General features: G+C 43.5%; 1 protein-coding gene across 1 annotated transcript; it reads left to right on the top strand.

Moving 5' to 3' along the window:
* The first annotated feature begins 34,365 nt into the window (after positions 1–34,365).
* Positions 34,366–76,507, top strand: LOC149437920 (uncharacterized). The gene is given in 7 exon segments (XM_089660486.1): positions 34,366–34,517; positions 40,002–40,103; positions 42,758–44,402; positions 54,345–54,479; positions 57,752–57,824; positions 57,827–57,931; positions 73,628–76,507. Coding segments are annotated over 7 exon segments (2,436 nt in total). The 3' UTR covers positions 73,852–76,507.
* The last annotated feature ends 44,339 nt before the right edge of the window (positions 76,508–120,846 follow it).

The following is a 120,846-nucleotide window of genomic DNA, read 5'->3' as shown; positions in this document are numbered from 1 at the left end:
AAACGTGAGTTTTTCTGCTTTTTTTTTAGAGTTTTTGCATTAGCGTTTAGCGGCATTTTTCTCCATTTGCGTTTTTTTGGGTAAAAAAAGTCCAAAAACGCTGGTCTGCACATGTTTTTCAGCATAAGAGTGTTTTGAGCCCTCCTGCACACGGGACGTTTTGATAACGCTGGTAACGTTAGCTGTGTAAAGTCACATTAAAAATGTGTTTTTCAGCTTTTTTTTAGCGTTTTTGCATTAGCGTTTTGTCACGTTTAGCTGCGTTTTTCTGAGTTTTTCAGCATTTGTGGTTTTTAGCATTTTTTAGCAGGTTTTTTTGGGTAAAACACAGTCCAAAAACACTAGTTTGCGGCATTTTGCCACATTTTGTTGCGTTTTTCAGCGTTAGAGCGTTTTGAGTCCTCATGCACACTTGACGTTTTGATAACGCTGGTAACGTTAGTTGTGTAAAGTCACGTAAAAAATGTGAGTTTTTCCGCTTTTTTGTGTTTTTGCATTAGCGTTTTGCCGTGTTTAGAGCCGTTTTTCTGCATTTGTGGTTTTTAGCATTTTTTTAGCAGTTTTTTGGTAAAAAAGTCCAAAAACGCCAGTTTGCGGCATTTTGCCATGTTTTGTTGTGTTTTTCAGCATTAGAGCGTTTTGAGCCCTCACGCACGTGGGCAGGGGCGGACTGACCATTTGGAAACTCGGGCAATGCCCAAGGGCCCGGGGTCAGTGGGGGGCCCCATGAGATGCCCCTGGTACCTTTTTCATAGGCTTTTTTGAGTTTGGGCAAGGACACAGGGGCCCCATGATCCCCTATTGCCCGGGGGCCCCATGAGTTGTCAGTCCGCCCCTGCACGTGGGACGTATTGAGAACGCTGGTAACATTAACTGTGTAAAGTCACACTAAAAACGTGTTTTTCAGCTTTTTTTTAGCATTTTTGCATTAGCGTTTTGCCAAGTTTAGTGGCGGTTTTCTGAGTTTTTCAGCGTTTGTGGTTTTCAGTGGGGTTTTTTTGGGTAAAAAAAATCCAAAAGCACCAGCTTGCTGCATTTTGCCACGTTTTGTTGCATTTTTCAGCGTTAGAGCATTTTGAGTCTTCACGCACTTTTGATGTTTTGATAACGCTGGTAACGTTAGCTGTGTAAAGTCACGTTAAAAACATGAGTTTTTCCGCTTTTTTTAGTGTTTTTGCATTACTGTTTAACCGCGTTTTCTCACGTTTGCATTTTTATCGTTTTTTTACCAACAAAAACGAATTTTTTGTTAATAAAACATCCAAAAACGCTGGTTTGCAGCGTTTTACCACGTTTTTCAGCGTTAGAGCGTTTTCACAGCTAAAAATCTCCTCTAGAAACCCATTAGTTTTGGGGGGTTTTTTCCAGCCAAAAAACGTTGATTACAGTCTATCCCTGTGCCTGCGTGGGTTTCCTCTGAGTACTCTGGTTTCTTCTCACACTCCAAAGACATGTTGGTAGGTTAATTGGCTTCTGTCCAGGAGCGGACTGACAACTCATGGGGCCCCCAGGCAATAGGGGATCATGGGGCCCCCAGGCAATAGGGGATCATGGGGCCCCTGTGTCCTTGCCCAAACTCAAAAAAGCCTATGAAAAAGGTACCAGGGGCATCTCATGGGGCCCCCTACTGACCCCGGGCCCTCGGGCAGTGCCCGAGTTTCCAAATGGTCAGTCCGCCCCTGCTCCTGTCTAAATTGGCCCTAGTATGTGTATGTATGAATATGACTTACCCTAGGTGGTGCCACTGCGGATCCGTACGAAAATCCGTGCAGCCGCACAGGGGCGGACTGACCATTAGAGCACTCGGGCACTGCCCGAGGGCCCAGGGTCAGTAGGGGGCCCCATGAAATGCCCCTGGTACCTTTTATAGGCTTTTTTGGGTGTGCTTTGAGTTTGGTCAAGGACACAGGGGCCCCATGATCCCCTATTGCCCGGGAGCCCCATGAACTGTCAGTCCTCCCCTGCAGCTGCACCACCCACACAGAAAATTGCGGACCCACGGGCAGGTGCCATTAGTTCTAATGGCATGCCGCCCGTACTGGAAAACGCAACTGTACTGGGAACCTCGGCTGCGTTTTCCAAAGAAGTGCATGGACTTCTTTGCCTGCGTGTCACGGGCACGGGAGTCCATTCAAATGAATGGGCTCTCGTGCCTGTGCAAAACGCGGCCCTCACAGCCACATAGATGTGAACCGGGGGTGAGGGACCTTATATTGTACAAAATAAATAAATAATAAATAAATGTGTGTATGGACACATAGGATAACATGCCGGGGATGGACACATAGGATAACACGCCGGGGATGGACACATAGGATAACATGCCGGGGATGGACACATAGGATAACACGCCGGGAATGGACACATAGGATAACATGCCGGGGATGGACACATAGGAGAACATGCCGGGGATGGACACGTAGGATAACATGCCGGGGATGGACACATAGGAGAACATGCCGGGGATGGACACATAGGAGAACATGCCGGGGATGGACACATAGCATAACATGCCGGGGATGGACACATAGGATAACATGCCGGGGATGGACACATAGGATAACATGCCGGGGATGGACACATAGGAGAACATGCCGGGGATGGACACATAGGAGAACATGCCGGGGATGGACACATAGGATAACATGCCGGGGATTGGCACATAGCATAACATGCCGGGGATGGACACATAGCATAACATGCCGGGGGTGGACACATAGGAGAACATGCCGGGGATGGACACATAGGATAACATGCCGGGGATGGACACATAGGATAACATGCCGGGGATTGGCACATAGCATAACATGCCGGGGATGGACACATAGCATAACATGCCGGGGGTGGACACATAGGAGAACATGCCGGGGATGGACACATAGGATAACATGCCGGGGATGGACACATAGGAGAACATGCCAGGGATGGACACATAGGAGAACATGCCGGGGATGGACACACAGGATAACATGCCGGGGATGGACACACAGGATAACATGCCGGGGATGGACACATAGGATAACATGCCGGGGATGGACACATAGGATAACACGCCGAGGATGGACACATAGGAGAACACGCCGGGGATGGACACATAGGAGAACACGCCGGGGATGGACACATAGGAGAACACTCCGGGGATGGACACATAGGAGAACACGCCAGGGATGGACACATAGGAGAACACGCCGGGGATGGACACATAGGAGAACACGCCGGGGATGGACAGATAGGATAACACGCCAGGGATGAACACATGGGATAACACGCCGGGGATGGAGACATGGGATAACACGCCGGGGATGGACACATAGGATAACACGCCAGGGATGGACACATGGGATAACACGCCGGGGATGGACACATGGGATAACACGCCGGGGATAGACACATGGGAAAACACGCCGGGGATGGACACATAGGAGAACACGCCGGGGATGGACACATAGGAGAACACGCCGGGGATGGACACATAGGAGAACACGCCGGGGATGGACACATAGGAGAACACGCCGGGGATGGGCACATACGAGAACACGCCGGGGATGGACACATAGGAGAACACGCCGGGGATGGGCACATACGAGAACACGCCGGGGATGGACACATACGAGAACACGCCGGGGATGGACACATAGGAGAACACGCCGGGGATGGACACATACGGGAACATGCCGGGGGGTTTACTGGCTGTAGAAAAAAACGTCAAACGCCAAAATCAGCCGCTGTAAAAACATCCCGTGTGCATGAGGACTTAGCGGGGTTCAAATTGCCGTTCACTTTCGACCGTTGTGATGATAAAATTCTAAGGTGCAGGATGGAACAAACAAATTTGAACATTTTGTTAGAAAAAGTCAGTTCTCTTCAAAATCAAAAGTTAAAAGCAAACAAAGTTTTGAACGCCCTTCGCCCAGTCATGGGATGTACAGAGAATATTTGTACAATTTTTGAAGGAACTTTCACTTTAAAATCTGACTAGTAAAGGAGCCGCCATACCTGGCCATGGGTTGTCTGTTTTTGTTGGAGGCTTCTACTGACTCTGCGGATCTTATCTCAGGTATGTTGACATCAGTTGAGGTGTCTTTTGTTCACAGTCTTGTTTCTGTTTTTCTTTTGTTTACTTTGCAACTGAAGTTTTCTGTGTGGTTGGCCCCTGCTTGGTGACCGAGTGTTTTTAGGACACCCTTCACCACGGGAGGCTATTGTTCTCCAAAACAGACTTCTGTTCCATAGACCACAATGTTACTCACCCATGAAGAAGAAGGATCTGTGCTGGACATGAGCAGTCTGAGAGAGCGGGTCTCTCACCATCAGCAGGTAAATCTGACTTCCTCTATAGTTCTATCTACTATACACTATTACAAGTACATTTGTAGAACTGATACATTGTAAGCAGGGATGAGAATTTGTGATATGCTGCACTGTATATTATTATGTTGTATTATTATACTATATACATGATATATTATATTCTTATGTTTGTATAACCGATACATGTTAAGCAGACATGACAATGTGACATACCTGTATAATGTAATATACACATGATATATGATATTAGTATGTTTGTATAAATGATACATTTTCAGCAGACATGACAATCCATGATATACTATACACTTTATATTTTTTTAATGTATTATAATGCATTATCATAGTATACACATTATATATATGAAATTGGTACATTTTTAAAATTGATACATTTGTAAACAGCAATTATAATGTGACATATACTACAATATACACATGATATATGATCAGGGGCGGACTGACCTTTTGGAAACTCGGGCACTGCCCGAGGGCCCGGGGTCAGTAGGGGGCCCCATGAGATGCCCTTGTTTCCGTTTTCCTATGCTTTTTTGAGTTTGGGCAAGGACACAGGGGCCCCATGATCCCCTATTGCCCGGGGGCCCCATGAGTTGTCAGTCTGCCCCTGTATATGATATTAGTATGTTTATATAAATGATACATTTTAAGCAGACATGACAATCCATGATATACTATACACATTATATTTTTTTAATGTATTATAATGCATTATCATAGTATATACATTATATATTATATTAGTACATTTTTAAAATTGATACATTTTAAACAGTAATTACAATGTGACATATACTGTAATATACACATGATATATGATATTAGTATGTTTGTATAATTGATACATTTTAAGCAGACATGACAGTCTGTGATATACTATACACATTATATTAGTACATTTTTAAAATTGTCATGGCTGTTTAATATGTATCAATTATATAAACATACTAATATCATGTGTATATTACAGTATATGTCACATTGTAATTACTGTTTAAAATGTATCAATTTTAAAAATGTACTAATATAATATATAACGAACTGTTGGCGCTTTATAAATACTGTATAATAATAATAATAATAATGTGTATACTATGATAATGCATTATAATACATTAAAAAAATATAATGTGTATAGTATATCATGGATTGTCATGTCTGCTTAAAATGTATCATTTATACAAACATAGTAATATCATCTATAATGTTTATAGTACAGTATATGTCACATTGTAATGGCTGTTTAAAATGTATCAATATACACATTATATATGATATTAGTATGTTTGTATTAATTATACATTTTAAGCAGACATGACAATCCATGATATACTATACACATTATATTTTTTTAATGTATTATAATGCATTATCATAGTATACACATTATTATTATTATTATTATACAGTATTTATAAAGCGCCAACAGTTCATCATATATTATATTAGTACATTTTTTAAATTGATACATTTTAAACAGCCATTGCAATTTTAAAAATGTACTAATATAATGTGTATAGTATATCACAGACTGTCATGTCTGCTTAAAATGTATCATTTATACAAACATACTAATATCATATATAATGTGTATATTACAGTATATGTCACACTGTTTAAAATGTATCAATATACACATTATATATGATATTAGTATGTTTGTATAAATGATACATTTTAAGCAGACATGACAATCCATGATATACTATACACGTTACATTTTTTTAATGTATTATAATGCATTATCATAGTATACACATTATATATTATATTAGTACATTTTTAAAATTGATACATTTTAAACAGCCTTTACAATCTGACATATACTGTACTATATGCATTATATATGATATTAGTATGTTTGTATAACTGATACATTTTAAGCAGACATGACAATCTGTGATAATCTATCAAAGAAGAAAAACAGTGTAAACCAATTAGGAGAAAAAAAAACAAAAGACCATTATTATATGATGTATATAGTATAATAATAAAAAAAATGTACATAGTATATTACAAAATAAATATTGTGAAATAACCTGCGCCAAAGAAATAACACACAATCAAACAATGCTGCTCAAAAGATGAAAAAAACATCAACATACAAACAAAGAAGAAAAACAGGCCAAAGCAATTAAGAGAAAAAAAACAAAAGACCAAATAAGTTCCAAATAAAGAAAGTCTCGTGTTTCAAAAAAAAAAAAAACTTTAAGAAAATATCATCTAAATAGTGCAGGTTTTCACCCACACTCCCCCAATCAGGTGATTACCAAGTGGGAAATGACTTCAGGAATTAGACACACATTTTGGAGTTGAGATGAGATCTTCTCAATTGTATAGCGAATTTCCAGATTACTTCAGTATTTTCTTGACCAATGGCTCACGAGTGATATGGCTGCGGAACGCTGAACCAGCGTGCGTTCCACTCACCGGAGGTGACGTCACACGTCGTGGATTGAAAACCGGAAATTACGTCAACGCGTTTCGCCCCTCCTCCAAAGTGTTGTCACATGATGTAATTTCCGGTTTTCAATCCACGAAGTGTGACGTCATGTCCGGTGAGAGGAACGCACGCTGGTTCAGTGTTCCGCGGCCATATTTGATGTGGGCAAGGCAGGCTAAAGTCGGCGTGGAACAAAGGGACAATGCTCAGAGGTGGGTAGGGGGTGGAACCAAGGGACAATGCTCAGAGGTGGGTAGGGGGTGGAACCAAGGGACAGTGCTCAGAGGTGGGTAGGGGTTGGAACCAGGGCACAGTGCTCAGAGGTGGGTAGGGGGTGGAACCAAGGGACAATGCTCAGAGGTGGGTAGGGGGTGGAACCAAGGGACAGTGCTCAGAGGTGGGTAGGGGGTGGAACCAAGGGACAGTGCTCAGAAATGGGTAGGGGGTGGAACCAACGGACAGTTCTCAGAAGTGGGTAAGGGGTGGAAGCAAGGGACAGTGCCCAGAGGTGGGTAGGGGTTGAAACCAAGGGACGGGGCTCAGAGGTGGGTAAGGTGTGGAACCAAGGAACAATGCTCAGAGGTGGGTAGGGGGTGGAACCAAGGGACAGTGCTTAGAGGTGGGTAGGGGGTGGAGATGAGAAGTGACTCAGAAGTGAGGAGTTCCTGCATCTAATCTCTGAGAAAAAAGCCCTGTATCTATATATTAGTACGTTTCTAAAATTGATACATTCTAGGCAGACATTACAATCTGACACATAATAGATACATTATATTAGTATATTTGTATAGGTTGATACATTTTATTCAGGCATGGTAATCTGTGAATGTATGGGATGGTTGTGGCATCTGTACCTTTTCTTTGTGGACATATTTACTTCAGGAGAAGCCTTGATCCAGAGTTTCAGGGTCTGTAAGGTGGTGTCCCCCCCCCCCCAATCTATGGCTGGTTCACTCCAGATGCAGTCCAGTGCATTTTTTTGCAGTGCACTCCAGTGCAGTCCAAAAAAGTAGAATATATTGCATTTTTTTCCATATGGAATGCAAAGAGAATCAAAAAACGCACAAGAACGCACATGTCCTCAATTGTACTCAAATAAGATGAAGAAAAAAAAAAAGAGGTTGAAAAAAATGCATCAAAAATGCACCAGGACACATACAAATGTGCATGCAGATATGGACCCGGAACACAGAAATTGTGGTGTGATCCGTCCCTTACACTGCAATCCCTGCAATCAGCGCATGCAAGTTTACATGCGTTTGCATCACATTTGTCTCACATTAGCAGTGCATTCTGTAAGCTCTGTTTGGCTTAGTGTACGCGTGTGTTTGAGGGGTGGGAAAAACAGGTGGTTGAGCTGCATTTTTACCGCATTTCCCTTAACCCCTTCACGCCGGTGCCTCCCGGCCCTTTAAGGGTTTCAGAAGCCGGGAGTCTGGGCGGGGTTTAAAATCATGTGACTGCCGTGACGCGACGTCACGGCGGTCACATGATCGGGAAAGGTCCCGATCGAAAGAAGAGATCAGGACCTTTCTGTGAGTACCGGACATGTGTGCTGGGAGCGGGCAGGGCGCGCGCTCTCGGCACATGTGTCCTTTTTAATAGAACGCAAATGTGCGTCTAGGCCCAGACGCCGGGAGGACGCACATTTACGTTCGGCTGGCGTGAAGAGGTTAAGCTGAAAAGGCAGCCCTAAAGCTTTTGCGGCAAGCTTAGCTTCATGCATTTTCTTTCAGCCCGGGTTCACACTGATGCGGGTCGGAATTCGCAGCATTTTCTGTGCAAATTCCACACCGCAACAGAATCGCACCCCGTTCATGCGAACCGCTGCGGGTGTGTATGTTAAGTTAACAACACCCTGAAGTCGGTCCGCAAAATGCGGTGCGATGTGCAGAAGCAAATCACATAGGTGTGAATACTCGTGCGATCCGATTCTAGTACAGACCCAAAAAAGGGTCCTGCCCGTTTTTGGTGAGGGTGCGATGCGATCAGAGCCCTACAAAATGTTCGACTCCGATCGCACCGCACGCAAACTGCATGTGATTGGCTCAGGAATGCGGTGCGGTTCCTGTGCGAATCACATGCGATATACCGCACCGCATATATGTGATCCCGGACTGACTGTGCATTTTGCTGCACCTGGCACCTATATTTTATTGCGCGTGAAAAACACGCATCTTGCCCGCTATGTGTGGATGTTTGGGGCGCCATTTATGATGAATGGCACAACAAGCATTTTAAGGCGCTACTATAGTGTGGGTGCAACCGTACGTCTTTTTTTGGCACATAGCATTCATTTTTTGAAACGTTGCATGAATTTTTATTTTTATTACTCTTATTATTACTGTATTTTTTTTTCTTATATCTTTTATTAAATTTTCTTTTAGACAACAGATAAAAAGAATAAATACTTTGCAAAACCATCCTAAATTCATATTAATTCATACACATTTCCACAATCACCGTCCCTCCCCCAAAAACCATATCTATGTATCTTTGCTGTGTAATTGCATTTTTTTTTATTTTGACTTTTTTTCCCCAAAGCAGATATGAATTTTGGATCACTTTTTTTTTCTTTCTATCTTTTTTTATAAGATTGTTGTGATATCTGATTCGCTCTGGTTCTCCAAAACTGTTTATTTTTCTCTATTTATCTTTTGAGATGGAATTGTCTTTTTTTTGCAAATTATTTATGTATTTACTACAGTTACTTTTATAGCTCCATCAATTCACACAGCGCTTTACAAGTGTGTGTATATATATTATTCAGGTGCGGACTGACCATTTGGAAACTCAGGCACTGCCCGAGGGCCCGGGGTCAGTAGGGGGCCCCATGAGATGCCCCTGGTACCTTTTTCATAGGCTTTTTTGAGTTTGGGCAAGGACACAGGGGCCCCATGATCCCCTATTGCCTGGGGGCCCCATGAATTGTCAGTCCGCCCCTGTGGCCGCCCCCTGCAGTTTGCCAGCTGACTGGTCCGCTAGGCATCCATACCGTGTTACTGGCAGTGAGCTCGGCCCACGGGCGGACTGACCATTTGGAAACTCGGGCACTGCCCGAGGGCCCGGGGTCAGTAGGGGGCCCCATGAAATGCACCTAGTACCTTTTATAGGCTTTTTTTTAGTGTGGGCCCCATGAGTTGTCAGTCCGCCCCTGATAACATTATTATTATTATACAGGATTTATGGCGCCAACACTTTGCTCAGCGCTTTACAATATAACGGGAGACAATACAGCAACAATACAGTTCAATACAAGAGGGATAGGAGGGCCTGATCCTGGGAGCTTACAATCTAGTATATATATATATATATATATATATATATATATAAATATATACACATGATATTCACATCAGTCCCTACCCCAAGGGGCGTACAATCTAAGGTCCCTAACTCACATTCATTAATATTTTTTTTATATTTTTGTTGATGTTAATCACTCCAAGATATTATGATTATTAATATGCTACGTTTTTGAATAGTTTTCCACACATTGCAGTTTTGGACACTTTCCCACACATTTTCACGCCGAGGGGCGTACAATCTAAGGTCCCTAACTTACATTCATACATACACATACTAGGGCCAATTTAGACAGGAGCCAATTAACCTACCAGCATGTCTTTGGAGCGTGGGAGGAAACCAGAGTACCAGGAGGAAACCCACACAGGCACAGGGAGAACATGCAAACTCCAGGCAGGTGGTGCCATGGTTGGGATTTGAACCGACAACTCTGGTGCAAAATGTAGAAGAACTTGGCATCTATGAAATTGGGGGGGGGGGTTGCCCCCAAAGTGACATTTCATGAAGTTCTATTGGGCACACAGCAGTGTGAGTCCGGGATTGCGTTGCGCTGAGCTGAAAAAGAAAATGCTGCATGCTGTATACAGGGGTGTCCCTAGGGTTAGTGTCACCCGTGACACTTGGTTGACACCCCCTCCGACGATCCCTGCAGGATGGATCGGATCTGCGGATTGAGCATAATGGATCGGAGTCCAATCCATTATGCTCCCCAATCCGCAGATCCGATCCATCCTACGGGGATCGTCAGCATGCAACCTATACGGGGTGACAACGGACCCGCTCCATGAAAAGGTAAGTTGTAAAGAAAGCAGAAGATCCCCGCAGGATGGATCGGGTTCATCCTCCGGGGATAGTCGGCTTGATTTACAACTTACCTTTTCATGGAGCGGGTCCTGTGTCACCCCGTGCGGTAGGTGTCACCCGGTGCGGCGCGCACCCCCCCTGCACCTGCCTAGGGACGCCACTGGCTGTATATAGTTGGGTAGCAAAGTCCCACATCACCCGGTATGAAGGGTTGTAAGGCTCCTTTACGCTTCACGCGTCCAACGGAGCTTGCGCACTTTTTTTGGCGAATCTCTGCGCTTTCCCATGCATCATGTTTGCAGCGGCCCATTCATTTTAGTGGACACGCAAAAAAAACCCCACGCAAATGAAGTGCCTGGCCCTTTTTATAAATCACGGCAAATAAATACGCGCGGTACTTTGCTACATCTCGTTTTGGCAGACGCGCGCATTAGCAAGACGCATGGGGTGTCATTAAAGTGATATTGTAAAAAAAAAAAAGTTTTGCACAGAGCAGCCCCAATCCTCCTCTTCTCAAGTCCCCCCGCCGGCATTCCTAGCCCCTCCCTCCTGCCGACTGTCGCCAGAGCAAGCAGCTTGCTATGGGGGGCACCCAAACAGGCTCACTCCCGAGCCGCTGCTCTGTGTATCCATTCACACACAGAACCACGACTTGGCCCCACCCCTCTCTCTCTCCTCATTGGCTGTGATTGACAGCAGCGACTGCCAATGGCTTTCCGCTGCCAATGAGAAGAGAAAGCCCCCAGGGAGTCGAGGCTCCTGTGCACATTGCTGGATCGCGATGGTAAGTATTGGGGGGGGGGGGGGGGCTGCTGCACACATACATTTACCTTCATGTATAGAATGCTTACAATGCTTTGAAATCGTGGCGATAAAAAACCCCATGTGGCATTTGGGGGGGGTGCTACTGCCGCTGAAGGAAAATGGGGCCCCGCTGCAGGTGGATTGTGGTGTGGCCCCTTTTGCGTTTGTCAGCAGTGACACCGTGGTTCAGTGTTTTCAGGGTTAAAACAGGCAGTAAGGAGGCGACATATTGCCTTCCAGACACCTTCTAACTGCCGATCGATCGCTTTACAGAGGGGCAGCAAAGGCTATCGCCCGTCTACACGGGGCCAAAGGGAGGCACTACATGTACAAATCCATGCCAGACCAGAGGCTTCATAGGGTCCTGATCCTGAGAGCTGACAATCTAAAGAGGAGGGGCAAGTAATACAAACAGTAACTATGGAGAGATGAGAGGATGGAGAAGGTAACAAGTTGAGTGTTTGGTGGAGGCAGCGAGATTTGGGCAGTGATTGGATTTTATTATAATCTTTATATATTTATTGGCTGTGAGCAGCTTCTAGAATACATTGTTAGACACATATCTATAAATATTTATTATTTTTTTTAATATATTTTATATACAAATAAATTATTTATACTATTAATTTATATATTTAAACATTTACATTTTATATATAAATAAATCCTTCATATACTACATTTATTTATACATTATACATTATATCTCTTAGATTGTAAGCTCCCAGGATCAGGGCCCTCCTATCCCTCTTGTATTGAACTGTATTGTTGCTGTATTGTCTCCCGTTATATTGTAAAGCGCTGAGCAAACTGTTGGCGCTAGAGATGAGCGAATCGAACTTGGCGAAGTGGAATTCGTTTCGAATATTGGGAAATATTCGATTCGCGCCGAATCCGAAAATTAGCCAACTTCGGATGCACGAATCGAATTTTCCCAAAAATGGCGGCGACATGTGTGGCGACGGAGCGGGGATCTCTGGGAAGGCGCGCAGACAAGGCGCGCTGACCCATAATGCATTCATTCATGACATGTGATCGCATTAGCCAATCAGCAGCCAGCCAGCCAGCCAGCACTGTGTAATGGTGGAGCTATAAATTGCGGCCATCTTACAATTCTCCATTAGCCTCCGGTCATTCAAGAGAGACAGACCTGTCTGTATTAGGGACAGAGTTAGGGCCAGAGAGACTTTAGGGCCACAGAATCGTTACTTAGAGACACAGAATCGTTACTTAGGGACACAGAATCGTTACTTAGGGACACAGAATCGTTACTTAGAGACACAGAATCGTTACTTAGGGACACAGAATTGTTACTCAGGGACACAGAATTGTTACTCAGGGACAGACAGAATTGTTACTCAGGGACACAGAATTTTTACTCAGGGACACAGAATTCTTACTGAGGGACACAGAATCGTTACTGAGGGACACAGAATTGTTACTCAGGGACACAGAATTGTTACTCAGGGACAGACACAGAATTGTTACTGAGGGACACAGAATTGTTACTGAGGGACACAGAATTGTTACTCAGGGACACAGAATTGTTACTCAGGGACACAGAATTGTTACTCAGGGACAGACACAGAATTGTTACTCAGGGACACAGAATTGTTACTGAGGGACACAGAATTGTTACTGTGGGACACAGAATTGTTACTCAGTGACACAGAATTGTTACTCAGGGACACAGAATTGTTACTCAGGGACACACAATTGTTACTGAGGGACACAGAATAGTTACTGAGGGACACAGAATTGTTACTCAGGGACAGACACAGAATTGTTACTGAGGGACACAGAATTGTTACTCAGGGACACAGAATTGTTACTCAGGGACAGACACAGAATTGTTACTCAGGGACACAGAATTGTTACTGAGGGACACAGAATTGTTACTCAGGGACACAGAATTGTTACTCAGGGACAAACACAGAATTGTTACTGAGGGACACAGAATTGTTACTGAGGGACACAGAATTGTTACTCAGGGACACAGAATTGTTACTCAGGGACAGACACAGAATTGTTACTGAGGGACACAGAATTGTTACTGAGGGACACAGAATTGTTACTCAGGGACACAGAATTGTTACTCAGGGACACAGAATTGTTACTGAGGGACACAGAATTGTTACTCAGGGACACAGAATTGTTACTCAGGGACACAGAATTGTTACTCAGGGACAGACACAGAATTGTTACTGAGGGACACAGAATTGTTACTCAGGGACACAGAATTGTTACTCAGGGACAGACACAGAATTGTTACTGAGGGACACAGAATTGTTACTCAGGGACACAGAATTGTTACTCAGGGACACAGAATTGTTACTCAGGGACAGACACAGAATTGTTACTCAGGGACACAGAATTGTTACTCAGGGACAGACACAGAATTGTTACTCAGGGACACAGAATTGTTACTCAGGGACACAGAATTGTTACTGAGGGACACAGAATTGTTACTCAGGGACAGACACAGAATTGTTACTCAGGGACACAGAATTGTTACTCAGGGACAGACACAGAATTGTTACTCAGGGACACAGAATTGTTACTCAGGGACACAGAATTGTTACTCAGGGACAGACACAGAATTGTTACTGAGGGACACATAATTGTTACTCAGGGACACAGAATTGTTACTGAGGGACACAGAATTGTTACTCAGGGACAGACACAGAATTGTTACTCAGGGACACAGAATTGTTACTCAGGGACACAGAATTGTTACTGAGGGGCACAGAATTGTTACTGAGGGACAGACACAGAATTGTTACTGAGGGACACAGAATTGTTACTGAGGGACACAGAATTGTTACTCAGGGACACAGAATTGTTACTCAGGGACACAGAATCGTTGAATTAAAGAGTATGTCAGACAACACGCAGAGGAGTGGCAGAGGAGGCAATGTTTCAGGAGCGAGCAGACGTGGCAGCAGAGGAAGGGGTCGAGGCAGCACTAGTCGCAGCAAGAGGCCAGTGCTCCCGGTGTCATCCAGCGGTCGTGTCTCCACCGACAACCCTGCCGTCATCGATTGGTTGGCTCGGTCGTCTTCCTCTTCCCAGGTCACCTCTGACACCTACAGCCAACGGTCGGTGGGTACGTCAGACACAACCGTTAGTTGGCATGGCCCGGGAGCAAGCCCACTGAAATCACGTGTCCTCTACCTGCCCCTGTCCTTTGGTGTTCCCTCACCAAGCGAAGTATCGCATGCTGTGGGCTCAGCCCCACTGTACAGTGAGGAAGAGCTAACAGAGGGCGGTCAGGAACGGGGGGAGATATCCGCCTTTTCAGCAGCCAGGCGAAGAAGTAGTGGCGAGGAGAGTGGCTCGGTAGCCGGTCTAGAGACAGGTCTGTCTCCTGACCCAGACGCAGCCGAGGGGGCTAGTAGTGAGGCGGAGACCCTACTTGATGATGAGGAGGTTGATCGCACTTGGCAGCCTCGTCGTCATCAGGCTATTGCTTCCGCATCATCAGGAGAAGAGGGTGCCAGCTTGGCAGCGAGCGAAACAGTCGGTGGGTTGCCCAGGAGGCAGCAGGGTCGCATCAGTGTCAGTGGAGCCAAACGGCCACGGAGTACAGCACCAGCTCCACTGCAGCCTACCACCACGGCCAGTAGTGGTGCCGGTGTGCACGGAGGAAGCAGCAGTCAGCCAGTGAGGAGTAGCGGGGGCAAAGTTTCCTACTCGGCGGTGTGGCAATTTTTCGTCAAGCCGCCCGAGGAAGTAAACGTAGCCGTATGTCGACTATGTGGCCAGAAAGTCAAGCGTGGCCAGGGGGCCCATGTCTCCATCGCCACACTCTGCCATGTGCCACTTTCAGGTCTCCTCACACTGCTGGTGGGTTCCATTTTGTCATAGGGTGCTGGCAGATTACGGGCCTCCCATTGCTGCTGTCAGGCCCGTAATCTGTCATGGGCCCCCGTACCGACTCCTCATGCTGCTGCCAGGCCCGTAATCTGTCATGGGCCCCTGTACCGCCTCCTCATGCTGCTGCCAAGTCCAGAGTCTCTCATGGGTCCCTGTACGGCCTCCCATTGCTGCTGTCTCCATCGCCACACTCTGCCATGTGCCACTTTCAGGTCTCCTCACACTGCTGGTGGGTTCCATTTTGTCATAGGGTGCTGTATGGCCTCCCATTGCTGCTGCCTCCACCGCCACACTGTGGCTCCACACTCTGGTTTTGGCCCCGTGACTGCCCAAATGAGTGAAGTGTGCAGTGATTCTAAGATCGACGGCACTCATCTGCATGTCATACTGACTGACAGTATTATTTCTCTTCCCCAGCAGACTCCAAGGGCATTTAAATTAAAGGTACAGTGTTCTGCACTAATATAAAGGCTCTCTGAAGCCTAGAAACACCCTTTTTATAAGTTAAATTCGCAGCGAATATATTCGACTCGAATCGAATTTATTCCGCGAATTCGCCGAATCAGCCGAATCGAATTTTTGAATACTTCGCTCATCTCTAGTTGGCGCCATAAATCCTGAATAATAATAATATATATAAATCCTGTATAATAATAATAATTATATATTTATATATTTACATTATATTATATATATATATATACACAATTTATATTCTATATTTATATACATTTACATTTTATATACACATTTATACTTATATATAAATAATCATGTATTTTCTTTAGATTTACTTTTTATATATATACAATTCTATTTATAAATAAATAATTTTTGTTATACATTTACATAAGATTTTATATATAAATAAATGCTTTATATAATACATTTATATTTATACATTTATTTATATTTACACATTGTATATATAAATACATTTGTATATATATATATATATATATATATATTTACATTTAACATATATATAAATAAATGATTTATATTATATATATATTATACATTTACACTTTATATATAAATACATCATTTATAATATACATTTATATTATCTATATTATACATAAATTATTATTTTTTTAATTTTCTATCCAAATAAATATTCATTTATTTATTTATTTTGCAAAAGCTGGACTTATCAGAGCAAAAGCAACGGCTGAGACTGTCTATGCCCCAGTGAAAACATTTGGCAGCCTATTCCTCCATTAGGAGCTCAGATGGCCTCTTGGAGGGGCGCACACTTGGTTGTTACACACTCTGTTGTACACTTTGTAGTAGTAGTTGCACACTGTGCTGTACACTTTGTAGTAGTAGTTGCACACTGTGTTGTACACTTTGTAGTAGTAGTTGCACACTGTGTTGTAGTTGTACACTTTGTAGTAGTAGTTGCACACTGTGTTGTAGTTGTACACTTTGTAGTAGTTGCACACTGTGTTGTAGTTGTACACTTTGTAGTAGTTGCACACTGTGTTGTAGTTGTACACTTTGTAGTAGTAGTTGCACACTGTGTTGTACACTTTGTAGTAGTTGCACACTGTGTTGTACACTTTGTAGTAGTAGTTGCACACTGTGTTGTACACTTTGTAGTAGTAGTTGCACACTGTGTTGTACACTTTGTAGTAGTAGTTGCACACTGTGTTGTACACTTTGTAGTAGTAGTTGCACACTGTGTTGTACACTTTGTAGTAGTAGTTGCACACTGTGTTGTACACTTTGTAGTAGTAGTTGCACACTGTGTTGTACACTTTGTAGTAGTAGTTGCACACTGTGTTGTACACTTTGTAGTAGTAGTTGCACACTGTGTTGTAGTTGTACACTTTGTAGTAGTAGTTGCACACTGTGTTGTACACTTTGTAGTAGTTGCACACTGTGTTGTACACTTTGTAGTAGTAGTTGCACACTGTGTTGTACACTTTGTAGTAGTAGTTGCACACTGTGTTGTAGTTGTACACTTTGTAGTAGTTGCACACTGTGTTGTACACTTTGTAGTAGTAGTTGCACACTGTGTTGTAGTTGTACACTTTGTAGTAGTAGTTGCACACTGTGTTGTAGTTGTACACTTTGTAGTAGTTGCACACTGTGTTGTAGTTGTACACTTTGTAGTAGTAGTTGCACACTGTGTTGTAGTTGTACACTTTGTAGTAGTTGCACACTGTGTTGTAGTTGTACACTTTGTAGTAGTAGTTGCACACTGTGTTGTAGTTGTACACTTTGTAGTAGTAGTTGCACACTTTGTAGTAGTTGCACACTTTGTTGTAGTTGTACACTCTGTAGTTGTAGTTGCACACTGTGTAGTTGTAGTTGCACACTGTGTAGTAGTAGTTGCACACTGTGTAGTAGTTGCAGTAGTTGCACACTGTGTTGTAGTAGTTGCACACTGAGTTGTAGTAGTTGCACACTGTGTTGTAGTTGTAGTAGTTGCACACTGTGTTGTAGTTGTAGTAGTTGCACACTGTGTTGTAGTTGTACACTTTGTAGTAGTAGTTGCACACTGTGTTGTAGTTGTACACTTTGTAGTAGTTGCACACTGTGTTGTAGTTGTACACTTTGTAGTAGTTGCACACTGTGTTGTAGTTGTACACTTTGTAGTAGTAGTTGCACACTGTGTTGTAGTTGTACACTTTGTAGTAGTAGTTGCACACTTTGTTGTAGTTGTACACTTTGTAGTAGTTGCACACTGTGTTGTAGTTGTACACTTTGTAGTAGTTGCACACTGTGTTGTAGTTGTACACTTTGTAGTAGTAGTTGCACACTTTGTTGTAGTTGTACACTCTGTAGTTGTAGTTGCACACTGTGTAGTAGTTGCAGTAGTTGCACACTGTGTTGTAGTAGTTGCACACTGAGTTGTAGTAGTTGCACACTGTGTTGTAGTTGTAGTAGTTGCACACTGTGTTGTAGTTGTAGTAGTTGCACACTGTGTTGTAGTTGTAGTAGTTGCACACTGTGTTGTAGTAGTTGCACACTGTGTTGTAGTTGTACACTGTGTTGTACACTTTGTAGTAGTAGTTGCACACTGTGTTGTACACTTTGTAGTAGTAGTTGCACACTGTGTTGTACACTTTGTAGTAGTTGCACACTGTGTTGTACACTTTGTAGTAGTAGTTGCACACTGTGTTGTACACTTTGTAGTAGTAGTTGCACACTGTGTTGTACACTTTGTAGTAGTAGTTGCACACTGTGTTGTACACTTTGTAGTAGTAGTTGCACACTGTGTTGTACACTTTGTAGTAGTAGTTGCACACTGTGTTGTACACTTTGTAGTAGTAGTTGCACACTGTGTTGTACACTTTGTAGTAGTAGTTGCACACTGTGTTGTACACTTTGTAGTAGTAGTTGCACACTGTGTTGTAGTTGTACACTTTGTAGTAGTTGCACACTGTGTTGTAGTTGTACACTTTGTAGTAGTAGTTGCACACTGTGTTGTACACTTTGTAGTAGTTGCACACTGTGTTGTACACTTTGTAGTAGTAGTTGCACACTGTGTTGTACACTTTGTAGTAGTAGTTGCACACTGTGTTGTAGTTGTACACTTTGTAGTAGTTGCACACTGTGTTGTACACTTTGTAGTAGTAGTTGCACACTGTGTTGTAGTTGTACACTTTGTAGTAGTAGTTGCACACTGTGTTGTAGTTGTACACTTTGTAGTAGTTGCACACTGTGTTGTAGTTGTACACTTTGTAGTAGTTGCACACTGTGTTGTAGTTGTACACTTTGTAGTAGTAGTTGCACACTGTGTTGTACACTTTGTAGTAGTTGCACACTGTGTTGTACACTTTGTAGTAGTAGTTGCACACTGTGTTGTACACTTTGTAGTAGTAGTTGCACACTGTGTTGTACACTTTGTAGTAGTAGTTGCACACTGTGTTGTAGTTGTACACTTTGTAGTAGTTGCACACTGTGTTGTACACTTTGTAGTAGTAGTTGCACACTGTGTTGTAGTTGTACACTTTGTAGTAGTAGTTGCACACTGTGTTGTAGTTGTACACTTTGTAGTAGTTGCACACTGTGTTGTAGTTGTACACTTTGTAGTAGTAGTTGCACACTGTGTTGTAGTTGTACACTTTGTAGTAGTTGCACACTGTGTTGTAGTTGTACACTTTGTAGTAGTAGTTGCACACTTTGTTGTAGTTGCACACTGTGTAGTTGTAGTTGCACACTGTGTAGTAGTAGTTGCACACTGTGTAGTAGTTGCAGTAGTTGCACACTGTGTTGTAGTAGTTGCACACTGAGTTGTAGTAGTTGCACACTGTGTTGTAGTTGTAGTAGTTGCACACTGTGTTGTAGTTGTAGTAGTTGCACACTGTGTTGTAGTTGTACACTTTGTAGTAGTAGTTGCACACTGTGTTGTAGTTGTACACTTTGTAGTAGTTGCACACTGTGTTGTAGTTGTACACTTTGTAGTAGTTGCACACTGTGTTGTAGTTGTACACTTTGTAGTAGTTGCACACTGTGTTGTAGTTGTACACTTTGTAGTAGTTGCACACTTTGTTGTAGTTGTACACTTTGTAGTAGTTGCACACTGTGTTGTAGTTGTACACTTTGTAGTAGTAGTTGCACACTTTGTTGTAGTTGTACACTCTGTAGTTGTAGTTGCACACTGTGTAGTAGTTGCAGTAGTTGCACACTGTGTTGTAGTAGTTGCACACTGAGTTGTAGTAGTTGCACACTGTGTTGTAGTTGTAGTAGTTGCACACTGTGTTGTAGTTGTAGTAGTTGCACACTGTGTTGTAGTTGTAGTAGTTGCACACTGTGTTGTAGTAGTTGCACACTGTGTTGTAGTTGTACACTGTGTTGTACACTTTGTAGTAGTAGTTGCACACTGTGTTGTACACTTTGTAGTAGTAGTTGCACACTGTGTTGTACACTTTGTAGTAGTAGTTGCACACTGTGTTGTAGTTGTACACTTTGTAGTAGTTGCACACTGTGTTGTAGTTGTACACTTTGTAGTAGTAGTTGCACACTGTGTTGTAGTTGTACACTTTGTAGTAGTAGTTGCACACTGTGTTGTAGTTGTACACTTTGTAGTAGTAGTTGCACACTGTGTTGTACACTTTGTAGTAGTAGTTGCACACTGTGTTGTAGTTGTACACTTTGTAGTAGTTGCACACTGTGTTGTAGTAGTAGTTGCACACTGTGTTGTAGTTGTAGTAGTTGCACACTGTGTTGTAGTTGTAGTAGTTGCACACTGTGTTGTAGTTGTAGTTGCACACTGTGTTGTAGTAGTAGCTGCACACTGTGTTGTAGTAGTAGCTGCACACTGTGTTGTAGTAGTAGTTGCACACTGTGTTGTAGTTGTAGTAGTTGCACACTGTGTTGTAGTTGTAGTTGCACACTGTGTTGTAGTAGTAGCTGCACACTGTGTTGTAGTAGTAGTTGCACACTGTGTTGTAGTAGTAGTTGCACACTGTGTTGTAGTAGTAGCTGCACACTGTGTTGTAGTAGTAGCTGCACACTGTGTTGTAGTTGTAGTAGCTGCACACTGTGTTGTAGTAGCTGCACACTGTGTTGTAGTAGTAGCTGCACACTGTGTTGTAGTAGCTGCACACTGTGTTGTAGTAGTAGCTGCACACTGTGTTGTAGTTGTAGTAGCTGCACACTGTGTTGTAGTAGCTGCACACTGTGTTGTAGTAGTAGCTGCACACTGTGTTGTAGTAGCTGCACACTGTGTTGTAGTAGTAGCTGCACACTGTGTTGTAGTAGCTGCACACTGTGTTGTAGTAGTAGCTGCACACTGTGTTGTAGTTGTAGTTGCACACTGTGTTGTAGTAGTAGCTGCACACTGTGTTGTAGTAGTAGCTGCACACTGTGTTGTTGTACATCTCACCAACTGTCATTCCAGTGAAATCTGCGCGCTGCGCCTCCTGCCACCTAGTGGTGTGTATGTGAACGGCAGCCCCCTTCCTATTATTTCCTCCCGGACACAACGCGAGACTGCAACTCCCACCCAGCGCAGCGCTGAGCTCCGTGACATCACACCTGGACATGGCTGAGCCAGGCTGCAGAGGAGCCACCGCAATGTAAGCTGCACCCAGTGCAATCTGCGGGTCCGCCAGTAGGGAGGGGGGGCTGCTTTTAGCTGTGGGGGGAGGGGTTGTTGTGTAACAGGGGGGGGGGGGTCCTGGATTGCAGAGGGATCCAGCAATGATGGTGGGGGGCAGGCCCTGCACGGCTTTCATTAGTGAGTATCACTTGTGTGTCCCATTGTCACCCTCCCCGGGAGCCAGTGACCCCCATTACTGGTGCCCCCCCCCCTACGCCGTGCCTGGCACCCCTCGCCATGCTCTGTATATACCATATCGGTGCTGGAAGTGGGTGGAGCCCCGGCGGAGGACGCGCACAATCCTCGTAACAGCATAGCAACCGTTTCTATGTGCTGATCACAGTGCAGGTGTCACACTGTTGTGTCCGCAGGTCAACCGACCGGCCGCTCGCACATGGGGGGCGCGCGTCTGATTCATGTGTGCGTTGTAGGATCAGCGGTGAACGTGGGAGATTATTGTGGTCCTGTGCGGAAAAATACTATTAGATTGTAAGCTCTTTTTTTAATTTTTAAAACATTTTTAATTTTTTTTATTTTCTTTACTATATATATATATAAATATATATATAGAGAGAGAGAGAAAAAATATATATATATTTACTTTTTTTTAATTTACATTTTATATAATTTTTTTCACCATATATATATAATTCATATTATACAGTTATATTTACATATTCTCTCGGGGGTGGGGGGCGCGTCTAATTTTTGTGTGAGTTGTAGGATCAACGGTAAACGTGGGAGATTATTGTGGTCCTGTGCGAAAAAAAATATTAGATTGTAAGCCCTTTTTTTAATTAATTTTTAAAACATTTTTTATTTTTTTACTATATATATATATGAGAGAGAAATAAAAAAATATATATATTTACTTTATGTAATTTACATTTTATATATATAATTTTTTCACTATCTATATATATATATATAATTCATATTATACAGTTATATTTACACATTCTCTCTCTTGGGGGGGCGCGTCTAATTTTTGCGTGCGTTGTAGGATCAGCGGTAAACGTGGGAGATTATTGTGGTCCTGTACGAAAAAAAATATTATTAGATTGTAAGCTCTTTTTTTTAAATTAATTTTTAAAACATTTTTTATTTTTTTTTACTATATATACATATGAGAGAGAAATAAAAAAAAATATATATATTTACTTTATGTAATTTACATTTTATATATATAATTTTTTCACTATCTATATATATATATAATTCATATTATACAGTTATATTTACACATTCTCTCTCTTGGGGGGGCGCGTCTAATTTTTGTGTGCGTTGTAGAATCAACGGTAAACGTGGGAGATTATTGTGGTCCTGTGCGGAGAAAAAATATTATTAGATTGTAAGCTCTTTTTTTATTATTTGTTTTTAATTTTTTATATATATATATGATTTATATTATATAGTTATATTTATATTTACACATTATCTCTCTCTCAATTGCAACTGAGCAGGACTGTCCGCTCGCACCAGGGGGGCGCGCGTCTAATTTTTGTGTGCGTTGTAGGATCAGCGGTAAACGTGGGAGATTATTGTGGTCCTGTGCAAAAAAAATATTATTAGATTGTAAGCTCTTTTTTTTAATTTTTAAAACATTTTTAATTTTTTTTATTTTCTTTACTATATATATAAATATAGAGAGAGAGAAAAAATATATATATATTTACTTTTTTTTAATTTACATTTTATATATTTTTTTTCACTATATATATATAATTCATATTATACACTTATATTTACATATTCTCTCGGGGGTGGGGGGCGCGTCTAATTTTTGTGTGAGTTGTAGGATCAACGGTAAACGTGGGAGATTATTGTGGTCCTGTACGAAAAAAAATATTATTAGATTGTAAGCCCTTTTTTTAAATTAATTTTTAAAACATTTTTTATTTTTTTTACTATATATATATATATATATATATGAGAGAGAAATAAAAAAATATATATATTTACTTTATGTAATTTACATTTTATATATATAATTTTTTCACTATATATATATATTTCATATTATACAGTTATATTTACACATTCTCTCTCTTGGGGGGGGGGCGCGTCTAATTTTTGCGTGCGTTGTAGGATCAACGGTAAACGTGGGAGATTATTGTGGTCCTGTGCGGAGAAAAAATATTATTAGATTGTAAGATCTTTTTTTATTAATTTTTTTTAATTTTTTATATATATATATGATTTATATTATATAGTTATATTTATATTTACACATTATCTCTCTCTCAATTGCAACTGAGCAGGACTGTCCGCTCGCACCAGGGGTGAGCACGTCTAATTTTTGTGTGCGTTGTAGGATCAGCGGTAAACGTGGGAGATTATTGTGGTCCTGTGCGGAGAAAAAATATTATTAGTTTGTAAGCTCTTTTTTATTATTATTTTTTAAATTTTTTTACTAGAGAGAAAGATATAAATATATATATATATATAACATTTACATTATTTTTTTTATTTACATTTTTATATATATATATATGGTTTACATTATACAGTTAGCTTGTTAGATTTACACACTCCCTCTCTCTTGGGGGGTGGGGGTGCGTAATATTTGTGTACATTGTAGTGTAGGATCAATGGTAAACGTGGGTGAATATTGTGGTCCTGTGCGAAAAAAAATATTATTAGATTGTAAACTCTTTTTTTTTAATTATTTGTTTTTTTTTTCTTTTTTTATATATATATATATATATATATATATATATATATATATAAAGAAAAAAAAACAAATAATTAAAAATATATATATAAGTATATATATATATAAAAATATATATATAATTAAATAATATATATAAAGAGAGAGAGAGAAATTTTATATATATATAATACACAGTTTTTTTAATTTACATTTTATATAATTTTTTTTAATATATATATATATATATATATATATATATATATGTAGTTTTTTACATTATATATATGATTTACATTCTACAGTTATATTTACACATTCTCTCTCTCTCTCTCTCTATATATATATATATATATATATATATATATATATATATATTACACACATACATACATACATTTTATATTGCGCATTTATATATATATATATATATAAATAATGTATATTATACATATATTTTTTTTTGTTTAGAATGACTTTTTATATATACGATTATATTTATAAATAAATCATTTTTGTTATACATGTTTATATATTTATACATTTAGCATCTTATAAATACATGCTTTATATAATACATTTCTAGTTATACATTTAAATATATTTGTAACAAGCTGGTCCCTCTGTTTCCTCTTGTACCAAATCACGTTGTCATTGTAAGCCCGGGATCACATATATGCGGTGCGGTATATTGCATGTGAATCGTGCAGGGACCGCACCGCATTCCTGTACCAATCGCATGCGATCTGTGTGCGATGCGATCGGAGCCGAACATTTTGTATGGCTCTAGTCGCACTACACCCGCACCAAAAAGGTACAGGACCTTTTTTTTTGGTCCGCACTAGAATTGGATCACACGGGTATTCACACCTATGTGATCCGATTCTGTACATCGCACCGCGTTTTGCGGACTGATTTCGGGGGGTGTTGTTAACTTAACATACACACCCGCAGCGGTTCGCAGGAACGGGGTGCGATTCTGATGCGCTGTGGAATTCACACAGAAACCGCAGCAAATTCTGCACCGCATCAGTGTGAACCCGGGCTAATGTCTGCTTTCATTTTGTAAAGCTCTGCGCAAACTGTTGGCGCTATATAAATGCTGTATAATAATTCAAACATTTATTTATATTTATACTATATTTATATTTATTTATATTTACATTGTATACATCGTATATATCAATAAATGCTTTATAAAATACATTTATATATAAATCCTGTATAATATTAATAATAATAATAATAATACTTGTAAATGGCTAAAAGCTGCACCTAGTCATCAGAACCGGGGATGGCGGAGATTGCAGTTTGGGAACGCACGCAAAATCGCATGTTTTCCTGCACTGCACAAAAAAAGCGCTGCCTTGTGCAGATGTGCCTGGGGTGCCAGCAGTTCTTAAAGGTACCCCACGTGTATCTAGCAGACGCACACACAATAACGCCCTGCCAGAGTACATGCATGTTTTTGCATGGCGCTATTTTAAAAATCGTGACGGAAACTTTTTTTCAAACTTTTTTTGAACATTTCTTGCATATTTATATAATTTTTTGACATATTGTGTGAATTTAAATTTTTATTATTTTATTATTAATTATTTATAATTATCTGTAATTTTATTGTGCTTATTATCAGCCTATTGAAATGAATGGTTTTTTTTTTTTTTTTTTTTTTTTTTTTTGCACACAACGTTCATTTTTTTAAATATTGTGTGAATTTTATTTTTTATTTTATTATTAATTATTTATAATGAACTGTACTTTTATTGAGGTTATCAGCCTATTGAAATGAATGGTCTGTCCTAAAATGCACACTTGGATGCATCTCCTGATGTGAACGAGTCCCTACATCTTCTTTTTTGTTTTTTTTGCACGCAATGTTAATTTTTTAAAATATTGTGTGAATTTAAATTTTTATTATTTTAATATTATTTATAATTAACTGTAAATTTATTGTGGTTATTGGCATACCCCACGCGTATCTAGCAGACGCACACACAATAACGCCCTGCCAGAGTGCATGCATGTTTTTGCATGGCGCTATTTAAAAAATCGCGACGGAAGCTTTTTTTCAAATTTCTTTTGCAAGTTTCTTTTATATTTATATAAATACTTCACCCTGTTGAAATGAATGGTCTGCCCTAAAACGCACACTCGGATGCATCTCCTGATGTGAACGAGTCCCTACATTTTTTTTTTTTTTGCACGCAATGTTAATTTTTTTAAATATTGTGTGAATTTTAACTTTTATTACTTTAATATTAATTATTTATGATTAATAGTAATTTTATTATGGGCATTATCAACATTTTGAAATGAATTGTCTGCCTTAAAATGCACACTCAGATGCATCTCTTGGTGTGTACGAGCCCTGCGTCTTTTTTGCATGCAACATTAATTTTTTTAAATATTGTGTGAATTATTTTATTAATAATTGTGTAGAATTAATAGTATTTTTTTGGTTATTATCATCCTATTGAAATTATCAGCCTACTGAAATGAATAGTCTGTCCTAAAACGCATACTTGAAAGCATATCCTGGTGTCAATAAGCCCTTTTTTTTTTTTTTGCACGCAACATTAATTTTTTAAAAATATTTTGTGAATTTTTTATTATTTTAATAATATTTAATTATTTAATAATTATTTAATTTATTGAAATGAATAGTCTGCCCTAAAACGCATGCTTGTATGCATCGTCGGGTGTCAATAAGCCGTATATCTTTTTTGCACGCAACATTATTTTTTTGAAATATTTTGTGAATTTTAATTTTTATTATTTTAATAATAATTATTTATAATTAATAGTATTTTTTATGGTTATTATCCTATTGAAATGATCAGCCTATTAAAATGAATGGTAAGCCCTAAAACGCACGCTTAAACGCATCTCCTGGTGTCAATAAGCCCTACATCTTTTTTTGCACGCAACATTAATTTTTTTTAAATATTTAGTGAATTTCAATTTTTATTATTTTAATAATAATTATTTATAATTAATAGTATTTTTTTTATGGTTATTATCCTATTGAAATGATCAGCCTATTGAAATGAATGATCTGCCCTAAAACACAGTGAAATAATTTTTATTTTATTTTATTATTAATTATTTAAGTTGAATAGAAATTTTATTATAGGTATTATTGTATTTATTATTGTATTATTGTCGTTGGTGAAAAAAAGTGGGAAAATTTTTATTTTTTTTTCACACTGGCCCGAGAAACACATACCAAGCTTATAATTTATTTTTAATGATTTACTTTACAATTTATTATAATTTTATTATGAATATTATCATCCTTGGAAGGAAAGTAGGGAAGGGACTCTCCTCAAGGTTTTTTTTAATGCCGTTTTGTAATTCAACCTTTTTTGTGTTTTTTTTTTTTTTTCTTCCCAGCCCTTCACAAGAAACACAATGAAAGCCCACCATGCTTGATTTAACCCTTTTGCTCCCAGAGCTGTTTTTGTTTTTTGTTTTTTTTAAACACACTTTTAAAAAATCATTTTAGGCCTGAAGATGACACAAAACCCCCAAACATGATATATTTTCTGAAAGCCGACACCCCGGAGAATAAAATAGTGGTAGTTGCAGTTTTTTACGTCACATGATATTACCGTGAAGAAAATGCAAAGTTTCAGTAAAAAAACACACTAAAGTGATTAATGTAATTATTTACGCAAATTTTTGGTAAAATATAAAAGACGCGGTTGCACCGAGTAAATAGATACCCAACACGCCAAACCTTGAATTTGCGTGTGCCTATGAAATGGCGACAAATTTCAATACCCTTTATTTTCTAACCACTTCCCATCCGGCCCATGTATATAAACGGCCGGATGGTGGAAGTGCAGGGGCGGGTTGCCGTTCAGTCCATTTCCCTGGGAGCACGCGGCACCGCGATCCTCCGGACACAGTGGAACACCGATTGTTGGATGGGACCTCTGTGTGAGGTCCCGATCATGTGATCACTGATTGGCCAATCAGTGATCACATGAAGAGGAGTAAGCAAGATGTCACTTCTGACATCATTGCTTACTATGTGTGAAACCTGTGAATGATCACAGAGATCACATGGTACAGGGCTATTCACAACAGCCTTGTACCATGTGACAAGCTGTGTCCAATCACAGCTCACACAGTATTTCTCAATGGCTGCAAGAATGCAACCAGAGAGGAGAAATTATTGCTTTTACAGCCTTTATGGGTGTAAAAGCAATCAGGGTAAAAAAAGAAAAAAAAAAAATCTTCATCACCCCCCACACGTAGTACAGTGTCGCCATGGTGACAGTATGTAAAAAAAACCCCCCATAAATAATATAAAAAAAAGAAAAAAAAAAGTAAGAAACATTTTTTTAAATTATAATTTTTGGTTATAAACTAATTTGGGTTTTTTTTTTTTTTTTTTTTTACTAAAAAGATAACTGAATACGTTTTGGCCAAGATTTATGAAGAAAGATTATTTATTTACAAATTTTTATAAGAAATAAAATCTCAAAATTTTTGGACTTTTTCATTTATATAGCAAAAAAAAAATTAAAAACCCAGTGGTGAATAAATACCACCAAAATAAAGTTTTTTCAATCTGTCTAAAAAAAAATGCAAAAAAATTCATCTGGGTACAGTGTTGCATGACCGCGCAATTTTCATTCAAAGTGTGACAGCGCTGAAAGCTGAAAATTGCCCTGGGCAGGAAGGGGGGAAAGTGTCCGGACTGGAAGGGGGGGAAAGTGTCCGGACTGGAAGGGGGGGAAAGTGTCCGGACTGGAAGGGGGGGAAAGTGTCCGGACTGGCAGGGGGGAAAGTGTCCGGACTGGAAGGGGGTGAAGTGTCCGGACTGGAAGGGGGTGAAGTGTCCGGACTGGAAGGGGGTGAAGTGTCCGGACTGGAAGGGGGTGAAGTGTCCGGACTGGAAGGGGGTGAAGTGTCCGGACTGGAAGGGGGGGAAAGTGTCCGGACTGGAAGGGGGTGAAAGTGTCCGGACTGGAAGGGGGTGAAAGTGTCCGGACTGGAAGGGGGGGAAAGTGTCCGGACTGGAAGGGGGGGAAAGTGTCCGGACTGGAAGGGGGGGGAAAGTGTCCGGACTGGAAGGGGGGGAAAGTGTCCGGACTGGAAGGGGGGGGAAAGTGTCCGGACTGGAAGGGGGTGAAAGTGTCCGGACTGGAAGGGGGGGGAAAGTGTCCGGACTGGAAGGGGGGGGAAAGTGTCCGGACTGGAAGGGGGGGAAAGTGTCCGGACTGGAAGGGGGGGAAAGTGTCCGGACTGGAAGGGGGTGAAAGTGTCCGGACTGGAAGGGGGTGAAAGTGTCCGGACTGGAAGGGGTTAAAGGCCCCCCATAGGCCATCAGTTTAGCATGACGGAGGGGGTCTGGTGCTGGAATTATCGCTGTCACTCTGGCGTGCGCGGCGATATGTAACGTGTATGGCATCGACATTTTCACTTGTAGACGCCCCCGGTGCGTGCGTTTATGTTCGTGCGTATATGTGGGGATGGGGGGAGCCTCGACTTTTTTTGGGGGGATGTTATGTGCTTGGGTGTAATTTTTTATTTTTTTTTTTTACTTAACTTTTTTTTTTCCATGACATCGGGGGACACAAAGTGCGCTATGGGATGGTTTTAGGTGACAGGTTCTCTTTAATGACACATCCGAGGTCTAAAAGACCCCCAATGTCTCCTCTGGGCTCTGATGGATGTAATGCAATACATGGCTCCTCTATTCTAGCCGGGGACAGGCACAGCCGTGACCTAGGAGTGGCGTCATACATGTCGTCTTCTGGTTTACAGCAAGAAGGGGAGGAGAGCTGACGTGTGTCCCATGTGTCATACATGTTGCCTTCTGGTTTACAGCAAGAAGGGGAGGAGAGCTGACGTGTGTCGCGTGTGTCATACATGTCGCCTTCTGGTTTACAGCAAGAAGGGGAGGAGAGCTGACGTGTGTCGCGTGTGTCATACATGTCGCCTTCTGGTTTACAGCAAGAAGGGGAGGAGAGCTGACGTGTGTCGTGTGTCATACATGACGCCTTATGGTTTACAGCAAGAAGGGAAGGAGAGCTGATGTGTGTCATACATGTTGCCTTCTGGTTTACAGAGAGAAGGGGAGGAGAGCTGATGTGTGTCACATGTGTCATACATGTCACCTTCTGGTTTACAGCGAGAAGGGGAGGAGAGCTGACGTGTGTTATACATGTCGCCTTCTGGTTTACAGCAAGAAGGGGAGGAGAGCTGACGTGTGTCGCGTGTGTCATACATGTCGCCTTCTGGTTTACAGCAAGAAGGGGAGGAGAGCTGACGTGTGTCGCGTGTGTCATACATGTCGCCTTCTGGTTTACAGCAAGAAGGGGAGGAGAGCTGACGTGTGTCGTGTGTCATACATGACGCCTTATGGTTTACAGCAAGAAGGGAAGGAGAGCTGATGTGTGTCATACATGTTGCCTTCTGGTTTACAGAGAGAAGGGGAGGAGAGCTGATGTGTGTGTCACATGTGTCATACATGTCACCTTCTGGTTTACAACGAGAAGGGGAGGAGAGCTGACGTGTGTTATACATGTCGCCTTCTGGTTTACAGCAAGAAGGGGAGGAGAGCGGACGTGTGTCACGTGTGTCATACATGTCGCCTTCTGGTTTACAGCAAGAAGGGGAGGAGAGCTGACGTGTGTCACATGTGTCATACATGTCGCTTTCTGGTTTACAGCGAGAAGGGGGGGAGATCTGACGTGTGTCACGTGTCATACATGTCGCTTTCTGGTTTACAGTGAGAAGGGGAGGAGAGAGGACATGTGTCATACATGTCTCCTTCTAATTTACAGCGAGAAGGGGAGGAGAGCTGACGTGTGTCATACATGTCACCTTCTGGTTTACAGCAAGAAGGGGAGGAGAGCGGGCGTGTGTCCTCTCTCCCCTCCACCCGCCAGCACCCTCTATTGTCAGCCCCAGGTACGCAGATTGGCATGTGGAGCCCGGAATACATGGCGGGAGTGCGTGCGCGGCAGAGGGCACCATTACCAGGGGCTGTGGAAGCAATGGGGCGGCAGCACAGCCACCCGCCTGCTTCCACCTGACATGTCCGATCTGGCAGTGAAAGGGTTAAAGTAGAACTAAAGGCATTTTGGACAGAGTAAGGGAGGGTTGTGACCCCTGTATGTTGCTTTTGCCATCGGAGCTCCCGTTGGGGAGATTTGCCTTCACTTCCTGTCCCATAGCCAAAGTAGGAAGTGAGAGGAAATCCCTCTAAAGTGAGGGAATCCCTGGTTGTCACCAGAAGCAGTGTCCCCCGTTGGAAGATTTCCCTACTTTTCCTTCTCTGGGGACAACCCGAAATTTAGGATTTTCATTTGCTTTCACTTTTGGTGATGAGAGTAAACAGGACAGGAGAAGGGGAATCTCCCTAATGGGGGACACAGATGAAAAAAAAAAAAAAAAAAACCTGACAGGGGGTCTAATCCCTCTCCACTCTATCCAAGACGAAAAAAAAAAAGTTGCCTTTTATTTATCCACTTTCCCGCCGCCCTATAGCAGATATACTGCTACGGGGTGGCACGGGTGCGCAAAATCACACACATAAATATATATATATATACACGTGATTTTGCATTTCCGTTCACAGCTGTCAATCATCGGGTCCCGGGCAGTGATTCTCCGCCGGCGCCCGGTGATTGCTCAGGATCTCCGACAGGGAGTAGGACGGTGTTGTTTACTAACCGTCCTCCTCCCTGTCAGCTCCTGCACACTGCACAGCCATCCAGAGCAGTGTGATTACAGTGAAGCACACAGACCCCTCCCCCTAGTAAAACACTCCCAGCACACAGTTAACCCTTTGATCACCCCTCATGTTAACCCCTTCCTGCCCAGTGTCAGTAGTACAGTGTCAGTGCTTTTTTTTTTTAGCACTGATCACTTATTGGTGACGAAATTTGATTTTTAACATTTTTTTTATGTAACTTTGGTCAAAACTGCACAGTTTGTTTCGAGTGCTGTACCCCTACGGATCAGTGGGTGCAATAAGTACTCGCACACAAAGGAAGCCATCCTTGACCATGTGGCCACTGATTTATTAATATTTATTCATTTATAATAGTTATTAATATTCCCGTGGATTGTATTAGTTATCCTTGAAGAAGAGGGAGTATAATTTCCCCCCGAAACGCGTTGCCGGTGTGACTTTTACCAATCATGAATAAAGTTTGGAGCCGTATTCTTTCTTCGGAAACTCTTTAAGATTTAAACTCACCGACCACTTTATTAGGTCCACCTTGCCAGTGCTAAGAAAATCTCCCCCCACACCATGACACCACCACCACCAGCCTGAACCTCTGATACAAGGCAGGATGGAACCATGACACCACCACCACCAGCCTGAACCTCTGATACAAGGCAGGATGGATCCACCACACCATGACACCACCACCACCAGCCTGAACCTCTGATACAAGGCAGGATGGATCCACCACACCAAGACACCACCACCACCAGCCTGAACCATTGATACAAGGCAGGATGGATCCACCACACCATGACACCACCAGCCTGAACCATTGATACAAGGCAGGATGGATCCACCACATCAAGACACCACCACCACCAGCCTGAACCTCTGATACAAGGCAGGATGGATCCACCACACCAAGACACCACCACCAGCCTGAACCATTGATACAAGACAGGATGGATCCACCACACCATGACACCACCACCACCAGCCTGAACCGATGATACAAGGCAGGATGGATCCACCACACCATGACACCACCACCACCAGCCTGAGCCATTGATATAAGGCAGGATGGATCCACCACACCATAACACCACCACCAGCCTGAACCATTGATACAAGGCAGGATAGATCCACTACACCATGACACCACCAGCCTGAACCAATTATACAAGGCAGGATGGATCCACCACACCATGACACCACCACCACCAGCCTGAACCATTGATACAAGGCAGGATGGATCCACCACACCATGACACCCCCACCATCCTGAATCACTGATACAAGGCAGGATGGATCCATGATTTCATGTTGTTTACACCAAATTCTGACCCTACCTTGTGAATGTCGCAACTGAAGTCCAGACTCATCAGACCAGGCAACGTTTTTCCGATCTTCTGTTGTCCAATATTGGTGAGCCTGTGCGAACTGTAGCCTCTGTTTCCTGTTCTTAGCTGACAGGAGTGTCACCCGATGGGGTCGTCTGCTGCTGTAGCCCATCTGCTTCAAGGTTCGACGTGTTGTGCGTTCAGAGATGGTATTTTTTTGTTATTTACTTTGGTTGTAACCAGTGGTTATTTGAGTTACTGTTGCCTTTCTATCATCTGGAACCAATCAGCCCATTCTCCTCTGACATAAACAAGGCATTTTCCTCCACACAACTGCCGCTCACTGGATATTTTCTCTTTTTAGACCATTCTCTGTAAACCTTAGAGATGGTTGTGAGTGAAAATCCCAGTAGATCAGCAGTTTTTGAAATGCTCAGACCAGCCCGTCTGGCACCAACAACCATGCCACGTTCAAAGTCACTTAGATCCCCTTTCTTCCCCATTCTGATGCTCGGTTTGAACTTGTTGGGGATAATTTGTTTGAATATTTTTTGATTATATATTTTATTTATGTGGATTTTAATATATGATTGGTTAAACACTGTGGAAATATAGTAAGAAGGAGCACTGCCTTTTTTTGATTTATATCGGTTTGAACTTCAGCAAGTTGTCTTCACCACATCTAGATGCCTAAATTCCTTGAGTTGTTGCCATGTGATCGGCTGATTAGAAATTTGGGTTACCAAACCATTGAACAGGTGGACCTAATAAAGTGGCGGTGAGTGTATATTTAATGTATTATGTACTATGCACAATGTAGCAAGGGGAGTAGAAACACCCCAAGTTAAGTGGAAAAAAAATCCAGGAACTCGATTAAGGCGATACCCTTGCTGGAGTCCCCAAGAGATGGAAGTAGACCATAGGTGACCCAACCCATTAGACCCAGCCAGTGGAAATGTATTTGGATTGACTGGCCCTTTGATTGCACTTTTATGTGCCCTGTGTGGTGATATTCCATGGTAAAGGATGGTTCTCTCTTCTTTTCAGGTTGGCTGCATGATTCCAAGCATGGACAATCCGCTACTTTCCCAGTTGGTGAATGGAATTACCAGTGCCGTTCCACCTTCCCAGTCCAAACTGTACAGCAGCTGGTCTGTGTGTGACGAAGAAACCAAAACACCTTCCATAACAGACTGCTTGGAGAAGAGGTAATTTTAGAAATACAATATTTATTTCAGTCTTTTCTAAAGGATAAAGAGAGGTCCAGGACATAGCATTCTCCCGATCTAAGATGGTAGTGTTGGAGGTGATCTCCTTCCTTCTCAATCTATAGAAATGAGCCCAAAGTAAAGAGTCTAGCCTTATGGTAACCTGTAGATTTTTGTTTGAACACTACGATGAGAAAGTATAAAAATCACTCATCCAACCATTTGAAGTGCCTTTAGGAGCTCAACTGATTTCGAACAACTTTTTTTTCAAGTAACATGTCAACGTCTTGACTACCATCTAAGATGGTAGTGTTGGAGGTGATCTCCTCCCTTCTCAATCTACTGAATAGAAATGAGCCCGAAGTAAAGAGTCTAGCCTTATAGAATGATGAGAAAACTGAATGAAAATTTTGGATCATTCGTTTTTCACATCATTAGTGCAACACGCAGTTTTCACATCTCAATCGAACGTGCCTGATTCAACATAATGGATTTTTATTAGAAAAATGAAACAATTGATGGCACAGTCGTATGAGCCATTGGTATTGGTGGGAGGAATAGTGTCCCATCATTGGTATTAGTGGGGGGAATAGTGTCCCATCATTGGTATTAGTGGGGGGAATAATGTCCCATCATTGGTATTAGTTGGAGAAATAGTACCCCATCATTGGTATTAGTGGGGGGAATAGTGTCCCATCATTGGTATTAGTGGGGGGAATAATGCCCCATCATTGGTATTAGTGGGAGGAATAGTGCCCCATCATTGGTATCAGTGGGAGAAATAGTGCCCCAACATTGGTATCAGTGGGAGGAATAGTGCCCCAACATTGGTATCAGTGGGAGGAATAGTACCCCATCATTGGTATCAGTGGGAAGAATAGTGCCCCATCATTGGTATTAGTGGGAGGTATAGTGCCCCATCATTGATATCAGTGGGAGGAATAGTGCCCCATCATTGGTATCAGTGGGAGGAATGGTGCCCCATCATTGGTATCAGTGGGAGGAATAGTACCCCATCATTGGTATCAGTGGGAAGAATAGTGCCCCATCATTAGTATTAGTGGGAGGTATAGTGCCCCATCATTGGTATTAGTGGGAGGAATAGTGTCCCATCATTGGTATTAGTTGGAGGAATAGTGTCCCATCATTGGTGTCAGTGGGAGGAATAGTGCCCCATCATTGGTGTCAGTGGAAGGAATAGTGCCCCATCATTGGTGTCAGTGGGAGGAATAGTGCCCATCATTGGTATTAGTGGGAGGAATAGTGTCCCATCATTGGTATCAGTGGGAGGAATAGTGCCCCATCATTGGTATCAGTGGGAGGAATAGTGCCCCATCATTGGTATCAGTGGGAGGAATAGTGCCCCATCATTGGTGTCACTGGGAGGAATAGTGCCTCATCATTGGTATTAGTTGGAGGAATAGTGCCCCATCATTGGTATTGGGAATATTAGAGCTTCATCATTGGTATTAGTTGGAGGTATAGTGCCCCATCATTGGTATTAGATAAAGGAAGAGGGTCCCATCATTGATATCAGTGGGAGGAATAGTGCCCCATCATTGGTGTCAATGGCAAGAATACTGCCCCATTGTTGGTATCAGTGGCAGGAATCGGGCCCATCTTTGGTGTCAGTGAGAAGGATAGAACTCTTTCGTAGGTATCATGGCAGGAATAGTCACCCATCCCTCAGCAGTGGGAGGAATAGTGTAGGATAAAGGCAAGCAAAGGGCCACCTCAAGCCCATGGGACACAGTTTGGAGACCAGTGGTCTAGTCTGTGAAGATAAGACTGAGATTGTCCATGTGACTATAGTGAAGGAAGACTGTCCCGGTTAGCAGCCAGTTTGAGGAAGGGTGAATGCTAAACTCAATAGCTCCATAACAGAAGTGGGTGAGGATTTCTAGATTGGATGGCCTGGAGGGGATTTTTTTTTTTTTTAGTTAACAAAAGTGAAGTTCAAATTACTTTATGTTATTTAAACCAAAACACCTTCCATAACAGACTGCTTGGAGAAGAGGTAATTTTAGAAATACAATATTTATTTCAGTCTTCTCTAAAGGATAAAGAGAGGTCCAGGACATAGCATTCTCCCGTTCTAAGATGGTAGTGTTGGAGGTGATCTCCTCCCTTCTCAATCTACTGAATAGAAATGAGCCCAAAGTAGAGTCTAGCCTTATGGTGACCTGTAGATTTTTGTTTGAACACTACGATGAGAAAGTATAAAAATCACTCGTCCAACCATCTGAAGTGCCTTTAGGAGCTCAACTGATTTCGAACAACTTTTTTTTCGAGTACCATGTCAACGTCTTGACTACCATCTAAGATGGTAGTGTTGGAGGTGATCTCCTTCCTTCTCAATCTACTGAATAGAAATGAGCCCGAAGTAAAGAGTCTAGCCTTATAGAATGATGAGAAAACTGAATGAAAATTTTGGATCATTCGTTTTTCACATCATTAGTGCAACACGCAGTTTTCGCATCTCAATCTAACGTGCCTGATTCAACATAATGGATTTTTATTAAAAAAATGAAACAATTGATGGCAGTCGTATGAGCCATTGGTATTAGCTGTTTGAACACTACGATGAGAAGTATAAAAATCACTCGTCCAACCATTTAAAGTGCCTTTAGTGCCTTTAGGAGCTCAACTGATTTTTTCGAGTACCATGTCAACGTCTTGACTTTGGTTGAAAAAACCTCCTACTTCCAGATTGAGTTTGACAAGTATATGCGCATAATCAGGGGCGGACTGACAACTCATGGGGCCCCCAGGCAATAGGGGATCATGGGGCCCCTGTGTCCTCGCTCACACTCAAACCACACCCAAAAAAGCCTATGAAAGGTACCAAGGGGCATCTCATGGGGCTCCCTACTGACCCCGGGCCCTCGGGCAGTGCCTGAGTTCCCAAATGGTCAGTCCGCCCCTGCGCATAATACAACTTACGACTTTTCTTGGGTTGGAGCGAAATCAACAATCAGAAACTTGTTTATAGATTCAACAAAAATTTTCAATCTGTATCTTCCAGTTTTTTTGCTCTTTATGGTTGAAACATATTGTCCAGTTGTCCCCTTTTCCTCTTAACTGAACGAACGTTCTGAAAATGACAATTCGTTAAACTGTCCTTCATTAAAGAGAACAATTCAACAATAGGTTTCAACCAGAATGTTAATTACAAAAAGCATAAAAGGATAAGGATGGAAAATTTTTGTCGAATCTATTGGGAACAAACCAATTTCTAACCATTGAATTCAGTCATGGCCAATAAAAATCATATCTAGTGCTTATGCGCGTGCACTTGTCAAAGGTACCGTATTTTTCGCTCCATAAGACGCGCCTAGGTTTTAGAGGAGAAAAACAAGAAAAAAAATATTCTGAACCAATTGACTGCAGACACAGTACAGGAAGTGACCAGAGACTGCGGACAGTACAGGAGATGATCAGAGACTGCGGACAATACAGGAGATGACCAGAGACTGCAGACATAGTACAAGAGATGACCAGAGACTGCGGACACAGTACAGGAGATGACCAGAGACTGCGGACACAGTACAGGAGATGACTAGAGACTGCGGACACAGTACAGGAGATGACTAGAGACTGCGGACACAGTACAGGAGATGACTAGAGACTGCGGACACAGTACAGGAGATGACCAGAGACTGCGGACAGTACAGGAGATGACCAGAGACTGCGGACATAGTACAGGAGATGACCAGAGACTGCGGACACAGTACAGGAGATGACTAGAGACTGCGGACATAGTACAGGAGATGACCAGAGACTGCGGACACAGTACAAGAGATGACCAGAGACTGTGGACACAGTACAGGAGATGACCAGAGACTGCGGACACAGTACAGGAGATGACTAGAGACTGCGGACACAGTACAGGAGATGACTAGAGACTGCGGACACAGTACAGGAGATGACCAGAGACTGCGGACAATACAGGAGATGACCAGAGACTGCGGACACAGTACGGGGGATGACCAGAGACTGCGGACACAGTACAGGGGATGACCAGAGACTGCGGACACAGTACAGGGGATGACCAGAGACTGCGGACACAGTACAGGAGATGACCAGAGACTGCGGACACAGTACAGGAGATGACCAGAGACTGCGGACACAGTACAGGGGATGACCAGAGACTGCAGACACAGTACAGGGGATGACCAGAGACTGCAGACACAGTACAGGGGATGACCAGAGACTGCGGACACAGTACAGGGGATGACCAGAGACTGCGGACACAGTACAGGGGATGACCAGAGACTGCGAACACAGTACAGGGGATGACCAGAGACTGCGGACACAGTACAGGGGATGACCAGAGACTGCGGACACAGTACAGGGGATGACCAGAGACTGCGGACACAGTACAGGGGATGACCAGAGACTGCGGACACAGTACAGGGGATGACCAGAGACTGCGGACACAGTACAGGGGATGACCAGAGACTGCGGACACAGTACAGGAGATGACCAGAGACTACGGACATAGTACAGGGGATGACCAGAGGCTGCGGACATAGTACAGGGGATGACCAGAAACTGCGGACAGTACAGGCATCTGTGACAGCCGGGTGCCCATTGCGCATGTGCAAGAAGTGCTGCGCTTTGTGAATGGCCCGGCGTCTTCTGGGACCTATCATGAGACACCGGACCATTCACAAAGCGCAGCGCTTCTCGCGCATGTGCAATGGGCACCCGGCTGTCACAGATGCCGGGGCGGGAAGAAGCCGGTGCGGGTAGACTGCAGCGCTGGACCGAGGAATAGGTAAGAACAGCTGAGCGGCATGCCCGGTATTCTGACGTGGTGGCGGAAATACCGGACCGGCCGCTTTACTGTATATTCGCTCCATAAGACGCACTGATATTTTCCCTCCTTTTTTGGGGGGGAAAAAGTGCGTCCTTTGGAGCGAAAAATAGGGTAATATGGTAGTACAAAGTTCGTTCTACGAAAGTCAAGACATTGAAGTGGTACTCGAACGAAAAAGTCATTCAAAATTAATCTAGTCCAAGCATCTCCAACCTAACTAAACAAAGGGCCAGATTACTGTCCATCAGACTTTAGGGGGGCCGAACTGTGGCCAATGGGAGTAGAAAATGTCCCGGCATATGGGGAAGTAAACATGCCTCAGGTGACCTGTAGAATTTTGTTTGAACACTATGATGAGAAAGTAAAAAATCCCTCGTCCAACCATTTGAAGTGCCTTTAGGGGCTTGAGTGATTTCGAACAACTCTTTGTTGGAGTACCATATCAACGTCTTGACGTTTGTTGAACAAACCTCCTGCTTCCAGATTGAGTTTGACAAGTACATGCGCATAATACAACGTACGACTTTTCTTGGGTTGGAGTGAATTCCACGATCAGAAACTTGTTTATAGATTCAACAAAAAGTTTTTTTTTTTGTTTTTTTTTTGCGTCAACAAAAGTGAAGTTCAAATTCTTCAAATGACTTTATGTTCTTCTTATTTAGTGCTGTGTTCACTTACCCCGACTCTGAAAACCGTACAGATGTGTTCGGATTGATGTCAAATCTCCCAGAAGACACAAACAAAATCGATGCTGTGACTGACTGGTAGGTACCTAGAGGTCTTCTGACATGGGTTCTGATTACTAAGGTGTTGCTGCCTCTCCAGGGAGCCCTTGGTCTGCGTATCGGAGAACATGTGACCTTCCCCATGTGGCCATTCTTGGGCCTGAGTGACCACATGCCAGGCTTGGGTAATGATATGTGAGGGGCCATGTAATCATCCACCAGGGAATCCTATTAATGGGGGGGGGGGGAGGGGGGTGGATTATCAGGAAACAATATCACTTTGCACTAAAAATGTATCTTAACCGCCTCTCGCCCGCCATATAAGGTAATAATGGGCGCAAGGCGGTTCTCTCGTTCTGGGAGGACGTCATATGACATCCCCCCACTCTAACCGTGCGTGTGCAGCTCTGGGAGTGCGCAGCGCGGCGATCGGTGGTGCGCTGTGTCCCTCAGACACAGCAGATCACCGATCAATGGAAAGAGACAAAGATCTAGGCTCAGTCATGTGATCAGCTGTGTCCAATCACAGCTGATCGCATGTAAATAGAGAAATGCCGGTTATCGGCATTTCTCTCCTCACGAGCTGTCACACTGACAGAGGAGAGGAGAGCCGGTAATCGGCATTCCTCGGAGGGGACATCTACACTGATCATCAGGGCACTGATGATCAGTGTGCCCTGATGATCAATGTAGCCCCAGCAGTGCCACCTAACAGTGCCCATCAATGCCAGCTGTCAGTGCCACATCAATGCCACCTATCAGTGCCTACCAGTGCACATCAATGCCACATATCAGTGCCCATCTGAGCTGCCTTTCAGTGTCACATATCAGTGCCAGTCAGTGCCGCCTATCAGTGCAGCCTAACAGTGCCAGTCAGTGCCGCCTATTAGTGCCAGTCAGTGCCGCCTATCAGTGCTGCCTATCAGTGCCATATATGAGTGCTGCCTTTCAGTGCTCATCAGTGATGCCTGCCAATGCCCATCAGTGCCACCTACTAGTGCCTCCTCATCAGTGCCCATCAGTGCCACCTATCAGTGTCCATCACTGCAGCCTCATTAGCGCACATCAGTGAAGGAGAAAAATCACTTACTTACAAAATGTTTCCCAAATTTTCAGTTGTTTTTGGTTTGTTTAGCAAAAAATAAAACACCCAGAGGTGATGAAATACTACCAAAAGAAAGCTCTATCTGTCTCAAACAAATGCTAAAAATTTCATATGGGTACAGTGTTGCATGACCGCACAATTGTCATTCAAAGTGCGACAGCGCTGAAAACTGGCCTGGGCAGGAAGGGGGTATAAGTGCCCTGTAGGCTAATGGTTAACCCCTTCCTGCCAGCGCCTCCTGGCCCTTTAAGAGTTTCAGGCGCCGGGAGGTGGACCGGGTGGGGTGTAATGCGTCACGGTGGTCACATGATTGGAAAGGTCCCGATCGAAAGAGCAGATGGTGACTGTACTACTTGTGGGCGGTGATGAAGATTTTTTTTTGTTTTTACACTGATTGCTTTTACACCCATAAAGGCTGCAAAAACAATCATTTCTCCTTCTCTCTGGCTGCATTCTTGCAGCCATTGAGAAATACTGTGTGAGCTGTGATTGGTCACAGCTTGTCACATGGTACAAGGCTGTTGTGAATAGCCCTGTACCATGTGACCTCTGTGATCATTCACAGATTTCACTAGTAGTAAGCAATGATGTCAGAAGTGACATCTTGCTTACTACTATGCATGTGATCACTGATTGGCCAATCAGTGATCACATGATCGGGACCTCATACAGAGGTCCCGTACAGCAGAGATCACCCACAATGGCTGAAATGCCTGGGTGGTGACTATGGCGCATCCAATGTCGTCTGTCATGTCTCTCCCCTGTAGTCGCTGCTAGAATCCTATCATGTGACCGGACCAGGATAGGTAGGTATAAGGGCCTTCCTTCTACAGGGTGGTTAGTATAGGTGTTAGAAGAGGGGTAGGAGCCAGGGGCGGACTGACCATTTGGAAACACTGCCTAAGGGCCCTGGGTCAGTAGGGGGCCCCTTGAGATGCCCCTGGTACGTTTTTCATAGGTTTTTTTGAGTTTGGGCAAGGACAGAGGGGCCCCATGATCCCCTATTGCCCGGGGGCCCCATGAGTTGTCAGTCCGCCCCTGGTAGGAGCAGATATAAGATTAGATAGTTATAGCCTGGAGTTCCACATTAAGTCTTTATTCCAGCCTCCTCATCAACGTGGTAATGACATTTTGAAATAAAAGTTTTCCATTTATTACCTTCGTTTAGATATGGTGATGTCATTACTTGGTCTCTGTGCTTCTCTATGCAATGCAGACAGATCATGGCTGGAAGAATGGGTCAGTAGGGTCAGAAGGGTGCAGTACATATCTTCCTGAAAACAGAAAGCTGTGGTGACGCCCACATGTGTTGCTGAGCCCCAGTTATAGAAACAACTAGAATCCAGTGGATCAAAGGGGTGGACCAGGGACAGTAGGGTTATAGTGGAAAGGGCTAGATGATGTTGGACTTCTTCCAGTCATAAAATGAGGTGGGCTGTGAAATCAGAGTAAGCAAATTCAGTCCAGGACATTAGCTGGTACAACTGCTTGACTGAAGAGAAGGTCAGAGGTCCTCTTTAATGATTTATTTTAATAAAGAGATAACTATTAGCCTGGACTTCTTCCTCATTTTTTCTTTGTTTTTCAGGGACTCGCTATCTAGACTGTTTCCTCCCCTGTGGGCTGCAAGTGACCACCAGAATCTCTCTGAATACGTACCCAATATCCTTCCAGGAAATGATATCTCCCACGTAATTGGCCCCCAAGCATACCAGGAGCCTGCAAGAAAATTGCCAGACATCGAAAGCCTTCAGAGAGGGTTTGAGGACCTGGGTTTGCTGGATTCTTGGGTGTCCAGCCCTGACACCTGCAGCCCAAGGCTAGAAGATGTATTCCAAGACCTTTACTTTGAAAATCAAGCCTTGGAACTGAATTCCTCCTTCCAGCCCATTGACTGGCCTAATCAGTCCGTCGACGGCTTTGTCAAGTTTAACGGAAGAGATTCCGGAAGCAAAGCTGCTAACGTCTGCCCCAGCTCACAGAAAAGGGCAAAAGAATACTCTGGCGTACATCGGCCCTCATGGAAAAATGACAAGGGGAGAGGCAAGTTCAGTAGGGGTAGCCCAACCGGTCAAATGAATTACCCGCCTGGCCCAAGAGAAGGTTGGGGAAAAGAAACATATGCAAAACCTTCCGGTGACTTTTCTCCACTGTGTATGAAGCCACCAGCGTTCCAGTTTAATCAGCAATTTTCTAAAACTCACGGTTTCCATCCGACCACACAAAAGGCACACTACAAGGAAGGGTCGGAAAACTACTCCGGTTTTCCAAAAGTTGGCACCTTCGAAAATATCACTCCTCAAATCCAAAAGGAGTCCTATGCAAAGTCTCCAGTACCTTGTATTAGCCCGAACGAGGGCTTTCCGTTGGCTAGCCAAGGACACAGATGGTTAGATGGTGAACCCTTAGTGACCCAGAAAACGGCAACTAGCCCTTTGCCATCTCCTGCAAGCTCTAGTCTGTCTGATGGTTCTCCAACCCATTGTCCTGGGTATTTCTCTCAACCACCATTGCCACCTTCTGCTAAAGATGGACACTTAAATGGAACGACCAACCAGATACCTTTCTCTAGCTTTATTGATGAGAACCAGAGGCGCGGCAAGTGTTTCAGTCGCTCGTCTCCTTGTAAGGAGGGCATGTATCGGAATACGGCATTTGGTTATCCACCCAACTGGTCACCGACTCAACCAGGTTCTGGACAGAATAACTCCGAAAGGCTCCACAAACTGCCTAAAAGAACAAACCCTCCAAACAATGGAAATCCTGACCGAAGAGGAAGAAGAGCTTGGAACATGCCACCTAGCGGCGTCAAACAAAACCCGCCTCCTTGCAGCCCTTTCCAACGCAAACAAGAACCCAACCTAGGGAACATGTCTGACTTTGTGAATGCCTCCTTTCTGCCTCCTTTTTCTCTGATGTCTGATTTAAAACAGAATCAGAATTTTCCTCCCTTTAACCCGCAGTTGTTTTCTCCAACAACAAATATGTCTTTTCCTCCACCTTTCCCGTTTTCTGACCTCATCGATCTGTTCCATTACGAAGATATCAATCAGATCCAACCTTTTATAAGTGACCTGTTCTGCGGTGAAATCCCCCCTCCTTACTTTCCCTTTCCAGCTTCCTTCAACAGATGCCGCCCTTCAAGAAATCGCAGTGGACCTGCCAATGAACTCCATTTACAGCTAGAGGAATGCTGTGAGCAGTTTCGGGCTTTAGAGAAAGAAAGGAAAAAAGTAAGAAGACCTTCTTGTGAATGTGTTACAATAGTTATGAAGCTACAGAGGAATCCAAGGACTGGGGAAAGTTCTCCATATTTGTTCTAAAACCAAAAGCCACTTGGCTTTTCTTGGTTAGCTTTGTGTGACTATCTAAAACATGGTTTCCCAGCCAGGGATCCATGGAGCCCTAGGGTTCCTCCAGAGGTTGCTAGGGGCTCCTTGAGCAATGAGCAGTTTGTGCCTCTCAGATAAGTTCCCACTGACACCATAGATCTTTTTTGTATCTGTAAGGGGGTAATTCTTCCCAATGACCACAAGTGTAAGGAACATTCTTCCCACTGACCACACACTAACGTATCATGAGCAGGGGTGGACTGACCATTTGGAAACTCGGGCACTGCCCGAGGGCCCGGAGTCAGTAGGGGACCCCATAAGATGCCCCTGGTACCTTTTTCATAGCCTTTTTTGAGTTTGGGCATGGACACAGGGGCCCCATGATCCCCTATTGCCCAGGGGCCCGATGAGTTGTCAGTCCGCCCCTGATCATGAGCTGTAGATATAGTCATTTTAAGCTGGGGTTCCCTGAGAAAGTTATTTGAGGGGTTCTTCTGTGTTGAAAAGTACCTACGTATTCCTTGCAGGAGCCCTCAGCCCTGATGCAAGGAGTGGCCTAGCTCTTTGGAGGACTATATCAAAAAAGCCTTGATGGGTGCATGTTGATCGGGAGGTGTGAGTGCTTCTAGGCAGGTCTTGGTAATGCCCACATGTGACACCGAACCTTCATGATTGAGAGAACTGAAATCCAATGAATGAAAGGGGCGGACCAGGACGCTAAGGGAGGAAAAAGCTTAGATGGCGTTGGACGTCCTCCAGCCATGAAATGAGGTTCTGTATTCATTGTATGTCAAGCCAAAGAGGTTTCCTCTGGTTTTGGATAGACTGGGGAAAGGATGAGAACTCCTGTTGGGTCTTCAGTGCTCTCCAGGGCTCTGTTACAACGATATACCCAGGGGCAGACTGACTACTCATGGGGCCCCCGGGCAATTGGGGATAATGGGGCCCCTGTGTCCTTGCCCCCACTCAAAACACCCAAAAAAGCCTATAAAAGATACCAGGGGCATTTTATGGGGCCCCCTACTGACCCCGGGCCCTCAGGGAGTGCTCGAATGGTCAGTCCGCCCCTGGATATACCCTGACACTGTTTTCTCCAGACAGGAAGTGAGGGAATAGTCTGCAGCAGGGACACAGACAGAGAGATATGGCTGGGCACAGTGGCGTCCCGAGGCAGGTGAGAGGGATGCGGTCCACACCAGGTGACACCGACCGCACAGGGCGACACCGGACCCACTCCACCAAAAGGTAAGTTGTAAAGCAATCCGATGATCCCCGCAGGATGGATTCGATCCATCCTGCGGGGATCGGCGGCTTTCTTTACAACTTACCTTTCCTTGGAGCGGGTCCGGTGTCACCCCAAATAGGTTGCATGCCGATGATCCTCGTCGCAATGCAACCTGTACGGGGTGACACCAGACCTGCTCCAAGAAAAGGTAAGCTGTAAAGAAAGCCAGCGATCCCTGCAGGATGGATGGGATCTGCGGATTGGGGAGCATAATGGCTCGGAGTCCGATCCATTATGCTCAATCTGCAGATCCGATCCATCCTGCGGGGATCGTCGGCATGCAACCTATACGGGGTGACACCGAACCCGCTCCAAGAAAAGGTAAGTTGTAAAGAATGCCAGCGATCCCCGCAGGATGCATCGGATCTGTGGATTGGGGAGCATAATGGCTCGGAGTCCGATCCATTATGCTCAATCCGCAGATCCGATCCATTCTGCGGGGATCGTCGGAGGGGGTGTCACCAAGTGTTACCGCATCGGGTGACACCAACCCTAGGGACGCCTCTGCTCCGATCCATTATGCTCAATCCGCAGATCTGATTAATCCTGCAGGGATCGTCGGCATGTAACCTATACAGGGTGACACCGAACCCGCTCCAAGAAAAGGTAAGTTGTAAAGAAAACCGACGATCCCCGCAGGATGGTGTCCGATCCATTCTGCTCAATCCGCAGATCCGATCCATTTTGCGGGGATCGTCGGAGGGGGTGTCACCAAGTGTTACCGCATCAGGTGACACCAACCCTAGGGACGCCTCTGCTCCGATCCATTATGCTCAATCCGCAGATCCGAACCATCCTGCGGGGATCGTCGGCATGCAACCTATACGGGGTGACACCGAACCCGCTCCACGGAAAGGTAAGTTGTAAAGAAAACCGACGATCCCCGCAGGATGGAGTCCGATCCATTATGCTCAATCCGCAGATCCGATCCATTCTGTGGGGATCATCGGAAGGGGTGTCACCAAGTGTTACCGCACCGGGTGACACCAACCCTAGGGACGCCTCTGCTCCGATCCATTATGCTCAATCCGCAGATCTGATCCATCCTGCGGGGATCGTCCGCATGCAACCTATACAGGGTGACACCGGAGCCGCTCCAAGAAAAGGTAAGTTGTAAAGAAAGCCGACGATCCCCCCAGGATGGAGTCCGATCCATTCTGCTCAATCCGCAGATCCGATCCATTCTGCGGGGATCGTCGGAGGGGGTGTCACCAAGTGTTACCGCACCGGGTGACACCTACCGTAGGGACGCCTCTGGCTGGGCATACAATTTAATAGACCATTAAATGTATATTTAAAATGCAAGCAGTGTAAGTACCTCAATTTGATGTGGTATTAAATACTCGTACAACAGAGCTTAGGTAGAGGGAGAAATAGCAAATGTAGCCAACTGATTGTGTTGATCATAGGAAGAAAGAGCAAAGTGACAGGAAGATGAGAGCATCAGTCTAATGCTGCTCCTCCACTGTCCAGTCATAAGCTGGGGAAGGAAAAGACTTCTCAAAATGCAGCAAGAGATCGATCAGGTCCTCTGCCCTGCTCTGTGTTGTGTGGCAGAGCTGTGTAAATCTCAGGACTGGATGGGCAGAGATACAAATCCATTGGCAGCTACATTATATGTTTCATCTTAGTGTTTTGTTGTTTCCTTGGGGTCCGGCTTCATAAGCACCTAAAGATCTCATTAGCATAGGTCTTAGAGGAGTCAGTCCCGCTTTTCAGCTTAGCTCACACTTATTCTTCATGATGGCGTTCAGTACAAAAGAATTTATTTTGCATCTCTTGAGGGACACTGGAATGCTTAACCATTGGGTTATACTGCCACCTACAGAAGGATTGGACACTAACAAACCAGAAAACTGTAGGTCAGCCCAGCATGTCTTGACATACCATGTTTTTTTTTGCTAGCATCCTAGGAGGATGGAAATCTTTTCTTTAGCTCTCCTGTTTCAAAGATGAACCATTGACGTTTCTAGGAAGTTTTCTTCTTTATTCTTTTCTTCCGTCAAGTCTCTCTACACTAGTGATCTCCAACCTATGGCCCAGGGGTCAAATGCGACCCTTTGGTTGCCTTCATCCAGCTCTTGGGGCACTATTCCTCCCACTGACACCAACATTTGGGCATAATTGCTCCCAATGACACCAATGATGCGGCACTATTCCTCCCACTGACACCAATGATGCGGCACTATTCCTCCCACTGACACCAACGATGGGACACTATTCCTCCCACTGACATCAATGATGCGGCACTATTCCTCCCACTGACACCAATGATGGGGCACTATTCCTCCCACTGACACCAATGATGGGACACTATTCCTCCCACTGACATCAATGATGGGGCACTATTCCTCCCACTGATACCAATGATGCGGCACTATTCCTCCCACTGATACCAATGATGGGGCACTATTCCTCCCACTGACACCAATGATGGGACACTATTCCTCCCACTGACACCAATGATGGGGCACTATTCCTCCCACTGATACCAATGATGCGGCACTATTCCTCCCACTGACACCAATGATGGGGCACTATTCCTCCCACTGATACCAATGATGGGGCACTATTCCTCCCGCTGCCACAAATGATGGAGCACTATTCCTCCCACTGACACCAACAATGGGGCACTATTCCTCCCGCTGATACCAATGATGGGGCACTATTCATCCCACTGACACCAATGATGGGGCACTATTCCTCCCACTGATACCAATGATAGGGCACTATTCCTCCCGCTGCCACCAATGATGGGGCACTATTCCTCCCGCTGCCACAAATGATGGAGCACTATTCCTCCCACTGACACCAACAATGGGGCACTATTCCTCCCGCTGATACCAATGATGGGCACTATTTCTCCCACTGACACCAACAATGGGGCATAATTCCTCCCACTGACACCAACAATGGGGCATAATTCCTCCCACTGACACCAATTATGGGGCACTATTCCTCCTGCTGACACCAATTATGGGGCACTATTCCTCCCACTGATACCATTGATAGGGCACTATTCCTCCTACTGACACCATTGATAGGGCACTATTCCTCCTACTGACACCATTGATAGGGACACTATTCCTCCCACTGATACCAATGATGGAGCACTATTCCTCCCACTGACACCAATGATGGGGCACTATTCCTCCCTCTGTTACCAATGATGGGGCACTATTCCTCCCACTGACACCAATGATGGGGCACTATTCCTCCCACTGACACCAATTATAGGGCACTATTCCTCCTACTTATACCAAAGATGGGGCACTATTCCTCCTACTGACACAAACAATGGAGCATAATCCCTCCACTAACACCAATGATGGGGCTGTATTCCTCCCACTGACACCAATGATGGGGCACTATTCCTCCCACTGATACCAATTACGAGGCACTATTCCTCCCACTGACACCAACAATGGGGCATAATTCCTCCCACTGACAACAACAATGGAGTATAATTCCTCCCACTAACACCAATGATGGGGCCCTATTCCTCCCACTGATACCAATGATGGGGCCCTATTCCTCCCACTGATACCAATGATGGGGCATAATTCCTCCACTGACACCAATGATGGGGCATAATTCTTCCACTGACACCAATGATGGGGCATAATTCCTCCACTGACACCAATGATGGGGCATAATTCCTCCACTGACACCAATAATGGGGCACTATTCCTCCCTCTGACACCAAAAGTGGGGCATAATTCCTCCCACTGAAACCAACGATGGGGCACTATTCCTCCCACTGACACCAATGATGGGGCATAATTCCTCCACGGACACTAATGATGGGGCATAATTCCTCCACGGACACTAATAATGGGGCACTATTCCTCCCTCTGACACCAAAAGTGGGGCACTATTCCTCCCACTGATACCAACAATGGGGCGCTATTCATCCTACTAACACCAATGTTAGGGCACTATGTCTTCCACTGACAACAATGATGGGACACTATTCCCCCCACAGATACCAATAATGAGGCATAATTCCTCCCACTGACACCAATGATTGGGTACTATTCCCCCAACTGACACCAGGAAATGTTCTACTCCCATTAGCCATTGGCAACAGTCCAACCCCCTAAAGTCTGAAGGACAGTAAACTGGCCCTTTGTTTAGAAAGTTTGGAGACCCCTGATCTAGACCACTGTTTTTTGTTTCTCTGATTTGCAGCTACTCTGTGTGGTTGTCCTCAGCCTGGCCTTCACCGTGCTACCTTCGGACCCTGCTGATCTGGATGTTGTGGGACTAGCCTGGAAGTGACCTTCAGGCACTGGGTTCTGCATGGGGCACTTTCTAGACTCTGGACAAGTCAGCCGTGGACCGTATTCCAGGTCCAGAGCCACTGGCATTGCCTGTATAAAATCTCAGTGAGTAGGCTGATCAGACCAAGAAATGAGAACTCCCTTTGTTTTATTGGTCACTGGGCGCCATTGTTCCCCATTTCCATTTTTGCTTTGCCATATTATGGTTAATGCTGATGGCATACGCTGGGTGGACTGTCGCTTTTCACTCCACGCTCTCTTTCCCGCTATGCAGCATGGTGGAAGCATCTCTTTGCTGCTCTTCCTGCTGCAATGGGCCACGTGGAACTTTGATCTGAGATCCATTCCTGCTGTCTGCCTAGAGTGGCTTTGGTGACCTTCAGCCCTGTGGTCCCTGATGCTCATCTGCTACCAGCTGCTGGAGGCCCCATCACTTCTTATCCTGAGCCAGCTTGTTGCCTAACGCATTGTGGCCACTACATGGCCCATTCTAGACACAAGAGGGATAGGGGTTAACAGTCCCAGTTCTAATGTATCAGGTGCCACCCACTTACTTTCTACTAATCGGTCGTGGATTGTTTGCAGGGGTTATATAGGACCCATATCCCCTTCACCGAAAGTGCCTTTTTTGCACACATTTACAAAATCAATATCCAAAGAACTTCTGAAAGAGTCCCTGAAGAATAAAATGGTGGTAGTTACAGATTTGTATGTCACATGATATTAACTAGAAGATACAAGGTCTCTTTCCTTGTTGCTTCCTGGTCTTCACCTGCAAGGAACCCTTTCTGGTCTTCTATAGAGACAAGGTGGTGTTCTTCGTGCTGTGTGGGCTGGATGGCGGGTGATCCTCATGACTCTAAGCCCACGGGGTTCTTGGGCTATGCCAGGCAGTGTGGGCCCTGCACAGGGGGTACCTTTCCCGTGCACATGCTCATCAATGCCCCAAGACAAGGCGGCGGCTGTTTTCAGGTGAAATCAACCTTAAGGCAGGCCCCCCCAACGTAGAGATGAGCCATGTGCCGCGGACACCACTAAGCCTATGCTCACTCCACCCATCCTGTGTACCTCTGCCACCTCACTCCTGGTGACAGAATGAGGTCCCACTGTGCACCTAGCGTGGACCTCACGTGTGCACTTTATTAACTCTTTCTTTTCCCATACCAAGCCTTGAGGCTGAGAGTCCCTGTAATGTGGGTTGGTCCCGGTTGCCATGGGAAGCTGACCACTGGAAAGGGAGTCAAGCAGCAACCCCCTCGCTATTGGAGGATGCCTCACCCTACCCAGGTACCACGCTTCACGACAGGATACTCTTCACTTTACACCAGTCCTTTGGTTACTTGTTGCAACCACTTTCCTCCTTCACTCCGATACTGAGTAAATCTGTTGTGACTGACTTGCTTCATACCCTGTATGTGCCTTGACTGACCCAAGATAGACAACCTGCCAGGTGACTGTCATGCACCCCTTTAGTAACTTCAGACCAGGCTTAGAAAGAGTTTAACAACTTTACTGAAAGTTCAGTCACCAACATAAAGTGCAACACAGTTCTAACAAGTCCTAATCCTAACTAGCTAAGATGTGGCTGCCTAAGAGGGCAATAGTCCAACATTGGATCCAACATTGGAGCAAACTGGAGAAATGGTCGGTCCTTGGGTGGACTGCAGGGCCCAGCAGTCCCCCTCCACAAAAGCGGCGTCATGGCATCCTAAAACCCAGGCTCGTACCACGATCCAAGACACAGACCGGATCCCAAGAGCAATCAAAAGCAAAGGCCCCAGTACCCAGCCTTCCACCTTATATATTAGCAGCACAGGGCGGGTAGGCTGAGTCCCAAAAGCCCGGAAAAAAAGGACAGACCAGTTTACCACCTTCTCCTAGCCTGGGCCAGCCACTGCTTACTACCTAAGGTAGGCAACCTGTCTACATCTGCTTTTCACTTTACCAGGATATTGTCCTCCTTTCCCATTGGCTTTGGTTCATCAGAAGGAAGCTTCCTTCCATTTTCTGGATGTGGTTCAGGCTGTGCAAGTTTCTCAGCCACTTCTTCTTTCAGAACGATTGATTTCTGTTAGCTCAGATAAACCATCACTCAGACTTGGGGTCTCAAGATCAGGCTGCCCCCTTCCCTGTAAAGGCTCACTCTTGCTAGGATAGCGTTTGCCTCTCGGACTTTTCAGGTTCTGTTTCCCAGATATGCAAGGTTGCCACCGGCTCCTCTGTTCACATGTTCTCTTAAGTTCCACCAGGTGGACTTCTTGGCCTTCAGGACCTTCAAGCTGCCCCAGGTCTTCTTACATTGGGCCATTTAGCCATCGTCCGCTGCTGCCTACCGAATCCCAAAAGTTTGACTTCCAGTGTCCCTTAATAAAATTCTAGAAAACCATTTTACAGGGATTAAAAGACCATATATATACAGTCATGGCCGAAATTGTTGGCACCCTTGATATTTCTCCAGGAAATCATGTATTTCTCACGAAACGTATTGCATTAACACATGTTTTGCTATACACATGTTTATTCCCTTTGTGTGTATTGGGACAAAACAAAAAAAGGGAGGAAAGAAAGCAAATTCGACATAATGTCACACAAACCTCCAAAAATGGGCTGGACAAAAGTATTGGCACCCTTTCACAACTGCGGATAAATAAGAATGTTACAAGCATGTGATGCTCCTGTAAACTCACCTGGGGCAAGTAACAGGTGTGGGCAATATAGAAATCACACCTGAAAGCAGATAAAAAGGAGAGACGTTCACTTAACCTTTGCATTGTGTGTCTGTCTGTGCCACACTAAGCATGGACAACAGAAAGAGGAGACGAGAACTGTCTGAGGACCTGAGAACCAAAATTGTGGCAAAATATCAACAATCTCAAGGTTACAAGTCCATCTCCAGAGAACTAGATTTGCCTTTGTCCACAGTGCGCAACATTATCAAGAAGTTTGCAACCCATGGCACTGTAGCTAATCTCCCTGGTCGTGGACGGATGAGGAAAATTGATGAAAGATTGCAACGCAGAATAGTCCGGATGGTGGATAAGCAGCCCCAAACATGTTCCAAAGACATTCAAGCTGTCCTGCAGGCTCAGGGAGCATCAGTGTCAGCGCGAACTATCCGTCGACATTTAAATGAAATGAAACGCTATGGCAGGAGACCCAGGAGGACCCCACTGCTGACACAGAGACATAAAAAAGCAAGACTACAGTTTGCCAAAATGTACTTGAGTAAGCCAAAAGCCTTCTGGGAAAACGTCTTGTGGACAGATGAGACCAAGATAGAGCTTTTCGGTAAAGCACATCATTCTACTGTTTACCGAAAACGGAATGAGGCCTACAAAGAACAAAACACAGTACCTACGGTAAAATATGGTGGAGGTTCAATGATGTTTTGGGGTTGTTTTGCTGCCTCTGGCACTGGGTGCCTTGACTGTGTGCAAGGCATCATGAAATCTGAGGATTACCAAAGGATTTTGGGTCGCACTGTAGGGCCCAGTGTCAGAAAGCTGGGTTTGCGTCCAAGATCCTGGGTCTTCCAGCAGGACAATGACCCCAAACATACGTCAAAAAGCACTCAGAAATGGATGGCAAAGAAGCGCTGGAGAGTTCTGAAGTGGCCAGCAATGAGCCCAGATCTAAATCCCATTGAACACCTGTGGAGAGATCTTAAAATTGCTGTTGGGAAAAGGTGTCCTTCCAATAAGAGAGACCTGGAGCTGTTTGCAAAGGAAGAGTGGTCCAAAATTCCGGGTGAGAGGTGTCAGAAGCTTATTGATGGTTATAGGAAGCGACTGATTTCAGTTATGTTTTCCAAAGGGTGTGCAACCAAATATTAAGTTAAGGGTGCCAATACTTTTGTCCAGCCCATTTTTGGGGTTTTGTGTGACATTATGTCATATTTGCTTTTCTGCCTCTGTTTTATATTTGTTCCAATACATACAAAGGGAATAAACATGTGTATAGCAAAACATGTGTTAATGCAATACCTTTTTTGTGTGAAATACTTGATTTTCAGGAAAAATATCAAGGGTGCCAACAATTTCGGCCATGACTGTATATATTTCCCCAGTAGCCTAAAAAAAGGCCCTCCCCCACCAATCTCTTTTATGTTTCTAAACCCTATTAATGTTGGAAGCTGTAGAAACGTCTCAAATCTCTGCTTTGTATTTTGACTTTTTTGCTTTTGTTGTTGTTGTAGTAGGTGGATGTGTGCAGACACAGGCCTTGACCTGTCCATTGTGTGTCCGTAATTAATCATCGTATTGTATCCTTTTGTAGACCGAAGCAGAGCTTGCTCGAAATTTCCCAGGAAACAGAGTTTCCAGCTCTTACAGCTCAGCAGTCCCAAGACTTCCAACAAATCCATCAAGAGTTGATCGCTTGGTTGTGGATGAGTTTCGAGAACAAGCCAGAGTAAGGACTGAAGAAAAAAAAAAAAAAATCAAACTTCACCGCCGAGCCTCACCATGTAGAACTGGTTACCATTGGGTTGATGCAAGAATCTGAATAGTAATTTCTGAAATCATTCAAATTAAGCGCGGCAATTGTTACTTTTTCCCACTTGTTGACCATAGAGCTTGAGAGCCATGACGTTTCACAGTAGCTGCCCCAACAATTCCCCAACAATTGCCCTAACAATTGCCCCAACGACTGCTGAGACTTTACATACTGTCTCCCGATTCCTGAATGAAGTTTGACCCGGTTTATAAATTCATTTATAATTAATTATATAGATTCTTGCATTAGCTATATTGTGACTGGTTCTGTTTAACGGTGACCATGTTTTCGGGTCATTTAGACAGTTCTATGCAGTATCATGTACTGAGAAAAACTTTACCACTTGATGACCTGCTTTTTAACCACTTCCAGTCCAGACACTTTCACCGGCTTCCTGTCCAGACACTTTCACCCGCTTCCTGTCCAGGCCAATTTTCAGCTTTCAGCGTTGTCACACTTTGAATGACAATAGCGCGGTCATGCAACACTGTACCCAGACGAATTTTTTTAGCATTTTTTTGAGACAGATAAAGCTTTATTTTGGTGGTATTTATTCACCACTGGGATTTTTATTTTTTTTTTTTTTGCTATATAAATGAAAAAGTCCCAAAATTTTGAAAAGTGTTTTTCTTATAAAATTTTGCAAATAAATAAAATTTCTTCATAAATCTTGGCCAAAATGTTTTCAGTTATCTTATTAGTAAACAAAAATAACCCTAATTAGTTTATAACCAAAAATTATAAATGAAAAAAATATGTTTTTACATTTTTTGTTTTATTTTTTCATATTTATGTTTTGTTTTTTTACATACTGTCACCCTAGCAGTACAGTGTCACCATAGTGTACTACTTGTGGGGGGTGATGACGATTTGTTTTTTTTTCTTTTTTTTTCTTTTTTTTTACACTGACTGCTTTTACACTCGTATCAATACAATCATAGCAATCATTTCTCCTTCTCTCTGGCTGCATTCTTGCAGCCATTAAGAAATACTGTGAGAGCTATGATTGGTCACAGCTTGTCACATGGTACAAGGCTGTTGTGAATAGCCCTGTACCATGTGATCTCTGTGATCATTCACAGATTTCACACGTAGTAAGCAATGATGTCAGAAGGACATCTTGCTTACTACTATTCATGTGATCACTGATTGGCCAATCAGTGATCATATGATCGGGACCTTACACAGAGGTCCCATACAGCGATTGGCGCGCTCACAGGCTGTGAATGCGGGCGCCGTTTATGAACGGCAACCCGCTCCTGCACTGCGCCCGTTCGGCTGGTTATATACATGGGCCGGACGGGAAGTGGTTAATACATACTACACTATAAACGTTCCTTTGGGCTCCGTGTGGTGAGCTTTCCTTCTAGGAGGATCTCTGGCTAAGGATCCCCATTTTCTGCTCCCCATGGCTCAGTATCTAGCCTAGTCAGTGCTTCCATGTAAGAGCGAACAAACTCATTGACTATTTATACACTGACACTAATTGCAATTTAAAAAGCCACAGATGTGGGACATTAACCTCTAATTGGCATTGTAACCTGTGTGTGTCACCTTGTGTGTCTGTACCAAGGCCAAACATTCCAGGGGGCGGAGACTTCTGATCCGGGGGCGGAGACTTCTGATCCGGGGGTGCGGAGACTTCTGATCCGGGGGTGCGGAGACTTCTGATCCGGGGGTGCGGAGACTTCTGATCCGGGGGTGCGGAGACTTCTGATCCGGGGGTGCGGAGACTTCTGATCCGGGGGTGCGGAGACTTCTGATCCGGGGGTTCGGAGACTTCTGATCCGGGGGTGCGGAGACTTCTGATCTGGGGGGGGCTGAGACTTCTGATCTGGGGGGGGCTGAGACTTCTGATCCGGGGGGGGGGGCTGAGACTTCTGATCTGGGGGGGGCTGAGACTTCTGATCCGGGGGGCTGAGACTTCTGATCCGGGGGGCTGAGACTTCTGATCCGGGGGGCTGAGACTTCTGATCCGGGGGGCTGAGACTTCTGATCCGGGGGGCAGAGACTTATGATCCGGGGGGCTGAGACTTATGATCCGGGGGGCTGAGACTTATGATCCGGGGGGCAGAGACTTATGATCCAGGGGGGTCGGAGACTTCTGATCCGGGCCATTTGGGTGATTTCTGTTATTATGATTTAAAAAGGAGCCAATCAACTATGTGATAATAAATGGCTTCATAGGATCATCATCCTTCAATAAAAGAGCATTTTTTGGCATGATCCGTCATATTTTCAATATCGATGCCAACATTTCACAATTTCTGCCAGGGGATGCAAACTTTTGAGCACAACTGTAAATATCAAGACAACGCTCTTCCCAAAAAATCTCTCTTATAATACAAAAGTGCTGAAAACAGGAACAGCGTCTCTGAAACTCAAAAAAAAAAAAAGGAATAAATTAAAAGGAGAGCCGCTATCAACCCAAGCAGGGCAAACAACCAAACAAAAGTGCTGAAAAACTATAAAAAAGTGTGGGAAAGTGTCCAAAACTACAATGTGTGGAAAACTATTAAAACACATAGCATATTAATAATCAATATATCCTGGAGTGATAAACATCAACAAAAATATTAATAACAGAAGTGTGGGAAAGTGTTCAAGAGAAAAAAAATCAATACATTTGTGAAACAATTCATGAACCAAACATAAAACCAATGGAGAGAAATGTATTAAACCCAACCATGGCACGCCTGTACTTTTTTATTATTGCTAAATGGTTAGCACTTCCTCCTGGCAGTACTAGGGTCGTTGGTTCAAATCCCAACCACGGCACCACCACCTGCCTGGAGTTTGCATGTTCTCCCTGTGCGTGCGTGGTTTCCTCCGTGTACTCCGTTTTCCTCCGACACTCCAAAGACATGCTGGTAGGTTATTTGGCTCCTGTCCAAATTGTGCTTGTATGAATGTGAGTTCGGGACTTTAGATTGTACGCCCCTCAGGGGCGGGGACTAATGTGAATGTACAATATATATGTAAAGCGCTGCGTAAATTGACAGCCCTATATAAGTACCTGAAATAAATAATATATTAATTCATTAACTGATTCTATGAAGTGGCTGTTAGTTATAAGAGGGAATTTTTCTTCTTGAGTCATTTTTTTTAGATCCTTTTTGGCTCATTTTGAATCCGCAAAGTCTTTTTGTTGAATGAGGCTTTTGTTAATGTGTATATTTGTACATCAGGCAGTCTCCCTGGTGAAGATCATGGAGAGAATCCGCGGAGAGAGCCTTCATGTCAACATCGGTCTTGCTTTGGAGCACACCTGGAGGCCATCCACTTGACACAGGCGCGGCGCAAAGATGAAATCGTGAACGCAGCCAATCGTCAGAAGCAAGGAGCCCCTCGCTACAATAATGAGAGAGGTATAATTCTCCAGTCTGCTCAGCAGAAACCGACGTCTGCCATTGCCGTACAATTATCAGGCTTGCCAGGTTCATTATAGCACCAATGGTTCTCAACCAGGCCCGGACTGGGACAAAAAATTGGCCCCGGCATTTTAGACCGAGCAGCCCTTTTAATTTTTTATTTATTTTAACCAAATTACAAATACAGGTGTAGCTCGGTTTATGAATTGAATGCATTCTTAGGGACGTTTATTAAAAATATTGCGAAAATATTGCAAAAAATTTGTAAACTGAAACGCGGTTTCCCATAGGAATGCTTTGAAAACCAATTAATCCGTTCCGGAGGTCAGAAGAAAGTTAGAAAAACGTTGCTGTCACTATAGGTCAGAGCTGGTTTTTAATTGTAATTACCGGCTTTTTTTTCTCTTCACTATAGCTCAGAGAATCAGCTGTCACTCCCCCCCCCCCCCCCCAGCTAAAAGAAAGAAAGTTTCCTTTTAGTGTATTTCCCCCAAGTTAAAAGAAACCATGTTTCTTTTTAGTTTGTTTCCCGAGATAAAAAGAAACAATGTTTCCATTTAGTTTATTTCTGAGATAAAAAGAAACCATGTTTCCTTTTAGTTGCTTTCCTGAGATAAAAGAAACAATGTTTCCTTTTAGTTTGTTTCCGAGATAAAAAGAAAAAATGTTTCCTTTTAGTTTGTTTCCCAAAATAAAAAGAAACAATGTTTCCTTTTATTTTGTTTCCCGAGAAAAGAAACAATGTTTCCTTTTAGTTTCCAGAGAGAAAAAGAAACACTAAAAGGAAACTTTCTTTCTTTTTATCTCTGGAAACTAAAAGGAAACATTGTTTCTTTTTATCTCAGGAAACAAACTAAAAGTAAACATGGTTTCCTTTTATCTCAGGAAACAAACTAAAAGGAAACATTGTTTCTTTTCTCGGAAAACAAACTAAAAGGAAACATTGTTTCTTTTTATTTTGGGAAACAAACTAAAAGGAAACATTGTTTCTTTTAACTCGGGGAAATAGAAAGTTTCCTTTTAGTGTATTTCCCCCCAGTTAAAAGAAACAATGTGTCCATTTAGCAACTTTCTGTCAAAATGTATGGCGGACGGGAAGTGGTTAAATGCAGGACACCATGTTGGGTCAAGAACTGTCTCTCTCCTACAATGTGAGTGATACTGTGGGAGTGTGAGCGGCACTGTGGGAGGCTGAGGGTACTCAGTGGGCCAGGAGGATCAGGAAGCTCTGCAGCAGACTTGCTGGGGCCCTATAGGATGAGGTTTCTGGAGGAAGCTGGAGGCCACTGTTGGAGGTTGGGGTAGCTAGGGAGGGCTGGAGGCTCAGTAGCAGGCTGGGGAGCACTATGAGAGCAGGGTGGCACTGTGGGAGGTTATGGGATCTCCAGTTATTTGGAATCATTGAAGAAAACAGGCCACAGCCCAGTGACTGAGAACAGGCCTGGACTGGCCATCGGGCACAGTGGGCATTTGATTGGCTATCAGTTGGTAAAGTGGAGGCAATGGCTGGTCTCTGATGTCTTCACTTTAACTTCCTCTCTCCAGTATCATTCACATTGTAAGAGATAGACAGGGACCAAAGCATCCTCCCTGCACAGTTATACACAATCTCTACAAAATGTGTTACTGGACAAGCAGCACTCACTTTATCTGGGGGTCTGTGGTGTCTGTGGCTGCAGTGACACCTATCCTGACATGCAGCGATGGAGCTTCTTCTCCAGCTCCGCCCCTTTATAGTTAGCTGACCTCTAGTCTGCTCCCCCCCCCCCCTCGGTCCAGATGACCATGCAGTGAATTGAATGGCATGGCTGGCTGGCTGAACGTGGTAAAGGCTGGGTGAGTGGCACAGGCTCAAGGAGTAGCCCAGCTGCTGCAGCTGTTTGGACATTGGGCCCACCATTCAGATGCCCAGTGTGCCCGATGGCCAGTCCAGGCCTGTTCTCAATCATTGGGCTGTGGCTTGCCTTCTTCCACGATTCCAAACAGCTGCAGATCCCATAATCTCCCACAGTGCCTCCCTGCTCTCATAGTGCTCCCAAGCCTGCTACTGAGCCTCCAGTCCTCCCCATCTACCCCAACCTCCAACAGTGTCCCACAGTGGCCTCCAGCTTCCTCCAGAAACCTCATCCCCTATAGGGCCAGCAAGTCTGCTGCAGAGCTTCCTACCCCTCCTGGCCCCCTGAGTACCCTCAGCCTCCACAGTGCCGTTCAGGCTCCCACAGTCCCCCTTAGTTCTCTGCAGAGCCTCCAGGCCCATCATAGTGTACCCAACTACCAAGTGTCCCATATCATCCTCTTTCTCCAGAAACCTCATCCCCTTTAGGCTGCAGGAGTCTCCTAACCCTCCAGGCCCCTGGGTACCCTCAGCCTCCACAGTGCCCCCCCCCCCCCCAGCTTGCTACAGAGCCTTCAGCCCTCCATAGTGCCGCCAACCTCCAACATTGTCCAACAGTGCCCGCCAAGTACCTGCAGAAACTTCATCCCCCATAATGCCACCAAGTCTTCTGCAGAGTCACCTAACCCTGCAGGCCCCTTGAGTACCCTCAGCCCCCACAGTGCTGCTCCGCCACCCACAGTGCCCCTAGATTCCTGCAGAGCCTCTAGCCCTATATAGTGCCCCATCTACCAACAGTGTCCCACAGCGTCATCTATCCTTCTCCAGAAACCTCCTTCCCTATAGGGTCACCAAGTCTGCTTCCGAGCTTCGTAACCCTCCAGGTCCCCTGAGTACTCTCAGCTCCCACAGTGCTGCTCAGTCTCCCTCATTGCCATCCCTCCAGTTTCCTGCAGAGCATCCAGCCCTCCAACGTGCCTCTGACTACCAACAGTGTTCCCCAGGTACTCTAACTTTCTCCAGAAACCTCATCCCCACTAGGGCCACCAAGTCTGCTGCAGAGCTTCCTAACCCTCCAGGCCCCCTGAGTACCCTCAGCCTCCCCAGTGCCGCTCAGCCTCCCACAGTGCCCCCCAGCTTGTTGTAGAGCCTCCAGCCCTCCATAGTGCCCCCATCCACCAAAAGTGTCCCACAGTGCCCTCCAGCTTCCTCCAGAATCTCATCCCCTATAGGGCCACCAAGTCTTTTGCAGAGTCTCCTAACCCTCCAGGCTCCTTGAGTACCCTCAGCTTCTTTACTGCCGCTCAGCCTCCCACAGTGCCCCCAAGTTTCCTTAAAAACCTCCAGCCCTCAACTACCAACAGTGTCCAACAGTGCCCTCCAGCTTCCTCCAGAGACCTAATCCCTTATAGCACCACCATGTCTGCTGCAGAGTCTTCTAACCCTCCAGGCCCCCTGAGTACCCTCAGCCTCCACAGTGCCTCTCAGCTTCCCACAGTGCCCCCCAGCTTGTTGTAGAGCCTCCAGCCCTCCATAGTGCCCCCAACTACCAACAGTGTCCCACAGTGTCCTCCCAACTTCCTTCAGAAACCTCATCCCCACAAGCGCCACCAAGTCTGCTGCAGAGCTTCCTAACCCTCCAGGCCCCCTGAGTACCACAGTGCTGCCCATCCTCCCAGTGACCCCAAGCTTGCTGCAAGTCCTCCATAGTGCCCCGACCTCCAGCACTGATCAGCAGGGCCCTCCAGAATCTTCCCCGTACAGGGGCACTAGGTCTGCTGCAAAGTCCCCTCACTCTTGGGCAATGGAGGATTTTGGAAGAATTTACTGTGTTCTGGTCTCAAAAAGTTTGAGAACCACTGGAATAGAGGACAGGGGCCCAGGCTGGTGTAGATTGCTGCACTTACTATGGGTGGCCCATTGATCTAAGGCGGCATTTCTCAACTTTATATGGTGGTGTGCCTTTGCGTTTGATGCTTTCTCCAGCACTGTTTTGCAGTTTGTTTGCGTTTTCTACATGCGTTTTTGATGCATTTTGACGCGTTTTTACTGCGTTTTTTCTTTTGTTTGTTTTTTTTAAGTGAATTTTTTTTTTTTGCTGGGCAGAATAAAACTCAAAAAATGCGGCAAAAACACACTTGCCATGCATTTCAGTAGATTATCCATTGAAATAGGTTGTGGCAAAAACACTGCTTTTTGCTTTTAACTGCTTCCCAACCGCCCTATAACAGAAATACTGCTACAGAGCGGCACGGCCGCGCAAAATCATGTGTGTATATATATATATACGTGATTTCGCATTTCTGGGTAAATTGTGCGCACACACATTTGCAGCTGTGGCTGTCAATCAACGGGTCCCGGCCGGTGATTACTCGCCTGTGCCCGGTGATTGCTGAGGATCTCCGACGGGGAGGAGAACTGTTTGTAAACAAAACAGTTTCTCTTGTTAGCTCCTGCACACTGCTTGGATGGCTCTGTACAGCACAGCCATACAAAGCAGTGTGCTTACAGTGAAGCCCCCTAGTAAAACACACCCAGCACACAGTTAACCCTTTGATTGTCCCTCATGTTAACCCCATTCCTGTTCAGTGCCATTCATACAGTGTCAGTGCTTTTTTTTTTAGCACTGATCACTATATTGGTGTCACTGGGGGTGTCGGTGACACCAAGTCAGTCCCCCCCCCCCCCCGTGTCAGAATGCCCGCCGCAGTCCCGCTGGTCGCCGATCGCCACCATTACTAGTAGAAAAAAAAATCCCAGTATATATCCCACTATTTGTAAACGCTATAACCAATTAATTTACACGTATTGGGATTTTTTTTAGCAAAGCCACGGAGCAGAGTACATTTTGGCCTAAATTTATGGACATTTGATTTTTAAATTTTTTTTTACTGGACATGTTTTATAGCAAAAAGTCAAAAGTATTGGGGTTTTTTTTTCCAAAATTTTCGTTATTTTTTTTTTTTTTTAGTGCAAAAAATAAAAAAAATAAACGCACAGGCGATCAAATACCACCAAAAGAAAGCTCAATTATTGGGAAAAAATCACATATCGTAGAATACATTTTGACCTAAATTTATGCCGAAATTAGATTTTTTAAATTTTTTTTACTGGACATGTTTAATAGCAATAAGTAAAAAAAATTGTTTTTTTTTTTCTCAAAATTGTCGGTCTTTTTTTTATAGTGCAAAAAATAAAAACCGCACAGGCAATCAAATACCACCAAAAAAAAGCTCAATTCGTGGGAAAAAAAGGCCATAAATTTAATTTTGGGTGCAGTGTTGCATGACCGTGCAATTGTCAGTTAACTTCTTGCCGACCGCGCATAGCCGAATGACGGCTTCACCGCGGCCGGCCAGTTCTGAGTGGACGTCATATGACGTCCTCCCAGAACGCGCTCTCCTGCGCGCCCCAGGGGGCGCGCACCCGGCGATCTCCGTGATCGCTGTGTCCTACGGACACAGCTGATCACGTGATGTGGTGAAAGGCCGATCCCACCGGCCTTTTACCACGTGATCAGCGGTGTCCAATGACACGCTGATCACAGGGAAATGCAAGTGCCGGTTCTCGGCTGCACTTTCCTCACGCTGTCAGATCGTGAGGAAAGTACTGCCGAGAACCGGCAGTTGTCAGAGCGGGGATCGGCACCGATCATCAGGGCACTGATGATCAGTGCCCTGATGATCGGTGCCCAGCAGTGACACCCGCAAGTTCCGCCCAGCAGTGCACCCACTAGCCCCGCCCACCCGTTCCCAGCAGTGCCCCCACCTGTGCCCAGCAGTGCCCCCACCTGTGCCCAGCAGTGCCCCCACCTGTGCCACTCTGCAGTGCCACCTACCTGTGCCCAGAAGTGCCACCTACATGTGCCCAGCAGTGCCACCCACCTGTGCCCACCCACCAGTGCCACCCACCTGTGCCCACCAGTGCCACCCACCAGTGCCACCCACCTGTGCCCACCCACCAGTGCCACCCACCAGTGCAGCCCAGCAGTGCTGCCAGTCAGTGCCACCAGTCAGTGCCCAGGGGTTGTGCCAGTCAGTGCCGCCAGTCAGTGCCCAGAAGTGATGCCAGTCAGTGCCGTCTATCAGTACCCATCATCAGTGTCACCTATCAGTGCCGCCTATCAGTGCTGCATATCAGTGCCGCCTATCCGTGACCCCTAATTAGTGCTGTCTATCAGTGCCGCCTATCCGTGCCACCTCATTAGTACTGCCTATCAGTGCCCTTTAGTGCTGCCTATCAGTGCCCATCAGTGCCGCCTATCAGTGCCCATCAGTGCCGGCTCATCAACGCAAATCAGTGAAGGAGAAAAAATACCTGTTTGAAAAATTTTATAAAAGAAACAAATAAACTTTTTTTTTTTTTTTCAAATTTTTTGCACTTTTTTTAATTTATAGCGCAAAAAGTAAAGCGCCCAGTGGCGATTAAATACCACCAAAAGAAAGCTCTATTTGTGAGAAAAAAATGATCAAAATTTCATATGGGTACAATGTTGCATGACCGCGCAATTGTCAATCAAAGTGCGGCAGCGCTGAAAGCTGAAAATTGGCCTGGTAAGGAAGGGGGTATAAGTGCCTGGTAGGCAAGTGGTTAAAGTAATGCAGCGCCGTAATGCAAAAAATGGTCTGGTCAGGAAGGGGGGGGGGGGGAGAATCCTTAGGAGGGCGAGGGGTTAAAAAAGTCCCTGACCCTTTCCATAAAAATGCAGCAGCTCAAGAAAGCATAGATGTGAACGTCTTCCATAGGAAACCACATTACATGGCTCCCAAAGACTCCGGTACCTGCAGATCAGAGCGAGTGAAACAAAGGTATGCCTTCTCTACAGTCCCCTCATATTGCACTCGCTTGTTATGTACAATATATAATATTTAGTTTCCAGTCAGCAAAACTTATTTATAGAGCGGATGTCAATATTCACGTGCAGCAGAATTTCCTGCAGCTCAGTCCATAAGTCTTAGAAGGGATTTTAAAGGTCAACTCCAGCCAAATGCAACCATAAACAAAATACGTCGTCATGGACTTTGTGTGGACATATAGAAGACAAGCTGAGGACCGGAAAAAAAAAACAACTTTATTATGTTTTATTTCTATTATACAGGATTTTTATAGCGCCAACAGTTTGTGCAGCACTTTACCATGTGAGGGCAGACAGTACAATTACAAAGCAATTCATAGTTAGTTACATAGTTAGTCTGGCTGAAAAAAAGACAAAAGTCCATCCAGTTCAACCATTCAAAAAAAAAAAAGTTATAATCCTACACCCACAGTTGATCCAGAGGAAGGCAAAAAACCCAGCAAAGCATGATCCAATCTGCTCCTGCTGGGGAAAAAAATCCTTCCTGATCCCCCGAGAGGCAATCGGATATTCCCTGGATCAACTTTACCTATACAGTGGGGCAAAAAAGTATTTAGTCAGCCACCAATTGTGCAAGTTCTCCCACTTAAAAAGATGAGAGAGGCCTGTAATTGGCATCATAGGGAGACCTCAACTATGAGAGACAAAATGAGAAAAAAAATCCAGACAATCACATTGGCTGATTTGGAAAGAATTTATTTGCAAATTATGGTGGAAAAGAAGTATTTGGTCAATATGAAAAGTTCATCTCAATACTTTGTTATATATCCTTTGTTGGCAATGACAGAGGTCAGACGTTTCCTGTAAGTCTTCACAAGGTTGGCACACACTGTTGCTGGTATGTTGGCCCATCCTCCATGCAGATCTCCTCTAGAGCAGTGATGTTTTGGGGCTGTCGCTGGGCAACACGGACTTTCAACTTCCTCCAAAGGTTTTCTATGGGGTTGAAATCTGGAGACTGGCTAGGCCACTCCAGGACCTTGAAATGCTTCTTACGAAGCCACTCCTTCGTTGCCCGGGCGTTATGTTTGGGATCATTGTCATGTTGGAAGACCCAGCCACGTTTCATCTTCAGTGCCCTTGCTGATGGAAGGAGGTTTGCACTCAAAATCTCACGATACATGGCCCCATTCATGCTGTCCTGTACATGGATCAGTCACCCTGGTCCCTTTGCGGAGAAACAGCCCCAAAGCATGATGTTGCCACCCCCATGCTTCACAGTAGGTATGGTGTTCTTTGGATGCAACTCAGCATTCTCTCTCCTCCAAACATGACGAGTTGTGTTTCTACCAAACAGTTCTATTTTGGTTTCATCTGACCATATGACATTCTCCCAATGCTCTTCTGGATCATCCAAATGCTCGCTAGCAAGCTTCAGACGGGCCCAGACATGTACTGGCTTAAGCAGGGGGACACATCTGGCACTGCAGGATCTGAGTCCCTGGCGGCGTAATGTGTTACTGATGGTAGCCTTTGTTATGTTGGTCCCAGCTCTCTGCAGGTCATTCACTAGGTCCCCCCGTGTGGTCCTGGGATTTTTGCTCATTGTTCTTGTGATCATTTTGACCCCACGGGGTGAGATCTTGCATGGAGCCCCAGATCGAGGGAGATTATCAGTGGTCTTGTATGTCTTTCATTTTCTAATTATTGCTCCCACAGTTGATTTGTTCACACCAAGCTGCTTGCCTATTGCAGATTCAGTCTTCCCAGCCTGGTGCAGGTCTACAATTTTGTTTCTGGTGTCCTTCGACAGCTCTTTGGTCTTCACCATAGTGGAGTTTGGAGTGTGACTGTTTGAGGTTGTGGACAGGTGTCTTTTATACTGATAACAAGTTCAAACAGGTGCCATTGATACAGGTAATGAGTGCAGGACAGAGGAGCCTCTTAAAGAAGAAGGTACAGGTTTGTGAGAGCCAGAAATCTTGCTTGTTTGTAGGTGACCAAATACTTCTTTTCCACCATAATTTGCAAATAAATTCTTTCCAAATCAGCCAATGTGATTGTCTGGATTTTTTTTCTCATTTTGTCTCTCATAGTTGAGGTCTACCTATGATGCCAATTACAGGCCTCTCTCATCTTTTTAAGTGGGAGAACTTGCACAATTGGTGGCTGACTAAATACTTTTTTGCCCCACTGTAAATGTTATATCCAGTTATATTCTGTGTATCCAAGAAAGAATCCAGGACTTTCCTACAGCAATCCACTGAGCTGGCCACAACCAACTCTTCAGGGAGTCGATTCCACATTTTCACAGCTCTCACTGTGAAGAAACCTTTCCGTGTTTGGAGATTAATTTCTTTTCCTACAGATGTAAAGAGCGCCCCCTTGTCCTCTGTGTTGACCTCAGGGGGAATAACTACACCGAGTTCACTATATGAACCACTGATGTATTTATACATGGAGATCATATCCCCCCCTTATGTATTATACATGGAGATCATATCCCCCCTTATGTATTATACATGGAGATCATATCCCCCTTATGTATTATACATGGAGATCATATCCCCCCTTATGTATTATACATGGAGATCATATCCCCCCTTATGTATTATACATGGAGATCATATCCCCCCTTATGTATTATACATGGAGATCATATCCCCCCTTATGTATTATACATGGAGATCATATCCCCCCTTATGTATTATACATGGAGATCATATCCCCCCTTATGTATTATACATGGAGATCATATCCCCCCCTTATGTATTATACATGGAGATCACATCCCCCCTTATGTATTATACATGGAGATCATATCCCCCCTTATGTATTATACATGGAGATCATATCCCCCCTTATGTGTTATACATGGAGATCATATCCCCCCTTATGTGTTATACATGGAGATCATACACCCCCCTATGTATTATACATGGAGATCATACACCCCCTTATGTATTATACATGGAGATCATACCCCCCCTTATGTATTATACATGGAGATCATATCCCCCCCTTATGTATTATACATGGAGATCATATACCCCCTTATGTATTATACATGGAGATCATATCCCCCTTATGTATTATACATGGAGATCATATCCCCCCCTTATGTATTATACATGGAGATCATATCCCCCCCTTATGTATTATACATGGAGATCATATCCCCCCCTTATGTATTATACATGGAGATCATATCCCCCCCTTATGTATTATACATGGAGATCATATCCCCCCCTTATGTATTATACATGGAGATCATATCCCCCCCTTATGTATTATACATGGAGATCATATACCCCCTTAATCTCCTCTTCTCAAGAGAGAATGAATTCAGTTCCTCTAATCTTTCCTCATATCTGTATTCCTCAATACAAAAGGAATCAGGGCCCCCCGCTCGTTAGAGCTTACAATCTATGGGGGGTGGGGGGTCAAGTGATACAAAAAGTAATAACTATGGTGGATGGACTGATGGAGAAATAAAAAGTACAGTTGATAGGTGGGGGCAGGATGGACTTGATGGGTTTGCAGGGATTACCTAATAGTAGACAGCAGGGGCGGACTGACCATTTGGAAACTCGGGCACTGCCCGAGGGCCCGGGGTCAGTAGGGGGCCCCATGAGATGCCCCTGGTACCTTTTTCATAGGCTTTTTTGAGTTTGGGCAAGGACACAGGGGCCCCATGATCCCCAATTGCCCGGGGCCCCATGAGTTGTCAGTCCGCCCCTGGTAGACAGAGTAGAAGACAGTCTGAGAGATTGGGGTAGGGAATGCCATAGGATGGCTTAGACTCCAGAAAAGTCCTGGAGGTGAGCATGGGAGGAACAAGGGAGCTAGAGTACAGGAGGTGTCAGAAGCAACAAAGAGAATGATTTGGTTGGTATTTTGAGACTAGTTGGTGATGCAGCGGGGTGATGTAGTTATGGATGGCTTTGTAAATATTTTGAATTTAACTTGTTGGGTGAGGAGTTGGCAGAGAACTGGTAGCAGCCACTGATTGGTTGGTAAGGGGTTATCATTTGTAGACTAGACGATCGAGGAGTTTAGAGGAATAAGCGGAGCAAGGAGATATGGGGGGAGGGTTGTTAAGATTGGTGGTTCCAGTGAGGGCCTTTTTCAGTATGGGGGTGACTAGTGCATGTTTTAGAGAGTTGGAGAAGATGCCAGAAGAGATTGAAGATCGAAGATGGGTTTTAGAGATGGTAAGATAGAGCCAGAGGGTGATCGTAGCATTTGTGAGGGTACAGGGGGCAGGTGGTTAAGTACCATTCAAAATATATTACACGCGTGTCACAGAATCAGTACATTGGAACCCAGTCCTCGTGTAAAAGAAGGACAGACTTCCCAATGGGGAACAATCCAGACCCAACATAACAAAGTCACCATAGCTGGGGGTGATGTAGTTATGGATGGCTTTGTAAGTATTTTGAATTTAACTTGTTGGGTGAGGAGTTGGCAGAGAACTGGTAGCAGCCACTGATTGGATGGTAAGGGGTTATCCTATGTAGAGGTCAGCCAATGAGAAGGCAGTTACAGTAATCGCAGCGAGAGATAACCAGGGAGAAGATTAGGATCTTTGTGATGTCATTGGTTAGGAAGGGGCATATTTTGGAAATGTTGCGGAGATTGAGGTGGCAAGGTTTGGACAGTGATTGGATGTGGGGCCGAAAGGATAGCTGAGAGTCCAGGAGAACACCTAGAACCCTGGCATACGGGGACGGGTTGATAGCTGTGCCGTCGATCCGTTTCTCTGGAGTGTTGAGAGTGAGATGCAGATGGAAAGGACATTTTCAGTGAGATGGTCGCTCAGTCATTTGTAGAGTGGACGATCGAGGAGTTTAGAGGAAAAAGCGGAGCAAGGAGATATGGGGGGAGGGTTGTTAAGATTGGTGGGTCCAGTGAGGGCTTTCTAAGTATGGGGGTGACTAGTGCATGTTTTAGAGAGTTGGGGAAGACGCCAAGATGAGCGAAGATGGGTTTTAGAGATGGTAGGATAGAGCCAGAGGGTGTTCGTAGCATTTGTGAGGGTCCAGGGGGCAGGTGGTTAGGTACCATTCAAAATATATTACACGCGTGTCACAGAATCAGCACGTTGGAACCCAGTCCTCGTGTAAAAGAAGGACAGACTTCCCCAATGGGGGACAATTCAGACCCAATGTAAGCAAGTCACCATAAAGACAGTATGGTAGTCATAAGGCCCATATATTCCAAAGAGGGGGGGTCTTGATAAGTATCTTAGGAACAAACTCAGTTTGCAAGACCATGTACACCCCGTAAATGTATTGCTTTGGGGAGAGAAGGTCATGGATAAAAGATCTTAACCCCTTGACGCCGCCGTCACACAAATACGTGGCCTCACAGAACTGGGCTTTTTTCCATCCGGGGGCGCATATTTGCGTACATGTCTTTCTGCTTGGAGCGCGACGCATGGCGCACTTCCAGCACAAAGACCGCGCTGTCACTGAGAGCATCGGGTCCCGTTCTAACGATCGGGACCCGGGACTCCCGATTTTGGGTCACATGATTGCTGTGATAGCCTCTGATTGGCTATCACAGTGATCAGTCACTGTACAGCCCGGACCCCTTGTTTTTTTTTTTTATCTCTATGAATGGAGGAATGAGATACATTGTATCTCTCTAACTCCTGGCATAGAGGGGAAAAAATGTTTGTCAAAAAAAAAAAAAGATAAATAAATATTGAAAATTAAAATAAAAAATAAAGAAAAAAATACCTAGATCAAGGTTTGATCTAGTTCAGTGCCAGGGTAAGTGTTTGGTTCAAGGTCAGGGTCAAAGGTCAAAAGGTCAGGATTTTAAAAAAATTGGCGTCAGTGTGTTTTAGGTAAAAAAAGACAAAAACTACGGGTACAAATAACATACACATATATGGTATCGCTGCGATCGTCAAAAGCTGGAGAATTTATTTTGAGTTGTTCTTTGGTGGTAGGTTATGGTAGTAACAAGAAACACACAGCTAAATAAAAAAAATTTGTTTTTTTTACTATTTTGGGCCAGTTTTCTTTTGATAATAAAAAAAAAAATCAGGCGATATCTATTACCTTTTACCACCAAATGAAAGCCCAATTTGTCCTGAAAATAACGCGGTATAATCCACCTGGATGTACAAAGTAGTTGTGATGATACGGATGGTTTTACTAACAGATGTGAACGTTGCAAAATTGTGCTTAGGCATTAACCCCCCCAGCAGTATTCCCGAGTGTAGCTCGGGGTAAAGTTTCAGCACCACAAGTGGTGACCCTAAGCTACACTCGGGAATACACTGCAGCGTTGCTTCGGATCCCTCAATCACTTACCTTGTCCCGCGATGTCCCCTCCTGCAGTGTCCCCGGCAATGTCCTCCGGCCGATGCCGGCATCTGTCTTCCGGGTTCCGTTCCCTGCGACGTCATGATGTACGGGGGACAGAACGGCGGAAAATTCAAAAATTGTAAAAGTGACATTCACTAAATACACTAAAATCACATAGTATTCCATTCCTGTATCAAACCATTTCACATACATTTTGTCCCGAGTGCTTTGTCCGGCGCCCTGCCTGCATTTTTACTGTTCTTTCTGCCTGGAAACTGAGAAACGTCCATGGCGTCCAAAAAGCGTCCCTTTAGGTCAAAAGCGGTTTTAGACCGGCTAGAGAACAGCGATAGTAAATCAGAACCACTTGCAGAATTGAGTGATAATGATTGGTGGGGGAAATTCCTCATCAGACACTGAAAACGATTCTGCGACTGAGCTCAGCGATGTGCGAACTTGGCGCTATATTTCACATTTCAGTGTTTTTGGTTTGATTATATTATTGAATTACATTTATTATTATTATATTATTATTTTTTATGATTATTTATTATATTATAATTTATGATTTCATGTTTCAAATTTTATCATCCTCGGGATGTTTACTAGACTCTTGTTCGAAAAGATTTCAGTGAGTTATTCCTAAAAATTACAGGCCTACAATAAAAAAAATACATATTTCCATGCAAAAAAATGTACCGCTTTGAGCACAGAAATACTGACATAATTAGACCGCTAGGGAGGTTAAGATTTGTTTTACCCTTAGGTGTGAAGGGGTTAAAAGTATTGGAGGGTTTAGTTCTGCTTTAACCACCTCCCGTCCGGCCGTTGTATATAAATGTCCTCCCCGCACCCTGCTTGTGTGCGCTCCCTGGGAGCACGCAGCACCGCGATCCGGTGGCCGCTCGGTCCTCCGGACAGAGTGGAACACCGATCATCGGATGGGACCTCTGTGCGAGGTCCCGTTTATGTGATCACTGATTGGCCAATCAGTGATCACATGCAGAGTAGTAAGCAAGCATCATTGCTTACTACTAGTGATATCTGTGAATGATCACAGAGGTCACATGGTACAGGGCTATTCACAACACCCTTGTACCATGTGACAAGCTGGGACCAATCACAGCTCACTCAGTAGTTCTCAATGGCTGCAAGAATGCAGCCAGAGAGGAGAAATGATTGCTTTTACATCCTTTATGGGTGACAGTATGTAAAAAAAAAATAAATAAATAAAAAATAATATAAAAATTTTTTCTTAAAAATGTTTAAAAATTATAATTTTTGGTTATAAACTAATTTGGGTTATTTTTTTTTTACTAAAAAGATAACTGAATAAATTTTGGCCAAGATTTATGATGAAATATTATTTGCAAAATTTTTTAAGAAAAACACTTTTTTTTTTTTCAAAATGTTTGGACTTTTTAATTTATATAGCATAAAAAAAAAAAAATCCCAGTGGTGAATAAATACCACCAAAATAAAGCTTTATCTGTCTCAACAAAATGCTAAAAAATTCATATGGGTACAGTGTTGCATGACCGCGCAATTGTCATTCAAAGTGTGATAGCCTGAAAGCTGAAATTTGGCCTGGACTGGGAGGGGGGGAAAGTGTCCGGACTGGAAGTGGTTGAGTCCCTGCAGGGATTGTGTCTTCTGAAAGTTTAGCTGGTGTGTGGCTGTGTCCAGGGCGGACTGACCATTTGGAAACTTGGGCACTGCCCGAGGGCCCGGGGTCAGTAGGGGGCCCCATGAGATGCCCATGGTACCTTTTTTCATAGGCTTTTTTGAGTTTGGGCAAGGACACAGGGGCCACATGATCCCCTATTGCCCAGGGGCCCTATGAGTTGTCAGTCCGCCCCTGGCCATGTCAGATATCAGACAATTAACCTCTTCATGCTGGCCGAACGCAAATGTGTGGCCTCCTGGCTTCTGGACCTAGATGCTGAGCGGCCGCACATTTACGTTCTATTAAAAAAGGACATACAGTGGGGATCGAAAGTTTGCGCACCCCAGCTAAAAATTTGTAATAATGTGCATAAAGATTTTCAGTTTTAGTTTTCTGCTTAGAAGAACCCATGGTGCTGATTGTTGGGGCAAGGTCAGATGAGTCTGGGCATTTAAAACCTTTGAGATTGACATCACCTGGTCTTCCCAGACGATGATTGAGAACAATCCATGACACTGGCAGGTCTCAGCTTTGCAAAGGGGGCAGTGCATGCTATAAATTCTGCAGGGTGCCCAAACTTTTGCAGACGCCATTTTTTTGTTTTCTGTTATTTTGAAAGTGTAAATGATGGAAATAAAATCTAACTTTTGTTGACATATTATAAGAATGTCTAATCTGTAATTTGATGCCTTTTGGAGATTTTTCCATCTTTCCTTGGCTTCTTTATGCACATTAATACAAATTTTTAGCTGGGGTGCCCAAACTTTCGATCCCCACTGTATGTGCCGAGAGCGCGCGCCCTGCCCGCTCCCAGCACACACGTCCGGTACTCACGGAAAGGTCCCGGTCTCCTCTTTCGATCGGGACCTTTCCCGATCATGTGACAACGCGTCACGGCGGTCACATGACCCTAAACCCCTCCCCCACCCGTCCCGCCTCCTGAAACTCTTAAAGGGCCGGGAGGCGCCGGCGTGAAGGGGTTAAATTGGACCAGCTGACAAATATTTTCTTGACTTTGCGAAGAAATTGGTATTTTTGGGTTCAATGTCTCACTGAGGTTCATATCTTCTTTCCTTAGATGTCTTGGCTTTGGCTGCCTCCATGAAGGAGATGGTGTCCACTACGCGCAAGGCCCGGACCGCCCTGTGGTGCGCTCTACAGATCACTCTTTCCAAATGCCCATCTGGCATCACTGTGAAGCCCGAAGACCTGGAGAGGGCCCTACAGGAGCTCTGCCCCAACAAGACCCCCGGCGTGGAAGGAGAACCTTGCTCCGATGTCGGCAGTGCTGGTAGAGAGTGAAAGGGAAACGGAAAAAAAACAAACAAACCCCCTACGTATATCGTACGGCCATTTCTGGCAATAAGTACCCTCCTCCTCCTGCCAGGAAAGGGAGGCCGGCATTATCACCTTTCCAAGCTGCACCGGATGATTTTGGCCATCAAATGGCGGCTTTAATAGGATATCTTTGTAACGTTTTTTGTACAGGCGCCTTCCGCTGCATTTCTATTGTGTTTCAGCCATGACCAGTGTTCCTCCATCCTCACCGGTATCTCTTGGGGGTTCCTCTAGTCCAGGGGTGGGCAACCTGAGAGCCGCAGGACTACAAGTTCCATCATGCCTCTGCAAGTCATAGCTGTAACTGTCAGTTTTGTAATTTTTGCAATGCCTCATGGGAAATGTAGTTCCACAACAGCTAGAGAGCCGCAGGTTGCTTACCTCCTGGTCTAGTCCCAAAGCAATCCTCTTCGTCTTTTTTTTTTTTTTTAAAACAAAAAAAAGTGTTTTGTTTTGTGCCAAAGAGGGGAAATCCATGTGTACGTAGTACGTAGGTCCGTGTAAATTCCAATTCCTTACAACCAAAATGCCTAAACTTTGTATTTCTGTCATGGCGGGGTATTTGTTTAAGTTCTTTGCATGGGAAGGGAGCACCCGCGGGTGCCAAATGTAATGCACTTCCGGCGCGCTTTATCTCGGCTGAGGCGAGCTGTAGAAGTGAATGCGGACTGTAGCGTCCGGGACTGGCTTACATTTCATAAAGATGGACTCCAGGCTGATATAGAAGACACCAGGGATCAGGAACCTCAGGGGCAAGGTCCGCTTAGTCAGAGGTGTCCCCCTCCCCCTCTAAAACGCTGCACCTGTGTGTGGGGGGGGGAATACTTAGATGATATACTCACCTTCTGCTGACTTCCATAGTGTAGGGGGTGACTTCTCTGATTTCCAAAGCGCTGGGAGGGAGGGGGTGTGTGATTTCCCTGACTTCCATAGTGCGGGAGGTGACTTCTATAGAGTGGGAGGGGACTTCCAAAGTGCGGGGGGGAGTGTGATTTCCCTGACTTCCATAGCATGGAAGGTGATTTCCATAGTGCAGGAGGCTACCTCATAGTGCGGGAGCTGACTACCCTGACTTCCATAGTGTGGGAGGTGACTACCGTGACTTCTGTAGTGCGGGAGGTGACTTCTATAGAGTGGGAGGTGACTTCCAAAGTGCGGGAGGAAGGGGGGAAAGCATGACTTCCCTGACTTCCATAGTGCAGGAGGCTACCTCATAGTGTGGGAGGTGACTACCCTGACTTCCGTAGTGCGGGAGGTGACTTCCCTGACTTCCATAGTGCGGGAGGTGACTTCCCTACTTCCATAGTGCGGGAGGTGACTTCCTTGACTTCCATAGTGCGGGAAGTGACTTCCATAGTGTGGGAGGTGACTTCCATAGGGTAGGAGGTGACTTCCCTGACTTCCATAGGGCGGGAGGTGACTTCCCTGACTTCCATAGTGCGGGAGGTGACTTTGTGACTTCCATAGTGCGGGAGGTGACTTCCCTACTTCCATAGTGCGGGAGGTGACTTCCTTGACTTCCATAGTGCGGGAAGTGACTTCCATAGTGCGGGAAGTGACTTCCATAGTGTGGGAGGTGACTTCCATAGGGTAGGAGGTGACTTCCCTGACTTCCATAGTGCGGGAGGTGACTTCCTTAACTTCCATAGGGCGGGAGGTGACTTCCCTGACTTCCATAGTGCGGGAGGTGACTTTGTGACTTTTATAGTGCGGGAGGTGACTTTGTGACTTCCATAGTGCGGGAGGTGACTTTGTGACTTCCATAGTGCGGGAGGTGACTTTGTGACTTCCATAGTGCGGGAGGTGACTTTGTGACTTTTATAGTGCGGGAGGTGACTTTGTGACTTCCATAGTGGGGGAGGTGACTTTGTGACTTCCATAGTGCGGGAGGTGATTGCCCTGACTTCTGCAATGCAGAGGATGACATCCAGAACCTCCATAGTGCCCGGGGTGACGTCATCTTCCTGTCCACAAGATCCTTGAGAATGCTGAGTATCCCAAATCGTGCAAGAAGACACTACAGCCCAGTGCAGGATCGTCTCCTGTGAGATTCGGGCTACTCTGCATTCTCCGAGATCTGGCCAGGAGGAGGAAACCATCACCCTCGACTAGGCGCTGTGGAGGAAACTGGAGAAAGGCGAGTATATTATCTGTCTCCTTCCACAGGCGCAGAGTCTTCGATGGGGAGGGGTCACCTGGTATCGGTTCTTACAATCCCCTGCAGAAGCGGCTCTGGTATCCAATCGGCTGCAGTGCAGGGAGCATGCTGATAGGATGGAGTTGAGAGACAGAAGATCTCCTCAGTCTGCAGCTACTCCTTTCACTGTCCAATCACAGGCTGGGGGAGGGACAAGACCTGTAAGTGTTTCTCAACTGCAGCAGAGACCAATCAGGTCCCCTTCCCCGCAAGACAACTATTTCACGCGGGATATTTAGCCGATCGCCTGGAGTTGACCATCAAGCTTCCCCTCGCTGCCAGTTTTTTGGCTGGTTTCTGAGCTGATGTTATTAACTTAGTCATTTAAAAATATTAATAATAATTAAAAAAAAATGTATATATTATTAACTCGTTGATTAAAAAACAAATACAAAATATATATCACAGGATCGGTTAGACCAATCAGACGCAGCCTGGAATAGTTTTTCCTCGATCGGTCGTTTCCTGTGATTTATAATTAAGTACGTCGAAAAAAAAAAATCGATCGTCACTCAGGAGCAGTGTTTTGTTTCAGCAATTAAAGCGAGGAAAAAAAAAAAAAGAACATTTTAATCTAGTTTGCACTTATTCAAAGTTAGTTTTTTTTTTTTTTTTTTTTTATTAAAAAAAAAAAATAATCATTTTTAATTCCTAAAGGAATATACATTCTATTTATTTTGTTATGAAGTTTGCAAAATAATTTTAACATATACTCATGGTATTTACTCAGGAAATATAGTAAATCGCTTAGGTACAAATAAAGTATATTTAGGCAGGGTGGTGTGCAAAATAAAAAAAAAAAAAAAAAAAGAAGTATTTATAGGTTACCAAAACGTTTTTTTTTTTTTTCTTTAATGTTTTTTAATATATGCATCGTGAGTCCCTAGAGCAGTGCTGCCATCAGACTGGGCGGAGACTAGGGCAGTGCTGCCGTCGGTCTGGGCGGAGCCTAGGGGACTATGTGATTTGCCAATACAGTGTAAGCCCATGAGTTGATGCTGATTCGGTTGCCTTTGTCTTTTCCTGTGGCTTCTGACAATCATGTCTTTTTATTTTTATTTGTTTTTTTTTGTAAATGTGAATGTACGGTCGGAGACGGTTCTCAGTTGACGTCTGTGTTTGCATGGTGTTTTTATCGTTTGTATATTTCAGTCACGGTAAATATATTGTTTATTTGGTGCTAGCATGAACTAGAAGAGGTGATTATGCTATGTATTGTTAGATACACTGTTTGTATTTTATAACCTATCGGTTGCCACTTTAAAAAAAAAACAAAAAAAAACACTAAATGATATTTAATTTTTTTTTTTTTGGTTACATTTGAGAGTATAGGATGGTTTCTAGTGTAAAAAAAATAAATAAAAAATTGTGATCCTTCTGTAGAACATTTTTTGCAGCACTTGTGCGCGGTCATATGACCACGAAAATAAACGCTTGTTTCAAAACAAGTAATATTTTTTCCTTTTGTAGGGTATTTTTTTTCTTTTTTTTACTTTTTTTGGTGTTAATTACGAATTTTTATTTTTAACATCCTTAATGTTTTCATATCAGGACATTTATGGCCTTAAAGCAGAACTAAAGCTTCTTTTTTTTTCTTTTTTTACAGACAATATAAAATTGCAAATTAAAAATAGTGTACGCATGCCCACTTGCAGTTCTGCGCTACCTTTTGCATTATGCATATATTATTTTATTATATCATATATTATGCTATTTTTATTTTATTTTTCATATCAGCATTTATGGCCTTTAAAGCAGAACTAAAGCTTCTCTTTTTTTTTTTTTTTTTTTTTACAAACAATATAAAATTGCAAATTAAAAATAGTGTACGCATGCCCACTTGCAGTTCTGCGCTACCTTTTGCATTGTGCATATATTATTTTATTATATCATATATTATGCTATTTTTATTTTATTTTTCATATCAGCATTTATGGCCTTAAAGCAGAACTAAAGCTTCTCCTTTTTTTTTTTTTTTTTTTTTTTTTTTTTTTTTTACAAACAATATAAAATTGTAAATTAAAAATAGTGTACGCATGCCCACTTGCAGGTGTGTGCTACCTTTGCATTATGTATATATTATATTATTTTATTGGATCATATATTATGCTATTTTTATTTTTATTTTCTTTTTCATATCAGGGCACTTCTGGCCGTAAAGCAGAACTAAAGCTTCTCCTTTTTTTTTTTTTTTTTTTTACAAACAATTTTATTTCAATTCTACAAACAATTTTAATTCATCTATTATGCTATTTGTATATATTTTGCATTATGCATGCATTATAATATATGACTACTGCACACTATATTAAATATATTATATGCATAATAAAAACTATAATAAAATAATATAAGGTATGCAAAATGTATACAAATATTATAATACATAATCAAAAATATATATATATAAATAAAATATATATGTTTAATGCAAGCTATAATAAAGTAATATAATGTATGCATAATGCAAAATGTATACAAATATTATAATGCAAAATGTATACAAATATTATAATGCAAAATGTATACAAATATTATAATACATAATGAAAAAAATATATAAATAAAATATATATATGTTTAATGCAAACTATAATAAAACAATATAATGTATGCATAATGCAAAATATATACAAATATATACATAATGATAAATATATTCAAATAACATATTCATAATGAAAATTATAAGAACACAATATATTTTATTATATTTTAGATTATTCATATACAATTATGTTTTTAAATTGTTTGCATGATACATATATATTATATTTTGCATTATCTATTAAATTATTTTTTAGATATTGTGCATGATTCATATCTTATATGTATATTTACATTATACATACATTATATCTTTTTACTGCAGTTTGCATATATATATATATATATATATATATATATCTCATTATGCATACATTATATTATTTTATTATATTTCGCGTTATGCATGTATTATTTTATTTTAATAGTTTGCATTATGCATATTTTATAATATATTTATATATTTAGCATTTTGCATATATTATAATACAGTAAATGCATAATGCAAGCTATAATAAAATAAAATAATGTATCCATAATGCAAAAATATATCCAAATATTATATTATATGCATAGTGCAAAATATAATAAGATAATATTTATTCATAATGAAAAATATCAAAAAATAATATAAGCTATGAATAATGCAAAAATATGTAAAAAATTATTTGATACAAATACATCATGTATAAACAATAATTTAATACAAATATAATGTATGCATAATTCAAAATATCATAAAATTATATAACATATTCACAATGCAAATTATAATAAAATATTATATTTTATTATATTTTAGATTATGCTTTTTTTTGACAGTTTGCATTATGCATATATTATATTATTTTATTATTATTTGCATTATGCAAAAAATATTTTATTTTTATTTGCATTATACAATATTATATTATTTTATTTTTGTATGGATATATTATATTATTTTTTTTTTTATTATGCATCCAATCGCCTAATTTTTTTTCATCATTTTTTTTTTAAAGTCATAGTTCACTTGTCTGAACCCGTACACGGTATAAAATACCCCCCCCCCCCCAGGAACAGATGTGTAATAGGGCAGTTGTGTGGAAATCCTGTGTCCTCTGGTCTGTGAAGTCGTAGCTCAGCCCCGGGTCCTGCACTGTGCCATCAGTCCCTCTGCTCGGCTCAGGAGGGTGGTGCAGGAATCCATCCTGCACCGCTCTTTGTTAATCCCGCCCCCACGCACAGACTATTTTTAACTTGCAATTTTCAGAGTGTTTGCATTAAAAAAAAAAATTCAGTTCTGCTTTACCAATTATTTTTTTTGTTACTCTGATACTTTTTGTTGTTTTTTTGTAATCGATATCGACATCTCGAACATTCCAGTCTTCTGCCCTGTCAATTATTAATGTAAAGGGGGAGTGGCCTATGTTGTGTGGGTGGGGGAGCCCTGGGAGGGGGGGGGGGTGGTAAATCTTGTTACCCTTTCTGTGCTCCGGAATTGCTGTGTGTAAGTGGAGGGGTTGTAGTGACCCTGTGGCGGGTCGTTCGCTTCTCACTTGGCGAGGAAAATTTCAGGATGGCGGCGAGCGAGGAGGCGGGACATGCGTTGTAGTCGATGTGCCATGTGTGGCTTTTGGTATTCTAGGAAGGTTTGCACCCTAAAAATACGATTTTACCGCCCAGTGACTTGACAAAGAGGGAAGAACCGGGGTGTTGCTTGTGCAAGAAAATTGATCTTTTGACAGCGGCCTCTAAAATCCCCCCTCCCCCCACTTCAATTTTAAGCCGTAACCTAGGCTCCATTTTTTGTAAGCAAATCATTGCTTTTGAATCAAGAAAATACCCCTTCATGAGACCCAATGACACGATTATAGGAAAGAACACCTTTCTAGCATCCCTTTAGCTGTGCTCAAGCAAATGGCCGGCAGATCGCACAGCTCTGCAGCACTCGGTAGCTAGCAGGGAGGAGCATGCACATCTAAAGGGATCCTAAGAATACGTTTTCATGACTACATCTGCCTGTTGCTCTGAGTTTGGTGGGAGGGACTGGCAGGCTCCTGTAAGGGTCACAGCACCCTGCCTCCTATCTTTTTTTTTTTTTTTTTTTTTGGAAGCACTTAATATGAAAACAGATTTTCTGGATCCTTTAGATGTGCATATTCCTTCCTGTTAGGTACCGCAGACTTAACGTGGCATTCCAGCCAAACACTAACTACCCACATGGAAGAAAAATATATTCGAAATATATTTTAAAAATATTCTTCCAAAATATAGTGACATATATTTGAAATGCTACAATTTTGGCTGTATTAAAAAAAAAAAAAAAAAAAAAAAATATATATATATATATATATATATATATATATATATATATTTTGTATATGGCCAAAATTGTAGCATTTCAAATGTATGTCAATATATTTGGGAAGAATATTTTTAAAATATATTTCAAATGTAGATATATATATATTTATACGGTCTGTGTGTTGAAATGTGTTTTTATTACAAAATATTTGAAATATATGTTTAAAAATATTTTTCATATATTTTGTAATAAAAATGCATTTCAACATATAGTGTGTGTGTGTATATATATGTGTGTGTGTGTGTGTGTGTGTGTATATAATTTATTATTTTTTTTAATATATTGAATACAGCCAAAAATTTAGATTTTGTATTTTTAAAGACGTGTGTGTGTATATATATATATATACATACTGTATTTTGAAATGCGTTTTTCTTACAAAATATATGAAAAATATTGTTAATACATTTCAAATATACTGCACGTCTTTAAAAATACGAATCCACACTTCTGGCCGTATTCAATATATTTAAAAATAAATAAATAAATAATTATATATATATATATATATATATATATATATATATATATATATATATATATATATATATATATAATTATTTTTTTTTTAAATATATTGAATACGGCCAAAAATGTAGATTTGTATTTTTTAAGACGTGTGTGTGTGTATATATATATATACACACTGTATGTTGAAATGCGTTTTTCTTACAAAATATATGAAAAATATTGTTAAAAATACATTTCAAATATCCTGTATGTCTTTAAAAATACAAAATCCACATTTTTGGCCGTATTCTATATATTAAAAAAAAAAAAAATTATATATAGATATATTACAGAATATATGAAAAATATTTTTAAAAATACATTTTCAAATATACTGTATGTCTTTAAAAATATATGTGATCTACATTTTTGGAATGCATTTACAAATATATGTAAAAATTACTTTTTTTTATATGTTAAAAAAAATATGAAGAATATATTTAAAAAAAAATATATATTTTTTTATATATTTTTCATGTATTTTTTAATATATAAACAACACATTTCAACATGCAGTGGGGGGGGCGGTAGTAAATTTAGACTAATGCAGGCCATAGACTATTCGTTTATCGGCCGATTTTCGCACTGTTAGTGGGGCAATGTCATCGGCCGATTTTCGTGGTTCCTCCTCATTTTTTTTATCGGTAATGCTGGAAAATTTGTGAAAAACGGCTGATTTTCGCAATCATTGGTGGCAACAGAACGGCCGATGTTTTGTTTTTCGGATGAAAAATCGGCCGATAAACGAACCGTCTATGGCCTGCATTAGGGTAAGACACTTTAAGCCGTGCAAATCTGCTGGTCATTTGCTTGCGCATGCACATCTAAAGGGATGCTGGAGTTCTGTTCTTTCATATAATGTTCAGGGGGGAGGGAATGATCGATGGCAGAGAACGCTAATAGCTGTGAGAGGTGGGCAAGTACAGATGGGGATCGATCGCGATCGATGACTGAAGTCCTATAGACAGGAAACGAAGCAAGTTTTCAGCGAAATGAATTTTCAAGAGAGGACTTTCTGCACGTGTGTGAAATGTTTTAGAAACGGACCCCCTTAAGCTGGCCATACACAAGTAGATTTTCCTTCGAGAATTTTCGTCTCAAGAAGATTCGTTTGATTTTTTTATCGTTAGTGGGGGTCAAATCGATGTCAAAATTCGAAAGGGGCGGGAAGGAAAACTTTTCTCGATCGAACGAATTTTTGGCCAGTCTGTGTGGTGATCGTTCAGAAATTCTATTTGTTTTAAACTCGAATGTTGACAATTTTCAAACGACATTCGTCTGTTCACCGAATGTTCAAAGAATTTTCGGACGAATATTCTCGTCTGAAGATATACACGCGTATGGCCTGTAGTAGCTTTAGCAAGGCAGGAATACACGATGAGAAAATCGATCGGATGACCGATCGCAGTTCGTTGGTCGAAATCGTGGCCCACGTTAACCAATCGGAAAAAAATCGTTTGAGCAATGCGTACTGATGATGTCTTCTGTACAAGTGTAAGTGATGCGGTGTGCATGTGACCCTGTAGCCACGCCCCTTCCGGCCAGAACGAGCGGTCAACGCCCCGCCTCCCAGAACGAACGATTGGACATAAATCCTTGGAATTAATTGGATTTATGGATCGTTGAACATAAACATCCGGGTCATCTTCTGTTTCCGCTCATGCGTGATAGCACTTTATCGATTTTTTTTTTTCCAGACGATCGTCATACCACCGCATAGAAAATCGGTCGTTCGTATGCGAAACGACAAAAATTTTTTTGCTGTTGTTCAAACAGATTTTTTCATTCACAATATTGTTATCGGTTATAACATCCTGCTCATCCATGAAAAAAAAAATCGGTCGATCGTCAACAAATTTTTTGGGACAATTTTCTTACCGTGTATTCCTGCCATTGGTTTTGCACTAATAGTGATGTCAAGGTGAAGTTTTTTGGGGTTTTTTTTCCGGTTTGGTTTTCTGGGGGGTTGAACCACGTAGTTGAATGATGTGAGGTTATTTGTACTGATTTTAAATGTTTTTTCTTTTTTTTGTAATATTGATTTTCAATTGCTTTTTTTTTTTAGTTTTTGGTTTTTTTTGTAATGTTGATTTTCAATTTGTTTTTTTTTTGTTTTTTTTTGTAATATTGATTTTCAATTTTTGGTTTTTTTTGTTTTTGCTTTTTTGTAATGTTGATTTTCAATTGTTTTTTGTTTTTGTTTTTTTTGTTTTTTTTTTGGTAATGTTGCTTTTCAATTATTATTATTATTATTATTATTATTTTTTTTTTTTTGTCCTGTGAATCACGAGATTTGGTTTGAAGCAAATATTTATTTTTCTTTTCAGTGTTCTAAATCAGGAAATATATTTGCATCAGGGCACCTCATGTATAACGCGTATATGAAGCTATATTTAAAGATTTTATGTATCAAAGTGACTGAATACCGTGTTTTTTTTTTCGTTTTTTTTTTTCTGCTTTCAATGTTGTGAGTGGACAGAACACTACGGATTGCTATAATAAAAGAGCCAGATACTATAAAGGATGTTATAGATTATATTTATGCTATTATTGGAAGATATATTTATAGTCAAGTATGCCCATAGACTAGGAATGTTTTTTGTTTGTTTTTTGCTGTTTTTTTGTTGTTTTGTTTTTTTGTTTGTTTTTTTGTGTTTGTCTTTTGTTTGTTTTTTGTTGGTTTTTTTTTTTGTTTTGTTTTTTGCTGTTTGTTTTTTTGTGCTTGTCTTTTGTTTTTGTTTTGTTTGTATTGGGTTTTTTTTTCTGTTTGTTTTTTGTTTTTTGTTTTTTTTTTGTTTTTTTGTGTTTGTCTTTTGTTTGTTTTTTTTGTTGTGTTTTTTTGTTTTTTACAGTTTTTTTTGTTGTTTTGTTTTTTTGTTTGTTTTTTTGTGTTTGTCTTTTGTTTGTTTGTTTTTTGTTGTTTTTTTTTGTTTTTTGCTGTTTTTTTTTTTGTGCTTGTCTTTTGTTTTTGTTTTGTTTGTATTGGTTTTTTTTTCTGTTTGTTTTTTTTTGTTTTTTTGTGTTTGTCTTTTGTTTTTGTTTTTTTGTTGTTTTTTTTTTTTTTTGTTTGTTTTTTGCTGTTTTTTTTGTTGTTTTTTTTTTTTGTTTGTTTTTTGTGTTTGTCTTTTGTTTGTTTTTTTGTTGGTTTTTTTTGTTGTTTTGTTTTTTGCTGTTTGTTTTTTGTGCTTGTCTTTTGTTTTTGTTTTTTGTTTTTTTTGTTGTGGTTTTTTTTTTTTTTTTTTTTTTTATTTTCTATCAGGAGAGTATACATTTAGAGATGATTAGAGTGAACTATTGTATACCTTGAATTATATGGCTTGAGCTGCCTTATTTTACCTCATTTATATATCTTATTTTTTACCAGTGAAATTGTACCCGTTCATTAAAATTAAAAAAAAAAATAAAATTAAAAAAAAAAAAAAATGATGGTGGATACTGTGTTATCGGAAATGTAACATTGCTTGTTGCGAGAGCCTTATATCTTTTTATGTTTAAATGACGAAAACAGCGTAGAGATGTTTTTATATTTAGTATCGTAATCTTTATTATCGACGTAGAAGAGATTTAATATGGTATGAAAATAGATCATCGATTAATATAAATGTCACGTAGCTGAGGTTGAACATTCGCGCACGTCTTAGGGCCATGCTTGAAACGCTATGCCGTTCCATTTTTTTTTTTTTTTTTTTTTTTTTTTTTTTTAGATGAGCCTTGTACTTGCGTCGTATCCCATAATAGCGTTTTAGTTGCGTTTTTTTTCCTTAAAAAAAAAAAAAAAAAAAAAGGAAAAGTCGGCCTTTTGCACGTTTTAACACTCATTAACACATGCAAAAAACAGGAAACGTTCGTTCCGTGGCGTTACAAGTCATTTCCTGTGGGAATTGGAAGTGTTTGTTAGTCGGGTGAATGGCACTAAAGAGAACTTGTTTTTCGGGGAATCCACAAAATACAACAATCATCGCGGCGCCCAGGTATAAACAAAACCAAAAATTGTGACTGCGCTATAATCAATCAATAAACTAAATTCATCTATACATTTAACAAAAACTCTTGGTTTTTGTATTTTTTTTATTTTAATTTTATTTTTGAAAATTTATTTGATTTTGTTTTTTTTTATTTTTACTATAATTTTTTTTTAATTTCTTTGATTTTTTTTTTTTGCTAGTTGACTGTTTTTTGGGTATTGGACACCCTAATACAAAAACCATATCACGTACAAAATTGGGCAATTTTGTACGTGATATTTTGTGTTTTTTGTTCAGAGTTTTGTATTTTTATATTAATTTAAATTTTTGTATTTACAGTTTTTTTTAAATTGTAAGCACTGAATCCTACAACTTAACTCTGTTCCCTCTAGGGAAGGGAGGGCGTTCCTAGGATTCAGGGCCAACAATTTTGTATTTTTGTATTGTAGGACAATTTTATACACAAAACCAGTCAACAATTTAAAAAAAAAATGTAAATACAAAAATTAAAATTAATATAAAAATACAAAAATCTGAACAAAAAACACAAAATAGCACGTACAAATTTGCCCAATTTTGTACGTGATATGGTTTTTGTATATTTACATTAATTTTAATTTTTGTATTTACATTTATTTATCTATTTATTTTTTTAATTGTAAGCACTGAATCCTACAAATTAACTCTGTTCCCTCTAGGGAAGGGAGAGCGTTCCTAGGATTCAGGGCTAACAATTTTGTATTTTTGTATTGTAAAAAACCAGTCAATAAACAAAAAAAGCAAAACAAATTAAATACAAAAATCTGAACAAAAAACACAAAATATCACGTACAAAATTGCCCAATTTTGTACGTGATATGGTTTTTGTATTTAAATTGTTTTGCTTTTTTTGTTAGTTGACTGGTTTTGTGTACAAAATTGCCCTACAATACAAAAATACAAAATTGTTAGCCCTGAATCCTAGGAACGCCCTCCCTTCCCTAGAGGGAACAGAGTTAATTTGTAGGATTCAGTGCTTACAATTTAAAAAAAAATGTAAATACAAAGATTAAACCATAAAAATACAAAAATCTGAACAAAAACACAAAATATCACTTACAAAATTGCCCAATTTTGTACGTGATAAGGTTTTCGTATTTTTATATTAATTTTAATTTTTGTATTTACATTTTTTTTTTTTTTTAAATTGTTTTGCTTTTTTTGTTAGTTGACTGGTTTTGTGTACAAAATTGTTCTACAATACAAAAATACTAAATTGTTAGCCCTGAATCCTAGGAACGCCCTCCCTTCCCTAGAGGGAACAGAGTTAATTTGTAGGATTCAGTGCTTACAATTAAATAAATAAATAAATGTAAATACAAAAATTAAAATTAATATAAAAATACAAAAACCATATCACGTACAAAATTGCCCAATTTTGTACGTGATATGGTTTTTGTATTTTTATATTAATTTTAATTTTTGTATTTACATTTTTTTTTTAAATAGTAATCACTGAATCCTACAACTTAACTCTGTTCCCTCTAGGGAAGGGAGGGCGTTCCTAGGATTCAGGGCTAACAATTTTGTATTTTTGTATTGTAGGACAATTTTATACACAAAACCAGTCAACTAACAAAAAAAAGCAAAACAATTTTTAAATACAAAAATCTGAACAAAAAACACAAAATATCACGTACAAAATTGCCCAAAAAAAAAAAATGTAAATACAAAAATTAAAACAAAAAAAAAATAAAAATAAAATAAAAATACAAAAATTAAAATTAATATAAAAATACAAAAACCATATCACGTACAAAATTGGGCAATTTTGTACGTGCTATTTTGTGGTTTTTGTTCAGATTTTTATATTAATTTTAATTTTTGTATTTACATTTTTCTTTTTCTTTTTTTTTAAATTGTAAGCACTGAATCCTACAAATTAACTCTGTTCCCTCTAGGGAAGGGAGGGCGTTCCTAGGATTCAGGGCTAACAATTTAGTATTTTTTTTATTGCGGGGCAATTTTTGATGTGATTTTTTTTTTTTTTGTACATTTTTTTATACAGTTTTTTTTTTGTATTTTTGCAATAAAGGATTGGGTGGCCCTTAGGTGTCACAAATTGATTTTAATTTTGTTCGTTAATCAGCTGAATCGCAACAGTGTAACAAAAAATGAAACCGATTAAAGAATTGTTGTGGAATCCTCCTGGGGACCACTTGGTCCCATTCTGATCTGTGGCCCCATCTGTCCAAATGGGCCCTTTCATGTAATTCTGGTCGAATTAGATCTTGTATACACAATCTACAATTCAAATTTTTTTTTTTTATTTTGTGGTTTTTTTTTTTTGGTTATTTTTTCATAGAAACCCTACAGCCGATGTTAAACACGGGTATAAACCCAGGCAGGGTCCTGGTGGGAAATGATAGGAAATGTTATTTATGGACCCGTGGCATTTCTCCGGTTGGGATTATGGTACCAGTAAATCTTTGTTGGTGGTCCTTTTTTTTTTTTAAATTTTCCAATTTTTACATGTAACTGGGGTTGTAATCGTAATGGCAGCGCTGTCGTCGTGGTCTGTGGTCCGGGAACTGCAGTTTGAGGATATTTTTTTTGAGGGTAAACAAAAAAAAAAAAAAAAAATGAACGTTATAAATATTGTGCGGGCAATAGTTGGAGTTTGCAGTGTTTACGGTTTGATGTTAAAAAAAAAACGTTTTTATGGAGTGGAAGTTTTTAAAGTGAAATTTTTGAAAAGTGGCAATAACCAGGTGACGATATGGGTGTCATGGTTTTCTGTGTTTTTTTTTTTATATACCTCTCCAGTCATTCTCATGGTTGGTTGGAATACGAAATATACGTAAATATTGGAGGTTTTCGGGAACGTGTTCTTCAAGCAGACAGTCCAAAGTGGCATGAGGAGGAGACAGAAGCCTTCATAGGGTGGTGGTCTATACGGTTCTACTGATACAATGCCAAGGTGAATATATCCAACACCAAAGTCGGGATTCTAGGTTCCTCCATGACTTTTCCCGAGACTTGTGGTATATACTAGCCAATTCCGCTCTGCTCCAGCCTCAGAACAGTCGGAGATTGCTTGCACCCACCAACATTCTCAGTGCTGGGATCTTGTGAAAGGATATGAAGTCCAAGTAGACGCTTCCCTCCTCAAAAGCACAAAGTGGCATGAGGAGGAAACGGCATTGTATGAGTAAAACAGTATGGACCACCACCCTATGAAGTCTTCTAAGGTGAATATGTCCACCACTAAGGTAGGGATTCTAGGTTCCTCCATGACCTTTCCCGTGATACACGGAGACTTGTGGTATTTACTAGCCAATTCCCCTCTGCTCCAGGCTCAGAACAGTCGGAGATTGCTTACACCCACCAACATTCTCAGTGCTGGGATCTTGTGAAAGGATATGAAGTCCAAGTTGATGCTTCCCTCCTCAAAAGCACAAAGTGGCATGAGGAGGAAACAGAAGACTTCATAGGGTGGTGGTCCATACGGTTCTACTCATACAATGCTAAGGTGAATATATCCACCACCAAAGTAGGGATTCTAGGTTCCTCCATGACTTTTCCCATGGAGTTTTCGGGAACATATTCTTCAAGCAGACAGTCCAAAGTGTCATGAGGAGGAAACAGAAGACTTCATAGGGTGGTGGCCCATACTGTTTCACTCATACAATGCTAAGGTGAATATATCCACCACCAAAGTAGGGATTCTAGGTTCCTCTATGACTTTTCCCATGGAGTTTTCGGGAACATATTCTTCAAGCAGACAGTCCAAAGTGTCATGAGGAGGAAACAGAAGACTTCATAGGGTGGTGGTCCATACTGTTTCACTCATACAATGCTAAGGTGAATATATCCACCACCAAAGTAGGGATTCTAGGTTCCTCCATGAGTTTTTTCATGATGCACGGAGACTTGTGGTATTTACTAGCCAATTCCGCTCTGCTCCAGACTCAGAACAACAATTCGGAGATTGCTTGCACCCACCAACATTCTCAGTGCTGGGATATTGTGAAAGGAGCTAAAGTCCAAGTAGACGCTTCCCTCCTCAAAAGCACAAAGTGTCATAAGGAGGAAACAGCATTGTATGAGTAAAACAGTATGGACCACCACCCTATGAAGTCTTCTAATGTGAATATGTCCACCACTAAGGTAGGGATTCTAGGTTCCTCCATGACCTTTCCCGTGATACACGGAGACTTGTGGTATTTACTAGCCAATTCCCCTCTGCTCCAGGCTCAGAACAGTCGGAGATTGCTTACACCCACCAACATTCTCAGTGCTGGGATCTTGTGAAAGGATATGAAGTCCAAGTTTATGCCTCCTCAAACGCACAAAGTGGCATGAGGAGGAAACAGAAGACTTCATAGGGTGGTGGTCCATACGGTTCTACTCATACAATGCTAAGGTGAATATATCCACCACCAAAGTAGGGATTCTAGGTTCCTCCATGACTTTTCCCATGGAGTTTTCGGGAACGTGTTCTTCATGCAGGCAGTCCAAAGTGGCATGAGGAGGAAACCGAAGACTTCATAGGGTGGTGGTCCATAGGGTTCTACTGATACAATGCTAAGGTGAATATATTCACCACCAAAGTAGGGATTCTAGGTTCCTCCATGACTTTTTTCATGATGCACGGAGACTTGTGGTATTTACTAGCCAATTCCCCTCTGCTCCAGACTCAGAACAACAATTCGGAGATTGCTTGCACCCACCAACATTCTCAGTGCTGGGATATTGTGAAAGGATATAAAGTCCAAGTAGACGCTTCCCTCCTCAAAAGCACAAAGTGTCATAAGGAGGAAACAGCATTGTATGAGTAAAACAGTATGGACCACCAACCTATGAAGTCTTCTAAGGTGAATATGTCCACCACAAAGGTAGGGATTCTAGGTTCCTCCATGACTTTTCCCGTGATGCATGGAGACTTAGTATATACTAGCCAATTCCCCTCTGCTCCAGACTCAGAGCAGTCGGAGATTGCTTGCACCCACCAACATTCCCAGTGCTGGGATCTTGTGAAAGGATATAAAGTCCAAGTAGATGCTTCCCTCCTCAAAGCACAAAGTGTCATAAGGAGGAAACAGAAGACTTCATAGGGTGGTGGTCCATACTGTTTTACTCATACAATGCTAAGGTGAATATATTCTCAACAAAAGGTAGGGATTCTAGGTTCCTCTATGACTTTTCCTGTGATACATGGAGACTTGTGGTATATACTAGCCAATTACCCTCTGCTCCAGACTCAGATCAGTTGGAGATTGCTTGCACCCACCAACATTCTCAGTGCTGGGATCTTGTGAAAGGATATGAAGTCCAAGTAGACTCTTCCCTCCTCAAAAGCACAAAGTGGCATGAGGAGGAAATGGAAGACTTCATAGGGTGGTGGTCCATACTGTTTTACAATGCTAAGGTGAATATATCCACCACAAAGTAGGGATTCTAGGTTCCTCCATGACTTTTCCCGTGATGCATGGAGACTTGTGGTATTTACTAGCCAATTCCCCTCTGCTCCAGACTCAGAACAGTAATTCGGAGATTGCTTGCACCCACCAACATTCTTAGTGCTAGAAATCTTGTGAAAGGATATAAAGTCCAAGTAGACGCTTCCCTCCTCATAGCACAAAGTGTCATTAGGAGGAAATAGATGACTTTGTAGGGTGATGGCCAATACTGGTGCACTCGTACACTGCTAAGGTGAATATATCAAAGTAGGGATTCTAGGTTCCTCCATGACATCTCCCATGGTGCACTGTGAGACTGGTGGTAGATACTGGCTAACTCCCCTCTGCTCCAAGCTAAGAACAAAAGGGCAGAGGTTGTTTGCACCCACCAACATTCTCAGTGCTGAGGTCTTGGGAGAGCTGGTAGAGTCCAACAGAAGCTGTGCTCCTCACCATTGTAGACCTTTAAAGAATCAAATAATTGGTTCCACATGTTTATTGTGAAGACGCTCTGCTGTCTTGAGGAAGGGACCCTGCAAGGCCCCAAAGCATTGATTTATTAGGACTATGACGTGGTCTTCACAATAAATATGTGGAAGACATTTATTTGTAGTGACTTTGTATCTTCTTACCAAGAGTATTGAAGGAGCGAGAGGTCCTCGGAGAGCTTATGTATACATCTTATCTACATGCACTCTTGTCCTCCAGTTGAGGTCAGTTGTGTTTGGTGAAGAGTTGTGTTGTGTTTGGTGAAGACTTGCTAATGGTGGATATTTTTATCTCTTTCACTTGTCTGAGCTCTGAGAGTTCTTCAGCTGTTTTATATCTCAAGAGCTTTGAGCCAGGAGCGCACCTAGCAGCTTGTGGAGAACAATTGAGGACAATTACTTTCATAAAATTTTTTATTCTGTTTGATGTTTTAGGGCCTGGGTCCATGGGCTTTGTTGGGCAAAAGCTTTGTGCTTTTTACAGCATCAACTGAGCCTCTGCGTCTCTTTAACTGGGTCCAGGGAGAGGGACTACCTGATCATGTGACCACACCTATGTGTGTGGGCATTAAAGCCCACCCTCTTTGCCACGTTATGTGGTCAGCAAGGGGTTAGTAACACTTCTGAGATCATTTCGGGTTCATTGCAGGTGAAGTTCACTTGGATTTGACCTGCTTCAGCAGCTTTCACATTCCCTTTGACTTGCATGGGAAAATGAGCCAAAGCCGGGCGACAAAGACTCAGTATATTTGTTTTGTTTTTTTTAATTGAAGGTGGGACATGGTAATTTTTGCAAAAGTTGAAATAAAGACACGTCCTAGACAATGACTTACTACGTTTCTCCATGGTTTATCCCTTTAAGAACGCTGCAGCCTCAGTAAAATACCCGTTGATCTGCTAGAAATCCAGTGAGCTCCTAATGTTCTGTGCATCGATTTAACGGTTTCCCAAAGACATGCCGTGAACAATAACTGTTACAGTTGCTTGGGTTCTCAGCCAAACCATCAAATGGTTGGTATCTTAAATGATCACGTGTGCACCACCAAGGCAACTGAAGATCAAACTGAGGCTAACATGGCAGCTTTGTTGGCTGTAGAGCAGTAGTCTCCTAACTTCGGACCATGGGCTAGATGTGGCCCTTTGCTTGCCTTTATCTGACCCTTGGCCACCAACTGATGCCAATGAAGGGACACTATTCCCCCCTACAGACACCATCAATGGAGCACTATTTTTTCACTGATATGAACAATGGGGCACTATTCCCTCCCAATAAAACCAATGATGGGGCATTTTTTACTTCCAATGGCCACAGTCCTCCCCCCCTTTTAATTCTTGAAGGACAGTCAACTGTCCCGTTCAGGGGCAGACTGGCAACTCATGGGTCCCCCGGCAATAGGGGATCATGTGGCCCCTGTGTCCTTGCCCAAACTCCAAAAAGCCTATGAAAAAGGTAACGGGCATCTCATGGGGCCACCTACTGACCCCGGGCCCTCGGGCAGTGCCCGAGTTTCCAAATGGTCAGTCTGCCCCTGGTCCCGTTGCTTAGCAAGTTTGAAGACCCTTGCTGTAGAGAGAGGGTGGGCAGCTGTGGCCCTCCAGCTGTTGGTGAACTACAAGTCCCATCATGCCTCTGCCTTTGGGAGTCATGCTTGTAACTGTCAGTTTTGCAATGCCTCATGGGACTTGTAGTTCTACAACAGCTGGAGGACCGCCCCTGCTGTAGAGGGCAGGAGGGTTTAGTTCCTCTTTAAGCAGTGTTATCATCTCTGCCCAGTTTTCCTTTCTTGGACTACAGAACTCCCTCATATTATGGAGGTAAGGTGGTGGTGGGGGGGTGGTTTTGGAGATAAGGAGGTGTTCGGTAGTCCAGCAGAAAACTAGACAGATCTTGGGATTTCAGTTCAGCAGAGGCACAGCCGGAAATGATGAGCTCGCTGGATTTATGGCAGGTTAACAGGTATTTTTAAAACCCCGGGAATTCATGTATACATTAAAGAGATGTAATACTTTTTTTTTTTTTTCTCCTTTGCCCGGACAAACCCTTAAGCAGGCCATACACGGGTCGAATTCCGAACGATTTTTCGATCAAAAATCTAAAGCACCGTTCGTTCCGTAATCCGATGGTGCCACCAATGAATTCGGAAATCAGTCGTTTTTCACAAATTTTCCAGCACATGCCCGATCAACGAAGTGGGGAGCAACCATGAAAATCGGCCAGTGCCATTGCCCCACTAACAGAGCGAAAATCGTCCGATGATTCTTAGGTCCCGTGTTGACCCGTGTATGGCCGGCCTTAAAAAAAACAAAAAAAGAAGGTTCCTTCCCCAACCTCCTTCTGCTGAAAATATTTGGTCGACTCAAGTGCTAGGTCAGCATAAACGATCTACAAAATGGCGGAAACTCTTTATAAATTGCAAGGTTGATTTTTGCTGGTTTACTTTCACGTCGGCAAAACGCGATCAAAGAAATTTGCATAAAAGTAACAGTTCCCGCCTTCTCTACGAGCCGGGTTCACACTGACGCGGTCTGGAATTCGCAGCGTTTTTCTGTGCGATCTTTACCCCACATTCATGCGAACCGCTGCGGGTGTGTATGCTAAGAACACCCCTAAATCAGTGCGCAAACGCGGTACGGTGTGCAGAATCGGATCGCATGGGTGTGAATACCCGTGCAAGGGTGGACTGACCATTTGGGCACTGCCCGAGGGCCCGGGGTCAATAGGAGGCCCCTGGTACCTTTTCATAAGCTTCTTTGGGTGTGAGCGAGGACACAGGGGCCCCATGATCCCCTATTGCCCGGGGGGCCCCATGAGTTATCAGCCCACCCCTGTACACGCGTGATCCGATTCTAGTACGGACCCAAAAAAAAGGGTCCTGCACCTTTTTGGTGCGATTTGAGCCATCCGTGGCAATTCGCATGTGGTTTGCACAGGAATGCGGTGCGGTTCCTGCACGAATCGCATGCGATGTGCCACGCCGCATGAGCGTGAACCCGGCCTAAGCCTTGGCCAATCACTGTTTCCCAAACTTCATATTCCGAAGTGTTTAAAGTTTTCGGGAGGATCAGGAAAAGATACTAATACATACTCATGCCAATCAGAATAAGTGGTGGCCGGTTCCATTGGTGCGTCTGATTTTGTTGCGTCTCGCCGTATTCTCTTCTCCCGTGTGTTACACCGAAAGGGCGAAGTCATCCCGTTTTTTGTGTACAAGTCGCACTTCTAAACCGCGGCGTTCTCAAAGTATTTTTAAATGTATAATCACTGTGATTCCTTATTGACACAGTATACAGTACAGGCATTGTACTCGGTGATGTGTTACGTAGGCTGAGACTTCTCTCTAGTTCTGCCATTTCCAGGATGCCTTAGTAGTTAGGAGCTGGATCTGATAAATCTCGTAATGCCGTTTGTGGGCGATTCCTCATCTGTAAAGGGGTTTTCTTGGCTGAATTAAAAGATGACTTCGGGTTATTCCAGCCTTCCGTGTAGCAAAATCGTTCCCATAGCTCTTGGTAAATTTAGGTGGCAATTGTGGAGGTACAATGTAGCATATAGAGTGCAGGGGACAGGAGTATAATGCACAGCGTAGTGAATGCACTGCAGGGGGCAAGAGTATAACATCCGACATAGTGTATAGAGTGCAGGGGACAGGAGTATAATGCACGGCGTAGTGAACGCACTGCAGGGGTCAAGAGAATAACGTCCGACATAGTGTATAGAGTGCAGGGGACAGGGGTATAATGCACAGCGTAGTGAATGCACTGCAGGGGTCAAGAGTATAACGTCTGACGTAGTGTATAGAGTGCAGGGGACAGGAGTATAATGCACGGCGTAGTGAACGCACTGCAGGGGTCAAGAGAATAACGTCCGACATAGTGTATAGAGTGCAGGGGACAGGAGTATAATGCACGGATTAGTGAATGCACTGCAGGGGTCAAAAGTATAACATCCGACATAGTGTATAGAGTGCAAGGGACAGGAGTATAATGCACGGCGTAGTGAATGCACTGCAGGGGTTGAGTATAACATCCGACATAGTGTATAGAGTGCAAGGGACAGGAGTATAATGCACGGTGTAGTGAATGCACTGCAGGGGTTGAGTATAACGTCCGACATAGTGTATAGAGTGCAGGGGACAGGAGTATAATGCACGGCGTAGTGAATGCACTGCAGGGGTTGAGTATAACGTCCGACATAGTGTATAGAGTGCAGGGGACAGGAGTATAATGCACGGCGTAGTGAATGCACTGCAGGGGTCAAGAGAATAACGTCCGACATAGTGTATAGAGTGCAGGGGACAGGAGTATAATGCACGGCATAGTGTATAGAGTGCAGGGGACAGGAGTATAATGCACGGATTAGTGAATGCACTGCAGGGGTCAAAAGTATAACATCCGACATAGTGTATAGAGTGCAAGGGACAGGAGTATAATGCACGGCGTAGTGAATGCACTGCAGGGGTTGAGTATAACATCCGACATAGTGTATAGAGTGCAAGGGACAGGAGTATAATGCACGGTGTAGTGAATGCACTGCAGGGGTTGAGTATAACGTCCGACATAGTGTATAGAGTGCAGGGGACAGGAGTATAATGCACGGCGTAGTGAATGCACTGCAGGGGTCAAGAGAATAACGTCCGACATAGTGTATAGAGTGCAGGGGACAGGAGTATAATGCACGGCATAGTGTATAGAGTGCAGGGGACAGGAGTATAATGCACGGCATAGTGTATAGAGTGCAGGGGACAGGAGTATAATGCACGGCATAGTGTATAGAGTGCAGGGGACAGGAGTATAATGCACGGATTAGTGAATGCACTGCAGGGGTCAAAAGTATAACATCCGACATAGTGTATAGAGTGCAAGGGACAGGAGTATAATGCACGGCGTAGTGAATGCACTGCAGGGGTTGAGTATAACATCCGACATAGTGTATAGAGTGCAAGGGACAGGAGTATAATGCACGGTGTAGTGAATGCACTGCAGGGGTTGAGTATAACGTCCGACATAGTGTATAGAGTGCAGGGGACAGGAGTATAATGCACGGCGTAGTGAATGCACTGCAGGGGTCAAAAGTATAACATCCGACATAGTGTATAGAGTGCAAGGGACAGGAGTATAATGCACGGCGTAGTAAATGCACTGCAGGGGTTGAGTATAACGTCCGACATAGTGTATAGAGTGCAGGGGACAGGAGTATAATGCACGGCGTAGTGAATGCACTGCAGGGGTTGAGTATAACGTCCGACATAGTGTATAGAGTGCAGGGGACAGGAGTATAATGCACGGCGTAGTGAATGCACTGCAGGGGTCAAGAGAATAACGTCCGACATAGTGTATAGAGTGCAGGGGACAGGAGTATAATGCACGGCATAGTGTATAGAGTGCAGGGGACAGGAGTATAATGCACGGATTAGTGAATGCACTGCAGGGGTCAAAAGTATAACATCCGACATAGTGTATAGAGTGCAAGGGACAGGAGTATAATGCACGGCGTAGTGAATGCACTGCAGGGGTTGAGTATAACATCCGACATAGTGTATAGAGTGCAAGGGACAGGAGTATAATGCACGGTGTAGTGAATGCACTGCAGGGGTTGAGTATAACGTCCGACATAGTGTATAGAGTGCAGGGGACAGGAGTATAATGCACGGCGTAGTGAATGCACTGCAGGGGTTGAGTATAACGTCCGACATAGTGTATAGAGTGCAGGGGACAGGAGTATAATGCACGGCGTAGTGAATGCACTGCAGGGGTCAAGAGAATAACGTCCGACATAGTGTATAGAGTGCAGGGGACAGGAGTATAATGCACGGCATAGTGTATAGAGTGCAGGGGACAGGAGTATAATGCACGGATTAGTGAATGCACTGCAGGGGTCAAAAGTATAACATCCGACATAGTGTATAGAGTGCAAGGGACAGGAGTATAATGCACGGCGTAGTGAATGCACTGCAGGGGTTGAGTATAACATCCGACATAGTGTATAGAGTGCAAGGGACAGGAGTATAATGCACGGTGTAGTGAATGCACTGCAGGGGTTGAGTATAACGTCCGACATAGTGTATAGAGTGCAGGGGACAGGAGTATAATGCACGGCGTAGTGAATGCACTGCAGGGGTCAAGAGAATAACGTCCGACATAGTGTATAGAGTGCAGGGGACAGGAGTATAATGCACGGCATAGTGTATAGAGTGCAGGGGACAGGAGTATAATGCACGGCATAGTGTATAGAGTGCAGGGGACAGGAGTATAATGCACGGCATAGTGTATAGAGTGCAGGGGACAGGAGTATAATGCACGGATTAGTGAATGCACTGCAGGGGTCAAAAGTATAACATCCGACATAGTGTATAGAGTGCAAGGGACAGGAGTATAATGCACGGCGTAGTGAATGCACTGCAGGGGTTGAGTATAACATCCGACATAGTGTATAGAGTGCAAGGGACAGGAGTATAATGCACGGTGTAGTGAATGCACTGCAGGGGTTGAGTATAACGTCCGACATAGTGTATAGAGTGCAGGGGACAGGAGTATAATGCACGGCGTAGTGAATGCACTGCAGGGGTCAAAAGTATAACATCCGACATAGTGTATAGAGTGCAAGGGACAGGAGTATAATGCACGGCGTAGTAAATGCACTGCAGGGGTTGAGTATAACGTCCGACATAGTGTATAGAGTGCAGGGGACAGGAGTATAATGCACGGCGTAGTGAATGCACTGCAGGGGTTGAGTATAACGTCCGACATAGTGTATAGAGTGCAGGGGACAGGAGTATAATGCACGGCGTAGTGAATGCACTGCAGGGGTCAAGAGAATAACGTCCGACATAGTGTATAGAGTGCAGGGGACAGGAGTATAATGCACGGCATAGTGTATAGAGTGCAGGGGACAGGAGTATAATGCACGGATTAGTGAATGCACTGCAGGGGTCAAAAGTATAACATCCGACATAGTGTATAGAGTGCAAGGGACAGGAGTATAATGCACGGCGTAGTGAATGCACTGCAGGGGTTGAGTATAACATCCGACATAGTGTATAGAGTGCAAGGGACAGGAGTATAATGCACGGTGTAGTGAATGCACTGCAGGGGTTGAGTATAACGTCCGACATAGTGTATAGAGTGCAGGGGACAGGAGTATAATGCACGGCGTAGTGAATGCACTGCAGGGGTCAAAAGTATAACATCCGACATAGTGTATAGAGTGCAAGGGACAGGAGTATAATGCACGGCGTAGTAAATGCACTGCAGGGGTTGAGTATAACGTCCGACATAGTGTATAGAGTGCAGGGGACAGGAGTATAATGCACGGCGTAGTGAATGCACTGCAGGGGTTGAGTATAACGTCCGACATAGTGTATAGAGTGCAGGGGACAGGAGTATAATGCACGGCGTAGTGAATGCACTGCAGGGGTTGAGTATAACGTCCGACATAGTGTATAGAGTGCAGGGGACAGGAGTATAATGCACGGCGTAGTGAATGCACTGCAGGGGTTGAGTATAACGTCCGACATAGTGTATAGAGTGCAAGGGACAGGAGTATAATGCACGGCGTAGTGAATGTACTGCAGGGGTCAAGAGTATAACGTCCGACATAGTGTATAGAGTGCAGGGGGCAGGAGTATAATGCACGGCATAGTGAACGCACTGCAGGGGTCAAGAGTATAACGTCCGACATAGTGTATAGAGTGCAGGGGGCAGGAGTATAATGCACGGCATAGTGAATGCACTGCAGGGGTCAAGAGTATAACGTCCAACATAGTGTATATAGTGCAAGGGTCAGGAGTATAGTCTGCAACAGGGTTTCTCAAGCCCTAGGGTGTTGCTAGAGGTCAACATGCAATTTCTGCCTCTCTGATGAGTTACCACTGACACCATCGATCTTTTTAGCTATTTGTAAGGGGATAATTCTTCCCGATGACCACAAATGTAATGATGATTCTTTCTCCTGACCACCACACTAATGTATAATATGTTGCAGATATAGTAATATCAGCAGGGGTTTCCCTTGAGACTGGAAAGTTACTTCAAGGGTTCTTCTGTATTTAAAAGGTTGAGAAAGGCTGGTCTACAATATTGCATGTACAAAGCAGAGGTCAGTAGTATACTGTATTATTATTCAGGATTTATATATTATTATTATTATACAGGATTTATATATTATTATTATTATTATTCAGGATTTATGGCGCCAACAGTTTGCTCAGCGCTTTACAATATAACGGGAGACAATACAGCAACAGTACAGTTCAATACAAGAGGGTTAGGGAGGCCTGATCCTTGGAGCTTACAATCTAAGAAATAACACAGTGACTACTTTGCAGGGGTCAGGAGTATAGTGTACAACATAGTGAATACGTTGCAGGGGTCAGGAGTATAGTGTATTATTATTATAATACAGGATTTATATAACAAGGGTTAGGAGGGCCCTGCTCCTTGGAGCTTACAATCTAAGAGATAACATAGTGAATGCTTTGCAGAGGTCAGGAGTATAGTGTATTATTATAATACAGGATTTATATATCGCCAACAGTTTGCTCAGCACTTTACAATATAAAGGGAGACAATACAGCAATGATACAGTTCAATACAAGAGGGTTAGGAGGGCCCTGCTCCTTGGAGCTAACACTCTAAGAGATAACACAGTGAATACTTTGCAGGGGTCAGGAGTATAGTGTATAACATAGTGAATACTTTGCAGGGGTCAGGAGTATAGTGTATAACATAGTGAATACTTTGCAGGGGTCAGGAGTATAGTGTATAACATAGTGAATACTTTGCAGGGGTCAGGAGTATAGTGTATAACATAGTGAATACTTTGCAGGGGTCAGGAGTATAGTGTATAACATAGTGAATACTTTGCAGGGGTCAGGAGTATAGTGTATAACATAGTGAATACTTTGCAGGGGTCAGGAGTATAGTGTATAACATAATGACTGCTTTGCAGGGGTCAGGAGTATAGTGTACAACATAGTGAATACTTTGCAGGGGTCAGGAGTATAACCTACAACATAGTGAATACTTTGCAGTTGCCAGGAGTATAACCTACAACATAGCATATACCGTTCAGGGGTCAAGAATATAACATACAACTTAGTGTATATTGTTTAGGGGCAAAGAGTATGATGTACATCATAGCATATAAAGTGAAACGGTGAGGAGTATAATGTACAACATAGCATGCAGGCGCAGGCGTCAGGAGTATTCTGCACAACATAGTGAATACATTGCAGGGGTCAGGAGTATAACATACAACATGGTGTATATTGTTCAGGGGTGAAGAGTATAACATACTACTTAGTGTATACAGTTGAGGGGTCAAGAGTATAACGTACATCATAGCATATATAGTGTAAGGAAGAGGAGTATAATGTACAGCATAGCATGCTTAATGCAGGGGTCTGGAATATAGTGTACAACATAGCAAATACATTGCAGGGGTCAGGAGTATCATAGTGTATGCCGTTCAGCGGTCAGGGGTGTAACATACAACTTCAAGTATACGGTTCAGGGGTCAATAGTATAAAGTGCATCATAGTATATATAGTGCAAGGGTCAGGAGTATAATGTACATAATTGTACCTCCAGCAATTGTACATTAAAGCTATGTCCACCAGTTCTTAGTAAATCGGCCACCGACTTCCAAAAAACGTCTTTTGATGTCTTAGTTCCACCTATTGCAATGAAAGGAGCCGTCACTTTGGCTCCCCCAAATTTATACAGTTTAAATTTAGACTCAGCAGATTTTTAATCTCTTCCTGTCCAGCTTCAGCATCCCTTTAAATGGGACGCTACGCCTCAGGGGCGGGGTGGACTGCACGATCACATGGACACTGCGATTGGCTGTCACAGTGGTCACATGTTCAAGAGCTTGTCCTCCCAATTGGGAATGGAGGCGGAGATGCTTTCCATCTTACTGTATCAGGGGAAGATTCCAAAACGAAGGAGTCCATTGACGTAGAATTAGTGGCCGATTTATCCTCTTCAGCCTGAAAAAAAAAAAGCACTTGTTCTTTTAGTTTAACCTTGAAAACCTTTTTAAAAGAAACCTGTGATATAAGAAATACGGTGATTGCCGTTGAAGACCGCCCTTTGAAAATTGCGTTTTCAGAAGGAGAGGTCCGCGTTGGCAGTCGCCATGTTTCTCTCGTGAACGATTTACTTTAAACACTGAGGTTCAGCTAGACGTCTATTGTTTACATTCCTGGTAATGTGCTCATCAGTTTGTTTGAGTTGGTTTTGGGTGCCGTGTGTTTCAGTTCTATGAACTAAAGAGAAGTCCTCAAGTCTACAAAATTTATATATTGCCTAAAATTGTGCTCAATTCTGGAGATATTTCTATTGCTAACCAAATAAAAACTTTGTTAAATGATATGTATGACAATAAAATCATTTAGTCATGAACCTGGCTGTTCAATTCATTCTCCGTTTATTAATTATGATTTTTGTTTTATTTGATCGTGTGTTATGGAAATGTTCTTATATTCATCATAAAATATTTTCAATATCCAGCAGGGATACGGTGGCATCACCTTATTAACTACAGCAGGTGTCCCTATGAGATATGAAGAAAAAAAAATTTCATTAATTTAGCTAACCCATAGGATTCCTCCTGAGGTTGCTTGGAGTTCCGAGGAATAAGCAATTTCTTAAAAACATAAACACTCCAATGATATTTTTAGCTGTTCAAGAATTTTTTTCCACTGACCACCAATGTAAGGAGCATTCTTCTCACTGACCACCAATGTAAGGAGCATTCTTCTCACTGATCACCAATGTAAGGGACATTCTTCCCACTGACCCCCAATGTAAGGGACATTCTTCCCACTGACCCCCAATGTAAGGAACATTCTTCCCACTGACCACCAATGTAAGGAACATTCTTCCCACTGACCACCAATGTAAGGGACATTCTTCCCACTGACCACCAATGTAAGGGACATTCTTCCCACTGACCACCAATGTAAGGGACATTCTTCCCACTGACCACCAATGTAAGGAACATTCTTCCCACTGACCACCAATGTAAGGGACATTCTTCCCACTGACCACCAATGTAAGGGACATTCTTCCCACTGACCACCAATGTAAGGGACATTCTTCCCACTGACCACCAATTTAAGGGACATTCTTCCCACTGGCCACCAATGTAAAGAACATTCTTCCCACTGACCACCAATGTAAGGAGCATTCTTCTCACTGATCACCAATGTAAGGAAGATTCTTCCCACTGACCACCAAAGTAAGGAACATTCTTCTCACTGAGCACCAATGTAAGGGGCATTCTTCTCACTTGCCACCAATGTAAGGAACATTCTTCCCACTGGCCACCAATATAAGGAGCAATCTTCCCACTGGCCACCAATGTGAGGAGCATTCTTCTTATTGACGACCAATGTAAGGGACATTCTTCTCACTGGCCACCAACGTAAGGAGCATTCTTCTCACTGGCCACCAATGTAAGGAGCATTCTTCCTACTAACCACCAATGTAAGGGACATTCTTCTCACTGGCCACCAATGTAAGGAGCATTCTTCCCACTGACTACCAATGTAAGGAGCATTCTTCCCACTGATCACCAATGTAAGGAGCATTCTTCCCACTGATCACCAATGTAAGGAGCATTCTTCCCACTGATCACCAATATAAGGAACATTCTTCCCACTGATCACCAATATAAGGAACATTCTTCCCACTGATCACCAATGTAAGGGGCATCCTTCCCACTGATCACCAATGTAAGGGACATTCTTCCCACTGATCACCAATGCAAGGAGCATTCTTCCCACTGACCAGCAATGTAAGGGGCATTCTTCCCACTGACCACCAATGTAAGGGACATTCTTCCCACTGACCACCAATGTAAGGGACATTCTTCCCACTGACCACCAATGTAAGGAGCATTCTTCCCACTGATCACCAATGTAAGGAGCATTCTTCCCACTGATCACCAATGTAAGGAGCATTCTTCCCACTGACTACCAATGTAAGGAGCATTCTTCCCACTGATCACCAATGTAAGGAACATTCTTCCCACTGATCACCAATGTAAGGAACATTCTTCCCACTGATCACCAATGTAAGGGACATTCTTCCCACTGACCACCAATGTAAGGGACATTCTTCCCACTGACCCCCAATGTAAGGGACATTCTTCCCACTGATCACCAATGTAAGGTACATTCTTCCCACTGACCACCAATGTAAGGAGCATTCTTCCCACTGATCACCAATGTAAGGAGCATTCTTCCCAATTTTTCTTTATTAAAAGTCTTGCAATCAATAAACATAAAATCATATACAGAATATACAAAAATAATTATATACATATTTACACAAGAAAGAAAATATAGCAAAATCTGTCAGATAAAAGATGGCTTTGTAGCAAAAAGCAAAACTCTCATATATGAATATGTTGGTACTGGGGGAATAAATCTTACTAAGACTCACATCACTACACCAGACATCAAACTTGCGAAGTCAAGAAACAACCCCGCCCCCATTATGCATTCAGCCCTTCTTCAAAAATAATATTTTAACCAACAAAAACTAAGTGAGTGAAAAGAACAGCATAAGAAGAGAGCCCCTCACCCAGAGATGGACAGTTCACCAAAGGCAGGTCTGATATTCCTCCACGTCCTTATCCAGACCGCCCGAGGCTCCCTGCCCTTCTCAAGACCCCAAATCTTCCCAACCTCACCCAGAATATCATGCACCACCACCTCAACAGGGAGGACTTTCTTCCACAGGGTAATCTGACACTGTATTCCACGTGAAGTAACGAACATCTATACTAACCAGAAAAAGTGTATCCAAATCAAAATCCCAGTGAGCTGGGAATGCCCCGTACACCCACTCTGCATAACTCATGTGATAGATGCCCAGAACCCTCCCCACCCTTTTATACACCTCTATCTTAAAGGGACACTAAAGCAGAAAGTGGTCCACTTTACCAACACACTCCGCTCTAGGTCAATCCCAATCATCCACAGGGCGATGCTTCAGGTTCACATAGAGCCTTCCATGGAAAGCGAGCCAGGCTTGATCCCTAAACTTCAAAGGGATTCTGTCCAAATTAATTAAACCCAATCCCTCCCTCATTACAGAGCCTGGGCAATCCTTTAAGGCCAGTGACACACTGTAAGCAGAAAACAAAATCCTCTCCTCCATAAGCTTCCTGGGAAGGGACCTGATATCATCCACTGTCAACTGCCACTGCCAAAGTATTTTCAGACACGGGGCAACATAAGCCGGGAGCTTGCCATGTCAGACTCTCAGACTGTTCACTGGCCCGCCATCTTCCCAGCAACGCATAAAAGTCTTAAACCAAGATTGAAAAATGCCCACCCATCCCGACTTGGTCTCTGCTAACATATTACCAAGATTGTACTTTAATAAGACCAAAGAAAAGAAAACTATTGGGTTGACCATTCCTAGGCCACCCTCCCTCTTGGACAGGTAAGTTACATTGCGTTTGATCATTTTCAGCCTATTTCCCCTTAACAGATGGAAAAAAACAGCTGTAGACCCTTGCATAGAGAGATACAGATGAAGCTGACATATAAAAAGATCGGGATCAGGTAAGTTTTGATCAAGGCAACCCTCTCCCTCAAGGAAAGCCTCCATCTCTTCCAGCTTGCTACTTTGGCATTGGCATCTACCAATCTACTTTCCAAATTTCGATAACCATAGTCACCAGGACCAAATTTGATACTCAATACTTTAATTTCCTGCTGGGGCTCCAGGAAGGCATCCGGAAGTTCAAAGCTTTCACCCTCCTCACCCATCCAGAAAACTTCATTCTTTTCATGGTTGACTTTAGAGCCAGAAGCCTCCATGTACTGCTGTATCACAGAGACTACCTCCTGCGCCTCCTCAGTACCCGAAACAATAACAGACACATCATTGGCATGGGCCATGACCTTGAAAGATGGCATACCAATAATGCCCAGAGGCTACCCACACAATGATCCACCCTCTAGCCTTCTTACAAAGAGGTCGATTGCGAAAGCATATAGCAGGGGGCTCAAAGGACATCCTTGGCGCACACCAGAGCCAACCTCAAAGGGCCGTCCAACCCAACCATTTACAAGTGGGAAGCTCAGCAAGTACTTTCTCCATCCAGCAGCCCTGCATCGCTCCAAAGCCTCCGAACAGCCAAAACTACTGAAAAGGTACTTTTACCTTGCACTGAACAGTAGTGATGGCTGGACAACAAATCGCCTGCTACTGATGACAAGTGCCAAAAAAGAATCTTTGCCAAGATCTTTATATCAACATTGAAAAGACTGATGGGGTGCCAGTTCTCAATCATTGAAGGGTCTTTACCTTTTGACAGAAAAATCACAGCGGATTGCCTCATGGAGGGAGGGAGCGAAGCCTCTTCTAGACAGCTGTTAAAAACCTCTGCTAAAAAGAAAGCCAGAATGGCTTTGTAAGATTCTGCTGTCAATCCATCTGGCCCAGGCAATTTTTGTTAACTAGCTTGTCTATAACACAAACTCACTCATCCACTAAAATTGGTTCTGTCAAATTCATCAAAAGCAATGTACCATTTCCCAATCCTGGAGTAGAATTCACAAAGCTTTCCATCTTGTCCCAGCTAATGTCCTTTCTTCCCAGGAGGTCTACATAATATGACCCGAAGGTCTCCAAGATCCCTGATCTGCACTTCACCAGGGAACCCGTACTGTCTTTCAGGCCAGTGACCATCTTAGCTGCTATGCCTTGCTTACAGTTCTGGTAAGGATCAGTGATATTTCCCATAATCCCTCTCAAGAACCAAGGAGGCATGTTGGTCATATTGACACTTCCTAAGAAAAGCTTCACCTCAGAGATCTCCCCTGGATTTCCTCCATACAAGACAAGACGATCAAGATTCATCCACAAATGCTGGTAGGTAATATGCATACCAAGCTGCTTCTTCTTACTTATGACCTTGAAAAGTCCAATCGCCCTTTTGTTTCACAAGCTACCACCACTCTGACTTACTGCTGCAAAAGTCCAGAATAGAAACCTGTGCCTCAAAGGATTGTCTTACCTCTACATCTTCTAGGAGAGCCAAATTCAGTTTCCAGACACGCCTTCCCCTGGGTAGTGTCCGAGGCATTCAAAGTACACCACCCTCAACTCAGGAACCGAGAAAGCAGAGTTCTCCTTTAAAAAAAACCTGTCTATCCTGCTCTGACTATTCTCTCTCCAAAATGTGAGACCCTTGCTGCAAGGGCACGTCTACCAGGCCTGCCTGTCTAACCAAATCTCTGAGAAAAACGCTATCATAACCCAGCCTGTCTATGGAGCTTCTCCTGTCTTCAGGCCTAATTATGGTGTTAAAGTCACCTCCAAAGACAACCTGCTGGGATGTAAAAAGGAAGGCCTTGATTTTTGTGAGGAGGCATTTCCTGCCACATTTTGACTGCAGTCCTTAGATATTGATCAGGCGCAGCTCCTGCCCCCTAACAGAGACGTCTAAGACCATGCATCTCCCCATTTCTACCTCATTTACCCGCCGGCACGTTACCGTATCGGTTTTAAAAAGCACCGCATCTCCATTGCAAGGTTCAGCTGCAAGAGACCAAAAGGAGGGACCACATCTCCACTGCCTTTTTGCTTGATGGACATCGGCCAAAGTATTGAGCCAGGTCTCCTGCAAAAATAAAATCTCAGCATCAAACTCACTGAGCAAAAATAAGGCCGTATCACGAGCTCTTGCAGATTTAATACTGGTGACATTAAAGGTCTCCACCTTTAACGGAGCCGGAACTGCCATCAGGATGATTGGGGTAGTCGTTTCGTAACCTCTACCACACTCTCATCACCCAAAACAGCTCATTTCAGACTATGTGACTCCCCTTCATCCATAGATGATAAAGAAATTGATAAATCAGACTCCAACTCATCACCTGACAAAACTGCATAGATGTTGCCAGGAGGGACCCCTCATGGGTTTGATTCTGAGGAAGAAAGGACAGCTCTTCTCACCCTCTTCTTCCTCTTTTTCTTCCTCTTGACCCTCTCCCACCACTCATCAGCTGAATCCCTTTCAAAAGGAGGTGAGACATGGGACATGGACATCCCTCCCTCAGCCCCATCGGCTCTACCCCCGTCCAGAACCCCCACACTCTCCTGGCCACGTTTGCACTGTCAGGGGGCAGGTACTGGAGGTGGAGTAGGCAGAGAGGGAAGATCTACTAAACCCGCCCCCCCAGCAGCTTCCGCTAGTCTGGAGGATCTACGTACCGTAGGATTAGGATCAGGAGGGACAGACTCAGGGATGACATTACTATGGAAAACCGAATCTGACACAACAGATGGAACAGACACAGGAGGGTCAAAAACCGTTTCCTCCTTAGCATCAGCTGCCTCTTCTTCTTTATCCAGCCTCTGCAGCTCAGCCTCCAGTCCTGGCAAGTTGTGTAGTGCCTCTGGGCACTGACTATATGGATGACTCAGCTCCTGGCACAAATTGCACCAAATCTGGGTGCATTCTTTGGCCAAATGGCCTAAATCCTGGCACAGTGAGCATTTTTGATGGAACAGGACATGGCAAAGTAGCCTTTTTCTCCACGTTTATTACAAACCTTAGGCTGAACCTGATAGCTTATGGTCAGCCTATCCCTCCCCAGAAAGGCTGAGCAGGGCAGGTGCTGAACTACATTGCTCAGCGCCCTCAATTGCAGCGACACTGTCCAGGCCCCTGTCCATATCTCATGTTCAGCAAGGGCCTTCCACAGTGGTGTGAGAACCTCGCCACATCGGTGTAGCCACACTACCAAATCAGCCTGTGGTGTTGATTCATTATGGACCAAAATCACCACCGATTTTATCAAAGGCTGCCTTGAAACCAACTTTGGCAACAAACCTCTCCACTGCTGAAGGCCCCTGAACTTCCTATGCTGTATCTCTCCCAAAAAATATCAAGAACTTTAGGTTTCACAAACGATAAATGATGGCAGATCAAAGCAAAAATCAAAATCTTCAAAATCAGCTCAGCCACCCTCCCCCTTACTGGTGGGGTTCCCTCCTCCTCCAACCTCAACTGCACAACATTCCTCCTCCTGAACCCACCAACCATCCCACCAGCAAACCTCCCCAAATTGTGACTACTAGAATTGCCAACATTCCCTCCACTCACCTTGGTGCGACTCCCCAAAACAGAGGCATAGCTCCCCACATTCCTCCCAGCAGCAGAAACATTTGTGTGTTTGGTTGCATCTGATAAAACTCTATCAGATACTGATTGTACAGATTCCAGATTGGATGGTGAATCCTATCTCTGCTGAGCAGGTGGAGAAATGTCATTTTTACTCTTGTCAGCAACATTAACCATTTCACCACCACCCACCACCAACACATCCATTGCTTTACCAGTCTCACCATTCATATTATTTGCTTACACATTCATAGTCTTCACGGCAATGTCCGCACTCACTGCAGTAACAATAGAAACTTCAGCTCTAGCTGTCATCCTCTCCTCCAGGAAAGGGCTTTCAGCCCAGAATAGTGCAGGATATTCAGACACAGCAACAGGTGAAACATCGCTGACACAGGAAACATCCATGTCTGCTTGTACTCCATATCCTCCACATGGTCCAGTGTGCTGCACCCCTTCCCCGCTAGCATCAATTCGCTCTGGAACACATGCAGATCCAGGTGAAGCAGACTCTTTGCAGGTGGCTGCCATCCTGCCTGTAGAGGGACTACTGGTCTCAGCAGAAACAGGAGCAGTAACATTCATCTCCGGGGTGTTTGGTGCAGGTCCATTCACATTCCCTTGCTGGTCTGGAGACATCTCTGTTGGGAGTTTTCCCTCCAAGTCTGCAGAAGGTTCCTCCACAGCAGAAGCTTCCATAGGTGGCTGTTTGCAGAGCTCCTTCTCATCAGAGGTACTCACCACAGCCGGTGGGGCAGACATATTGGAAGGCAGCTTGGTGTACTGAGATTTTTCCACCAGTACTGGCTTTGCCAGTCTGTACCTCCTATGTCCATCCTCAGGGACTTCTGAAGGGTCATCAGAGAATAGAAACCTACGTGCCCTCAGGGGTGACTCCATCTGCTGGATGAAGGTCAGGGTTCCATGCTCACTCTCAACCACCTGGCTGGTTGCCGCTGACAACTCTGCACCCTGACATGGGGGGAGAGAAGCGGAGGAAGATGGAGCTGGGTCATCCATTACCTGGGGCTGCTGATCCACAGAACTTGCCAATGTCTGGCTGGCAAATCTCCTCTGATTGTCAAACTTCTCTGCGAAAGCTCCACTTCTTCCTTTCAGCTTTTCCAATAATAAAGATTGCTTCTTTACTTTTTCTTCCATCTGCTATAGCTCTGACTTCATGGCCAATCGATTATTACTCCAGGCCTAGCAGTATTTGGCTCTGAAGGATTTGTGATCAGCTTTCAAAACTTTTTCCTCAGCTCTTCCAATAGTCATGAACTGATCGATAATCCTCTGTCTACACATCCACATCCTCAATGGGACCTGGACCCACAGTCAGGTCCTCCACCTCCTCTTCCTCCTCCTCACTAGGTCCTGTGTCATCAGGGGGGGTCCCTCCCAGGGCCTCCCCCAGGATCAGGTATTGTTCCTGGGCCAAGCTAGCAGGCAAGGCCCAGGCTTGAAAATGCTGGTTCTCAGATAGAGCTCCTTCACTGTGTCCTCCTTCTCCCACTGACCACCACTGTAAGGAGGATTATTCCCACTGATCACCAATGTAAGGAACATTCCTCCCACTGACCACCAATGTAAGGAGGATTCTTTCCACTGACCACCACTGTAAGGAGGATTCTTCCCACTGACCACCAATGTAAGGAGTATTCTTCCCACTGATCACCAATGTAAGGAGGATTCTTCCCACTGATCACCACTGTAAGGGACATTCTTCCCACTGATCACCACTGTAAGGGACATTCTTCCCACTGACCACCAATGTAAGGGACATTCTTCCCAAAGACCACCAATGTAAGGGACATTCTTCCCACTGATCACCAATGTAAGGGACATTCTTCCCACTGATCACCAATGTAAGGAACATTCTTCCCACTGACCACCAATGTAAGGAGGATTCTTCCCACTGATCACCAATGTAAGGAACATTCTTCCCATTGACCACCAAAGTAAGGAACATTCTTCCCACTGATCACCAATGTAAGGGACATTCTTCCCACTGACACCAATGTAAGGGACATTCTTCCCACTGATCACCAATGTAAGGGACATTCTTCCCACTGATCACCAATGTAAGGGACATTCTTCCCACTGACCACCAATGTAAGGAGGATTCTTCCCACTGATCACCAATGTAAGGGACATTCTTCCCATTGACCACCAAAGTAAGGGGCATTCTTCCCACTGACCACCAATGTAAGGGGCATTCTTCCCACTGACCACCAATGTAAGGGGCATTCTTCCCACTGACCACCAATGTAAGGGGCATTCTTCCCACTGGCCACCAATGTAAGGAACATTCTTCCCACTGATCACCAATGTAAGGGACATTCTTCCCACTGACCTCCAATGTAAGGAACATTCTTCCCACTGATCACCAATGTAAGGGACATTCTTCCCACTGATCACCAATGTAAGAGACATTCTTCCCACTGATCACCAATGTAAGGAACATTCTTCCCACTGACCACCAATGTAAGGGGTATTCTTCCCACTGATCACCAATGTAAGGAACATTCTTCCCACTGACACCAATGTAAGGGACATTCTTCCCACTGACCTCCAATGTAAGGGACATTCTTCCCACTGACCACCAATGTAAGGAACATTCTTCCCACTGACCCCCAATGTAAGGAGCATTCTTCCCACTGATCACCAATGTAAGGGACATTCTTCCCACTGACCCCCAATGTAAGGAGCATTCTTCCCACTGATCACCAATGTAAGGGACATTCTTCCCACTGATCACCAATGTAAGGGACATTCTTCCCACTGATCCCCAATGTAAGGGACATTCTTCCCACTGACCACCACTGTAAGGGACATTCTTCCCACTGACCACCAATGTAAGGAGCATTCTTCCCACTGATCACCAATGTAAGGAACATTCTTCCCACTGACCCCCAATGTAAGGAGCATTCTTCCCACTGATCACCAATGTAAGGGACATTCTTCCCACTGATCACCAATGTAAGGGACATTCTTCCCACTGATCCCCAATGTAAGGGACATTCTTCCCACTGACCACCACTGTAAGGGACATTCTTCCCACTGACCACCAATGTAAGGAGCATTCTTCCCACTGATCACCAATGTAAGGAACATTCTTCCCACTGACCCCCAATGTAAGGGACATTCTTCCCACTGACCCCCAATGTAAGGAGCATTCTTCCCACTGATCACCAATGTAAGGAGGATTCTTCCCACTGACCCCCAATGTAAGGAGCATTCTTCCCACTGATCACCAATGTAAGGAGGATTCTTCCCACTGATCACCACACTGATGTACTGTGATCTGTAGGTATAGTAATTGTTGGCAAATATCTCAAGGGTTCCTCCATGTTAAAAAGGGTTGAGAAATGTTGTCCCGGTATAACAAAATACTAATTCAGACTGCTAATGTTTATATACTTAGTGATCAAACAGAACCCTTCAATGCTAAATTACACTAAATTGCACAATGGCTAAATGGTTAGCACTTTCCCCTGGCAGTACTAGGGTTGCTGATTTGCATCCCAACCATGGCACCACCTGCCTGGTGTTTGCATGTTCTCCCTGTGCCTGTGGGGGTTTCCTCCTGTACTCCAAAGACATGCTGGTAGGTTAATTGTCCCTAGTATGTGTATGTATGAATGTGAGTTAGGGACCTTAGATTGTACGCTCCTTGGGGGCGGGGACTGATGTGAATGTACAATATATATGTAAATTGATGGCGATATATAAGTACCTATACATAATCCTCAGCAATGATAAATAAGAGGATGGCCAAGTTTGAAAGAATTTCTATTGGTGATTTGTTTACCTCCAAATTTTAACAAATGCTTCCTAACTCTAATTTGTGATCATCCCATTTTAGTTATTCTTGACCCCCCCCCATCAGGATGCCCACTTTACCTGACTTCTACCACCCCCAACATACTCCATCCATTCACTTGTCAAGAAACCCAGCTACGATGTCAATTTGTATGTAACGCCACTCAGAAGTTCCTGATAAAATACACTGAAACCGAAAATCCAGAATTGACCACCCTATACAGGATTTTTAAGGCATCAAAATCATAAGTACAATCCAATATACAATAATGTTATCTTTATTACCGATTATAATAAAACATCACTTGTTAAAAAATTAGGCTGATACATTTGTTGGAACCAACATACCAAGGTGTGACAATTTAATCCTCGGAATGGACTGTCTAAAAAAAAATGGTTTGTGCAGGAGCATTGTCGTGGTGGAGAATCTACCCGTCAGACCAGTGTTCTGGGTTTTTTTCCCTCCAGATTCCTGTAACCTTTTCAGAATTTCCAAGTAACAGTAACTTTGGTTGGTTGACCGAACAAGGGTTTACATTCTGTCCACATTTGCATCCATCCTTTACGTTTATGGCAGCCCACTACTTGTGTCATCACGGACATCTTCCCGCCCCTGCTTAAACTATGCTATTGAAAAACACTCGATTTCTTCATGGAACGTTCACTCGCACTTTTGCCAATTTTCATTTGATATTTGGTGTTAACCACTTCAATACCGGGCACTTTTACCCCCTTCCTGCCCAGGCCAATTTTCAGGTTTCAGCGCTCTCACACTTTCAATGACAATTGCGCGGTCATACAACATTGTACCAAAACTAAAATTTTATCTTTTTGTTCACACAACTAGAGCTTTCTTTTGCTGGTATTTAATCACTACTGAGGTTTTATATTTTTTTGCTAAATTAACAATAAAAGACCGAACATTTTGAAAAAAAAAACCCACGTTTTTCTTTGTTTCTTTTATAAAAGTTTGCAAATAAATAATTGTTCTTCATAAATATAGGCCGAGATGTATTCTGCTACATGTCTTTGGTGAAAATAACCCAAGTCAGTATTTGTTATATAGTCTGTAGGAAAGTTATAGACTTCACAAACTATGGTATAGATCTGAAAATCGATCAGTCTTGAAGTACTGACGGCCAATCTAATTTCTTGAGGTCCAAGAATGTCAGAACAGTACAGATATCCCCCAAATGTCAGAACAGTACAGATATCCCCCAAATGTCAGGACAGTACAGATATCCCCCAAATGTCAGGACAGTACAGATATCCCCCAAATGTCAGAACAGTACAGATATCCCCCAAATGTCAGAACAGTACAGATATCCCCCAAAGGTCAGGACAGTACAGATATCCCCCAAATGTCAGAACAGTACAGATATCCCCCAAATGTCAGGACAGTACAGATATCCCCCAAATGTCAGAACAGTACAGATATCCTCCAAATGTCAGAACAGTACAGATATCCCCCAAATGTCAGGACAGTACAGATATCCCCCCAAATGTCAGGACAGTACAGATATCCCCCAAATGTCAGGACAGTACAGATATCCCCCCAAATGTCAGGACAGTACAGATATCCCCCAAATGTCAGGACAGTGCAGATATCCCCCAAATGTCAGAACAGTACAGATATCCCCCCAAATGTCAGGACAGTACAGATATCCCCCAAATGTCAGAACAGGATAGATATCCCCCAAATGTCAGAACAGTACAGATATCCCCCAAATGTCAGAACAGTGCAGATATCCCCGAAATGTCAGGACAGTACAGATATCCCCCAAATGTCAGAACAGTGCAGATATCCCCCAAATGTCAGAACAGTACAGATATCCCCCAAATGTCAGAACAGTACAGATATCCCCCAAATGTTAGAACAGTACAGATATCCCCCAAATGTCAGAACAGTGCAGATATCCCCCAAATGTCAGGACAGTGCAGATATCCCCCAAATGTCAGAACAGTGCAGATATCCCCCAAATGTCAGAACAGTACAGATATCCCCCCAAATGTCAGGACAGTACAGATATCCCCCAAATGTCAGGACAGTACAGATATCCCCCAAATGTCAGAACAGTGCAGATATCCCCCAAATGTCAGAACAGTGCAGATATCCCCCAAATGTCAGAACAGTGCAGATATCCCCCAAATGTCAGAACAGTGCAGATATCCCCCAAATGTCAGGACAGTACAGATATCCCCCAAATGACCTCTTTTTGCAAAGTAGACAGTCCAACGTATTTCATAAGAGGCATGGAGAGTTTTGCTAGGCAATTAGCATTTTAGAGGAGGTCAGCAACGACAACATATCCCATCAGCACGTTTTCTTTAAATAGTCTACCAGAGTGGTGAGGCCTTCATTTTTACCAGAGAAGGCCGACACCTTTCAATGATTTGCCCAGGGTGCAACATAGCCTAAGGAAGAGAGGAAGAGCCTGGGTTGGGTTCATGTGACTGGTCCCTGTCCTTTGTTGAAGGGACATTTAGCACACATGTGCTCACTCCGTGTTCTGAAGCTTGTGCCAGAGTGACTGGAATGGAACAGGTGGCAGGCATTGATGGACGGGGGATAAAGCCAGGAATCTCCCGCACCCCATGGGCAATGGTCACCTTTATGTAACAGGCACCTTCAAATTTTCCATACGCTTCATATTTTATATTTAGAATCTGGGGTGTTACCATCTGCATTGGCCTACACCTGGTCGGTGGTGATTGGGGATAAATTAAAATACATAGGCTGTAGCTACTGGCTGAAAGGTTGATGGGATGGCAGGAACGCTGGAAAATCCCACTCCGGGATAAGCTGCGAAAAGACATTCATTACATTGGATACAGCGACTCTCCTGTATGAAGAAAGCGCAGCTCCCTGTTCTCGTCATGGCAGTGCCAGCATGTATCAAGTGTGATGTGCTATTTATTCCCTGGGTTCCTATAGCAAAGACATAGAAACAGCACTTTAAAAAGAGAACACTGATCCAGTGACATCAGTCTCTGAACCAGAGGAGCTTACACTCTAATGTCCCCCCCCCACAGTCACACACTATTATTATTATACATTTATATGGCTCTGACATATACTGCAGCGCTGTACAGAGATCACTGAGCCAGTCACATCAGTCTCTGTACCAGAGGAGCTTACACTCTAATGTCCCCTCCCCCACAGTCACATCAGTCTCTGTACCAGAAGAGCTTACACTCTAATCCCCCCCCCCCCCACAGTCACACACTATTATACATTTATATAGCTCTGACATATACCGCAGCACTGTACAGAGAACACTGAGCCAGTCACATCAGTCTCTGTACCAGAGAAGCTTACACTCTAATGTCCCCTCCCCCACAGTCACATCAGTCTCTGTACCAGAGAAGCTTACACTCTAATGTCCCCTCCCCCCACAGTCACATCAGTCTCTGTGCCAGAGGAGCTTACACTCTAATGCCCCCTCCCCCACCGTCACACGCTATTATTATTATACATTTATATAGCTCTGACATATACCGCAGCGCTGTACAGAGAACACTGAGCCAGTCACAATAGTCTCTGTACCAGAGGAGCTTACACTCTAATGCCCCCTCCCCCACGGTCACATCAGTCTCTGTACCAGAGGAGCTTACGCTCTAATGTCCCCTCCCCCATAGTCACATCAGTCTCTGTACCAGAGGAGCTTACACTCTGCACCAGAGAGGTTGTGGTGCAGTTGCTCTCCCTCTCCGGACACTAGGGGGCCAGGCCTGCTCGCCTGGCCCCAGAAACATGGCCAATCCTGGGATAAGCTCAGACTATGCTCCCCCTGAGGGACCCAGCTTGCCTTCCCATGCTTCACCTACATCAGAAGACCTTGGCTGTGGCCCTAAAAGAGGGGAATCCCTCCCTGTCTTCAGAGAGCGGGTTGCTGATTATCTGGTGAGAATTGTGAAGGAGGAGGAAAAACTGATGAACCTGAAAGCAGACTACAAGAAGAAGAAAGTTCTCCATGATAAGGCATGGAGCAGCAAGCGGCAGAGTCTGAAGCCAGAGCTTAAAGGTTTGGAGGACGTCATGAAGCAGCGGCAGAGTCTAAAGCCGGAGATGAAAGGTTTGGAGGACGTCATGAAGCAGCGGCAGAGTCTGAAGCCGGAGATGAAAGGTTTGGAGGATGCCATCAAGAAGCGTCAGAGTCTGAAGCCGGAGATGAAAGGTTTGGAGGACATCATGAAGCAGCGGCAGAGTCTAAAGCCGGAGATGAAAGGTTTGGAGGACGTCATGAAGCAGCGTCAGAGTCTGAAGCCGGAGATGAAAGGTTTGGAGGATGCCATCAAGAAGCGTCAGAGTCTGAAGCCGGAGATGAAAGGTTTGGAGGACGTCATGAAGCAGCGGCAGAGTCTAAAGCCGGAGATGAAAGGTTTGGAGGACGTCATGAAGCAGCGGCAGAGTCTGAAGCCGGAGATGAAAGGTTTGGAGGATGCCATCAAGAAGCGTCAGAGTCTGAAGCCGGAGATGAAAGGTTTGGAGGACGTCATGAAGCAGCGGCAGAGTCTAAAGCCGGAGATGAAAGGTTTGGAGGACGTCATGAAGCAGCAGCAGAGTCTGAAGCCGGAGATGAAAGGTTTGGAGGACGTCATTAAGAAGCAGCAGAATTTGGTGAAAGCGCTGAAGGAAAAGAGCGGAGCTTTCAAAGAAAAGTTCCAGAATGAGGAAAGGTTCCGGAAGATGAAGGGAGACTCCAGTAAGGATCCAGCATCGGTGGTGGCAGTACGGGTGGAGAGCGAGGAGGGGGTCCTGGATGCTGCCCCTGGTATCCCATCCACCTCAGGATCTGCTTCCCTGGAGGAAATGTCGGCCTCTGCCTCCCTTACTCCCCAGCAAGCTGGAGGAACAGCACAGGAGGTAGAGGAATATGGCGGAGGGCTGCTAACGTTCATTAACAAAATGGAGTCTCCCCTAATTGGAAGAACCTTCCGGTTTTCCGAGGATTCTGCGGATGAGGATGACAGTGAGGACTCTGTACCTGGTGCTGTAAAGGAAAAAAAGACAGCAAAGCCATGCTTTATTAAAAGTGACAGTTTGGACTCCAACATGGACAGCCATGTGCACTGCAGAGGTTTGGAGGGAAATCCTCCTGTGTGTGCACAGAGCTCTGCAGGGAAGATGGCTGCTGTGCCTGCAGGACTGCACTCTGCTGGGACTGTGGACTCTGATACCTGGAACCCTGTGACTGTGGACTCTGCTACTAAGAACCCTGTGACTGTGGACTCTGATACCAGGAACCTTGTGACTGTGGACTCTGCTGGGGGGAAGCTAAAGGTGGGATCTGACATTTTTTGCTGGACAATCCCTACTGATGGCTGCAAATGCAGCAGAAAATGGTGGGAGGGAAGATGTCAGCTGCACTATGAAAGGTGTTGCTGAAACCCAGGGGAGAGTGACCAGGAGTGGAAGGCTTTTGCCTAAGAGGAGTGTGTTGGGGGAGGGGGAGACAGGAGCATCTGGTGTGAGTGGGTCTGCTGGGAGCAGTAGTGCCACGAGTGAAAAGAAACATGTGAATGATGGAAGTGCTTGCAATGCTGGAAAGGGGAATGCATGTGTGTTGGTGGATGGAGTGAATGCTGCTGCCTCTGATGGCAGTTTGCAGAGCGGGGGCTCTGAGGTTCCTGCAACCAATGGGTGGGGTGCAGCTTTAGGTCTTACACATCTAATGCTGCAAATAAAACCTATGCTGGGGCTCTGGCTGGGAGGAGGGGGTCACATCATGCTGTCAGCTCTGGGGGGGTGGGTCTGCTGCAGGTCTGCCATCTGCACCCCTATCCTTCAGGAGGAGGAATTTGGTGCAGCTCAGGTGGGAGGGTGGGGGTGCTCCCCTGGTCAGGAAGTTGGTGGTGGACAGGATTTTGGAGATGGGCTTTAAGGCGGATGACATCTTCGCTTTGATCAGTCCAGTGGGATCCTATGAATATGACCTGTCCTTTGTGCGCCCCGAGTCTCTGGATATATTCTGGGAGAAGTATGAGCATATGTATAGGGGTCTGCCGGAGTGGAAGGGACTTGTCCCAAGACTTGTCTCAACCTCTAGCTAAGACGGTCACCATTCTAGTACGGAATGAGTCCATTCCTTCGGCTGACTTGGCTGTCTGGCTGAGGAGATTTGGGGAGCTACTTACACCCCTGAAGAAGATTGTGGTTGAGAGAGGGATATGAACTGGTGGGTGGTCGGTGCAGATGAGGCTGTATGTGTGTGGGAATGTGGTCCAGCATCTGCCCTCGTCAGCCTTCATTGGGAAGGATAGGATTGTGGTATTCTACCCTGGACAGCCCAAGCTCTGCAATAAGTGCAGTTCTCGGGGTCACTTGGCCTCCTCATGTCCAGAGATGAAGTGCTCCCTATGTCAGGATCTGGGGCATCTGGTTCTCGGGGTCACTTCGCCTCCTCATGTCCAGAGATGAAGTGCTCCCTATGTCAGGATCTGGGACATCTGGTTCTCGGGGTCACTTCGCCTCCTCATGTCCAGAGATGAAGTGCTCCCTATGTCAGGATCTGGGGCACCTGGCTAAGGATTGTAACATCATCAGGTGCAATCTTTGTGATAAGGTTGGCCATTCGTACAACCGGTGCCCTTAGGCCATGCATAACCAATCAGCTTTGGTGGAAGGATTTGTTTGTCTGGACATGGAGGAGGCAGAGACAAGGGAGGCTGTGCCAGGGGTCCCCAATGTCTCTGTCCCTGTGGTCCCAGTGTCTGGTGATCCATCCAATGTGTCATCTCCTTGTGTTGTGCCCCCTGAGTCAGTGTCCGTGGATGTTGTGTCTGATCCTCCTGTGTCAGTTTCCCCAGAGGTAGTGGGGGCTGTGGAGGGAGCTGGACCAATGTGTATGGTTGCACCGACCCCCGCTCCCCGGAGTCTGAGGGTCAGAGGGCGTGAGGTGCTGGGGGGTAGAGTGAATGATGGTGGGGGTGTTGGGGTGAAGGTCGGGGGGGACTGCTGTGGTGAGTGGGGAGAGTGGGGTGGATGACGTTGTTGGTGATGGTGGAAGGGCAGGGGAGGGGGCTCTGCAGTGTGGGTTATCAAATGATGATATGGAGTGGTTGGAGGCAAAAAGGAAGTCTGGGAAGAAGAAGCGGAAGAAGGATGTGCTTGTACCTGAACCTGGGAGGGTGGAGGTGTCAAACACATTTGATGTATTATCTGAGGTGGAGGAGGAGGGATCTTCGGGTGATGAGTCTGTGGTTTCCATGGAGGAGGAATCACAGAGGACACTAAAGCGTGTAGGGTCTCCAAGTATGGTGGGGGGTAAGCAGGCTAAGAACCATGTACCTCGATCATCCTGATGGCGGTTCCCACTCCTTTGAAGGTGGCGACCATTAATGTCGCCAACATAAAATCAGTAAGCGCTCGTAACATGGCGGGGCAGGACCTGCGCCTGATTAACATCTATGGGCCCCAGACAAAATGGGACAGGAAATGCCTCTTCATGAAGATCAAGCCTTTCCTTTTTACAGCCCAGCAACTGCAGCGGTACAGGGCTGCAGGCTGGGGAAAGTTCCTGCTGGCATTGGATCAAGCCAAAGCTTTTGACCGAGTTAATCATGAGTACCTATCGCTGCTTCTTGGCAAGTATGGCCTGGAGGGGGGCTTTATTGATTGGCTAAAGACTTTATACAGAGGGGCTGAAAGCTTCATGCTTGTAAATGGTTGGATTGGACGGCCCTTTGAGGTTGGCTCAGGTGTGCGTCAGGGGTGTCCTTTGAGTCCTCTGCTATATGCGTTTGTAATGGATCCCTTCATTCGGAGGTTAGAGAGCGGACCGTTGTGTGGAGTTCCTTTGGGCATTCCTGGGGAGCCCCCTCTGAGGGTCGTGGCCTATGCTGATGACGTGTCTGTTTTCATCTCCGGGACGCAGGAGGCAGAGGAGGTGGTATCGGTGATGGAACAGTATGCTGAGGCAGGAGGCGGAGGAGGTGGTCTCGGTGATGGAACAGTATGCTGAGGCAGGAGGCGGAGGAGGTGGTCTCGGTGATGGAACAGTATGCTGAGGCAGGAGGCGGAGGAGGTGGTCTCGGTGATGGAACAGTATGCTGAGGCAGGAGGCGGAGGAGGTGGTCTCGGTGATGGAACAGTATGCTGAGGCATCTGGCTCAAAGATCAATCAGGATAAGAGTGAGGTTTTCTGGATGGGAGAGGAAGGCGAAGGCTTTACCCTTCCGGACGCCATCCCAGAGCCCCAGCAGGAAATTAAAATTTTAGGCATCAGATTTGGTCCCGGTGATTATGGCCTTGCAAATTGGGTAAGCAGGCTACAAGATGCCGATGCCAAGGTGGCCAGCTGGAAGGATTGGAAACTCTCTTACAGGGAAAGGATTGACCTGATTAAAACTTACCTGATCCCGGTATTTCTGTATGTCAGCTTTGTCTGTGTTTTGCCAGTGTCTCTCTATGCGAGGATCTACAGTTGTTTCTTCCAGCTGTTATGGGGGCACAAACTGAACCTCATTAAGAGGTCTGTAACCTAC

Source organism: Staurois parvus, unplaced genomic scaffold (genome assembly GCF_062004578.1).
Source record: "Staurois parvus isolate SC_StPar_1 unplaced genomic scaffold, SC_StPar_1.0 ptg001245l, whole genome shotgun sequence".
Classification (NCBI taxonomy): Eukaryota; Metazoa; Chordata; class Amphibia; order Anura; family Ranidae; genus Staurois; species Staurois parvus.
The sequence above is the reverse complement of the archived record's forward strand: the minus strand, read 5'-3'. Positions and strand labels throughout refer to the sequence as shown.